Source organism: Scyliorhinus canicula, chromosome 5 (assembly GCF_902713615.1).
Source record: "Scyliorhinus canicula chromosome 5, sScyCan1.1, whole genome shotgun sequence".
Classification (NCBI taxonomy): Eukaryota; Metazoa; Chordata; class Chondrichthyes; order Carcharhiniformes; family Scyliorhinidae; genus Scyliorhinus; species Scyliorhinus canicula.
Genome location: NC_052150.1, coordinates 176812736 through 176956914, shown reverse-complemented (window position 1 = coordinate 176956914; position 144179 = coordinate 176812736). Strand labels below are relative to the sequence as shown.

The 144179-nt window shown below is 47.4% G+C and overlaps 1 protein-coding gene across 1 annotated transcript; it reads left to right on the top strand.

Moving 5' to 3' along the window:
* The first annotated feature begins 38749 nt into the window (after positions 1 to 38749).
* enkur (enkurin, TRPC channel interacting protein) lies at positions 38750 to 92983 on the top strand. The gene is made up of 5 exons (XM_038798140.1): positions 38750 to 39036; positions 49846 to 49991; positions 57071 to 57291; positions 91574 to 91720; positions 92719 to 92983. The coding sequence occupies exons 1-5, from the start codon at positions 38960 to 38962 to the stop codon at positions 92890 to 92892; spliced, it is 765 nt and encodes a 254-aa protein (XP_038654068.1). The 5' UTR covers positions 38750 to 38959; the 3' UTR covers positions 92893 to 92983.
* Positions 92984 to 144179: the final 51196 nt, after the last annotated feature.

The following is a 144179-nucleotide window of genomic DNA, read 5'->3' as shown; positions in this document are numbered from 1 at the left end:
TTCTATCAAGCCCACTCTCAGCCTTCGCTGCTCCAAGGAAAACATTCCCAGACTATTCAATCTTTACTCAGAGCTCAGATCCTCCAGCCCAGGCAGCATTCTGGTGAATCTCCTATTGTCAATGGTCAAGGCTATTTGTGTCACAATTATTTGAGTTAGTAAGGTAGTTAATTGGCACATAACAATCCCATACTGTTTGATGAGAGATTTTTGACAGTAATCGGCACAGCATATTGATAAAGGATATAGTCAACAATCCTGCTCTTACAACATTGAGCTGCACTCAAAGGGAGTGCCCCTTAGTTCACGCTCCCTTTGAATGTGGCTCAAAGCTGAGAGAGCTAAATATACTTGTTAATTATCTTCCAGACCCAGCATTAGTAATTGCTAATTATTTGTCTTACTGACCATGTTGCCAAGAATGACTCTAAAAGCAATGGAGTTGACCCCACATGTTCTTGTTTATTCACAATTTTGGAAGTTTAGAGTGTGTTTAATTTGTTTTGCTTCTTTTGAGAACTGGATTTATTTTCTGTGTCAGTTATATAACATATTTAGCACACATGGATTGGGTAACGGATCCCTTAGTTCATGCACTAACCATATTATTCAATCAGATGTTTGAATGGGTTATTTGTACCTATACTGTCCATATTTATATCAATAATGCACTGTAAAAAATTTTAATGACTCATTTTTCACAATCTCAACAACAAGCAAGACAAGAGAAAAACAAAAAAGAAAAATGTGATCACTTTACAATGGGAATGTGCTGTGTAAGAATTGAGCCTGATGTGACAAGTGAGCATTAGCTTTGACATCATTAGAGTAGTGTTATGTAACTTTAAAAGTACTTTCAAGTAGATTCTAAGCAACTGATTATTTTCAAGATTATATATTTCACAAATCAAGGGGGGGGGTGATTCGCCACTGCCCGCCGCTGATAGCAGAGTTCCCGATGCAGTGGAGAATCTCCTATCAGGCAGAAAACAGGGGACGGGATTCTCTCATCCCAGGGCCGGGCCGGAGAATTGCCGGGACCGGCGAGAATCGTGCCCTCCCCTCCCCCCTGGCGATTCTCCACCCCGGGATGGACCGAGCGGCCACGCAAAAAAGCCAAGTCCCGCCAGCGTTGTTCATACCTGTTCTTAGCCGGCGGGACCTCGGAGTGGATGCATCCGGGGGGGGTGGGGGGGGGGAAGAGGAGGAGGAGGAGTTTCCGACTCCAGAGGGGCATCCACTGTGGACGGGTCCGCAATCGGGGCCCGCCAATCGGCGGGCCAGCCTCTCGGGCTGGGGGTCTCCTTTGTTCCACGCTGGCCACTATAATCCCAGGCCATGTTGCAATGGGGCCGGCGCGGACAAGGGAGCTGCTGCACATTCTCGGTGATTGCGCCAGTCCCACTGTGCATGCGCGCGTTGGTGCCAGTCCCACTGTGCATGCGCGCATTGGTGCCGGTCCCACTGTGCATGCACAGACCCGCGGTGCCCATCTGTCACCGGGGATCGACGGCTGGAAAGGCGTGAGTCGCTCCAGTGCCCTGCTGGCCCCCTGAAGGGGTCAGAATCACTGACCCTGAGGGCATATTGACGCCGTCGAAAAACGCGACGGTGTTTACAATGGCGTCAACACCTCAGGATCAGAGGTTACCGCCCAGGATCAGTGCGATGCTCTGGGCCGGGATTCTCCGACCCCACACTGGGTCGGGGAATCCCCGGGGGAGATGCTAGACTTGCGCCCCAGCACGCCAACGCTCCGCCACCAATTGCCGCCGATTCTCTGCCGCCAATTCTCGGGCACCCGCAGGATCGCCACTACGCCGGTCGGGGGCTGTTGAAAGTGCCCCCCCCCCCCCCCCCCCCGGTGATTCTCCGGGATCCGACACGCCGAGTGGCCGCCGAGTTCGGCCGAGGCCTGCCGACGTGGGTTACTCAGGTCCCAAACGGCGGGACCTGGACGGTGTGTCTGCGGAGGCCATATTGGAGGGGGTGGGCAGGGGGTTCCGACCCCGGGGGGGGGGGGGTCCACCATGGTGGCCTGGCCAGTGATCGGGGCCTACCGATTGGCGGGCGGGCTGGTTCCGAGGGGGCCTATGTTCCTCCGTGCCGGGCTCCTCTAGGGCTCCACCATATTGCCCGGGGCCCGGCGCGGAGACGGGAACCCAGGCGCATGCGCGGAATCATGCTGGCTGTTCCACGCCGGCTGGAGCTGCGGGGACCACGTCGGCGCCGGCGCCGACCTAGCCCCCTAGGAAGGGGAGCATTCCTCGTTATCAGGGACCATTGATGCCGGAGTGGTTGGTGCCGCTTTTCACACCAGCATCAGAGGTTGGCCACGGCATTGGAGAATTGTGGCATTGGAGAATCACAGCCCCGGTCTCCAGGAGGAGCATGCTCAGGATGTGTGATTGTAATGTACTTTGGGCTTGGAATGCACTTACCTGCCTTTGATGTGGTCAATGTTTATAAACGTTGGGGTTTCAACACTTAGAGTCACTAAACCATGAAGGAAGATGGATAAATCAAAGCTGCAGATGACTGTAAAAGACTGTAACAGACCACTACGAGAAAGCTATGCAGTTAATGGATCTGTGGGAACCAGACACAGGTCACAGCTTCTCTTCTTCCAAGAATGGACACCTAGAGCTCTAAGGCAGCACGGTAGTACTGTCTGTGCGGAGTCTGCACATCCTCCTCGTGTGTGCGTGGGTTTCCTCCGGGTGCTCCGGTTTCCTCCCACAGTCCAAAGATGTGCAGGGTAGGTGGATTGGCCGTGATAAATTGCCCATAGTGTCCAAAATTGCCCTTAGTGTTGGGTGGGGTTACTGGGTTAGGGATAGGGTGGAGGTGTTGACCTTGGGTAAGATGCTGTTTCCAAGAACGGGTGCAAACTTGATGGGCCAAATGGCCTCCTTCTGCACTGTAAATTCTATGATAAGGTAGGTGTTGCAGCTGCAATTCTTCTCACTGCCCCTATCTGGACTATTCTCTAGATTCCAGACCGGGGTTTCTTTTCTGTGTGGGAGGTCTATGGGCCTCTGGGAGAGGTTTCCTATTACAGTGGTCCCTTGCAGGAGTATCCCTATTACAGGGGTCCCTGGGTGGGTCCCCCTATTACAAGGGTTTGTGGGGAGAGAGGGTCGCTCGATTCCAGGAGTCCCTGGTTGGAGGGGTTCCCCTATTTCAGGTGTTACAGTGATCCTTTTGGGGGGGGGGTGCATGATGAAGGGGTGTCTGGTATAGGAGGCCGAGCAGGCAATGAATAGTGGTGGGAGGTGGCCGACGGTTGGGCTTGGATGGTCTCTGCCTGTGTGGCCCTGTCATGGTGGACCTTGCTGTGAGCTTTGGGGGAGTTACTCCCTTGGCCCACCAAGAGGTCCACCACACCAGAGTCACACTGGTAGAGACCACAAATGATCCGCATCCACGTTATTCCCAGCTGCGGGGACCGGAGAATCATGGAGGGCCGGGACATAGGGTGCCGAGCCTGCTAATAGATACAAATGAGCGGCTTCCGGTTGCGGCTATGCGGAGCTAAGCCGCACGTTCGGCAGCTTCTGCTAGAAACAGACTTTGGGGCTCTTTTCAGGGCCCCCAATGGAGCTTTTCCGACGATTCCCGACGTGGGAAGGGGTCTGCAGTAGATCCCCAGGGTTCTATGCTCCGGACCTGGTGTGGGGTGAGCAGAAAAGCGGTGGCAGCGCCCCTGGAAAAGTGGGGGAAGGGAAACAAAATGGCGGCCGGCGGAGCCTCGAGGAGTGGAGGCAGTGGGCGCAGGAGCATCAGGAGACAACTTCGGCACTGCTTCCAGGAGCTTAAGGTGGAGTTGCTGGAGTCGCTGAGGGCTACCACCAGTGAGCTGCTGGAGACTCAGACAGCCCAGGGGGCCGCAATCCGGGAGATGCAGCAGCAGGCCTCCGAAAGGGAGGATGAGGCCGCGGCCGTCGCGGGGAAGGTGGAGATGCACAAGGCGCTCCATAAAAAGTGGCAGGAGCGGTTCGAGGAGCTGGACAACCGGTCGAGGCGGAAGAACTTACGGATCCTGGGCCTCACGGAGGGGCTGGAGGGGTCGGACCTGGCGGCCTATGTGGTCGTTTTGCTGAATTCGCTGATGGGAGCTGGGTCCTTCCAGGGGCCCACAGAGTACTGGCCAGGAGGCCCAAGCCGAATGAGCCGCCGCGGGCGGTGCTGGTGCAGTTCCACCGGTTCGTTGACCGGGAGTGCATGCTTCGGTGGGCCAAGAGGGAGCGGAGCAGCAAGTGGGAGAACACGGAGGTGCGGATCTTCCAGGACTGGAGTGCGGAGGTGGCTAAGCGGAGGGCCGGGTACACCCGGACGAAGGCGGTGCTGCACAGAGTGTAAAGTTTGGCATGTTGCAGCCCGAGCGTCTGTGGGTCACCTACAAGGACCGTCACCATTATTTTGAGTCACCAGAGGAGGCGTGGGCCTTTGTGCTGGCCGAGAAATTGGACTCAAACTGAGGGTCAGGGATGGGGGTTTTGTATGTAAATGCAACTGTGTCTAATTTTTTCTCTGGAGGGGGGGTTCTCTGTTTCATGCAGGATGTGTGTTGGCTTTAGGGTGGGTCGGGCGATGTCTTTATGTCTTTTTGTATGGGTCTGGTGGATGGGTTCGGGCAGGGAGGTAAACTGGGAGTGTGGGGAGCTGGTGGTGGGGACCGGCAATGGGAGTTGCCCTAGAGGAGGCGGGGTTGGGCAGGGCGAAAGCACGGGCTTTCCTCTGGTTTCCCGCGCTGCGGGGTGATGGGGGCGGGGTCAGGGCTGAGAAGCACGGGCCTTTGCTGGTTGTTATTTTCCCGCGCAAGAACCGGGGGGAGGAGGGCCTGCTGATGGGCACGGAGCAGGAGGAGCAGTCCCACGTGGGGAGAGGTCAGAGGTGTGCCGGGTGATGAGGGCGGGGTCGGGGCTGAGAAGCGTGGGCCTTTGCTGGGGGGGGGGGGGGGGGGCGCGGGCGGGGGGGGGGCCTGCTGATGGTCACGGAGGAGGAGGAGTAGTCCCACGTGGGGAGGGGTCGGAGGTGTGCCGGGAGTCGCCGGGGTCAGCAGAAGTTAGCTGGCTCACGGGAGTGCTATGGAGGGGGGGGCGCAGCTAGGAGGGGCCCTAGCCTGGGGGGGCGGGGGGGGGGGGCTACCGGGTTGCTGCTGAAATGGCCAGGAAGGAGCTGGAGTATGCAGGGGGTGCTGGGGGGGGGAGTTGCCGCCGTGGGGAACAGGCCGAGCGGGGGACGCTGGCCAGTGGCGGGCAGGGAATGGGTTATGGCTAGTCGGCAGGGGAGGGGGACAGGGAGCCCATGATCCGGCTGATAACCTGGAATGTGAGGGGGCTGAATGGGTCGGTCAAGCGGGCCCGGGTGTTTACGCACTTGAAAGGGCTGAAGGCGGATGTGGCCATGCTCCAAGAGACGCACCTGAAGGTGGCGGACCAGGTTCGACTGAGGAAGGGGTGGGTGGGCCAAGTATTTCATTCAGGGCTGGATCAGAAGAATCGGGGGGTGGCGATCCTGTTGGGAAAGAGGGTATCGTTTGAGGCGTTAAATGTGGTGGCTGACAGTGGCGGGAGGTATGTGATGGTGAGTGGTAAGCTGCAGGGGGAGCGGGTGGTGTTGGTGAATGTTTACGCCCCAAACTGGGACGATGCGGGGTTTATGCGGCGCATGTTGGGCCGCATTCCGGATCTGGAGGCGGGGGGCCTGATCATGGGGGGGACTTCAACATGGTGCTGGATCCCCCATTGGATCGATCCAGGTCCCGGACAGGTAGGAGGCCAGCGGCGGCTAAGGTGTTGAGGGGGTTTATGGATCAGATGGGAGGGGTGGATCCCTGGAGGTTTGCGAGGCCAAGGGCCAGGGAGTACTTATTTTTCTCCCACGTGCATAAGGCCTATTTTAGGATTGATTTTTCTGTCCTGAGCAGGGGGCTGGTTTCGAGGGTGGAGGATGCTGAATACTCTGCCATTGTCATTTCGGATCATGCCCCGCACTGGGTGGACCTCAGGCTGGGGGAGGAGAGGGACCAGCGTCCGCTCTGGCGCTTGGAGGTGGGGCTGCTGGCAGACGAGGAGGTGGCTGGGAGGATTCGGGGGTGTATCAAGAGGTACCTTGAGGCCAACGATAACGGGGAGGTTCGAGTGGGTAAGGCGGTGATTAGAGGGGAGTTGATTTCCATCCGAACCCATAGGGAGAGGGGAGAGCAGAGAGAGAGGGAGAGATTGGTGGGGGAGATGATAAAGGTGGATAGGAGATATGCGGAGGCTCTGGAGGAGGGATTGCTGGGGCGTAGCCTTCAGGCCAGGTTCGATCTACTGACCACCAGAAAGGCGGAAGCTCAGTGAAGGAAAGCACAGGGAGCGGTGTATGAATATGGTTAGAAGGCTAGTAGGATGCTGGCACACCAGCTCCGAAAGCGAGACGCAGCCAGGGAGATTGGGGGAGTGAAGGATAGAGATGGGAAGGTGGTGCGGAGGGGGGTAGACGTTAATGGGTTCTTTAGGGACTTTTATGGGGAATTGTACCGGTCTGAACCCCCGGTGGGGGGGGGGGGGGGGGGGGGGAATGGGGCGCTTCTTGGACAAGCTGCGATTTCCGAAGGTGGGGGAGGGGCAGGTGGAGGGACTGGGGGCGCCGATTGAGCTGGAGGAGCTGGTTAAAGGGATAGGGAGCATGCAGTCGGGGAAGCCGCCGGGGCCGGATGGCTTCCGGCCAAATTTTATAAAATGTATGCGGACCTGTTGGGCCCCTGTTGGTCCGGACTTTTAATGAGGCAAGGGAGGGGGGCTTTGCCCCCAACTATGTCACGGACGCTGATTTCCTTGATCCTTAAGCGGGACAAGGACCCTCTGCAGTGTAGGGGTTGTATAGGCCGATCTCGCTGCTAAATGTAGACGGCAAGCTGCTGGCAAAGATCTTAGCTACAAGAATAGAGGATTGTGTGCCGGGGGTCATCCACGAGGATCAGACGGGGTTTGTAAAGGGAAGGCAGTTGAACACCAACATACGAAGGCTTCTCAATGTCATTATGATGCCGGCTGTGGAAGGGGAGGCAGAGATAGTGGTGGCATTAGATGCGGAGAAGGCCTTTGATAGGGTTGAGTGGGGGTATCTGTGGGAGGTGTTGGAAAGGTTTGGGTTTGGGGAGTTTAGCCACAAATAGGAGGACGTCGGAGTACTTTTGGCTGTACCGGGGGACGAGACAGGGGTGTCCCCTGTCCCCCTTGCTCTTTGCGTTGGCAATTGAGCCCCTGGCCTTGGCGTTGAGGGAGTCAGGGAACTGGAGGAGCCTGGTGCGGGGTGGGGAGGGAGGATTTCGGACATATACCGCGTAATGCAGGAGGTCGACGAGGCCTCGGTGGAGGAGCTGAAGGGTAATTGGGAAGAGGAGCTGGGTGAGGAGATTGACGTGGGTGGATACCCTGGAAAGGGTGAATTCCTCCTCTTCCTGTGCGAGGCTTAGCCTCATACAGTTCAAGGTGCTGCATAGGGCCCACATGACTGGGATGAGGATGAGTGGTTTTTCGGGGGCGAAGACAGGTGTGCTAGGTGCTCGGGGAGCCCAGCGAATCACGCCCATATGTTTTGGGCATGCCCAGCACTGCGGGAGTTTTGGAAGGTGGTAGCAAGGACGGTGTCGAGGGTGGTGGGATCCAGGGTCAAGCCAGGCTGGGGACTCACAATTTTTGGGGTTGCAGTGGAGCCGGGAGTGCAGGAGGCGAAAGAGGACGGTGTCCTGGCCTTTGCGTCCCTAGTAGCCCGGCGGAGGATCTTGCTTCAATGGAAGGATGTGACGCCCCCAAGCGTGGAGGCCTGGATCAATGATATGGCGGGGGTCATCAAATTGGAGAAGGTGAAACTTGCCCTGAGGGGATCAGTACAGGGGTTCTTTAGGCGGTGGCAGCCTTTCCTGGACTTCCTGGCGGAACGGTAGGGAGATAGGCCGGCAGCAGCTGCAACCCGGGGGGGGGGGGAGATTAGGTTTGGTGGGAGGGAGAAGTGTGTACATGGGTTTGTTGGATGTGCTGGGTGTTATCTCTTTCCTTTTTGTTGTTTGCTTTTTTTGTGTGTCTGTTTTAGTAGTTGCTTTTGTAGTGGGGTGGGTGTTGTTCTTGGGTTTTTAATTATGGTTGTTCTGTTAATATTGTTTTGTTGTTTATATTTTGTGAAAACCTTAATAAAAATTATTTTTTTTTAAATAGATGCAAATGAGCCATTAAGACCCCTTTGCTGTCAGTTACATGCTCCCACTGGCACGTAATCATGGGCCTCGGTCACACCGCCAGCGGGGGTCAGAGCATCATGATCAGATCAGCGCATTGCATCAATCCCAATTTTGCCCTGATATCTGATTCTCCGTCCGTCCAGACATGGAGAATCCGGCCCATGGTTAATTTATTTTGCAACATTGCCATTTATAAAATTAATTTTTGCACACTTTTTTCAAAGTAATGTAGCTTTAATATTGCTGAAAAGAGAGACATATTTCCAAAGCTTTTCATCCTGCACACATCAGACCAAACACAATAGTGCCAAATTTCAAATGAGCACAACAATTTATACTACTATCGGCCTTATCAGCGATCTCATAAATAAAACCTGAACCATTTGCTAACTATGCTAGCTGCGGCAAGAAAAACGGCAGCAGCTCCCCAAAAAAAGCGGGGGAAGAAAATCAAAATGGCGGCCGGCGGCGCATCGGAGGAATGGAAGAAATGGGCGGAGGAGCAGCAGGCCGCTCTCCTCCGTTTTTTCACGGAGCTGAAAGTGGAGCTCTTAGAGTCCATGAACGCGACGGCCACCATGTTGGTGGGAGCCCAGGCGACCCAAGAGGCGTCGATTAAAGAGCTGCAGCAGGAGATGACCGCGAGGGAGGAGGAGGCCACAGTCATCGGGGCAAAGGTGGAGGTGCACGAGGCACTCCACATGAAGTGGCAGAGCCGCTTCGAGGAGCTGGACACTCGGATGAGGAGGAAAAATTTGAGGATCCTGGGCCTGGAAGAAGGCCTGGAGGGGTCGGATCTCCCGGGATATGTGGCGGAGATGTTGAGCTCCCTGATGGGGGAAGGGGCCGGTCCGGCGCCCCTGGAACTGGAAGAGGCATACCGGGTCATGGCCAGGAGGCCTAGGGCAAACGAGCCCCCGAGGGCGGTGCTGGTGCGGTTCCAGCGGCTAAGTGATCGAGAGAAAGTCCTGAGGTGGGCAAAAAGGGAGAAAAGCAGCAAGTGGCAGAACTCGACGGTAAGGGTGTACCAGGACTGGAGTGCGGAGGTGGCAAAGCGGCGGGCCCGGTACAACCGGACAAAGGCGGTGCTACACGCGAAAAAGATCAAATTTGGAATGCTGCAGCCGGCGCGCTTGTGGGTCACCTACAAGGACCAACATCATTATTTCGAGTCCCCAGAGGAGGCCTGGACCTTTGTACAAGAGGAAAAGTTGGACACGAACTAAAACCTGGGAGCACCGGCGGTCGTAGCCGCCTGGGGACTCTTGATTGAGCAAGTGGCCCTTTTCTTTTTCAGGCCAGGTCGGAACTGGGTAACAGTTTCGTGGATTGTTTGGGGTGTGTTTTTTTTTTCTCGAACGGTTGACTTTTCTGAATATCTTGAAGGTTTCGAGTTGTTGGGTGTTTCTGTACATTTGAACTGTTGAAATCTCTATTGTGGGTCGTTGGCTTCTTATGGGGTGTTTCTTCCCGTTTCCAATTTCCCTTAGTTATTTACCCCCTTTTACCCTTTTCCTTTGGGTGCTTGTTTTTTTTGTTCTTTCTTTCTTTTCGGGTTATGGTTATCTGCGGTTATTTATACTGTTTGATGGAGGGTGATGGTTGAGCACACTGTTAGTTGATAGCTAGTTAATTATTTTGTTATTTAAGTATGTAGTTAAGTATTTATGTATTTATTTGCCATTGGGTATTTATATCGTTAAGTTGGGGAGACGGGACGGGGGGGAGTGGGCTCATTATGCGGGTCTTTCTCTGGGGTTTTAAGGGGATCTTTCACGGGCGCAGATGGGGTGAACCGGGAGGAGTCGGAATGTGGCAGGAGCAGCCGGGTCAGCGGAGACCAGCTGACTCTCGGGAGTACGATGTTGGGTACATCGCGGCTAGGAGGGGTCCTAGCCAGGGGGGGGGGGGGGGGGGGGAAGGGGAGGGGGGGAAAGGGGGGGGGGGGCTGGGGGGGGACACCGGGTTGCTGCTGGAAAGACCAGGGACGAGAAGGGGAGAGCCGGGGGGGGGGGGGGGGGGGGCATCGCTATGGGAAGCGGGTCAGAAAAGGAGGGATGACCCGGGGCGAGCAAGGGACAAGACATGGCTAATCGACAGGGAGTAGGGACGGGTCGCTCAGCGATCCGATTGATCACGTGGAACGTAAGGGGGCTGAATGGGCCGGTTAAAAGATCAAGGGTCTTCTCACACCTGAAGGGACTGAAGGCTGATGTAGCAATGCTGCAGGAGACTCATTTGAGGGTAGCAGATCAGGTCCGCCTGAGAAGGGGGTGGGTGGGACAGGTGTTCCACTCAGGCTTGGATATCAAGAACCGGGGGGTGGCGATTTTGGTGGGAAAGAGGGTGTCGTTTGCGGCGGCAGAGGTGGTGGCAGATAAGGAGGGCAGGTATGTGATGGTGAGGGGTAGATTGCAGGGAGAGAATGTGGTACTGGTAAATGTGTATGCCCCGAACTGGGACGACGCGGGTTTCATGAGGCGCCTGCTGGGCCTCATCCCGGGACTGGAGGCAGGGGGCCTGATCATGGGAGGGGACTTTAATACGGTGTTAGACCCTGGGCTGGATAGATCGAGTTCCAGGACGAATAGGAGGCCGGCAGCGGCAGAGGTGTTAAGGGGGTTCATGGAGCAGATGGGAGGGGTAGACCCATGGAGATTTGGTAGGCCTAGGGCGAGGGAGTATTCTTTTTTCTCCCACGTCCACAGAGTGTACTCTAGGATCGATTTTTTCGTATTGAACAGGGGGCTGATACCGAGAGTGCAGGACACGGAGTACTCGGCCATTGCGATATCGGACCATGCACCACATTGGGTGGACGTGGACATGGGGGAGGCGCGGGATCAACGCCCGTTGTGGCGCCTGGATGTAGGGCTGTTGGCGGACGAAGAGGTGTGCAGAAGGGTGAGAACGGGCATTGAGAACTATCTGGGTACGAATGACACAGGTGAGGTGCAGGTGGGGACGGTCTGGGAGGCCTTGAAAGCAGTGATTAGAGGAGAGCTGATCTCCATAAGGGCACACAGAGAGAGGAAGGAGAGGCAGGAAAGGGAGAGGCTGGTGGGGGAGCTCCTAGAAGTAGATAGGAAATATGCGGCGGCACCAGAGGAGGGGCTATTAAGGGAGCGGCGTAGCTTGCAGGCCAGGTTCGACCTACTGACCACTAGGAAGGCGGAAATGCAGTGGAGAAGGGCGCAGGGTGCGGCGTATGAGTACGGGGAAAAGGCGAGCAGGATGCTGGCACACCAGCTTCGTAAGCGAGATGCAGCCAGAGAGATTGGGGGAGTGAGAGAGAGGGGTGGGGACGTAGTGCAGAAGGGGCAAGAGGTGAATAGGGTCTTTAGGGACTTCTATAGGGAATTGTATAGGTCTGAACCGCCGAAGAGGAGAGGGGGAATGAAGAACTTTCTCGACAAATTGGGGTTCCCAAAGGTACAGGAGGAGCTGGTAGAAGGGTTGGGGGCGCCGATAGAGCTGCAGGAGCTAATTAAACGGATAGGCCAGATGCAGGCGGGGAAGGCGCCGGGGCCGGATGGGTTCCCGGTGGAGTTTTACAGGAAATTTGTGGACTTGGTGGGTCCAGTGCTGGTGAGAGCCTTTAATGAGGCGCGCGAGGGGGGGGTTCTGCCCCCAACAATGTCGCAGGCCCTGATCTCCTTGATTTTGAAGCGGGACAAGGACCCGGTCCAGTGCGGGTCCTACAGGCCCATCTCCCTCCTAAATGTTGACGCCAAGCTGTTAGCAAAGGTCCTGGCAACCAGGATAGAGGACTGTGTGCCAGGGGTAGTCCATGAAGACCAGACGGGGTTCGTGAAGGGACGCCAACTTAACACAAATGTCCGGAGATTGTTAAATGTGATTATGATGCCAGCAGTGGAGGGGGAGGCGGAGATAGTGGTAGCGCTGGACGCGGAGAAGGCATTTGACAGGGTGGAGTGGGAATACTTGTGGGAGACGTTGGAAAGGTTTGGGTTTGGGGAGGGATTTATCAAGTGGGTAAAGTTGCTCTATTCAGCTCCGATGGCGAGTGTGGTAACAAACGGGAGGAGGTCAGAATATTTTGGGCTCCATCGAGGTACTAGGCAGGGATGTCCCCTATCCCCCTTACTCTTTGCATTAGCGATTGAGCCGTTGGCGATGGCACTGAGGGGTTCAGGGGGGTGGAGAGGACTGACAAGGGGAGGGGAGGAACATCGGGTCTCGCTCTATGCGGATGATTTGTTGTTGTATGTGGCAGACCCGGAGGGGGGAATGCCGGAGGTAATGGGGATACTAGCGGAGTTCGGGGACTTTTCGGGGTATAAATTAAATCTGGGGAAAAGTGAGGTCTTTGTAATACACCCGGGAGACCAAGGGGAGGGAATTGGGAGGCTCCCCTTCAAAAGAGCAGTTAAAAGTTTTAGGTACTTGGGGGTGCAGGTGGCAAAGAACTGGGGGGCCCTCCACAAGTTGAACTTTTCCAGACTGGTGGAACAGATGGAGGAGGAGTTTAAGAGGTGGGACATGGTGCCGCTGTCGCTGGCAGGGAGGGTGCAGTCAGTTAAAATGACGGTCCTCCCGAGGTTCTTGTTTTTGTTCCAGTGTCTGCCCATCTTCCTCCCCAGGGCCTTTTTCAAGAAGGTAACGAGTAGTATCATGGGGTATGTGTGGGCACATGGCACCCCGAGAGTTAGAAGGGTCTTTTTGGAGCGGAGTAGGGATAGTGGAGGGCTGGCGTTACCCAACCTTTCAGGATATTACTGGGCGGCAAAAACATCGATGGTACGAAAGTGGATGATGGAAGGGGAGGGGGCAGCCTGGAAGCGCATGGAGAGGGCGTCCTGCGGCAACATAAGCTTAGGGGCACTGGTAACGGCACCATGGCCGCTCCCTCCCACGAGGTATACCACGAGCCCGGTGGTGGCGGCCACCCTCAAGATCTGGGGGCAGTGGAGGCGACACAGGGGGGAAGTGGGAGGTCTGATAGGGGCACCACTAAGAGGGAACCACAGATTTGCGCCGGGAAATACAGGAGGGGGATTCCAGAGCTGGCAGAGGGCGGGTATTAGACAACTGAGGGACTTGTTTATAGAGGGGAGGTTTGCGAGCTTGGGAGAGCTGGAGGAGAAATTTGGGCTCCCCCCGGGGAACACGTTCAGGTACCTCCAAGTGAAGGCATTTGCCAGACGACAGGTAGAGGGGTTCCCCGCGCTTCCCGACAGGGGGGTGAGTGATAGGGTGCTATCAGGGGTCTGGGTCGGGGAGGGGAAGATCTCGGACATCTATAAGATTATGCAGGAGGTGGAGGAGGTACCAGTAGTGGAGCTGAAAGATAAGTGGGAGTTAGAGCTGGGGGAACAGATAGAGGACGGGACATGGGCAGACGCCCTGGAGAGGGTCAACTCGTCGTCGTCATGTGCGAGACTAAGTCTCATTCAATTTAAGGTACTGCATAGAGCCCACATGACGGGGACAAGGATGAGTCGGTTTTTCGGGGGTGAAGACAGGTGTATTAGATGTTCGGGAAGCCCTGCGAATCATGCACATATGTTTTGGGCATGTCCGGCACTGGAGGAGTTCTGGAAGGGGGTGGCAGGGACGGTGTCGAGAGTGGTGGGGTCCAGGGTCAAGCCAGGATGGGGACTTGCGATCTTCGGGGTTGGGGTGGAACCGGGGGTACAGGAGGCGAGGGAGGCTGGAATATTAGCCTTTGCGTCCTTGGTGGCTCGGCGGAGGATCTTGATTCAGTGGAGGGACGAAAGGCCTCCAAGTGTTAACACCTGGTTAAACGACATGGCAAACTTCATCCAATTGGAAAGGATCAAATTCGCCTTGAGAGGGTCGGTGCAGGGGTTTTTCAGGCGATGGCAACCCTTCCTGGACCTCTTAGATCAGAGATAGAAACTGAGGCCGTGACAGCAGCAACCCGGGAGGGGAGGGGAGGGCGGGAGGGAGGGGGGGGGGGGGGGAGGGGAGACAACAACGAAGGAAGTACGGTAGCGGTGGTGGCACGGGCAAGGCCTGCCCGAGGACACTGCCAGAAATGATAAGTTGGTCTGACTGTCGGTTCGCCGGCGGGGGGGGGTGGGGGGGACGCGCGATTAGGGGGTGGGGGGGACTTTTTTTTTTTTTTTTTGTTAAGTAGGGGGGTTTGACTTTGTTTTGCTATAATTTAAATGTAAATGTAGGGGGGGTTAAAATGTTTGTATTTTGAAAAATTTCTTCAATAAAAATTATTTTAAAAAAAACTATGCTAGCTTAACACCAAAATAGGGCCCATCAAAGTTATCCTGAGGATATCCAATCAAATCATTACTCACTGTGTATGGCGCAACCTCATGAGTGGACCTAAAGTTGCCACATTTAGATCTGAAAGGTGCCCAATCTAACTCAAATTACATTGAAATGTTAATGTATCTCAAAATTTGAGCAACAGGTGAAACTAACCATTTCACACTGCAACTATGAATGGTATTTTCCACCAATAGGGTGTTGCCATCAAGCCAAAAGGATATTCACCCTGCCACACAATTGAGTAATGTATTACATGAATTTCAGTACTGGTGCGATAACCGGTATGTAGGCTGTGCGTCCCAATGACGGGTGGATTGTATCAATCAGCACGTCCCTGTGGCTGTGGGAGGAAACCGGAGCATCCGGAGGAATCCCATGCAGACATGGGGAGAATATACAAACTCCACGCAGACAGTGAGCCAAGGCGTGAATTGAACCCGGGTATCTGGCACTGTGAAGCAGCAGTGCCAACTACCGTACCACCGTTTCTTGATGGTTATTACTATCCTCGCAGTTCACAATACTTCGAGGTTCTGTGGCATCTGAAAATGTAGTAATTGAAACCTGTACACCCAAGTCTAAATCATTAATATAAGTCAAGAAAAACAATGGTCCCAGTTCCATGGAGAGTCCTACTGTACATTTTCTGCCCTCTGGATCCTATTTTGTTTTTCACAGTGTATTTATGGCTAATGCTGTATACATTATCGCCCATTAGTTGGATTGACCCATGGCAAAGGTCAATGGATTTATTGATTCTCAAAGATCCCCTTTTGGATAGCAGCTCCTAATGCCTACTGTGAGGACCACCCAAAGATGCTTACAGCACACTTCAGCAGGATGCAAATCTTGTTGATTTTCATGGCACTGCCAATGCATGCTCATTCGGAAATGGGGTGGACAACAGATGAAAATCTTCTTCATGCTTGATATTCCTATAAACATTGTAAAAACATCCAAAAGAAACAGATTTATGATTTTTCCAGAAATAGCAATCAGAGAAAATCTTCCCACTATGTTTATGATGACACGTAGCAGGCAGAGAAAATGTTCCTCCCAGATTGAACAAAATCCCGTAAAACAGAAAGACGGCTGTTTATCCTAAATGGCTTTCCTGTTAGTTATAAGTGTCAAATGAGACAGAGCTCAAGCGTATCTTTCATGATTAATACTTTGTTTTGACTAGAATGCAATATGTAGATGTCATAGCACCTCAGGGAATCAAATGTAAGTACACATATTTGGTTCTGTGTGCTTGCAAATGGAAAATAGTATATAGAAAAATGTCAAAGCACAACGCAGCTGCATAAGTCAAACCAAATCATTATGAGGAATTAATCCTTTATCTTTATGAGTCAGCAAAGCAAATTATTTCAGTGACTTGACCTTGTGCTGGTGCATGAATTTAGATTGTTTGAGCCCTTGCAATTGACAAGGTATCTGGCCCACCCCAACTGCAGCCCTGAAAAGTGCAGCCAATCCATATTTTTCTGAAACACAAAGAGAAAATGCTGGACAATCTCAGCAGGTCTGACAGCATCTGTGGAGAGAGAACGGAGCTAATGTTTCGAGTCTGGATGACTTTTCATACCCGCTCACTGACCCACGTACCTGGTTATGGGCAAATGCTCAGGAATTCTAAGTTATTGCCCCCCTTCCTCGGTCTACCCAGGAGAAGGAGCTCCTCCTCCCATACCCCATATAATCATTCCAGGTATAGCAGAACTTCACACCTACAAACTTATATCATATTTCTTTGTTTCTGTAAGCTCCTCTCAAGTTTAACCATTCTTTTTTAATTGAGATAAGATACAATCTACATTTTCTTTAAGATGAAGAAATTAAATAGAAAGCAATTTAAAAGCAACTAGCCTGCCTGAAAGCACGAGTTTTTTGAGTTATGTGTCCAAGCATACATGCACCGGGAGAGCTCAGATATCTTGTCAGCTAAGCGCATTCCCTGACTGCGTATAGGATACAAAATTCCATATTTCATGCAGTTCTCAGCAGTTACTGCGAGATTCTATCTTGAGCATAAAAACTGTGGAATAACTGGAATAAACATCTGGGAAACTGAAAGGGAACGTCTCTTAATATTGGGCTATTTCACTAAATTGCATCTTTGTGTAGCTCCAGCAGACTTGAAAACATTCCGAGCGAGGTTTTTAATAGCTCTGGACCCCACCCCTGCTAGTGGTCCCTCTAACTGCGAGACAGGGATCAACATATCCTTTTCCCTACTCCGAGCCAATGGAACAATTCCACTGTCCTGATCCCTGGAGCCAGCTGCTCATATGTAACCAGTTTACTTGCAGCTCCTCCCTTCCTGTGAACAACATACCACATATTTCAAAGCAATCCAAAGTACCAAAGAGCACATATTAAGAAAATGCACTGCTAAACTGTGAGTAAGAAAGTTCTAATTGAAGCGAGATAAACTAAATGCACCATTTAGAAAGATGGGGAAGGAGAATTGAACAGAATTTTTATAATAAATCCAGTCCTCAGGATTAAGATTTGATATTCCAAGCAATATTGTACAAGTGTCCAAAAATAATAATTTTGACATGAGAATGTCATGAAGAATTAGAATCGCCCCTTGTCCCAGTATTACCGAGTTGCGTTCAGGGAAAAGGCTACAATCCCTCTGAGACAAGACAAATCAGTTCCTCATTTCAATTCTGCCCCAACTCTATAAGAACTTTCAACAAAAGTGTGATGTCTGGACGAGGATATGCACTCAGAGTTGGACGCACTGACTGAATACATTGGAATAGTTTTTTTAAAATACATATGTAATTAATGTTAATGAAGTGAATAATGGAAGATCAGGCAGGTCAGAGCATGCCTAATTTTCCTTAAATTACTGTGGATTTTATTGATGAATAAAGTTGGGGAATGCTACAGACTTCAACATTGACATGTAGCCTCCATCTAATATTCAACCACAACTCCTTCCACAAATCTCTCATGCATCAGAATTAATCTGACCACAACCCTCAGTGAGGGGAAGCTGGTTGAGAGATGTGTGAAAAGATATCATCTGCAACCAATCCCAAGGATTTCTCCAATTACTTAGTGCATTTTTGCTGACCACCAGCTGTTCTCAGCAGCATCTTTTTTAAATTGTACTAACCTCCTAAATGTAGGTTTAATACTCCCCTAGGTTCCCAATTATCACTACTGTTTGCAGACGGATGCACTGCTCTATGCTCCCCTATTGGCTTATCAGTTCTGCTGGTGTGCACTGACATTAGACGCACTTGTTTCAATTGAAGAGTCTACTAATCCTTGGCTCCTTGCTCCTCCTTAGCTCCTTGAATCCCCAAAGATAGTGACTGCATATGGAGCAATCTAACCAAAATAAAACTGGGCGGGATTAGCACGCTCTTGTTTTCATGTCCTGGTGGGGAACACCCCACTGAGGCCACAGTTAGCCGCATTTCTTGCATTGTGGAGCTACTCAGTGCAGGAAGGGATCGGGGTGACTATATAAAAAATGCCCCCTTCCCCGATCTCAGAACTTTCCCACGCAACCTCTGGGCTCCCCCAATGCCCCAACTCACCTGTTGGGAGGTTTTCGGGCCCCCCACGCCCCATCACATATGGGCAGGGCACCCCGAGCCCTATCCCTGGCATGGGCACATTGCCAGCTTGACACCTTGGCACTGCCAACCTGGCACCCCAGCAGTATCCCAGCCAGCCTGGCAGTCTCACCCGGGCATCCTGTCAATGCTAGGCTGACACTCGTGGCTTGGCCAAGGCGCCCAAGTGACACTCAGGATACCAGGCTGGCAGTACCAAGGTGCACGAAGGCCAACCACTCATGGGCCAAGCCGGTATTGTGCCAAGCTTGCATTGTGCCCGTACTAGGAATGGGGCCCGGGGTGCCCTGCCCATGTATGGTGGGGTGCAGGATAATGAGTGCTGCAATGGATCTTCTGGAGAAAGTCAGGCGAGGCTGTGTGTTTTTTCTTTCTTTTCAGTATTTTTATTAAGAAATATTTTCATTATAACACAGAACAAATACATAAGCTCATCCTCCCACTCAATCATCCCAAAAAAGAAACAAATCATAAGAAGAAAACAGCACCTCCTCCCACCATCTAACAGTGACCAACTCCCTGAAATAGGAAATGAAAGGCTACCACCTCGAGTAGAACCCTTCTGCTGACCCCCTCATGAAGTGCTTGATCTTCTCCAAGTACAAAAACTCCATCAGGTCACTCAACTAGGATGAAGCACTGGGCGGAACCAGAGTCCTCCACCCAAACAGAACTCGCCTCCGGGCTATGAACGAGGCAAAGGCAGGAGCATCCACCTTCACCCGTATCTGCAGCTCCGACGAGTCCAAGACCTCAAAAATGACAACCAAACTACAAGGCTCAATCCCAAGAAGCCCTGACATGGTATTGAAAAAGGAGAGCCAAAATCTCACAGGTTTAGGACATGACCAGAACATTGTGTATGATTCGCTGGGCCCTGAGAAGAACGCTTACACTTATCCTCCAGTCCAGAAAAAAAACACTCATCCCCGCCCTGTCAGATGTGCCCTATGCACGACCTTGAACTGAATCAAGCTGAGCCTAGCACATGAGGAGATGGAGTTGAAATGAAATGAAATGAAAATCGCTTATTGTCACGAGTAGACTTCAATGAAGTTACTGTGAAAAGCCCCTAGTCACCACATTCCGGCGCCTGTTCGGGGAGGCTGTTACGGGAATCGAACCATGCTGCTGGCCTGCTTGGTCTGCTTTCAAAGCCAGCGATTTAGCCCAGTGTGCTAAACAGCCCCTGTGAAGAGCTTCACTCTACACCCCCCATTAAATACTGGACCCAGCTCTCACACTTCCTTTTTGCCTCATCCAATGTAGCTTGCTCCACTGACAAAATCCGACCATAAATATCCAATATCTTACCCTTCCCCAACTCAGCCAGTGGAAGAATCCTGTCTAAGAGAGAGGGTGAGGGTGCCAAGGGGAATGAAGGAATCTCCTTGCGGAAAAAAATCACGCACCTAAAAAAACCTCTATAGGTTTGTCTTCGGAAATAGGAATTTACCCAATAAATCTTTAAAACCGATGGACCTCCCCTCTCTAAACATGTCCCCAAACTGTTCCAACCTTTCCTTTCCCCATGACCCTAATAACGAGTCCAAAACCACCAGGACAAAGCGATTATTTCTACAGATTGGAGCTAACACCCAGCTTAAAATGTTGCCTTAACTGTCTCCATATCTGCAGAGTGGCCACCACCACCAGGCTTGAAATAAATTTTGGAGCGGAAAACGGAAGGGAAAAGGGAAGCCATAGCCAAGGCCTCAAACTAGAACCTTTACAAGCACTCGGCTCCACCCCCCCCCCCCCCCCCCCCCCCCGTATAGAATCAGGATCCTTAAGCCACCCCCATACTTTCTCAATGTTCACAGCCCAATAATAAAATAACAAATTAGGTAGCACTAAGCTCCTCGACTGCCTCTCCCTCTGTCAAAATGTCTTACGAATCTGTGGGTCTTATCCGCCCAAATAAAGGAAGATATAATTTTCTTCACCTTCACAAAGAAAGATTTGGGAAGGAAAATGGGCAGACACTGAAACAGTAAGAAAAATATTAGGAGGACATTCTTTTTTACTGACTTGACTCTGCCCACCAAGGACAGAGGGAAGTTGTCCCACTTCTTCATGTCGGACTTAACCCCATTCAGTAGGCCAGTGACATTGAGTCAATGAAGCGAGGCCCAGTCATGGGCCAGCTGGATAGCGAAAACCGGACCTGGCCAAGCAAAAAAGTAACGTCCCCAAATCGGCACACCCTCCCCGTGGAGTTCACCAGAAAATATTTGCTTTTGTCCAGATTCAACTTATACCCTGAGAAGGAGCCAAAACCCCAAAGTAGCTTCATTATCTCCTCTACATTGGACAGAGGATCCGTTATATACAACAGCATCTGCGTACAAGGACACCTTATGCTCTCTCCTTCACCTCTCTCTCGACAACCAAGGTGATTTAGATTTGGCAGTACCAAGTTAAATTGCAGAGTGCTAATGTCTTGAGAAGTAACACCCCAGAAACTGGAAGTTGTCGACCAGCCATGGTGATTAAACATCTTGGCAGACCATCCAACACTTGATATAACTACTTATGTGGAGCCACACATTTTCTTCTTACATCTGAGCCCTTTAAGTTCTTATTTCTACTCTACTTGGCAGATATGGCAGAGGATCTTGCCCTCTGATGAGATGGTCCTGTCCCTGCCTTGAACTGCTGCTCACTGTGGTACAAGGGTCTGGCACATAATGAATTCACATGGGACTGAGTACAGTACAACCCATACAGTGATGTACAAGAACACATAAGAACATAAGAACTAGGAGCAGGAGTAGGCCATCTGGCCCCTCGAGCCTGCTCCGCCATTCAATTAGATCATGGCTGATCTTTTGTGGACTCAGCTCCACTTTCCGGCCCAAACACCATAACCCTTAATCCCTTTATTCTTCAAAAAACTATATATCTTTACCTTAAAAACATGTAATGAAGGAGCCTCAACTGCTTCACTGGGCAAGGAATTCCATAGATTCACAACCCCTTGGGTGAAGAAGTTCCTCCTAAACTCAGTCCTAAATCTACTTCTCCTTATTTTGAGGCTATGTCCCCTAGTTCTGCTGTCACCCGCCAGTGGAAACAACCTGCCCGCATCTATCCTATCTATTCCCTTCATAATTTTTAATGTTTCTATAAGATCCCCCCTCATCCTTCTAAATTCCAACGAGTACAGTCCCAGTCTACTCAACCTCTCCTCATAATCCAACCCCTTCAGCTCTGGGATTAACCTAGTGAATCTCCTCTGCACACCCTCCAGCGCCAGTACTTACTTTCTCAAGTAAGGAGACCAAAACTGAACACAATACTCCAGGTGTGGCCGCACTAACACCTTATACAATTGCAACATAACCTCCCTAGTCTTAAACTCCATCCCTCTAGCAATAAAGGACAAAATTCCATTTGCCTTCTTAATCACCTGTTGTACTTGTAAACCAACCTTCTGTGACTCATGCACTAGCACACCCAAGTCTCTCTGAACAGCGGCATGCTTTAATATTTTATCGTTTAAATAATAATCCCGTTTGCTGTTATTCCTACCAAAATGGATAACCTCACATTTGTTAACATTGTATTCCATCTGCCAGACCCTAGCCCATTCACTTAACCTATCCAAATCCCTCTGCAGACTTCCAGTATCCTCTGCACTTTTTGCTTTACCACTCATCTTAGTGTCATCTGCAAACTTGGACACATTGCCCTTGGTCCCCAACTCCAAATCATCTATGTAAATTGTGAACAATTGTGGGCCCAACACGGATCCCTGAGGGACACCACTAGCTACTGATTGCCAACCAGAGAAACACCCATTTATCCCAACTCTTTGCTTTCTATTAATTAACCAATCCTCTATCCATGCTACTACTTTACCCTTAATGCCATGCATCTTTATCTTATGCAGCAACCTTTTGTGTGGCACCTTGTCAAAGGCTTTCTGGAAATCCAGATATACCACATCCATCGGCTCCCCGTTATCTACTGCACTGGTAATGTCCTCAAAAAATTCCACTAAATTAGTTAGGCATGACCTGCCCTTTACAAACCCATGCTGCGTCTGCCCAATGGGACAATTTCTATCCAGATGCCTCGCAATTTCTTCCTTGATGATAGATGACCCACATCTGGAGGTCTTAGCTTGAAATCTTTGCTGTATACACGTACATGGTTCTTGCAGTTAATAAATATGTACACTTAACCCACTTAATACTATAAAGAGTTCATTAAGATCTACTGAATGGTATCCAAACATCTTACAACACTCACCAGTGCAGGCTGATTCACTACAGGAAGATTCTTCACCTCACTCAGTTGCCCAGATGCAAGGCCAATCTGTGTGCAGGTATTTGGGAATGATGCAGTACGTGATCATGCCTCTTCAGAAGAACTCTCTTTTTCTCACATGTCTTCTTCCCTGATGTTGAGGAGGACCGAGAAGAAAAAGAGAAAAGCCAAGATTTATCATGGCATTTAGAGACCATACATTAATATATTGGGTGCATCACAATGCAGTGAAGCTGTGTGAAGTCCTTGAAGGTAACCTTGTTCAGAAAAGTTTACAGCCTGTAATCAGCACTGGGAATTAAAACTGACCCAATTCCTGGGACAATGCTTTTGTTTCAAACCTCCATGAAACTAAAAGCAGGTCACAAATCAACAGAGTAGATTAGTTAACTGTTAAAAGGAATTGGGAAATAAAGGGATATGGGAGTATGACAGACAAATGGGATTAGAACTAGTGCTTACATGGAGGACAAATATCACCATGAACCAATCAGGTTTGTTTCTGCTCTGTAGTTTGTTTGTAATTCTATGTATACAGTTTAAAAGTAATACTCAGGTATGTGGAAATAAAGTGGCAAACTAATTATGCCACAGGAAATGTAAGTGTGGCAGATAGGAAGAAGGTGTCAGGCACAAGGCTATATGTGAAAAGAAATTGCTGTTTCCATGAATGTTTAATGCCAATGTATATTACTGACGTAGGCTGCTGACATATTTGAGTTTACACTCCTGCAGTTTATACTTGTCACCTGCACCCACATCTGCGTCACTGTGGATTAGCTCAGAATAAAATTAAATGGATTTTTTTAATGCATTTAACCAATAAATATTGAAAGGTAGATGGTAAACATTTAAACTGCTACAAGTCATACAGTGTAAGTCTGTATATGTGAGAGTTACTTATATTTTTTTAAAAATCATTGCAGCATAAAAGTTTTAAAAAGCTGGCTGATTTACAAGCTCATTGGGCGGAATTCTCTGCTCCCCACGCGACGTGGGAGAATCGGCGGAGGGCCTTCGACATTTTTTACGCCCCCCTGGCGCCCCCAGCGATTCTCCCCCCCCCCCCCCCCCCCCCCCCCCGCTTGGAAAAATCGATGCCCGCCGTTATTAACGGCGAACGGCGATTCTCCGAGCCCGATGGGCCGAGCGGCCGGCCCTTCACACCTGTTTCACCACGGCAGCAACCACACCTGGTCGCTGCATTCGTGAAATGGGCTCCAGATGCCCGTTTGGGGCATCATGGGGCCCGATTGGCACGTGAGCACCACGACCGTGCTCGGGAGGGGACAGGCCCACGATCGGTGCCCACCGATCGTCAGGCCAACGTCCAAAACAGACGCACTCTTTCCCCTCCGCCGCCCGGTAAGATCAAGCCGCCACGTCTTGCCGGGCGGCTGAGGAGAAAGACGGCCACCGCGCATGCGCGGTTCGCGCCGTCTGCGCGATGAAGTCATCCGCGCATGCGCGGATTGGAACCGGCAACCCGCGCACGCGGGGATGACCTCACAAATGCGCCGTTGTGCGCGTCATTTCCGGCGCGACAGGTTCGCGGCTGGGAAAGACGGAGGCCCGCTCCTAGCCCCACGGGTGGGGGTTAATTAGGTGCGGGGAGCGGGCCCCGAGGCTGTCGTGAACCTCGGCCGAGTTCACGACGGCCTCCACGATTTTGGCCATCAGCGGAGAATTCCGCCCAATTTTTCTGGCTATTCGTGGCAATGCTGACGTAGCTGGTCCCACTTCGCTTCAGACTACTTTGGTGGATCTGCGACATGATAAGCAAAATATTCAGTTTACAATTGCACTTATAACAAACGAGGAAAATGTGAGAACAAGAAATTTCATTCAGGAGTCTGTGAAAATCATTTAAACCTAATTCTACATTACTGAAAGCAGGAATTCTGATTTCACAGCAGAGCATTTGGATCAGGTGAACAGAAGCAAGGGGCGAGATTCTCCATCCCAGGACGCCCGGATCGCGTTCCACGATGGGACAGGGAATTGGGCGTTGGGGCAAAATTGGGATCGGTGCCGGGCACCGCCCTGTACTCAATGCTCCGACCCTCCACTGGCAATGGGAATGAGGTCTGTAATGATATGTGGAGAGAAAAGGATGAACAAGGTGATGTTTGTGCCTATCGACACTAGATGGAATCATTGAGTAGTTTTATAAAAGGCTGCGTCTCTAGGCATTCTGGGAGAAGCTGCTGAAGTTGATGTTGAAGGATAGTGTGAAGTTGAGTTAGAGTGTAGGTTATATATTAGAGAGATAATTAATAACTGTATCATAGATTCAGTACTATTATTTTGTTAACTGTCACTCAGTAGAGTGTGCAAAACAATTTAAGTAGTATAAAATAAATTAGTTTTGATTTAAACATATAGCTTAATGTTCTTTGTCAACACTACGACTTTGGCTATCTTGGAGAACAATACAAGGAACATGGTACCAGGAAATTACTGAAGTAATTTAGTTAGAAAATAGTTAGAATCTAAGAAGAAAGAAAACCAGCATCTGCTCAGACATCGACAGCAGGACTGCTTCCAAACCGGTTACTTCAACTCACAGACAAGTCCAGACCTAAAGGGGAAACTGCAAACTCTGCGACAGTTCCGGACTTCTGGTCAAATTGATTTATTACAGATTTAAGACTAAAGACACAAACCTGTAACTTGTCAATATTGTCAGACTCAATAATCAGAGATCAAATCATTTTTGGCATTGCAGATGAGAAACTCATAACATTTATTAAGGCAGAAAGAATTAAAATTAGAAGATGCTATTGAAATGTGTTGAGTGAATGAAACATCCAAAACTCAATATTCTGAAATTCCGGTGAAGGGAAAGGGTGCAAAAATGCACCTGGGGGCTGACTGCGTTGGATCTATGATGCAGTTAAGAAAAATGCGCATTTTGGACAGCAGCCGTAATGTGCATGCACATAGTCGATCTGTACATGTGAACTTCAACAAACTACGCGATTTGGATGAAGACCGTTCTGCGCATGCGCACAATCAATTTGCGCATGACGAAAGCAACGTCATGACGTTTGGACGTTGTGGACACACCCACCCACATAAAAAATGCCCAGCACTTGGAAGAATTTGCTCCAAATGTTGCAAACTGAATCACTTCGCTGTTCAATGCAGAACTGCACTAAAACGGACATACTTTAAAACTTTAAACTTAAAGAATCTACGTGCAGGTTTTCGTGCTGCCATCCCATCTCACAGATCTGGAACAAGTGCTGCGCAATGATGGTGGGGGGGGGGGGGGGGGGGGGCGAATTTATGTGGAGCTCCCCGGTGATTAAGTTTACCCAAGGATAGCAAATCAGTGGAAGGGCACCAAGAGTATGGCGTGATTCACGTGGGGGAAAAAGCTTTTTTCAGAGGCTCAAAATTCCATGAGAAATCCTGGCAATGGTGTCAGCGAGATTTGCACTGGTTTTCCCACTGGACCTGACACTTTGCCATTTTGGGGTAAGATTCCACCCAGTGATTCACCAAAAATCCATCTGAAAGGACTGCCAGTGATCAGTGCTCTGTCAGATCAACAGCATCAAAATCGCTTTGAACTTTATTGTTTCTTATAGTGCCCCCTTATACCAATCTCTAAATTATTCTGAATTTATTAAAAAGCCTGGTTAAAAACTATTTTATTCAAGGTCGAGAATTGGCCATTTTGGTGAGTGAATTAACATTTAAACCATTATTGCAATCTGTAGTGTAGTGGAGCAGTGATAGGCAACCTAGGCTAGTGAGTGGGCCACATAAGTGGTCCTCCTTCATCTCAGTGGGCCACAAGATTGAATTCAGGCTTGTTCACTAACCTTGACCCCATGAAAAAAATTGAATACACACTGTATATTTCATCATGACCTTTGGAAATGCGTAATCATTTATACATTAATAAAAATGTCATCTACTCCAAATGATAAAAATAAAATAAATATTGAACGCTTTTGACACAGAGGGAGCACACGGCTTTCGCATCAATGTTGTGTGCAATCAGCAAGCACCTCACTTCACTTGTCCTTGCTTGATGTGTGTATCACTTCAGTTATACCAGTAGAAAAAAAACTACACCGATGGAAATCAGCAGAATGCGGCAACTCTGTACATGGGCAATGGTCAAGAAAATGTCTCCTGGGCCGTACTCAGAACCCAGATGGGCCGCATGTGGTCCCCAGGCCGCAGGTTGCCCAGCACTGAGTTGGAAAATCTGCACACTCCTCCCATCCCGGTTATAACAGTGTCCCTTATTCTATTTAATCAGAGTTTGCCATCCTGGTTAAGGCAGAGTGTGAGTATGGTGTCAACAAGGCACGGGCTACACTATTGGTATTTTGACCACTCACTCGGCAGATTTCCATCAGGTATAGAAACATAGAAAACAGGAGCAGGAGTAGGCCATTCAACCCTTGGAACCTACTCCGCCATTCATCATGATCATGATTTATCATTCAACTCAATAACTTGTTCCTGCTTTTCCCCCATATCCTTTGTTCCCTTCAGCACCAAAAGCTATATTTAACTCTTTCTTGAAAACATACAATGTTTTGATCTCAACTACTTTCTGTGGATGTAAATTTCAGGCTCACCACTCCCTGGGTGTTGCAATTTCTCCTCATCTCAGGACTAAATGGTTCACATAGAAACATAGAAAATAGAAGCAAGAGAAGGCTATTCGGCCCTTCAAGCCTGCTCTGCTATTCATTATAATCATGGCTGATCATCCAACGCAATAGCCTGATCTTGCCTTCTCCCATATCCTTAATTCCCTTCACTCTAAGTGCTATATCTAATTACTTCTGGAAACACAATGTTTTGGCCTCAGCTGCTTTCCGTGGTAGCGAATTCCACAGGCTTACCATTCTCTGGGTGAAGAAATTTCTCCACATTTCAGTCCTAGATGGTCTATCCCGTATCCTTAGTCTGTGACCCCTGGTTCTGGACAACCCCATCATTGGGAACATCCTTCTTGCATCTTTCCTGTCTAGTCCTGTTAGAATTTTTATAGGTTTCAATGAGATTCTTCTGAACTCCAGTAAATACATTCCTAACAGACTCAATCTCTCCTCATGCGTCAGTCATGTCATCCCAGTAATCAGTCTGGTATACCTTCTCTGCACTCCATCAATAGTAAGAACATCCTTCCTCAGATAAGGAAACCAAAACTGCACACAATATTCCAGGTGTGGCCTCACCAAGGTCCTGTACAATTGCAGCAAGACATCCCTGCTCCTGTACTGGTATCCCCTTGCTATGAAGGCCTAACATACCATTTGCCTTCTTTACCGCCTGCTGTACATGAATGATTACCTTCAGAGACTGATGTATGAAGACACCAGGGTCTCCTAATTTAAGGCCATTCAGATAATCATCCGCCTTCCCATTTTTGCTGTCAAAGTAAATAGCCACATTTCTCCAAATTATACTGCATCTGCCATTCATTTGCCCACTCACTCAGCTTGTCCAAATCACACTGGAGGATCTCTGCATTCTCCTCACAACTCATCCTTCTACCCATCTTTGTGTCACCTGCAAATTTGGAGATATTACATTTAGTTCCCTCATCTAAATCATTCATATACATTGGGCGCGATTCTCCGCTCCCGCGGAAAATCACGAAGGCCGTCGTGAAATCGGCCGACTTTCACGACGGCCTCAGAGCCCGCTCCCGGCACTGGATTCACCCCCACCGGCGGGGCTAAGAGCGGGGCTCCGGAGTTAGAACATAGAACATAGAACAGTACAGCACAGAACAGGCCCTTCTGCCCTCGATGTTGTGCCGAGCAATGATCACCCTACTCAAACCCACGTATCCACCCTATACCCGTAACACAACAACCCCCCCCTTAACCTTACTTTTTAGGACACTACGGGCAATTTAGCATGGCCAATCCACCTAACCCGCACATCTTTGGACTGTGGGAGGAAACCGGACCACCCGGAGGAAACCCACGCGCACACGGGGAGGACGTGCAGACTCCACACAGACAGTGACCCAGCCGGGAATCGAACCTGGGACCCTGGAGCTGTGAAGCATTTATGCTAACCACCATGCTACCGTGCTGCCCTATTGGCCGGCGCGGCCAATGACGCGCGGCCGACGCCTATATGACATCAGCCGCGCATGCGCAGGTTGGCCTGCTCCAACCCGCACATGCGCGGATGACGTCATATGGGGGGGGAGAATCGCGGGGGGGGGGGCGGGCCAGGGGGGCATAAAAAATGTCGGGGGGGGACCTCACGATTCTCCCAGGCCGCGTGGGGAGCGGAGAATTCCGCCAATTGTGAATAGCTGGGGCCCCAGCACTGATCCCTGCCGGACCCCACTTGTCACTACCTGCCTCTTGGAAAAAGACCCGTTTATTCCTACTCTTTGTTTCCTGTCTGTCAACCAGTTTTCTGTCCATATCAATACACCACCGCCAATCCCATGCATTTTAATTTTACATGTTAATTCTTTATGTAGGATCTTGTCAAAAGCCTTCTGAAAATCCAAATAAACCACATCCACTGGCTCACATTTGTCAACTGTACAAGTTACATTCTCAAAGAATTCCAATAAATTTGACAAGCAAGGTTGCCTTTTCGTAAATCCATGCTGACTGGGTCTGATCCTGCCACTGTTTTCCAAGTACCCTACTATTAATTTTTTTATAATGGCCTATAGCATTTTACCCACTATTGATGTCAGACTGACTGGTCTATAATTCTCTGTTTTCTCTCTACTTCCCTTTTTAAACAATTGGGTTACATTACCTACTCTCCCATCCCTAATTAGAATCTTGGAAGACGACCACCAATGCATCCACTACTTTTAGGGCCACTTCCTGAAGTACTCTGGAATGTAGACTATCAGGATCTGGGGATTTAGAGGATTTCAATACTATTAATTTCCCCAACATCATTTCCCTACTAATACTGGATTTCCCTCAGTTCCTCCCTCTCAGTAAACCCTGTGTTCCCAGCATTTCTGGTATGTTATTACTGTCCACTTTTGTGAAGACAGAACCAAAGTAGGTATTTAGTTGGTCAGCTATTTCTTTTTTCCTCATTATAAAATCCATTCTTTCTGACTGTAAGGGACCTCCATTTGTCTTCAACAATTTTTTTTCTCTTTACATACCAATAAAATCTTTTACAGTCCATTTTTATATTCCCCACAAGCTTACTCTCGAAATCTATTTTCCCCTTTTTTAAAAAATAATTTTTATTAAGGTTTTCACAAAATATAAACAACAAAACAATATTAACAGAACAACCATGGTAAAAACCCAAGAACAACACCCACCCAACTACAAAAGCAACTACTAACACAAACAAAAAAGCAAACAACAAAAAGGAAAGAGATACCACCCGCCACATCCAACAAACCCATGTACACTATTCTCCGTCCCACCAAACCAAACCCCCCCCCCGGGTTGCTGCTGCTGCCGGCCTATTTCCCTACCGTTCCGCCAGGAAGTCCAGGAAAGGCTGCCACCGCCTAAAGAACCCCTATACTGATCCCCTCAGGGCAAATTTCACCTTCTCCAATTTGATGAACCCCGCCATCTCATTGATCCAGGCCTTCACGCTTGGGGGCCTCGCATCCTTCCATTGAAGCAAGATCCTCCGCCGGGCTACTAGGGACGCAAAGGCCAGAACACCGGCCTCTTTCGCCTCCTGCACTCCCGGCTCCACTGCAAACCCAAAATTGCGAGTCCCCAGCCTGGCTTGACCCTGGATCCCACCACCCTCGACACCATCCTTGCTACCCACTTCCAAAACTCCCCCAGCGCTGGGCATGCCCAAAACATATGGGCGTGGTTCGCTGGGCTCCCCGAGCACCTAGCACACCTGTCTTTGCCCCCGAAAAACCTACTCATCCTCGTCCCGGTCATGTGGGCCCTATGCAGCACGTTGAACTGTATGAGGCTAAGCCTCGCACAGGAAGAGGAGGAATTCACCCTTTCCAGGGCATCCGCCCACGTCCCCTCCTCAATCTCCTCACCCAGTTCCTCTTCGCATTTACCCTTCAGCTCCTCCACCGAGGCCTCGTCTACCTCCTGCATTATGCGGTATACGTCCAAAATCCTCCCTCCTCCAACCCACACCCCCGAGAGCACCCTGTCCCGTACCCCACGTGGGGGCAGCAGAGGGAACCCCTCCACCTGCCACCTGGCAAAGGCCCTAACCTGCATGTACCTAAACATGTTCCCCGGGGGGAGCCCAAACTTCCCCTCTAACTCCTCCAGGCTCGCGAACCTCCCATCCACAAACAGGTTCCTCAACCTCCTAATACCTACCCTGTGCCAGCCCAGAAATCCGCCATCGATGCTCCCTGGAACAAACCGGTGGTTCCCCCGTGTCGGGGACTCCATTGAGTACCCCACCTCCCCCCTATGCCGTCTCCATTGCCCCCAAATTGTGAGGGTAGCCGCCACCACCGGGCTCGTGGTATACCTCATTAGAGGGAGCGGCAACGACGCCGTTACCAGCGCCTCAAGCCTCGTGTCCACACAGGACACCATCTCCATCCTCTTCCATGCTGCCCCTTCTCCGTCCATTAACAACTTACGCACCATCGCTGCATTGGCAGCCCAATAGTACCCACAGAGGTTGGGCAGCGCCAGCCCCCCCCCCTATCCCTGCCCCGCTCCAAGAATACCCTTCTCACCCTCGGAGTCCCATGCGCCCATACAAATCCCGTAATACTCCTGTTAACTCTCCTAAAAAAGGCCTTCGGGATAAGGATGGGAAGGCACTGGACCAGGAACAAAAACCTCGGGAGCACCGTCATCTTAACGGACTGCACCCTACCCACCAGTGACAGCGGTAACAAATCCCACCTTTTGAACTCCTCCTCCATTTGCTCCACCAACCTTGTGAGGTTGAGGTTGTGCAGGGCCCCCCAGCTCCTAGCCACCTGGACTCCCAGGTACCTAAAGCTCCTCCCTGCCTGCTTCAGTGGGAGCCTACCAATCCCCTCCTCCTGATCCCCTGGGTGCACCACGAACAGCTCGCTCTTACCCAGGTTGAGCTTATACCCAGAAAAGCCCCCAAATTCGCTGAGAATCCTCATCACCTCCGGCATTCCCCCCACCGGGTCCGCCACATACAGCAACAGGTCGTCCGCATAAAGCGACACTCGATGCTCCTCCCAACCCCGCACCAGACCCCTCCAGCTCCCTGACTCCCTCAACGCCATGGCCGGGGGCTCAATTGCCAATGCAAAGAGCAAGGGGGACAGGGGACACCCCTGTCCCGTCCCCCGGTGCAGCCGAAAGTACACCGACCTCCTCCTATTCGTGGCTACACTTGCCATCGGGGCCTCATAAAGCAACCTCACCCAACGGACAAACCCCTCCCCAAACCCAAACCTTTCCAACACCTCCCACAGATACCCCCACTCAACCCGATCAAAGGCCTTCTCCGCATTTAATGCCACCACTATCTCCGCCTCCCCTTCCACAGCAGGCATCATAATGACATTGAGAAGCCTTCGTATGTTGGTATTCAATTCCCCATAAAAGTCCCTAAAGACCCCATTAACGTCTACCCCCCTCCGCACCACCTTCCCATCTCTATCCTTCACTCCCCCAATCTCCCTGGCCGCGTCTCGCTTTCGGAGCTGGTGTGCCAGCATCCTACTCGCCTTCTCCCCATATTCATACACCGCTCCCTGTGCTTTCCTCCACTGAGCTTCTGCCTTTCTGGTGGTCAGTAGGTCGAATCTGGCCTGAAGGCTACGCCGCGCCCCCAGCTATCCCTCCTCCGGTCCGGAGCCTCCGCATATCTCCTATCCACCCTCACCATCTCCCCTACCAATCTCTCCCTCTCCCTCTGCTCTCCCCTGTCCCTATGGGTTCGGATGGATATCAACTCCCCTCTAATCACCGCCTTCAATGCCTCCCAGACCGTCCCCACTCAGACCTCCCCGTTATCGTTGGCCTCAAGGTACCTCTTGATACACCCCCGAACCCTCTCAGCCACCTCCTCATCTGCCAGCAGCCCTACCTCCAAGCGCCAGAGCGGACGTTGGTCCCTCTCTTCCCCCGGCCCGAGGTCCACCCAGTGCGGGGCATGATCTGAAATGGCTATGGCAGAGTATTCCGCATCCTCCACCCTCGAAACCAACCCCCTACTCAGTACAAAAAAATCAATTCTGGAATAGGCCTTATGTACGTGGGAGAAAAACGAGTACTCCCTGACACTTGGCCTCGCAAACCTCCAGGGATCCACCCCCCCCCATCTGGTCCATAAACCCCCTCAACACCTTAGCCGCCGCTGGCCTCCTACCCGTCCGGGACCTGGATCGATCCAATGGGGGATCCAGCACCATGTTGAAGTCTCCCCCCCCCCCCCCCCCCCCCCCCCATGATCAGGCCCCCCTCCTCCAGATCCAGAATGCGGCCCAACATGCGCCGCATAAACCCCGCAGCAACCCAGTTTGGGGTGTAAACATTCACCAGCACCACCAGCTCCCCCTGCAGCTTACCACTCACCATCACATACCTCCTGCCACTGTCAGCCACCACATTTAACGCCTCAAACAACACCCTCTTTCCCAACAGGATCGCCACCCCCCGATTCTTCTGATCCAGCCCTGAATGAAATACTTGGCCCACCCACCCCTTCCTCAGTCGAACCTGGTCCGCCACCTTCAGGTGCATCTCTTGGAGCATGGCCACATCCGCCTTCAGCCCCTTCAAGTGCGTAAACACTTGGGCCCGCTTGACCGGCCCATTCAGCCCCCTCACATTCCAGGTTATCAGCCAGATCAGAGAGCTCCCTGCCCCCCTCCCCTGCCGACTAGCCATAGCCCATCCCCTGCCTGCCACTGGCCAGCGTCCCCGCTCGGCCTGTTCCCCACGGCGGCAACTCCCCCCCCCCCCCCCCCCCCCCCAGCCCCCCCTGCATACTCCAGCTCCTTCCTGGCCATTTCAGCAGCAACCCGGTACCCCCCCCCCAGGCTAGAACCCGTCCTAGCCACGCCCCCCCCCTCCATAGCACTCCCGTGAGCCAGCTAACTTCTGCTAACCCCGGCGACTCCCGCCACACCTCCGACCCCTCCCCACGTGGGGCTACTCCTCCTCCTCCGTGCCCATCAGCAGGCCCTCCTCCGCCCCCACCCCCAACCCGCTCTTGTGCGGGAAAATAACAACCAGCAAAGGCCCGCGCTTCTCAGCCCCGACCCCACCCCCATCACCCCGCAGCGCGGGAGACCAGAGGAAAGCCCGCGCTTTCGCCCTGCCCAACCCCGCCTCCTCTAGGGCAACTCCCATTGCCGGTCCCCACCACCAGCTCCCCACACTCCCAGTTAACCTCCCTGCCCGAACCCATCCACCAGACCCATACAAAAAGACATAAAGACATCGCCCGACCCACCCTAAAGCCAACACACATCCTGCATGAAACAGCGAACCCCCCCCCCCCCCCCCCCGAGAGAAAAAATTAGACACAGTTGCATTTACATACAAAACCCCCATCCCTGACCCTCAGTTTGAGTCCAATTTCTCGGTCTGCACAAAGGCCCACGCCTCCTCCGGGGACTCAAAATAATGGTGACGGTCCTTGTAGGTGACCCACAGACACGCCGGCTGCAACATGCCAAACTTCACACTCTGTCTGTGGAGCACCACCTTCGTCCGGTTGTACCCGGCCCTCCGTTTAGCCCCCTCCGCACTCCAGTCCTGGAAGATCCGCACCTCCGTGTTCTCCCACTTGCTGCTCCGCTCCCTCTTGGCCCACCGAAGCACGCACTCCCGGTCAACGAAACCGGTGGAACCGCACCAACACCGCCCGTGGCGGCTCATTCGGCTTGGGCCTCCTGGCCAGTACTCTGTGGGCCCCTGGAAGGACCCAGCTCCCATCAGCGAGTTCAGCAAAATGACCACATAGGCCGCCAGGTCCGACCCCTCCAGCCCCTCCGTGAGGCCCAGGATCCGTACATTTTTCCGTCTCGACCGGTTGTCCAGCTCCTCGAACCGCTCCTGCCACTTTTTATGGAGCACCTCGTGCATCTCCACCTTCCCCGCGACGGCCGCGGCCTCATCCTCCCTTTCGGAGGCCTGCTGCTGCAGCTCCCGGATCGCGGCCCCCTGGGCTGTCTGAGTCTCTAGCAGCTTACTGGTGGTAGCCTTCAGCGACTCCAGCAACTCCACCTTAAGCTCCTGGAAGCAGCGCCGAAGAGTCTCCTGCTGCTCCTGCGCCCACTGCCTCCACTCCTCGAGGGCTCCGCCTGCCGTCATTTTGTTTTCCTTCCCCCGCTTTTCCAGGGGCGCTGCCACCGCTTTTCTGCTCACCCCACTCCTGGTCCGGACCATAGAACCCTGGGGATTGACTGCAGACCCCTTGCCACGTCGTGAATCGTCGAAAAAGCTCCGTTGGGGGCCCTGAAAAGAGCCCCAAAGTCCATTTCTAGCGGGAGCTGCCGAACATGCGGCTTAGCTCTGCATAGCTGCAACCGGAAGTCTATTTTCCCCTTCTTAATCAATCTCTTTGTCCTCCGTCCTCTTTTGCTGAATTATAAACTGCTCCCAATCCTCAGGTCTCTTGTTTTTTCTGGCCATTTTGTATGCTTTTCCTTGGATCTAATACTATCCCTTGGGTGGAATTTTCCCAAACAAATGGCAAAGTGTCAGGTTCTGACTGAAAATGGGTGTGTTTCTCCCCAGAAACACAGCCAGGTTTTCACTCCAGATCTTTTGTGTTTTGCACCATCTCTCTGGTGGAGTGGGACCTGATAGAGCTGGTAAACCTGGCTCCACAGAGATCGGGGTGCCATTTTTAATTGAAAAGTACAGTTAAAATCCCCCTTCCCCGCCTCAGACATCAGGACCCCCAGCAGTCAAGGGAAAAACCCCCACTCCTCAAACACAGAAAGCAACATCCCCTTGACCACTCAATGACCGGGTCATCCCTCCCACACAATGCAGGCATCAGCGTGACCTGACACCCCCCCCCCCCCCCCGCACCACCACCATTTTACTGGCATCACCCGAATTCCCAGTGAACTCCTCCCCACCACCATGCAACCTCCCCATACCAACATTGCCTTTCCACATAATAGAAATCCCACCCCCCCTGTGGGGTTCCCTAGAGGCCCTGCCCACGGGCCCCATCCCCTGGCACTGTTCTACCAACTCTATCTCCGAAAGTCAGGCTTCCAGGAGCTGCAGCAGGAGACACCTCCTGCACACATGCTGACTCCGGGCACTGGAGATGTTACCACTTCCCACATAGAGCAGGAGGAACACAGCACAACAGTGAGCTCTCCTGCCATGGCTTACCCTATTCAAATTATAGACAACAAAATATATACCTTCCAAATACATACGTTCTCCCATGTCTGCGTGAGTTTCCTCCGGGTGCTCCGGTTTCCTCCCACAAGTCCCGAACGACGTGCTGTTGGGTAATTTGGACATTCTGAATTCTCCCTCTATATACCCAAACAGGCGCCGGAATGTGGCGACTAGGGGCTTTTCACAGTAACTCCATTGCAGTGTTAATGTATGACAATAAAGATTATTATAAGTGAAAAAAGTAGTAAATACTTACCCGAACATACTCACCTAATCTACTACTTCCACTTTCCCCCAGTCAATTTTAAATCCTGACATCACCTCAGCAGCTTCAAAATCCAAGCTTGCACTCCACTCTCAGTCTCACTCTTTCTCCCGCTCATTTATCTCCCAAGCCCTGTTCTCAGTCTCACTCTATCTCATGTTAATTTATTTCCTCAGCTCCGCTCTCAATCTCGCACTTTCTTGCACTCTTTTATCCTTCCTCGCTCTTTCTCGCGCTTTTTTATCCTACTGGCTCCACTCTGTTCACTCATTTTCACGCTCTTTTGTCCTCCCAGATCCACTCAATCTCACTCTTTCTTGTTCTCTTTTATCCTCCTAACTCCACTCAGTCTGTCTTTCATGCGCTCATCTATCCTCCTGGATCCATTCCCAGTCTCGCTTTTTCATGGGCTCTTTTATCCCCCTGGCCCTGTACTCAGTCTCGCTCTTTCTTGCACCCATTTGTCCTCTCAGCTCTATTCAGTCGCACTCTTTCTCATGCTCATTTATCCTCCCAGGTCCGCTCAGTTTCACTCTTTCTGGCAGTCTTTTAACCTCCTGGCTCCGCTCTCAGTCTTGTTATTTCGAGCACTCTTTTATCTCCCCGGCTCCGCTCTATGTAGGAATATCTTTATGTAAGATGCAATTGATCTGGGAGATGTAGGAGGTATTTAGGGTGAATTGTGTGAATAATCCAACATAACTGAACAGAAACCCCAGGCTGAGGCCTCGGTTCACACCCAGTGTGATTTGTCACCTGGGTCAGGAGCATAGTTCTACCCCTATGGCAGAGGTTGAGATTGGGAACTGTCATGTTTAATTGTTCTATGTTTGATTATGGGAGTCTGTTTACTATTGATGTTCGCTGTAGCTTGGTTAGTTAAGCCGAGATGGGTCATGAAAAATGAGCAAACTGTAGAAAGAGCCAGGCCCTCCCAAAGGTCTTGTTGCACTGTGCTACCATGCTGCCGGCACTACATGAATTGCAGAGACTCAAGAAGGGACCTCATCTTCTCAATGGCAGTCCTTTATCCTCCCTTATTTTCACTCTATTTTGTCTCACTCTCTATTTTCTATCGTTATTTTACTTCACCCTTTTTCTCTATTTTCTGTCTTAATTTTCTCTCAGTATCTCTCTATTTTCTCTCTTTCTATTTTCGCTCAATTTTCTCTACATCTCTCTATTTTCTCTCTCTTTCTCCTCTATCTCTCCACCTTCTCTCCCTATATATACATCTTTTCTTTCTTCATCTTCTCTATCTCTTTCTATGTCCTGTCTCTCTATTTTCTACCCATCACATATGCTCTTACTCTCTACTTTATTCTCTCCCTGCTTTCTCTATTTCTCACTCTACTTTCCCTGTCCCTCTTTTTCTCTCTATTTTCCCTCTCTGCTCTCTCTTTATTTTTCTCTCTCCTTATCCCTCTATTCTCTTGCAATATGTTCTCTCTCTATTTTCTCTCTTTCAACTTCTCTCTAACCTCTCTACCTTCTCTTTCTCTATTTTATCGTTATCTTCTTTCTCTATCTTCTTCTATCTCACTATTTCTCTCTCTATTTCCCACTATTAGCTTCTATTGATATAATCTCTCTTTCTATTTTATCTCTCTATCTCTCTATTTTCTCTCCATTGTCTTTTCTCTCTAATTCCTCTCTCTATTTTCTCTCTCTCTATCTTTCTACTTTCTCTATCATCTCTCTAACTTCTCTCTACTCTCTCTCTTTTATTTTATCATTATATCTATTTTCTCTCGCTTTCTCTATTTTCTCTCTCTATTTTCCCTTTCGACCATCTTCTCTCTATCTTCTTTATTTTTCTATTTTATCTCAGTTTCCTTTCTACGCTTTCGATCTTCTATCTTCTCTCTACGCTCTAGGGAAAAAAGTCCCAGCCTTCCCAGTCTCTCCTTATAACTCAGACCATCAAGTCCTGGTAGCGTGCTCGCAAATCTCTTCTGTACTCTTTCTAGTTTAACAATATCCTTCCTGTAATAGGGTGACCAGAACTGAACACAGTATTCCATGTGTGGTCTTGCCAATGTCTTGTGCAATTTCAACAAGACGTCCCAACTCCTGTATTCAGGACCAATAAAACCTAGCATGCTGAATGGCTTCTTCACCACCCTGTCCACCTGCGACTCCATCTCCAAGGAGCTATGAACCTGTAATCCTAGATCTCTGTGTTCTGTAACTGTCCCCGACTCCCTACGATCACAATCTCTCTATCATTTCTCTCACTCCATTCTCCCTATCCTCTCTCTCACTCCATTCTCTCTATCTCTCTATCGTCTTTCTCACTCCATTCTCTCTATCTCTCACTCCATTCTCTGTCTCTCTATTCTCTCTCACTCCATTCTCTGTCTCTCTATTCTCTCTCACTCCATTCTCTGCCTGTCTATTCTCTCTCACTCCATTCTCTCTGTCTCTCTATTCTCTCTCACTCCATTCTCTCTGTCTCTCTATTCTCTCTCACTCCATTCTCTCTCTCTCTCTATTCTCTCTCACTCCATTCTCTCTCTCTCTCTATTCTCTCTCACTCCATTCTCTCTCTCTCTCTATTCTCTCTCACTCCATTCTCTCTGTCTCTCTATTCTCTCTCACTCCATTCTCTCGGTCTCTATTCTCTCTCACTCTATTCTCTCGGTCTCTCTATTCTCTCACTTCATTCTCTCTATCTCTCTATTCTCTACCTCTCCATTCTCTCTCTCTCTCTCCATACTCACTCCATTCTCTCTGTCACTCCATTCTCTCTCTGTCTCCATTCTTTCTATCTCTCCATTTCTCCATTCTCTCTATCTCTCCATTCTCTTTCTCTCTATTTCTGTTATTCTCTCGCGCAGACCCTCAATTTCAAACGGGACCGGGATGGCTGACGATGATTTAATGCTTTTCCCAATCACAGGCGGAAGTCACGTTTCCTGGCACCCAGTTTGTTGTTGGTAACGGTCGCTATGGTAACGCGGCTCCTTGGCTCGGTTATTCCACTGCATTCAAACACTTCAGCCGAGCCGCCATGGAAGAAGATGTCCTGAGCGAGTGCATCTACAACCTGCTCCCCCGGCCGGAACCGCTGCCTCGGAACCCACTCAAGTGAGTGCTGGACCGGCCCCGAGAATGGGGGGAAGAAGGGGATGGAGAATAGGAGAGGGAGAGGGGGCAAGGGGTGGGAAGTGGGGGTCAAGGGATGGGGAGGGGGGCAAGAGTTGGGGAGGGGGGATGGGGAAGGGGCAAGGGTTGAGGGGGGGGCAAGGGATGGGAGGGGGCAAGGGATGGGGAGGGGGCAAGGGATAGGGGGCAAGGAATGCGGAGAGGGCAAGGGATGGGGAGGGGGGCAAGGGATGGGGAGGGGGGCAAGGGATGGGCAGGGGCAAGGTAGTGGTGGGCAAGGGATGGAGCGGGGCAGGTGGTCTCAAGGGGTGGAGGGAGGGGCAAAGGTCAATGGGGGACAGAGGGTGGAGGGAGGGAGGGAGGGGGCAAGGGTCAGCGGGAGAGCTGGGGGTGAAGTAAAATACATTGAGTGAGGGCAGGTGTTGGAGAGAGTGTTCAGTGGGTGGAGAGAGGTGCGGAGGGAGAGGAAAAGGGTCGGCAAGGGGGTAAGGAGGTGGAGTGAGGTGCAAAGTCAGGAGGGCTGTAGGGGGTGGAAAAGGGGAAGAAAGGGAGGAGTAAGTGGTCAGAGGGAGGGGAGGGTGAAGGGGGAACATTCTTTTTCAAATAGTCTAATTCCCTCTTGATTGAACTTGCCTCCACCACACTCTCAGGCGGTGCGTTCCAGATCCTAGCTATCACTGTTTGAAAAAGTTTCTCCTCATACCCGCATTGCTTCTCTAAATCTATGCTGCCTCATTCTTGATCCTTCCACCAGCCGGAACAGTTTCTCCAATTGTGTCCTGTCCCCCCATTTTTTTGAACGACTATATCAAATCTCATCTCAACCTCTTTTTCTCCAAGGAAATTAGGTGTAACTTCTCCAATATATCTACATAGCTGAAGGTGCTCATTCTAAAACCATTCTCGTGAATCTTTTCTGCACTCTCTCTCGTGCTTGCATATCCTTCCAAAGGTCTGGTGCCAAGAACAGTTGAGGCCAAAACAGTATTTTAACATTATCTCCTTGTTTTTGTATTCTATGACACTATTACTAAAGCTCAAGATACTGTATGCTTTACACATCATGCTCTCAACTTGACTACCACCTTCAATGACTTATGCAGATATATATATCTAGGTTCTTGTATTTCTGCACCCTCTGTAGAATTGTGCCCTATAATTGACAAGGCCCTACCTCCGGGCCTGAACCCTGGCAGTGCTAACCTGGCACACTGGCAGTGCCACCCTGGTAGTGCCTAGGTAGCACTGCCCAGGTGACACTGTCAAGGTGCCAGGCTGGCCATGCCCAGGTGCCAGGGTACCACTATACCCTGTTTTCGACCATTGGAGTCTCCAATAGCCTGCAAGGCCCCCCAATGTGCCGTTGCATCTGGTCCACATTTGTGTGAACCAGTATGAAACGACAGACTGGTGAGGTCTCCCAGGCGCAGACGTTAAGTCCCAGGTGCCAGCTGAATCTGGTGCCCGGGTACTTAAATATGCTGCTAGGCTCATTTAAATATGCAGATCTGGATCTCGCCCAGCGAGGGTGGGATCTAGATTGCGGCAGGTGACTTGTTCGGCAGAGTGCGGAGCCCGATTTGGTGGTCTCACACGATTCACCTGTTGTCCTTGGGTCCACACCTGGCACAATGGGGTCACTGAATCGTGCCCATTGTCTCTCTGTTCTTTTCACTAAAGTCTGCATAACAGCTCTTCCAACTTTCACCTTAGGCACCAAATATTAGTGAGGGTGAATGAGTGGAGAGGAAAGGGTGCAGCAAGGAAGCAGAGTACAGATGCAGGGGCTGAAATAGAAGAAACATATAAATGAGGAGCAGGAGTTAGCCACTCGGCCCCCGCGAACCTGCTCCACCATTCAATACAATCATGGCTGATCTATCTTTTACCTCAACTTCACATTCCTGCTTACCCCAATTGTGGTGATATGCCTATGGGCTATATTATAGTTGGATGTGTGCGGCCTCCAACCAGCAGGTGGTGGTACAGACAAACCATGCGGCCTCTAGACCAAGGTTATGTGATTTGTGACTCGGATGTAAAGGGAGACACATCCGGCCATCCAGAGAAAATGATTGAGAAGGTCATAAGACATAGATGTGAATGGTTAGTGCTAGGTGCAAGTTCCTGAGGAGTAGTCAGCAGACTCCATGATAACGTGCACTGCTTCAGATTGCTACCTTACCACATGAGACTCAATAAAAAATTCTGGTTTGGACAAGTCGAAGTTTTTGATGAGTTCCTTCATGAAGTACAAAGGACCAAACAGAACATGGTACCACGAGTGCTGAAGATTTAAAGATAACGTTCGGTATTCAGCTTGAAGACCGGTCTGGTGAACTGCAACCTGTGGCGACCCAACGTGTAAGAAAATGCTGAAGCTCGAGATGGACGGACTGAGGGCCTCCCACCAGCTTCAGATGACCGGTAACATAGGTGAGAACTGGCTGCTGTTCAAACAGCAGTTTGAAGTTAATATTTTGGCCGTGGGCCTGCAGGCCCAGCCTGATGAAAGGTGAATCGCGTTGCTGCTAACAGTGGCAGGTCCACAAACGCTCAAACTGTACAACGCGTTTGTATTTGATAATGAGGAGGATCACAAGAAATTTGATGAAGTGATGAAGCACTTCGATAAGCATTGTTCTCCTAAGAAGAATGAAACATTTGAGCACTATGTTCCGTATGCGTACCCAGAGACCTGACGAATCATGTCACAGTTTAGTCACAGACTTGAAGCTGAAGGTCCAGTCGTGCAACTTCACTGACCTGAAATCTTCGCTAATCCGCAATCAAATTGTCTTTGGTTTACTTGATGATAAGCTTCGGGCAATATTATTGCGGAAGGAATATTTGGTGCTGGAAAAGGTAGCGAAGATTTGCCAGGTGAGCGAGATTGCTGCACAAAGAATAGGCGCACTCTACTCAAAATATTTTGCCGTCAACATGGAAGAAGAAGCTAATGTTGTGCGTGTTCCACCATGGACCATGCACGAGCGGTGCATGGAGTAGATGAGATAAACACGGAAGATCTCATCATGGCGAGAAACCAGACAACTCTCAGAAACAAAGAAGTAAGCAAAATCGAAACAAAGAATTAAGATCATAAGAACGCCCCAAAATCTTTATCTATATCTAAGGCCCCGTATCTAAGGAAGAATGTGCTGGCCTTGGAAAGGGTCCAGAGGAGGTTCACAAGAATGATCCCGGGAATGAAGAGCTTGTCATATGAAGAACGGTTGAGGGCTCTGTGTCTGTACACATTGGAGTTTCGAAGGATCATAAAATTCACAGTGCAGAAGGAGGCCATTCGGCCCATCAAGTCTGCACCAGCTCTTGGAAAGAGCACCTTGCCGAAGCCCACACCTCCACCCTATCCCCATAACCCAGTTACCCCACCTAACACTAAGAGCAATTTTGGACACTAAGGACAATTTAGCATGGCCAATCCACCTAACCTGCACATCTTTGGACCGTGGGAGGAAACCGGAGCACCCGGAGGAAACCCACGTACACACGGGGAGAACGTGCAGACTCCGCACAGACAGTGACCCAAGCCGGGTATCGAACCTGGTACCCTGGAGCTGTGGAGAAACACTGCTACCCACTGTGCTACCGTGCTGCCCAAAGGGGGGGTATCTTATTGAAACTTACAGGATATTGCAAGGCCTGGATAGAGTGGATGTGGAAAGGATGTTTCCACTTGTCGGAAAAATTAGAACCAGAGGACACAATCTCAGACTAAAGGGACGATCCTTTAAAACAGAGATGAGGAGGAATTTCTTCAGCCAGAGAGGATGGTGAATCTGTGGAACACTTTGCCCCAAATCACTGAGTGTCTTTAAGACAGAGATAGATAGGTTCTTGATTATTAAGGGGATCAGAGGTCACGGGGAGAAAGCAAGAGAATGGGCATAAGAAAAATATCAGCCATGATTGAACGACAGCAGATTTGATGGGCCGAGTGGTCTAATTCTGCTCATATGTCTTCTGGTTTTTACGTCCATACTCAAATCGAAGGTAATACTCAATGCTTTCATTCATTGTTTTATGGGCCAGGGTTTAGAGAACAAGCACAAGGGTCCACTTTCCAGGTGTCATGCAGCAGAGATCTAAAGTATTTTTAACCAAAACAATGTTTATTCTATTAATCCAATTAACATTTTATAAACTCACAATAACTACCAACACAAATCCCACCCCCAAAGATACTCTATAGGTAACCCTTAATAACTTTCCTAACAACGTCCATAAGCCAAACAGCCTTTTTCTACCAAAAACAATAGGTTTGAATTCATTACAGAAAATAGGTATTACTTTGAAGTTATCAAATGGTCTGGAGACATTCTTTAACAAGCAGAGAGAGAGAGACCAAAATACACCACCTTGGTGTGAATGCAACTCCCCAACTGAAAAACGAAACCAAAAAACACAGCCACAAAGCAGCTTCCAGCTCAAAACGAAAGTAAAAGACAGAATCACAGCCCAGCTCCACCCACACAGTGACATCACTGCAGCCATTTGATAAAACACACTTCTCTTAAAGGGACACTCACATGACAGTTGTGACTTTGACCCTAAAGCGACAGCCAATCTCATGAGTCGACGTGCTTTGCAAAAGCTAAACATGCAGCAGGACTTTGCTGATCAATGAGGGCTGAAGATAGACTTTGAAACAAGAACTCTGGAGACCATTGATGTTTGCAAACTAGTGCACTCAATGGCAGGCATGAAGCACACAATGCTCCTTCACATTGTAGACATGGATGTGGACTCAGTATTTGGGATAAAATAGTGTGAATCCTTGAATCTAGTCGAGCGGCTAAATATCCTGGAAGATAGCTGGTCACCTGAGCACAATGAATCACCGCAAGGCATTACGGTGTGCACGGTTTATGAGGATTTAAGAGAAATCCTAATAGAGGGTGACGAACCAGACAAGGGATGGAACTGCCTGTGAGCATTCAGCAAACAGTCTTGACGAACATGCACAGCTCAATGTCATGATACGAGAACATGATGAACCTGTATTAAAGCATCCGCAAGTTGTGAGTGTTAAATGGACAGAGAATGAAAAGCCGTGGAGCTTCACTCTCGGCCCTAATGCGTATTTCACAAATGAAGTGGTCACTAAAGTATCAGTTGGACTAACGGCCGCTGAACCACAAATCAGCGGTTGCACAGGCTGCACATTCGACTGCAGGGAGGGCAAAAATGTGCAAGAACAATTCAAAAATAGTACAGGGGTCAGAACACTCCAAGAACAGCGACAAGAACCACATCAAATGAATCATTCTTCAATTTCTTCAGTCCAACTGAAGTTCCACAGGGTGGAATTTTAAGCCAAGCTTTGGTGGCCAAACAAAAGGCTGATCATGAACTTGCCGCTCTATTTCAAAAACAAATAATTCCATATGCAAAGTTATATTTTTCAGGTAAAAAGACTGACGATGCCGATTACTGTGAACACCTGCTTGAAGTTATCGACGATGATGCAGAAAGTGATGACATGGAAGGTGAGACGGATGACGAACACTATGAGCTACATGCACATCTCTTCTCCAGCAGCACCGATGAGGCTCCAGCGGTACGGCTCCGGTGGTCTGCAAGCAATGACGAGGTGGTCACGGGGGACCCCCAGACCCCGCTGGACTCTGTGGAGAGTGGGAGTTTGGGATGGCACATGTAGAAATTGAAGCTGCTGATACATCCAAAGATCAGCTATCGATTGAGCCAGAAATGCAAGAAGTCATCCCGATCTGAGAAAACTGGCCTCGGAAGCATGTGGTGGCCCGTTACAAACCTTGAACGACTCTGGTAATTTACTCTTGAGCAGTTGTCGACACCGATGACAAATGGGAGGACATGGATGAGGATGCTGATTACAGCGATGTGGAAATTACAATAGTAGGCAACTCTGACAGTGACTCTGAGGACGACCTAATGACTATCTCATTATGCAGCTCCACGGACCACTTGCACATTTGCGAGTTTGCTCAGGAAGACCCAGTGCTTGGATCAGCTCAGCCAGAAACTATAGTCCTCTGCAGTGATGAAGAGCAAGTCACCAATGTTCCAGCACGCCAAGAAGAGGTCAAACCGCCAACCCCAGTTTCACACTTCATGCCGGCACTAGAAACTGAGGTGATCCAACACGTCGGTGAGGTCACCTAACCCTAATCACCCAGAGATGATGTGATGCCTAAACCTCTGCACACAACTCACACACGACAGTCAGTGCCACACCAGAGGCTGCTACAAAGAAAACAACCAAGACCAATAGACACAGCAAAATACATCACCATGTCTAAAAAATTATAAGATGAAAGAGAAGCCTGGGACAACCAGCTCACCTCACTAGCCAACCAGCAATGAAAGCAATCGCAAGTAGCAAACAACATCATGCAAGAAAGCGGAAGAGAAAACAACTGGAAACACAAATATGGCAATCTTGGGCATAGGCCTTTCAAAGACACAGGGCGAAGAGTAAGAGAAACAAGATGCCGGCAAGCAAATCAGGCTCTGACGAAGTGGGCAATACCTTGAAAGAATGAGATATGCAGAAAGGAAATGTACACTTTAGTAAAACTTGCACCATGTACCGGCTACATATAACAAATGTATAAAGTGTATTATTTAATGTTACCTGTAAGAAAAAATTATCTCAGTGTTTTGTGAGGAAGGGGGATGTGGTGATAAGCCTATGGGCTATATCATCGTTGGATGGTGTGCGACCTCCAACCAGCAGGTGGCGGTACAGACACACCATGGGTCTCCAGACCAAGGTCATGTGATCTATGACTGATATAAAGAGAGACACATCTGGCCATCTAGAGAAGAAGATTGAGAGGATAATAAGATGTACATGTGAATGGTCAGTACTAGGTGCAAGTTCCAGATGCATAGTTAGCAGACTTCATGATAATGTGCTCCGTATCAGATTGCTATCTTGCCTCACAAAACTCAATAAAACATTCAGGTTTGGACAAGTCAAAGTGTTTGGTGAATTCCTTTGTGAAGTATAAAGGACCAAACATAACACCAATAACCTTTCACCCCCTTGCTTATCAAGAATGATCTATTTCTTCCTTGAAAGATATTCAAAGAGTCTGCCTCAATCACAAGATTGAAGAGAATTCCAAAGTGGGTCAAGACTCTGAGAGCAAATATTTTCCTCATCTCTGTCTTTTTTTAAACAGTGACTCCGAGTTCTAGATTCACCTACAAGAGGAAACATTCTTACCACATCAACCCTGTCAAGTCTCCCCAGGATCTAATACATTTCAATCTAGTCACCTCTTGACTCTGGACAGCCTAGCCTGTCCAGCCTTTCCGCATTAGACAACACATCCATTCCAGTTATTAGCTTGTAAACATTCTCTGAACTGCTTCCAATGCATTTTCATCTTTCCTTAAAGGAGACCAATACTCACACAATATTCCAGATGTGGCCTCACTAATGTCCTGTATAACTGAAGTACATTGGGCGCGATTCTCCCAGAGAGGGAGAAATCGTAAGGCTGGCGTCAAATCCGGGCGGGTTTGACGCCAGCCTCCCCCTCCCCGATTCTGGTCCCCGGTCGGGGCTAGCATGCCGCCGCCGTAAACTCCGGCATCGCGGGCTTAACAAATTTCGTTAAGCCCGCTTGCCAGAGTTTGCGCCGGCTGACGCGTCACATGACGTCGGCTGCGCATGCGCGGATTGGAAGACTCCATTGGATGACGTCATCGCGCATTTGCGCGAAACCCGCGCAAGCGCGGGCCGGGATGCCCCTCAGCCGCCCCGCGAAGTGATACAGCGGGGCGGCGGAGGGACAAAGAGTGCGCGGGCATCGGGCCCGCTGCCCGCGATCGGTGGGCACCGATCGCGGGCCCATGGCACCCTTGGCACGGCCGTGGTACTGCCGTGCCAATCGGTGCCATGGTTTTAAAAATCGGCACTTTACGGCCGTTTTTACGAACGGCCAGACCAGGTGTGTTTGCCGTTCGTAAAAACAGCCGTAAAGGGCTGGGAACTCGGCCCATCGGCCAGCTGAGAATCGCTGCTGGCCGTAAAAAAACGGCGGCAGCGATTCGTATCGGGAGTCGGGCGTGGGGGGGGGGGGGAGAATAGCGGGAGGGCGTCAGACTAGCGTGGCCGTAAAATTTTACGAACCCCGCTATTCTCCGCACCGTCGTGAGTGCGGAGAATTGCGCCCATTATCCGTCATCTTGTATTCAATTCCCCTTGTAATCAACAATGGAATTGGGGATAATATATTGGCATGGATTGAGAATTGGTTAGTAGACAGGAAACAGAGTAGGAATAAATGGGTCTCTTTGAAGTGGCAGGGATCAGTGGTTAGACCCAGCTATTCACAATTTTCATCAATGATTTAGAAGAGGGAACTTAAAGTAATACTTCCATGTTTGCTGATAACGCAAAACATGGTAGAATGTGAGTGGTGTGGAAGATGTTAAGAGACTTCAAGATGATTTAGACAAGTTAAGTGAGGGGGCAAATGCATGGCAGATTCAGTATAATATGGATAAATGTGCAGTTATCCACTTTGGATGGAGAAACAGAATGGCAGAGTATTATTTAAATGGTGATAGATTGGGAAAGGTTGACATACAAAGCGATCTGGGTGTCCAAGTATACCAGTCACTTAAAGCAAGCATGCAGATACAGCAAGCAGTTAGGAAGGCAAATGGTACTTCATTGCAAGGGGACTTGTGTACAGGAGCAAGGATGTCTCAGTAAAGCTGTATAGGGCCTTGGTGAGACCACACCTGGAGCATTGTGTGAGAAAGGATACCTTGCCATGAAGTGAGTGCAGCGAAGGTTCGCCAGACTCATTCTGGGATTGCAGGATTGTCGTATGAGAAGTTGGGTTCACTGGTCCTGTATTCACTGGAATTTTGAAAAATGAGAGAGAACCTATGAAGAGAGGGTCATGCCTGGGCGGTGCCAGGGTGAAGTGCCGGTGGGGGGGGTGCTCCAGGAGAAATTCTCTGTGCTGGGGTGGCCTTTAAAAGTGGCAACCCGATCTTGTAGGGATTAAATTGCTGGCCGGGCAGGTGGATCAGAAGCTGCCCCACCAGCGTTGTGTTGTGAGACCGCCCCTTTATGTTTTTCACTCTTCAGTGGTGGGACCATACAGCGGAGAAAGCTGCCATTGCTGTTCGCGGCATCAGTGCTGCTTTTCCTGCCCGCTATAGGCCTTTGCCAGGAAACTTGTGCTCTGTGTTTCTGTAACATTCTATTAGCTTTGCTGATTACATGCTGCATGCACATACTAACCTTTTGTGATTTTGCAAAAGGAAGCAGGAAAGAGAGAGAGAAAGGCAGTAGAGAATGAATGGAGGGGATTTTCCACAATGGTTAGCTTGGGTGAGCCAAAAACACAAAATTGAAATGCTGCTGGAACTTTGACAGTCAAGGTGTTTGGACATGTTAGAGCCCTGAGAGGCAACTCAGTGCCCTTTCCACCTTTGCTACACAATGCTAAATTGCATGACACCAGTCCTAATGGCATCAGTGAGGTAAATGATACATTCTACACAAATCTTTCATTGCACCCTTGTACATTGAGGACTCTGCAGGCACTGCTTCTGTGACAACTAGAGGTTTGTATAATTGTAACTGTGCATACAGATATGTGCCCTCTGGAAGGTGGAAGCGAAATGCTTCTGATGTGGCCTGATCTGCCTAACATCCATCCTTTGGGCATCCAATACAGAAAGAGTCATATGAGGAAATCATGGTACAGATTTGGCAGGGGGTGGGGTGGGAGGCCTGCATCAGGACAATTAGCAAGAAAATATGTATGTGATACAGTAGCAGCAAAAGAGCAGAATTTAAAGAGAGGTGTTTTGAAAGTTGCATGGCAATTTGTTAACCAATCTTTTTACTAGGATCACATAATGAACTTCTGTATAAAGCAGTCCAATAGAAAGTATTGTACAACTTAAACATAACTTTGTTTCTTACACTGCAGCATTCTATCTTCGAATTCAAGAACCTTGGATTGAAATTAATAGTTCTACGTATGAATTTAGTTTTACAATTTTAAAAATAAAACAAATGGGGTACAATTTAACTAAAAAAAAACAGAATCCGTTCTGGGAGGGAATCAAAGGGTTGTCAACCTGGTTGATCCCTGGCGCAGGCAAATTTCCAGCCTGACACCTTGGCAGTTCCCCAGCCAGCCTAGCAGTGTCACCTGGGCACAAAGACTGGCAGTGCCAATGTGCTTGGGTGGTGCCAACAGTGCCGGGGCGTCAGCCTGACCAAAGGCTGACCCATTAGGGGGCCTCCAATTACCTGGGTGATATGCCAAAGAGTTGTTCCTCCTGGTCCCCATTTGTGTTGAGCAGTTCTGAATGGCGCCCAGCTCGGGTGGTCTCAGCAGGGCTATTAGATCCCATTGTGGGAGGGATCTAGATCACACCTCTCGCTATATGCCACAAAGGTAATGACTGTTGGAATCACCAGCCGTGTCCCCATAGGATCATAGAATTTACAGTGCAGAAGGAGGCCATTCGGCCCATCAAGTCCGCACCGGCCCTTGGAAAGAGCACCCTACCTAAGCCCACATCTTCAACCCATCCCCATAACCCAGCAACCCCATCGAAACCTTTTAGACACTAAGGGCAATTTAACATGGCCAATCCACCTGTTCCCATGCCGGCAGGACACGGCTGGTAAATAGGGCCCATGTTTTTGTGCTTAACAAAAATAAAACAGCCAGTTGCTTTGTTTATGTGAAAATGCTCAAATATATTTGCAAAGTTTTTGATTTTCTTTGTCAGGTATCATTCATTGCAACGGAAGATTGTACAAAAAGACTGGGATAGGAAGAAGTCAGCACATAAAACAATGGGGTTACCCAAAGTTGAACCTCCTTGCCCAAAACATCATCTATTGAAGCATTCCAAGGAACCAAAGCTTCCAGAAAGTAAGCCTCTGTAACTTTAGAAACTAAAATAAATGTTTCAGTTGTCTGTGTGACATTCAACACATACCTCTATGTTAAGTAATGGGTTAAGAGACATTCCAATTAGTTGTCTCATTTATGTTAAGTATCCAATAATTGACACTGATTATGTAAAGCGGCTTCAGGTGGCCTATGTGTCAGGTGATGTGATGACAGAGTTTAGTGCAGAGTCTAAAGGTATTGGTGAAAAGGAGCAGAACCTTTGACTATACAACAGCAGCTAAACGTCAAACAAATGGTAGCAGAGGATGGTTACTGTGCAAATGTGAAGGGTTGAAAGATACAACTTTTCCAGACCAAACCAAGGAGTGACTGAGAAGAAAAAAAACCAAAGATATATGGCTGAACCTAGGATAAAGATGGCCGGCTATGACTATCCCCCCTTATTTTCTAAAAGGGGATTGTACGACCAATGGAGAAATGCAGTAGGTATGTGGACTAAGGTAACTGCCTTGGGAAAGAGAAAACAAGGTATGGCATTGGCTTTTTCTCTACCTTATGACAGTAAAACCCGGAGCAAAGTGTTTTCTGAGCTGGAATTGGAAGAGTTAGACTCAGAAGAAGGTCTGCAGACTCTATTATGTTACATGGATAAGATTTATTAGAAGGATGACTTGTTAAGTGCGTATGAAGCATGGTCGGATTTTGTTAGGTTCCGGGAAATAGAGGATTTCTCCATTGAAGACTATATAATGGAATTTGGCAGACTATATAAAAGGCTGCAGAAACACAACCTGGAATTTCCACAGTCTGTGTTGGCCTTTAAATTACTTGACTGTGCTAGAGTGAGCAACATGGATAGGCTCTTGGTTTTGACAGGAGTTCAGTTTGTGGATAAGGATACATTATTCGATCAGATGACAGAAGCTTTAAAAAAGTTTCTGGGAAAACATTCAATTCTGATGGCTCTCGTGACCCAAATAGGTCAGCCTGCAATAAAGCAGAATATGGAAGATACACTACTAACAGGATGGTGAACTCATACGGCTACAAACAGGTATCAAGTGAGATACCTTTGCTTCTGAGCAGACCGTCGATGAAGAAAGCACACATGAAACTGGATGTGGAACAGGATACGGCAACAGTTTTTGGCACGACGGTGGACTTACAATTTACACAGTCGGGACCAGTCGGGACACTATTGCTGACAAATAATATTTCAAGTAGAGTTGTTAAGGATGTGTTAATGGCAGTTGAAAATGAGACGTTAGCTGATAAAAAGCTTGTTGTATTAAATCTGCGTAGGCAATTTGTGCATCCGTCTCCTTGGAATCTGAAAAAATTATTAAATGATGCAGTGGTAAGGGATGAAGACTATACTAAACTGATAGAACAGGATAGTGATCGCTGTGAAGTTTGTAGGAAGTACAGAAGGACACCAGCACGACCGATAGTAACGTTACCTTTGGTCAGGGAGTTTAACGACATTGTAGCCATGGACCTTCAGATCTGGGATGAAGCCAATAATATATTTATTTTGCATTTTGTAGATTTAGCAACCAGATTTTGTCAATCAACGATTGTACAAAGTAAAGAAAAGATCAAATCATGGAAAAATGTATAGGTACAGGAATGGGCCCACCGGCAAAATTCCTTACAGACAATGGGGGAGAATTTGCTAATGATGAGTTTGGGGTTATGTGTGAAAACGTGAATATCACAGTTATGAATATGGCTGCGGAAAGCCCATTTAGTAATGGTGTCTGTGAAAGAAACCATGCTGTAATCGACGAAATGCTCTGGAAAATTTTGGCAGACCGACCGAATTGCAGGCTAAATTTAGCTTTAGCATGGGCGGTACATGCAAAGAATTTATTGCAGATGATTGGGGGCTATAGTCCCTATCAATTAGTGATTGGTAGAAATCCTAAAATTCCATCCATTTTGGATGACCAACCTCCAGCTTGGGAAGGGACTACAATTAGCTCTGCCTTTGCTGAGCATTTAAATGCATTACATAGCAGTAGAAAAGCCTTTTTGGAAGCAGAAATCTCTGAAAGAATTTGCAGAGCTTTAAGGCATAATGTACGGCCATCAAATACCATTTTTCAGCAAGGATACATGGTATTCTATAAGGGAGACAATTTTAATGAATCGAAAGGCCCAGGGAAGGTCATAGGCTTAGATGGCAAAACAATTATTTTGCAACATGGCAATCAAACTGTTAGGGTACATTCATCAAGGATAATGGGTACAGACTACAAATTTCCAAATTTAGACAGAGCAGACAGACATGACGAGGAACCAGGGTCATCTGGTACGCAAGTGTTACAGAACTATGAGGACCAGTTAACTGATAGAGACAGGGTTTCTGTAGAGGAACACAACACTTCTTATGAATTAGAACAGGCCATTTTTCCAAAAGGACAACTGCCAAAAGTTGGCACAAAAGTGACATACTTGCCTGAAGAGCCTAGTCAATGGAAGGATGCAACTGTTATTAGTAGAGCAGGAAAGGCCACTGGAAAGTCCAAACATTGGTTGAATGTACAGCATTCAGGGAAGGAGTCAAGGGAATGGATTGGGAACATGTAGTTCGAAAATGGAGGGCACAGATATGCAGTGCCAGTTGACATAGTACATCGGACAGTGAACAAGTCTGCAGGAAAATGTTGAGAACTATTGAAAGGACATCCCACAGCAGAAGGGAAAGATCAAGCAGTAGCAGCACAGAACGAGATACCAGGCGGGAGGGGGGATGTAGTTTATCACGGTCTTGGAACATGAGTAAGACTACGAATACTAATAGGAGTAGAAGCCCACATTCACATGAGATTTTGGTGGCTTCCAATAAATTAGATGAAAAAGTTATCAAAGATGCCAAACAGCAAGAACTGCATAGTTGGAATGAATTTGGGGTATACATGGAAGTACCGGATCGGGGACAAAGAGCTCTATCCCACAGATGGATTTGCGTGGAAAAGGTTCTTCCGGATGGAACTTATAAGGCAAAGGTCAGCCTTGTGGCAAGGGGATTTAAAGAAAACTTAGAAGATCAGGATTTAAGGGTAGATTCACCTACAGCAGGAAAGATTATTTTAAAGATCTTCTTGGCTCTATTTGCCACAAAGGCATGAGAATGCAAATCTATAGATATAAATGCTGCTTTCTTGCAGGGACATCATCTCAAGAGAGACATTTTTCACCGTCCTCTAAAGAGCCAGCTAACACAGAAGGGGTACTCTGGAAGTTAAACAAATGTATATGTGGATTAAATGATGCGTCTAGAGTCTGGTATTTTTCAGTAAGGTCAGTTTTGTTAAAGTTAGGCTGTTGCCAGTTGAAAGCAGAGCCGGCAATGTTTTAATGGCACTATAAATGAAATCTTTCTGGCACCTTTATGGTGCATGTCGATGATTTTTTGTGGGGTGGGACTAGTGATTTTGAAGCTACTGTAATCTCTGTTTTGAGGAAAGAATTCAGGTTTGGAAGTCAGGCTTCCGGTGCACTTAAATATATTGGACTGGAAATCAGACAGACTAAGTTAGGGGCAACTTTACGACAGCAATCTTATTTGGACAGCATCAGCCCAATAGCAATTAGCCATGGCCAGTTTTCACAAAAGACGCAATGGTTTCAAAGATGGAAAAAGAGCAACTGCGAAGTTTAATTGAGCAACTGAATTTGTTAGGTAGACAGACTAGACCGGACATGAGTTTTGATGTCTTAGAGTTCAGTACAAAAACGAATGATCCCAAAGTGGAAGACATAATACGAGCAAATGAAGCGTTGGTCAAACTAAAAATGCAGGAGTGTGTTTTGAGGTTTTAGGTGACCTTAGGCACTTGAAACTCATAGTTTATAGCGATGCGCCGTATGCAAGTTTATGTGATGGGGTTTCAAGCGCGGGAGGTTTTCTAATTTTCCTTTTGGGGAACAGTGGTAAATGTTGCCCTCTTGTGTGGGAAACAAAGGAAATAAGGAGACTGGCCAAAAGCACTTTGGCTGCTGAGACGTTAAGCCTTGTAGAGGCGATGGATGTAGCCTTTTATATATCTCAGATAATGGCAGAAATTTGCGGATTAGGGGATTTGAGTAATATACCTATTGAATGTCACATTGACAATAAATCCCTGTGGGATAATGTGCACTCTACAAAAAGTGTCAATGAACAAAGGTTAAGGATAGACATCGCAAGTTTGAAGCAGATATTGGACAGAGGGGAAATAGCAAAAATTAAATGGGTCAACAGGAGCTATCAATTGTCAGACTGTTGTACAAAAAAGAGGGGCTAGCTTACAGAAACTTTTGGATATTGTTAATGAAGGGCGCCTGTTTCTGTGACTGTTTTTTTTCTTCCAAACAATGAAAAAAAAAGACGGGGGGAAATTGTGTGTGTGTTTTTGAGTTTCTTGTAATTTTGTTTTCACCTAATTATTTATTTTCTGCAAAGAAGAGGAGACTGTTAAGTAATGGGTTAAGACACATTCCAATTCGTTGTCGCATTTATGTTAAGTATCCAATAATTGACACTGATATGTAAAGGGGCTTCAGGTGGCCTTTGTGTCGGGTGATGTGATGTTAGAGTTTTGTGCAGAGTCTCTTAAAGTGAAATAAAGGTGTTGGTGAAAAGGAGCAGAACATTTGATTCTTTCTATAACAGCAGCTAAACGTCTAACACTCTACATACTTCAGTTTTTCTTTCAAAAGGTACAATACATTTTGTAATGGAGGCATCTTCGAGGTGCTATACTGAATGTTGGAGGTTGTTTCAGAAGCTAATCCACAGCACATGACTGTCACCTATTCATATTACTGGTTGGAAAATGACAGACCATACCTATGATGCACTCCTTTTGAGAGTACATGAGTGTCAATTTAGTCCACAGGCTCCAAGGTTGATTGAGTTTTTATTTAGTGCATGATCATGCAGCTAAGGCAGCATTTATTATTTATCCCTAATGCCAGTTCTCAGTTTACAATCTGGTGCTTTGTTGAACTGGTTGTTTTTTATTAATTGGCCTCGACTGAGAGAAGGAAATTTTCAATTTTGATGAGGCTTTTTGCATAAACAACCCATTCTATGTCCGAGCTGATTTTCCTTTCCATGTTCTGTCATCATGTAACACATCACAATAAAGTCTGATTCTAATCATGTGACATTTAGATTCTGGAATCAAGGACAAAAGGTCAGGAGCCAGCAAGGGAGAAGGAGAATTGTAAGTATCAGTTTTGGGAGAAGGATGAAAAATAGAAAAGGTGGAGAGAATAAATGAAAAATGGATTTCAGGGATAGGGGAGAATGAAATGGGATGAGGGAAGAGAAGGATACTGGGATGTGGCAGCTGGTGAAGTGGAGGGGGAAAGTTGAAACAAATGTCAAGGATTGAAGTTGATAGATAGGAATGGAGGTATGCTGAAAGAGTGGAAATGGGGGTAAATGAGAGGAACATAGGAACGTGTGTAGGCTATTTAGCCTCTCAAGCCATTCCTGCTATTCAGCAAGATCATGGCTGAGTTGTGACCTTAGTCCAAATGCTTGCCTTTAAAAGAGTGGAGGAGGAATCGGGTAAGAAAGTAGGAATGGATCAGGTGGATTGAGGTGTTGAACAAAAAGAGGGAGAATGGTGGTCAGGAGATGAGGGTTGGGGCAAGAGTGACTGGACTGGGATTAGAGTCGGGGACTTGAGGAGGAAAAAGAGGACCTTGGGAATGGAGAGATAATTGGAGACCATAATAGGGCTCAGGTAGGGAAAGAGGGAAGCTGGATTAGAGACTAGAGTTTCAAAATAAATTTAAAGTACCCAATTCTTTTTTTCCAAATAAGGGGCAATTTAATGTGGCCAATCCACCTACCTTGCACATCTTTGGGTTTGTGAGGATGAGACCCACACAACATGAGGTGAATGTGCAAACTCCACATGGACAGTGACCCAGGGCTGGGATTGAACCTCACTGGAGACTAGAGTTGGGGAAACTGAGGGGCAGGAGGGCTGGGGCACAAGGTGGGCAGAAGGGAAGGGAGAAGCAACAAGGGAAATGAGTTGGATGTGGAGATCAACAATTTATTGCAGAGCCAGGAGCAGGAACAGCATCCTTGTGAGTGGAAATGGCACCAAGGGAGGAGGAGCTTGAGGTGAACAAAACCAGGAGACTTATTACGGGAAAAAATAGTCTGGAATAACATTTAAAAGGGATTGGAATAAATATTTGTAAAGGAGGAATATGTAAGGTTCTGAAAGGGAAAGGAATTTAAACAGCAAGCATTAGCACTTGGGACTGAAACACTTCCACCTGTCCTGTAATACCTATCATTCTACAGAATCCCTTCATTCTGTCTGAGTTCAGGGAATGGCTGGAGGTGAGCAGAGTTTAGTTCATTGTGTCCTGTGAGAAGAACTCCAAATACTTTAGACACTGCCCTTTGTGCAATATCTTGGTTTGGTTCAGGTTGGTCTGTACTGACTAGTTTTAATGCCTAACTGACGACCCCCTTCACACAGAAATTGAGTTCCTACTTTATGCAGTGCAGGAGGATTATGTCTAGAGTTCTAGAGTTGCTACTAGTTAAAGATAGAATATTGGGACATTTATACTTAGTACTGCCAATTATGTATAACCTATTGGTAAGTTATTCTTCTACTGTTCGTTACGAGGAGAATCTGAGTGTTATTAGTATTACTGTTAATTATTGCTGCAATTTTAGTGAGTTACTATTACTGATGGAATCAAGATTTTTCCCCACATTTCTGATCTTTACTGATTTGTAATCCCTCTATTCCAGGGATGTAGGTGTCAATTGCAGAGTTCCAAATACCACCATAGCTGAGATTAGCTAATTTAGCATAGACTCGGGCCTTTACATTGCTAAGTGCTACATCAAGATGTGCATCCAGTTGTTGGAGAGCCAATTAGGAATTTTATGTTAATGTATTCATTGCTCCACAGGTAGCTGAGATGTGTCAATTCTCAGCCAGTGAGTGGATGAGGGAACCATCATTTCACATCTTTTTCTGGGCCGTTGCTGAACAATGATGGTGGTCACAAAGGAAATCTGCAATCTACATCATCTCAGGAACTTAATCTGTTTAATTCCACAGGGAAACCTTACAAAGTCCCTGTAGAAGGAATAACATCCTCTATCCCATCCGACAAGCCAATGATGGGACTTCACAGCAAGAAAAATTTTGTTCAAGCTAATATAGTCGATGTTCAGATGTTAGTGCCCAAGAAACCTGTGCCCATCCTTGTCGATACTAGAAGAGGAAATAAAATGTTATTGGAACCATCAGGGCTTCTTCCAACGCTCCTGTACAGAAAGGTAGATATAAGCATTTGTGTGTTAATGGATTGGAATAAATGTTTGCTGTCTTTTTATAAACTTTTCATTATAAGTCCCGAAAGACGTGCTGTTGGGTGAATTGGACATTCTGAATTCTTCCTCTGTGTACCCGAAAAGGCGCCGGAGTGTGGCGACAAGGGGATTTTCACAGTAGCTTCATTGCTGTCTTAATGTAAGCCTACTTGTGACAATAATAAAGATTATTATTATCAACTTTTAAATTCTTGGCAGCAAGGTGACGCAGTGGGTTAGCCCTGTTGCCTCATAGCACCGAGGTTCCAGGTTCGATCCCTGCTCTGGGTCACTGTCTGTGTGGAGTTTGCACATTCTTCCCGTGTTTGCGTGGGTTTCACTCCTACAACCCAAAGATGTGCCGGGTAGGTGGATTGGCCAGGCTAAATTGCCCTTAATTGGAAAAAATAAATTGGGTACTCTAAATTTATTAAAAGAAAACTTTTAAATTTGTCACCAGATATAAAGGAAATGTTATACATGGTTTTCTTATACCAAATATTTTCAGTCCCTTGAAAGAAAATAGTCTCTTTTCCAAATATTCAAATGTCCCACTCACCTGCACCTGTTATTATTTTTCAGAAATAACATGCTAGAAACTGGCATTGTATTGATACCGGGTTTTTAACACTGCTCATTTATCACCTTGATAGCTGTAAAATATTGAAATCAGTTTTTCACTAAACTTTGATTGATTTCAGTCAAATATATAATTGACTTTCTAGCATAAAATATAATATTCATTTACGAAAGTTAACTAATAGGAGTTTTCCATTTGAGTGTTTGTGGTTGCTTATATAATCCCATAAAATATTTGAATAAATGAGTATCATTCCAAAAGTATGGACTTAAAGCAGAACTGCTTATGAGTAAGCATTAGGAATGATAACATAAGGACACAAGGTTAAATACCTACATCTCAAAAAGTGTCATAAAACAGTGATGTTTACTTATGAACAGTTAACAATTTAAAAATAATCCTAATTGTGCGACGTCAAAAGATCAGTGCATATTATTCATTCTGTCTACTGAATAATGAATCAAAAATAGTAATGTACCTATAAGAGTTGGATTGCATATTAACAACAACAACTTAAATTTGTATTGCATCTTTAAAGCAATAAAATGTTCCAAGGCACTTCAAAGAAGTGTTACAAAGTAAAATTAGACATTGAATTACGTGAGGCAACTCTGAAGCAGATGGCTAAATGGTTGGTCAGATAGGTCAGTTTTAAGGAGCATATCAGAGAGGCTAAGAGATTTAGGGAGGGAATTCCAGTGTTTAGGACCCAGGTAGGTGAAGACATAACTATCAATGGTGGAACAATTAAAATTGGGGAAGTTTAAGAGGCTGATATTAGAGGAGGGCATTAAGAGATTATTGAGATAGGAAGTAAGACAACTGCGGGACCTGAAAACAAGGATGAGAATTTGAAAATTAAGAAGCTGCTTCATTACGAGCTAATATAAATCAGTGGGAATAACGGTGCTGGGTGAATGGTACTTAGCATGACTAATGACATGAGCAACGCTGTTTTGTGTGACCTCAAGTTTCAAGAGGGCTAAATGCAGGAAATCAGTCAGGAATGTGTTGAAATAGTCAAGTCGAGAGGCAAAAAATTCATGAATGAGATATTTGGTTATAGGTGAGGCTTGGCAGGGCCGAGCCAAGTGGCATTACAGAGGTGGAAATAGGCTGTCTTACTTTTTTTTTAAATAATTTTTATTGAAAGAATTTTTTACATGAAGATATTTACCCCAACTAACTATAAAATATTACAAAATATTCCCTCTTAACAAATATCCCCCCCCCGCCCGAACTCGCGCGCGTTGTCCCTCCCCCCTCCCCCAAAAACAAACAAAGCAACAATCAACATCAGACATGAACTGCGAGCAAATTTGCCCGCGTTTCAACCGTAAATAACCCACCACAACCGTTGCTGCCACCCCCCCCTCCCCCCCCCCCCCCCCCGGGTTGCTGCTGCTACGACCTCTGTACCCTATCTCTGAGCCAAAAAGTCAAGGAACGGCTGCCACCGCCTGAAGAACCCTTGTACCGACCCTCTCAGGGCGAATTTGACCCTTTCCAACTGAATAAAGCTTGCCATGTCATTAATCCAAGTTTCCACGCTTGGAGGCCTCGCGTCCTTCCACTGTATTAGTATCCTTCTTCGAGCAACTAGGGACGCAAAGGCCAGTACTCCGGCCTCTTTCGCCTCCTGTACCCCCGGCTCCACCCCAACCCCAAAGATCGCAAGTCCCCATCCTGGTTTGACCCTGGATCCCACCACCCTCGACACCGTCCTTGCCACCCCCTTCCAGAACTCCTCCAGTGCCGGACATGCCCAAAACATATGGACATCGTTCGCTGGACTTCCCGAACACCTGACACATCTGTCCTCACCCCCAAAGAACCGACTCATCCTTGTCCCCGTCATATGGGCTCTATGTAGCACCTTAAATTGAATGAGGCTAAGCCTCGCACACGAGGAGGAAGAATTAACCCTCTCCAGGGCATCAGCCCATGTCCCATCCTCTATCTGTTCTCCCAGCTCCCCCTCCCACTTGGCTTTCAGCTCCTCTACTGATGCCTCCTCCGCCTCCTGCATTACTTTGTAGATGTCCGATATCCTCCCCCCTCCGACCCAGACCCCCGAGAGCACCCTATCACTCGCCCCCCTACTGGGGAGCAAGGGAAACCCTTCCACCTGGCGTCTAGCAAATGTCTTCACCTGCAAATGTCTAAACATGTTTCCCGGGGGGAGCCCGAATTTCTCCTCCAGCTCTCTCAGGCTCGCAAACCTCCCATCTACAAACAGATCCTTCAGCTGCCTGATGCCCACCCTGTGCCAGCTCTGAAATCCCCCGTCCATGTTCCCCGGGATGAATCTATGGTTCCCTCTTAACGGTGCCTCCATCAGACCTCCCACTTCCCCCCTGTGTCGCCTCCACTGCCCCCAGATCTTGAGGGTGGCCGCCACCACCGGGCTCGTGGTGTACCTCGTGGGAGGGAGCGGCCATGGCGCCGTTACTAAGGCCCCCAGGCTTATGTTGCCACAGGACGCCCTCTCCATTCGTTTCCAAGCTGCCCCCTCCCCTTCCATCATCCACTTGCGCACCATCGATACATTTGCCGCCCAGTAATACCCCGAAAGATTGGGTAATGCCAGCCCTCCACTATCCCTACTCCGCTCCAAGAAGACCCTCCTCACCCTTGGGGTGCCGTGCGTCCACACGTAGCTCATGATGCTACTCGTCACCTTTTTGAAGAAGGCCCTAGGGAGGAAGATGGGCAAGCACTGAAATAAAAACAAAAACCTCGGGAGGACCGTCATTTTAACGGACTGCACTCTGCCCGCCAGCGACAGCGGCACCATGTCCCACCTTTTAAATTCCTCCTCCATCTGTTCCACCAGCCTGGAGAAGTTCAGCTTGTGGAGAGTCCCCCAGTTCCTTGCCACCTGCACCCCTAAATATCTAAAACTCTTTCCTGCTCTCTTAAACGGGAGTCTCCCGATTCCCTCTTCCTGGTCCCCTGGGTGTATCACAAATACCTCACTCTTGCCCAAGTTTAGCTTGTACCCCGAAAAGTCCCCAAATTCTGCTAGCAGTTCCATCACCTCCGGCATTCCCCCTTCTGGGTCTGCCACGTATAGCAGCAGGTCGCCGCGTATAACGATACCCGGTGCTCCTCCCCGCCCCTTGTCAGCCCTCTCCACCCCCCCGAGCCCCTCAGTGCCATCGCCAACGGTTCAATTGCCAGTGCGAAGAGCAGGGGGGACAAGGGGCACCCCTGTCTGGTCCCCCGGTGGAGCCCAAAATATTCCGACCTCCTACCATTCGTCACTACACTTGCCATCGGGGCCGAATAGAGCAGCTTCACCCATTTAATAAATCCCTCCCCAAATCCAAACCGTTCCAGCGTCTCCCACAGGTACTTCCACTCCACCCTATCAAATGCTTTCTCCGCGTCCAATGCCACCACTATCTCCGCCTCACCCTCCACTGCCGGCATCATGATGACGTTTAGCAGTCTCCGCACGTTCGTATTAAGCTGCCGCCCTTTCACAAAACCCGTCTGGTCCTCGTGTATCACCCCTGGCACACAATCCTCTATCCTGGTAGCCAGGATCTTTGCCAGCAACTTGGCGTCCACATTCAGGAGCGAGATAGGCCTATATGACCCACACTGCACGGGGTCCTTGTCCCGCTTCAAGATCAGAGAGATCAGTGCCTGCGACAATGTCGGGGGCAGAGCCCCCCCCTCCCATGCCTCGTTGAAGGCTCGTACCAGCACAGGGCCCACCAAATCCGCATATTTTTTGTAAAATTCCACCGGGAACCCGTCTGGCCCCGGCGCCTTCCCCGTCTGCATATGCCCAATCCCCTTGACTAGCTCCTCTAACCCTATCGGCGCCCCCAGCCCCTCTACCAGCTCCTCTTGGACCTTGGGGAACCTCAATTTGTTCAAGAAGCCCTCCATCCCCCCTCCCCTCGTCGGCGGCTCTGACCGATACAGCTCCTTGTAGAAGTCTCTGAAGACCCCATTTACTTCTGGCCCCTTCTGCACTACGTTCCCACCCCTCTCCCTCACTCCCCCAATTTCCCTAGCCGCATCCCGCTTGCGGAGCTGATGCGCCAACATCCTACTCGCCTTCTCCCCATACTCATAAATCGCGCCCTGCGCCCTTCTCCACTGTGTCTCTGCCTTTCTGGTGGTCAACAGGTCGAACTTAGCCTGCAAACTGCGCCGTTCCCCCAACAGCCCCTCCTCTGGTGACTCCGCATATCTCCTATCCACGTCCAAAAGCTCCCCCACCAGCCTCTCCCTCTCCTGTCTCTCCCTCCTTTCCCTATGTGCCCGTATGGAGATCAGCTCCCCCCGGATCACCGCCTTCAGGGCCTCCCAGACCATCCCCACCTGTACCTCCCCCGTGTCATTAATGTCCAGATATCTCTCAATGCTCTTCTGGACCCTCTTACACACCTCCTCATCCGCCAGCAACCCCACATCCAGGCGCCACAGCGGACGCTGGTCTCGCGCCTCCCCCATTTCCACATCTACCCAGTGTGGCGCATGGTCTGAGACCGCTATGGCCGAGTACTCCACTTCCCGTACTCTCGGGATCAGTCCCCTGCTCAATACAAAAAAGTCAATTCTAGAATAGACTCTGTGGACATGGGAGAAAAAGGAATACTCCCTCGCCCTCGGCCTCCCAAACCTCCAGGGATCTACCCCTCCCATCTGCTCCATAAACCCCTTTAACACTTCTGCCGCTGCCGGCGTCCTACTCGTCCTTGAACTCGATCTGTCCAGCACGGGGTCCAGCACTGTGTTGAAGTCCCCCCCCATGATCAGGCCCCCTGCCTCCAGGTCCGGAATGAGGCCCAGTAGGCGCCTCATGAAGCCAGCGTCGTCCCAATTCGGGGCATACACATTAACCATCACCACTTTCTCCCCCTGTAGCCTACCCTTCACCATGACATATCTACCCTCTTTATCCGCCACCACCTCCGCCGCCACGAACGACACCCTCTTCCCTACCAGGATCGCCACCCCCCGGTTCTTTGCGTCCAGTCCTGAGTGGAACACCTGTCCCACCCACCCCCTCCTCAGGCGGACCTGGTCCGCCACCTTCAAATGGGTCTCTTGTAGCATTGCTACATCCGCCTTCAGTCCCTTCAAATGCGAGATTACTCTCGTTCTCTTGACCGGCCCATTCAGCCCCCTCACATTCCAAGTGATCAGCCGGGTCGAAGGGCAGCCCGCCCCTCTCCCCTGCCGACTAGCCATATCCTGTCACCTGCTCGCCCCGAGTCAGCCCTCCCCTTCTGACCCGCTCCCCATGGCGATGGCGCCCTCCCCCCCCCCCTCCGGTCCTCAACTTCTCCTCCCTGGCCTTTTCAGCAGCAACCCGGTAGCCCCCCCCCTTCCCCCCTCCCCTTCCCCCCCCCCCCCCCCACCCCCCTCCCCCCCCAGGCTAGGACCCTTCCTAGCCGCGATGCACCCTCCATAGTACTTCCGTGAGTCAGCTGGTTTACGCTGACCCGGCTGCCCCTGCCACAATCCGACTCCTCCCGGCATGGGGGACATCCCCCCCCTTACCACCCCTCCTCGACCCCGCTCCAGCGCGGGAAAGGGAGCCATTGCTGACCCCGCCCCTTCCTCCCACCCTCCTCCCTCCTCTGCCCCGCGCGCGGGAAACCAGAGGAAAGCCCGCGCTTTCGCCCTGCCACTCCACACCCCTCCATCTTCAGTTCCACCCCCGTCCCCGATCCCACCCCGATACAAAGAAAAACCCCACAAGAAACACATACCCCCGGCACTCCCCCCCCCCCCCACCCCGCCCCCCCAACATAACATTATAAATAACAGAAAAAAGAACAAAACTGGTAGAGAGAAAAAAAAAGGGTCCAAAAATACAGCCAAGTGAAAATCCAACCAAAAGAAAGCCACGTGTCCAGCTTAAAGTACCAGAGCGGCAACGACCGCCAAGTATCCCCTGGTTCTAGTTCGAGTCCAGCTTTTCTTCCTGGACAAAGGCCCACGCCTCCTCCGGGGACTCGAAATAGTGGTGCTGGTCCTTATAGGTCACCCACAAGCGCGCTGGCTGCAGCATCCCGAATCTAATTCTCTTGGCATGCAGCACCGCCTTCGTCCGGTTGAACCGGGCCCGCCGCTTTGCCACCTCCGCACTCCAGTCCTGGTAGATCCTCACCGTCGAGTTCTCCCATTTGCTGCTCCTCTCTCTCTTGGCCCACCTCAGCACCCTCTCTCGGTCACTGAATCGCTGGAACCGAACCAGCATCGCCCTCGGGGGTTCGTTTGCTCTTGGCTTCCTGGCCATTACTCTGTAGGCCTCCTCCAGTTCCAGGGGCGAAGGGACGGCCCCTGCCCCCATCAGTGAGCCCAGCATTTCTGCCACATACCTCGGGAGGTCCGACCCCTCCAGCCCTTCTGCCAGACCCAGGATCCTCAGGTTTTTCCGCCTCATGCGGGTATCCATCTCCTCCAGTTGGTTTTGCCATTTCAGGTGGAGTGCCTCGTGCACCTCCACCTTTCCCACGAGGACCGTGGCCTCCTCCTCCCTCACAGCCATCTCCTGCTGCAGCTCCCGAATTGACGCCTCTTGGATCGCCTGGGCTCCCATCAGCCTGGTGGTCGTCGCGTTCATCGACTCCAGCAGCTCCACTTTCAGCTCCGTGAAGAAGCGCAGGAGAACGGCCTGCTGCTCCTCCGCCCATTTCCTCCAGTCCTCGAGTGCGCCGCCGGCCGCCATTTTGGATTTCTTCCCCCGCTTTTTTCGGGGCGCTGCTGCCGCTTTTTTTCCTGCCCCACTTCGGGTGATGACCATACATTTCGCAGGGTTCTCCTCTGGGGACCTTCCCCCACCGGGAATCGTCGTTCCAGCGCCGTTAGGGGCCCTCCAATCGGCCCGAAAACACCTTCCTCGCAGGAGCAGCCAAACGTGCGACTTAGCTGGTCATAGCCGCAACCGGAAGTCAAATAGGCTGTCTTACTGACGATGGTTTTGTGATTCGAAGCTAATCCTTGGTCAAATATGATTCCAAGTTTGTGAACCATCTGGTTTAATCTCAAACTGTTGCCCTAAAGAGGGATGGAGTCAGTAGCTCATGAATAGAGTTTGGAGCTAGGACCAAGGGTTTGACATTCCAATAATTAATTGGAGACCATTTCTGCTCATCCAATACTTGGGGCTGGGTTTCTTGGCCCTATCCAGAGTGGGTGCAGAATTTTGCATTGGCATGCCGCTCCTCAATTCCATCTCACCCCTGGGCAGACCTTCCTTCCATCAGAAGTGGGTATGTTTGCTGATGATTTCACAATGTTTAGCACTATCCACTGACGTAGTCCATATCCAAATGCAACAAGACCTGGATAATATCCAGGCTTGGCATGGCAAGTAACATTCAGGCCACACAATTATCAGGCAATGATCATTTCCAATAAGAGAGAATCAACCATCACCCCTTGAAATTCAATAGCATTACCATAACTGAATTCCCCACCATTAATAACCTAGGGGTTACCATTGACCAGAAACTGAACTGGAATAGCCATTTAAATACTGTGGTGACAAAAGCAGGTCAGAGGCTAGGAATCCTGCAATGAGTAACTCATCTCTTGACTCCCCAAAGCCTGTCCACTATCTGCAAGACTTAAGTCAGCCATGTGATGGAATGCTCTCCCCTTGCCTAGGTAAGTGCAGCGCTAACAGAAGCTTGAAGTTTGACACTGTCCACGACAAAGCAGCCCACTTGATCAGTATCTCTTCCACAAACATTCACTCAATCCACCGCCGACGCGCAGTCATTGTGTGTAACATCTCCAAAAGAAGTGAAGGGTAACAGAGATGGGAACCAGCATAAGGACCTTCCAGTGGCTATCTACAACAGCAGCATTGAGTCTGAGGAAGTATCCTGCAAAACCTAAAACATAACATACATTATTGATGCATTCTTAAGTGTGCTGGCTTCCCCTTTCTGCTTCTTTGAGTAAGAGGACACTGCCTCTCAGAACCACAGATGGATACTCCTCAAAGCAGGTTCCTCACAAATGAAGAAGTAAATGAGTTGGGAGAATGAGAATAGGTGGGCACTCTCTATTCTGCTGCATTTAATAGCTGCCCTTAATCTTTGCCTGTTGTTGGCACATACACCCCATCCCTCAGGGAAAAGCTGCAGAAATCTTGGGAAAATATGAAATGAATGGGGCTATATATATCTGCCCCTTTTCCCAGTGCTTTATGACCAGTGAATGCAGCATTTTTTTGACACGCCGGACGAGGTGGATAAGTTTATAGATTGGGAGAAGTTTGAGGACATTGGTTCTTGTGTGGGTTCACTTGCAAGGCCGAACTTGGTATTGTACTCAGGGGGGGTCAGGGACTGTATGTTTTTAAGTTTGATTGTTATTGTTATTCAATTTTCACTGTTAATATGTGGTTATAGAGCCTTGTAGCATGGGGTTGGGGGAGATGGGTTGTTGATGTCGAAGGTCTTTCTATGTAGTCATTGGGCGGAGATGGATGATGCGACCACCTTGAGGGGACCCAGGAGATGGGCGAGACAGGGGCCGGGAGATGCTTATTGGGTTCTGGATCTGGCTAACCAGGGTGGGGTTGGATGGGGGGGGTAACCTTATTAGCAAAAGGGTGCCGTTTTTGGCAAGCAAATAGTGGGAGACTCGGGTAATGTGACGGTAAGTGGTAAATTGGAGGGAAGACCTGTGGTTTTGGTAAATGTTTATACCCCCAATTGGGATGATGCTGACTTTGTGAAGAAGCTGTTGGCTAAGATTCCAGACTTGGATACGCATCGGTTGATCATGGGTGGAGATTTTAACATTTTGACTCTGTGGTGGACCGGTCATGCCCCAAGTCCCTGAAGATGTCTGGGCAGCGAAGGAGCTGTTGGGGTTCATGGAGAAGATGAGGGTTGTGGAACCATGGCGGTTTCAGAACTCGACAGCGAGTTCTCCTTTTTTTCCCACACGTACGTGGGTTGTACTCCCATTTCAATTTTTAAATTATGGATAAGACGTTGGGTAGAATTGGAGTTTCGGTGATAGTTGTGTTGGATCATGCGCCACATCTTGTGGATGTGTGCGTGGAGAAGGAGGGATCCCAAGGACTGCAGTGGAGGTTAGATGTGGATTTGCTGGTGGATGAAAGGGCATGTGCAAAGATTGGGGCAGCCACAGGCTCCTATGTTGAGATTAACAAAAATGAGGATGTCTTGCCTTCCATACTTGGGAGGTGTTGAAGGCAGTAATCAGAGGAGAGCTGATCTCGATCAAGGCACATTGGGACAAATTGAAAAGGCTAAGGCTGGTGGAAGTCATTATAGCAGTAGATAGGAAGCACTTGGCTTCTTCTCAACAGGGTTTGTTGAAGGAGAGGAAAAAGCTCCAAAAAGTGTTTGAACTTATGTCGACGGGGAAAGCAGTGGGACAATTGCGTCGGATCAGGGGTGTACTTTACGAGCACGGGGAGAAGGCCAATAGGCTGCTCCCACACCAGCTGAGGTGACAGGCGGTGGTGAGGGAGATTGGGCGGGTAAAGGACTCGGGGTGGAGGGGGCGCGGGGGGCAGGGTGGTTACTGAGCCAAGGAAGAAACTGGAGCATTTGAAGCTTTCTATCAGGGGCTACACAAATCGGAGCATCCGGGGGTGGGGGTGGGGGATCAATCAGGTATGAAGCAGTTTCTAGATAGCTTAAACTTCCCAGTGGTGGAGGAAGGGAAAGTGAAAGGGTTGTGAGCCGCAACTGGGCTGGAGGTGGTTTTGGGAAGCATTCAGTTGATGCACTCTGGATAGGCTCTGGGACTGGATGGATTCCCAGTAGAATTTTATAAAACGTTTGCCACGGTTTGGGGCCGCTCCTGGTAGAAATGTTTACTGACTCGTTGGATAAGGGGGAACTCCCACACATGCTTCGATTTCTAAAGAAAGATAATGACGCGGAGGAATGTGGATCCTATCGACCAATTTCACTTCTAAACGAGGATGCAAAGTTGTTGGCCAATGTTAGCAACAAACCTGGAGGTTCAGATACCACGGGTGATAGTGCAGGACCAGACAGGATTTGTGAAGGGGCGGCAGTTATTGTGAAATATCAGGAGATTGTTAAATGTGGTGATGACGCCCCCGTCGGGCCATTCTTGGTCTTATTAAAGCCAGCCCTTCTCTCGGCCAGCTCTGCTCCCAAGTCTTGGAGAATACAACCGTGTGGCCTCCCCAAGTACAATTATGGGTTTCCTTGGGCCACTTAAGGATACTTTCCTTGTCGAGGTATTGGTGTAGCCTCACGATAATTGCATGTGACCGCTCTCCAGCTCTAGGCCTTCCCCAGTGACTGATGAGCTCGATCTACTTCTGGAGGATGGTCAAAGACTTCTTCCCCCATCTGCTTCTCAAACATTTTGGCCACATATTCCATGGCTTTCATCCTTCAGTGCCTTCAGGTAACCCCATGATCCTTAAGTTCTGCCTCCGTGTGCCGTTCTCAAGGTCATCCGCCTTCTCCCTCCGCTCTTTCTGCCCCTCCGCCATTACCAGCATTTCGGCCTCTAAAGAGGCATCCGATCCTCGTGGTCAGCCATTGATTCCTCCAACTTCTGGATCAATGTCCTCTGAATCTTGGTTGGGCAGCATGGTAGCATTGTGGATAGCATAATTGCTTCACAGCTCCAGGATCCCAGGTTCGATTCCCCGCTGGGTCACTGTCTGTGCGGAGTTTGCACGTTCTCCCAGTGTCTGCGTGGGTTTCCTCCGGGTGCTCCGGTTTCCTCCCACAGTCCAAAAATGTGCAGGTTAGGTAGATTGGCCATGATAAATTGCCCTTAGTGTCAAAAATTGCCCTTAGTGTTGGGTGGGGTTACTGGGTTATGGGGATAGGGTGGAAGTGTTGACCTTGGGTAGGGTGCTCTTTCCAAGAGCCAGTGCAGACTCGATGGGCCGAATGCCTCCTTCTGCACTGTAAATTCTATGATAATCTCCAGGCTCTACTCTCTCCAAAGAAGCAAACACAGCCCTACCCCCTGAAGGACCATGCTACTCAGGTGATTTCTTGGAAAAGGCAATGGGCTGAATTCTCCATTCTAGAGACTAAGTGTTGACGCCATCGTGAAAACGGTGGAGTTTCATGACAGCGTAATTAAGTCCACCGGAGAAGCTATTCACAGACTGCAAAGCGGCTAGCACGGGCGCATCGGGAACCACAACATGCTGTTAACGGACCGGCGGCCAATTCCCTGGTTCCGTAATTGACACCTGCCACGGCTGCACATAATGCATTCTCCCCCTCACACACACAAGCATCGCAGCCAACAAAGTCACAAGGAGAACAGCACCGCGATTCCGGGACGACGAAAGGAGACCCTCCTTTACTCAGTGGAGGAGAAGAAGCTGATACTATATCCCAGGCCGGGATGGAGGTCAGCAGGCGCCATAGTTTGCCGTGCCTGGACAGAGGTGGTAACCTCCATCAGCGCCGTCGGGGTGGTGGGGCAGAGTGGAGACCAGTGCAGAAAAAAACTGCACAAACCTCCTCAGGGCAGCCAGGGTGAGTACCCAGCGCTGTGCCCTAGCACTAACCCCCGCTACCCCCACACACACATGTTACCCGCCCTGCAGCCATCTCCTCTGCTGCAGCCTCTGCCTCCTCTCTGAGCCATCCCCACTCACACTGCCAAAGGACTGCATTCAGGACAGTCCGGGTGCCGCCACAGTGGCCAACATCGCTGGTTGCTGACCAAACATGTTCATCTGCAGGGGATGAGGGGAAAACATCATGGCGCATACACTCGTGCACAACCAGGTGCCATGGGCTACACGGTGGCCCCGGCCATCACCGCGCGCCCCAACCACGCATGTCCCGCACTTGGGCCCCGCCGGTGCGCTTGGTCCCGGCGCCCGTCCCTGCTGCCAGGGCCACCCACAAAGCCTTTGTCTAGGTGTCCACCCAGGGGCTGGGGTGGGTGGCCAACAAGATGGCTGTAGAGATATTCAGATATCAATATACATGATCAACGTATGAAAATCTAGTACAATCATTTCGACACTAGGGACGGAATTCTCTGCAAGGCCAGATGCCGTCGTGAAACCCGGAGTGTTTCACGATGGCGTCGGAGGCCGCTCCTCGCCCCCTAATCTCCTCTCCCCCCTCGGGGGGGCTAGGAGCGGCTGACCGTAAATCTCGGCCGCTGGGCCTTGTCGCTGGCGTCAAGACCCGGCGCACCGAGAATGACGCGGCGACGCCACCTAATGACGTCAGCCGCGCATGCGCAGGTTGGCCGGCGCCAACCTGCGCATGCGCGGTTGCCATCTTCCCCTCTGCTGCCCCGCAAGGCGTGGCGGCTTGATCCTGTGGGGCGGCGGAGGGGAAAGAGTGCGTCCCTTTGAGAAGCCGGCCCGACGATCAGTGGGCACCGATCGCGGGCCAGTCCCCTTCCGAGCACGGCTGTGGTGCTCACTCCCCTCTCCGGCCCCCACAAGCCACAAACGAGCCTTTGGCGCCATGTTCACGCCGGCAGCGACCAGGTGTGGTTGCCACCGGCGTGAACCGGTCGGGAACGGCAGGCCGCTCGGCTCATCCGGGCCGGAGAATCGCGGGTCAGCGTGAAAACCGACGACCCGCGATTCTCCGAGCGGCATGTCGCAAAACGCGACACGCCATTTTGGGGGGGGGGGGTTGGGAGAATCGCGGGGGGGGCCAGAGCGGCCCTCCCGCGATTCTCCCACCCGGCCTGGGCAGCGGAGAATCTTGCCCTAGATGTTTCACAGTCAGATACTATAAGAACTGGTTGCCTGCCTTTTCTAGGTCAGATGACATGATGTGATTCAGAACAGTGAACAGAGAATAGCTAGAGTGAGAGAAGTTAGAACTAATTGGTTATAATAGTGTATAGTTATATAGTTATATGTATTGTACTTTATATCTTCATTATTAGTTTAATATTGAGTAAAAGGACTCACAGTTTATTATTTTATTACTCATTAAATAGTTCATCTTTCAACAAGAAAACTATTGGTCATTTTATCATCCTGGGGGATTCAAGAGTATTATATATATTTTAGATAAGTCATTATTTTTTAAATGACAATGGCGACCGTAATGGCATTCGGTGTGTGGGCACCGCCCCTGTCATGTCGGAGGCTCATGTCTGATCGGCATGTTTCCCCCTCTTCACCCCCTCCCCCGGTCCTGGCAAGGAACGCACCCGCCGAAAGCACAACCACTGTCCGATATGAGAGCCCACAGCCCCCCACGCCACCTCCTACCTCCTCTCGTAGCCACCTCTGCCAGCACACCGGCTTCACGATTTTTAAAAGGTGGTCAGAAACACGGTATCAGGAAATCGGCCTATCCGGGGCGCTGAATCGGTGAGGCCTCAGGGCAAATAATGAGATGCATACTGTACTTTCGGGCCCCCGGCGGGCGCTGTGGATTCGTCGAGTCGGGGGCGGGGGGGGGGGGGGGGTCCATTGGCGTGAAACTGGGGTCAAACCCGACTTCGGCGTCTGAGCCGATTCTCCAGCCGATCGCGTTTCGCGATTTTGACGTGATGTTACGGAGAATCCAGCCCCTTGTTCCTCCCAGTCCAAAGGTGGACTTAATGGCCGCGATTCTCCGAAATGGAGACAGAGTGTGAACGCCGTCGCATTTCACGACGGCGCAGGGACTACCGCTGGCCAGAACAGCGCTTGAGCAGTTCAGGCCACTCCAGCCATCCTTCCCAGTGCTAAATGGGTGCGCGCCAACCCGCGCATGCGCGAGGGACTTCTTCAGCGGGCTGCCCCGACGCAACATGGCGTGGGGGTTCAGGGGCCGGGAGCGCAACAAAGTAGGCCCGTGGTGGGGGAGGGAGAGGCCGGCCGGCTGATCAGTGGGCCCTGATCGCGGGCCTGACCCCATCGGAGGCCCCCCTCGCGGACGGAGCCCCCCTCCCCCCCCACGGACCGCCACCCCGACCCTTTGCGCAGAGTTCCCGCCGGCAGTGACCAGGTGTGGATGGCGCTGGCGGGACTCTGCTTTTTCAGTACGGCCGCTCGGCCCATCCTGGCCAGAGAATCGGCAGCCCCGCTGCGTACAGTGGCCCGCGACCGGTGCCGCGTCAAATGCGCCGGCGCAAATGGCACCGATTCTCCGCACCTCAGAGAATCGCGCGTCAGCATCGGGGCAGCGTGGCATGGTTGCGGCGATTCTCAGGTCTGGCGCAGGGCTCGGAGAATCGCGCCCAATATTGTTTTCTAGTATCCAAAAAATGCCCCATCCTTCCAAATTTTAAAAGTAAAATCCAATTTGTAAAGATATTTCCCAACAAAGGTTTCTTCAGGAAAGTTTACACTATGATTTCGAATCTGGAAAAATTATTTCCTGATGCGAATTATTTGCTGTGATTGATCAGAATACCTGAAGTGATATTGAGCCCTAGCATCGGAAGGTTCAAGTTGCACCCAATTAGAAGGTGTTGGAAAATTGAGGGAAGCTCATGAAAAGCTGCTAGCTGAAGTAAGAAATTTCAGAATATATTTTCCAAAAGGCTAATTTATTTAAATAGCGTAGAACTATAGAGAATATATCCTAATGTTAATTTGGTACATCTAATTTTCAAATCATCAAGCAAACTTAGATAATGGTAAGTGCAAGGTGTGAGCTGGAAAGGAAGCCAACAGCTTACAAACTAATAAAGAGAATAGTTTGAAACCAGTATTCCTTGGAGATGGGACTGAAGTAGCACAGGGAAGACTCAACTGTTCAAGCCACAGCTTACATGCTACCCTTGGAGAAAGCTTGAAGAAAGCCTGAGGAAGGAGCAGTGCTCCGAAAGCTCGTGTTTGAAACAAACCTGTTGGACTTTAACCTGGTGTTGTAAGACTTCTTACTGTGCAGTAACATCACGTCAAAATCGCGCACAGTCACCCCAGTCCAACGCCGGCATCTCCACATCGTGTGTATTTATGTATGTATAACAGCTTGTAAATGTGAACAAGACCTAACGAGTTTCTGCTATGCTTGTGATGCCGTGACTGAAAATCTACACTAAATAGGAATAATTTTCAAAGAATTGTATCACAATAATTATCAAAGCTCAACCTTACAATACCCCTTTTATTAATGTTCATAGCAGAAGATAGTTTTCAGAAGCAGATCCGTGTTTATGTTTATGATCTCATTTTTTACCTCCTCCCAAGTGTGTGGGCTGGTGCTTGAATAAGTAAGGTGCCATGACAGAGTGACTGAATCAAGAACAGCAATGGATACTGTGGAGCTGTCAATTTTCTCAATGACATATACAAAGAACATTTATTTTAAGAGCGTGCATTCTAAATTGTGAATTATATGTGACTGAGTAATGATGGGAGATTTTTCAAGTAATCACGATTGTCTGAAAACTATAAACACCAAGCACCATAAGCAATTTAACCTCATTTACCACTTGAACCTGACAAAACTCCTCCAACTTCTCCATACATGAAGCAGCACGATAGGACAAATGCATAGCACTGTGGCTTCAAGCGCCAGAGTCCCAGGTTCGATTCCCTGCTGGGTCAATGTCTGTGCGGAGTCTGCACAATCTCCCATGTCTGCGTGGGTTTCCCCCAGCTGCTCTAGTTTCCTCGCACAGTCCAAAAACGTACAAATTAGGTGGATTAGCCATGATAAATTGCCCTTAGTGTCCAAAAGGGTTAGGAGGGGTTATTGAGTTACGGGGATAAGGTGGAAGTGAGGGCTTAAGTGGGTTGGTGCAGACCCAATGGGCTGAGTGGCCTCCTTCTGCACTGTATGTTCTATGTTCCTCCTCATGTCTTCTCAGATTTGATGGTTCCCATTTTTCCAGAAATGGCACCTCTTTTCCTCTGTGCACATCTTTCTCCTCTGTAGAGAACACAGATTTAGACAGGTTACTAACTAACTCATTATTTGACAAACCCACTGACTCCCACAGCTACCTCGACTACAGCTCTTCACACCCACATGTTGCAAGGCTCCATCCCATTCTACCAGTTCCTTTGTCTCCATTGTATTTGTTTCGATGATGCCACTTTCCAAAACGGTGTGGCTGACATGTCTTCATTGTTCTTTAATTGTGGTTTCCCACCCACTGTGGTTGACAGGGCTCTCAACCGTGTCTGACCCATCTCCCGCACCTCTGTCTTCACCCCTTCCTCTCCCTCCCAGAACCAGGATAGGGTCCCCCTTGTCCTCACTTTTCACCCCACCAGCCTCTGCATTCAAAAAAATCATCCTCCGCCAATTCCACCAACTCAAGCATGATTCCACCGCCAAACATACCTCACTCCCCCTGTCAGCATTTTGCAGGGACATTTCCTTCTGCAATACCCTGATCCACTTCTCCATTACCCCCAATACCTCACCCTTTTCCCACGGCATCACACAAGGTGTTACATTCTCCCTGCTCACCATTTCAGGCCCTAAACACACTTTTCAAGTAAGGCAGCACCTCTTTCAAGCTGGTCTATTGCATTTGCTGCTCTGAATGTGATGTACTCTACGTTGGAGAGACTAAACATAGATTGTGTGACCGCTTTGCAGAACACCTCCAGTCCGTCCACAAGCAGGACTCATACTTTCCTGTCGCTTGCTATTTCAACTCACCGTCTTGCTCTCATGTCCACCTGTTCTCCTTGGCCTGCTGCAGTGTTCCAGCACAAACTGGAGGAGCAGCATCTCACCTTCCGATTAGGCACATTACAGCCTCCCAGACTTAACATTGAGTTCAACAACTTCAGAGTGTGAACTCTTTCCTCACCTTCACCCCATTTTTATTTCGATCAATTTATTTTCATCTCTTCCCTTGATCTGTTTTTCCCTCACCATTGTACCCCCTCCCGCACTCCACTTGGGCCATCTGTTCCGCGTTAACCTTTGACACACTGCTTATCTTTGTTCTGGCATTCACACATTCTAATCTCTTTATGTGCCACTATCAGCACCCTTCTTTTTTTTTTAAATTTAGATTACCCAATTATTTTTTCTATTAAGGGGCAATTTAGCGTGGCCAATCCACCTACTCTGCACATTTTTGGGTTGTGGAGGCGAAACCCACGCAGACACGGGGAGAATGTGCAAACTCCACACGGACAGTGACCCAGAGCCGGGATCGAACCTGGGACCTCAGCGCCGTGAGGCGGTTGTGCTAACCACTAGGCCACCGTGCTGCCCCTCAGCACCCTTCTTAGCCTTAATCACTCTATTTACATTCCTTTTGTCTTCTGTCCTCGACATCTTTGTCAATCTCCACCTACCACTGGCCCCCTATCCAGCCCCACTGCTCCATGCTCCCCCCCCCCCCCCCCGCCTCCCGCTACAGTATAAATCTGACCTCATTTCTCATTCTCCCCAACTTTGACAGAGTCAACCAGGCTTGAAATGTTAGCTCCCTTTTCTCTCCACAGAAGCTGTCAGGCCTGCTGAGATTGTCCATTCTTGTCTGTTTTTGTTTCAGATTCCAGCATCCGCATTAATTTGCTTTCAACTCATTATTTAATTTCATCTAGATGTCTGCACACATTCATTTGTGCTCATTTATTTCCGGTGCAGGCAATGCAACAACAAGTTTGTTTTTCGCAGGCACAAGAGAGAATGAGATGTGTGAATGTGTAAATGCTTTGGGTTCCCAAATCACAGACACCAAGGACTTATACGAAAGAGTAGTTTATTCACTAGTTTAGCAGCTACTTCAAAACTTGTACTCTGCCCACACTCCCAGGGATAACACCCGCACTACTGACTTGTGACTTCTTTTGCAGTGATGTGACCACTTAGTCAACATCTTTCCTGTTTGGTTGGAACACATGGTGGTATGAGATGCAACAGGTATGCACAACAGGAAACTATGTTGCGACCATTGTGCAACATACAAGTTAAACAAGCTAATAAAGCCCAACTATTTACATATACAGTGATGTGCGGATTAAGTTGTTGCATAACCCATTGCAACTCCTCCCACCCCCACCACAACCCCCACCTAATTTTGTTATGGAAAGGTGAGATTCAAAAGCCAGTTTTGCTGAAGTGATAATAAAGACCTGGAACCTTAGGCTGGATTTTCTGTTTTTGGGACTATGTCCCCAGGCCATCGTAAAAATTGTGGACTTTCACGCCAGAAAAACTGGCGTGAAAGGGCCACATATTCCAAGCCCTGCAGGGGGCTAGCATGGACCCGATGTGGATCCAGCAGCTTTTGCAGCAGATACAGGCCCCCGCACCTCTGGGTCAGAGGCTGCGCATGCACATGGCGGCGGCATCCAGCGGCTGCGCCGCACTCCATGGCGGACTCAGACCGCGAAGCACGACCCAAAAAATGTACACCCGACCGGCCGCGCGCCTGACCTGGATCGCCTGCCCAAAACTTTCCCGGCCGCGTATATGGCCCCTCCTGCCCTCCGATCGGCCCACCCCTGACCAGGGCGGCCGCAGACTGAGTCCGCTGCCACCACGCTATTATCCCGACCGGCAGGACCATATTAGATCCACTTTGTCGGGATTTCGGCCGGTCGGGGGCTTGGAATGGCGGGGCGGGCCTCCAACAATGGCCTCAGGTAAGGGGATGTGCGGCGCAGAGTATACCGTTTTTCAGGCTCCGGAGAATGGGGGAACCGGCGCCGGTCCCAATTCCATGCGAGTAACTGCATTCTCCGCACCGCCACTGGCCGTACTTTTGGCGTTGGGGTTTGGAGAATCCAGCCCCTTGTGTTTGCTTTGCTCAGGCGCCCTGGCATATGGTTATGCCAGTTGGTAGTGCTGTTGTCTTTCTGTGGCTGGTGTCCTTAGTGTAAATGATCTGGAGCATTTTGACAGCATGTTCTGTGGGTGCAGGGCTCACTGCGTTGGCCTCTGAAACAGTCTGCATGTCCACTGGTGTGGGGTCCTGTGCCATATGTCAGATGACTGGAATGCTGTGTCAACTGTTGGTACTGATTCCGATACCTGTAGGAAGTTACAGCGGTTGCATACACCGTGGACACCATCAGAGGCTACCACATAACTGTTTGGTTGCAAAATATGGTTGTCTACCACTGCCAACTGATCATGCCCACATGCAGTCTGGATACTGACACTTATACCAGGTGTTAGGCTAAGTCTGTGGATGTCTCGATCATAGTGCATTTTGTTTCTCAGTCTGTGTTGCATGAGGGGATCCTTCACATTGGTTTAAAGTTTGTGCTACAGCAGAGCCTAAGCAGCCGGAATCATTGTCCGAGTGCACCTGGAAAAGAGTAGTTGTGCTGACGACGGCAGGCCCTGTTGTCGTGGACTTCGCAGGCTGAGGAGTGCAGCACAGTCCGTGCAATCCCCTGTGCATTTCTCTACAAGGTTCTCGGATGAACATGGTACCGACCTTTCCGCCAAATCATTTGACTGTGGATATAGGGGCTGCATGTGATATGCTTAAAATCCATCTGTGTGCAAAGTTCCAAAATTCAGTGGAGATGCATTGGCAAGCATTGTGTGAAATGAGAATTGCTGGTCAAACAGTATCAGTCTATCCTGTATAATAATAATAATCTTTATTGTCACAAATAGGCTTATATTAACACTGCAATGAAGCTACTGTGTAAATCCCCTAGCTGTCACATTCCAGCGCCTGTTCGGATACACAGAGGGAGAATTCAGAATGTGCAATTCACCTAACCTGCACGTCTTTCAGGACTTGTGGAAGGAAACCCACGCAGACATGGGGAGAACGTGCAGACACCGCACTGACAGTGGCCCAAGCCGGGAATCGAATCTGGTACCCTGGAGCTGTGGAGAAACACTGCTACCCACTGTGCTACCGTGCTGTACAGTTAGTTCATTTCTGATGCCCAAGAATGTACAGAGCTTGTGGAGAAGCTCCCTTGAGAACTGCCCAGCTCCTCATGATAATGTTATGCAACTGTCTACATGTGATGTCATCTGTGAGTTCCCCAATTCGACGATAGGACAGTACCTCCATTTTCATGATGTCTATGTCTTCCTCTTGATCTGCACTGGGTAAGAAGGCTTTATAGAGGGCATCGACCAAGTACAGCTCCTTACCACATTCATGGACGATGCTAAGATTGTACTGTTGCAGCTTTAGTATCTTTGCAGATGCAGTGTGGCGAGGCTTTTTAAAGATAGTTATGAGTGGCTGATGATCCATTTCCATAGTTCAAAACAACTGTTATAACCTGCCGGATCCTGTTGGCTGGGGACAATTGGTTACCCATGACTATTGATGAATATGACTTCCCACAATGAGGGGGGGGGGGGAGAGGAGGAGATGGGAATCACTAGTAGATGCAGCTGTATAAATAGAGCTGGCCAGTGTGGTACTGGCTAGAGAAGGAAGCAGTGGTGAACTACTGCTGCTGTGTACATATTGTTGTAAATAAAGTTACTTACAGTTTGACTCTACAAACTCGTCCTGGATTCTTAGGCCCTCACAAAAGCCACCACATATGGCGACATGAAATTTCTTCATAGAATTCCTGTAGTGTCAAGGGATATGGCTTGGTGGGGGGGCTGGATCGCAACAGAATGAAGCCATTCAGCCCATCGATTCTACACCAACCCTACGAAAGAGTACCCTACCTAGACCCACGTCTCACCCTATCCCCATGACTCCTGAGGGACTGTGGGAGCAATTGGAGGAAAACCACACAGATATTGGGAGAATGTACAAACTCCACACAGTCACCAAGGCCAGAATTGAACCTGGGTCCCTGGCACTGTAAAGCAGCAGTGCTAACCACTGTGCACCATGCCGCCTGACAAAAACGAATTCAAAAAGTTCCTTTTCAATTTGTGCATAACGGATCTGTGTCAGTGAGAAGCAAAGGTTGCTGGTCTCCCATTCTGGATGCAGACTGCACCAAGTCAGTGCTGGGGACATCTGCTGATATAAGTATGTGTGCTCACACATCAAAGTATTGTAGCATCGGTGGGGCTGAGAGTGCCTGTTTGAGTCTGTTGAAGACCGTTGTTTGGTGCTCTTGCCAGCACCATTCAGCACCCTGGTAGAGAAGTTAATGAAGAGGTCCAGTGACCTCACGATAACCGGGAATAAACAAAAGATAATTTGTGATAACAAGAAAGTGCTGAAGGATGTGCTTGTCCACAGGATTGGACATCTGTCGTACTGCCATTTAATTTTCTGGATCGGCTATCCACTATCGTTTGTGAGTAAATGGCCCATGTAAGGAACCTGGTTGAGTCTGAATCTGCAACTGGAAGGATTAGACTTCAGCTGTATAGTCCTGATTCTGTCAAGGATGGGACAAAGTCGTGCATCATGTTCTTGCATAGTGCAATCTCAAAGCAGAATGTTTTCGACAATGATTTTGCAGGTTTGGTCTGCAAAGAATCGCTCCATGCACCGCTGGATTACCTCATTGCCAGTAGAGAGATCCCATGGAGAAAATGATATCTGACTACCAGAGGCATGAATGTGGTTAATTTTGAGGAGTCTTCATCAAACGGGTTCAGAGAGAACCCACATTTCACATCGAGGATGCTAAACACCTTAGTATTGTCTGCTAGCACCTGTTCCACTGTCTTCATATCAAGGTCTGAGCATCTTGTTTAAACAGTGCCTTGTTTAAGTACACTGGACCAATGCATATCCTGACTGTGCCATCTTCCTTTACTCTGGCCATCATTGCTGAAACCCATTCTGTGGCCTCATCTACAGAAGTTATAACACTGAGTGCTGACATCTGTGCAGCTCATGAACTACTTTCTACTTCATGGCCACTTGTACTCTTCTCGGAGCACAGACGGTTGGTGGTGCCGAATCATTTAGTCTCATGTGGTATAGAACTGATAACTTGCCAATGATGACACAGTTGAAGAGGTTTTTGTATGCTGTCATCTCTGGAGCCTGGTTTGTACAGCAGGCACTTCTGGACCAAGTTGAATGAGCCCCAATGTAATGCTGTCCTGAAGACCAACTGGTGGCCTTAAATTTTGGTCAACTATATGAAATCTAAAACTATACTGTACGTAGTGGAGGGTAGTCACACATTCACTGTGGGATGGTATGTCAACGGTAAGGCCCAAGATCCCCTGGGTTCTGGGGTATTGGCCTACATATGCGTCAAGGTCTCGTAACATTTGGCTGGAGATACAAACAAACATAGAAACTAGAATCAGGAGGAGGCCATTCGGCCCTCGAGCCTGATCCGCCATTCATCATGATCATAGCTGATCATCAAATTCAATACTCTGATCCAGCCTTCTCACCACCCCCCCCCCCCCCACCCCCATCCCCAACCATATCTCTTGATCCCTTTAGCCCCAAGAGCTGTATATAACTCCTTCTTGAAATTACACAGCTTTTGACCTCAGCTACTTTCTGTGGCAGTGAATTCGACAGATTCACCACTCTCTGGGTGAAGAAATTTCTCCTCACCTCAGTCCTAAAAGGTCACCTCAGTCCCTGATCCTCAAACTATGACCCCTAGATACGGACTCGCCCACCATCGGGAGTTTTTTCTGAGTCTATCCTGTATAATCCTGTTTGAATTTTATAAGTTTCTAAGAGAACACCTCTCACTCTTCGAAACTCCAATAAATATAATCCAAATTAAATTAATCTCTCATATGACAGTCCCGCCATTCTAGGGAATCAGCCTGGTAAACCGTCACTGCACCCCCTCCATAACAAGAACATCCTTCCTAAGATAAGGACACCAAAACTACACGCACTTCTCCAGGTGTGGCCTCACCAGTGCCCTATACATGGTAGCACAGTGGTTAACACCGTTGCTTCACAGCACCATTGGAAGAGTTAAAGCCTACCTGTGACACTAACAAAGATTATTATCACAATTGCAGTAAAACATCCCTATTCCTACACTCAAATCCTCTCACTATGCAGGCCACCATACCATTTGCCTTCTTTACCCCTGCTGCACCAACGCGCTTACTTTCACCAACTGATGCACAGGGACACAGACGACTTACTGAGTAGCCACCTCTCTCAATTTACACCTATTCAAATAATAATCTGCCTTCCCATTTTTGTTATCAGAGCGGATAATCTCATATTTATCCACATTATACTGCATTTGCCATGCCTATCCACATTATACAGTATCTGCCATGCATGTGCCCACTCACTCAGCCTGTCCAAATCCCTCTGAAGCATCTCTGCATTCTCCTCACAGCTCACCCTCCCACCCAACTTTGTATCATCCACAAATTTGGAGATAATACATTTAGTTCCCTTGTCCAAATCATTAATATATAATGTGAACAGTTAGGGTCCTATCACAGATCCCTGCAGTACCCCACTAGTCACTGCCTGCCAATCGAAAAAAAAAACATTTATTCCAACATTTTGCTTTCCGTCTGCTAATCAGCTTTCTATCCATCTCACGACACTACCTGCAATCCCATCCGCTTTAACTTTACATAGTATTCTGCTGTGTGAGACTTTGTCAAAAGCCTTCTGAAAGTCTAAATAAACCACATTCACTGGTTCTCCCTGGTCAACTCTACTAGTTACATCTTCAAAGAATTCTAGTAGATTTGTCAAGCATTATTTCCCTTTCGTAAATCCATGCTAGCTTTGTCTGATTATACCACTGCTTTCCAAATGCTGTGCTTTGAAGTCCTTGATAATGGACTCTAGCAGCTTCCCTTCTATCGACATTAGACTTACTAGTCTTTGGTTACCTGTTTTCTCTCTGCCTCCTTTTTTGAATTGTGAGGTTAGATTAGTTACCCTCCAATCTGTAGGAACCATTCCAGAGTCCGAAGAATTTTGGAAAATGACCACCAATGGATCTATTATTTCTATGGCTACATCCTTAAATACTCTGGGATGAAGATTATCAGGCCCTGGAGATTTATCCGCCTTCAATCCCATTAATTTCCCCAAAACCATTTCTCTACTAATACTAATTTCCTTCAGCTCCTCCCTAAAACTTATTTTACTGAGAACTTCCAATACATTATTCATGTCTCCCTTTGTGAAGGCAGAAGCAAAATACAAATTTAGTTCCTCAACTATTTCTTTGTTCCCCTTAATAAATTCCCCCATTTCTGCATGTAAGGGGCCTACGTTCAACTTTATCAATCTTTTTCTCTTTGCATACCTATAGAAACTTTCACAGTTAATTTTTATATTGCCCTCCAGCTTACTTTCATATTGTATTTCCCCCTCATTAATCAATCACTTGGTCTGCCTTCCCTGAATTTTAACTGTTCCTAATCCTCAGGTCTATTGCGTTTTCTTGCAAATTTGTTTTCCTCTTCTTTGAATCTAATACTACCTCCAATTTCCCTTGTAAGCTATGGTTTGGCCACAGTTCCCTTTCTACTCTTGTGCCAAATAGGAATAAACAACTTTTGGAGTTCACCTATTCGTTCCTTGAATGCCTATCATTGCTTGTCCTCTGTCCTTCCTTTCAGTAATGTTTCCCAGTCCATCAGAGCCAACTCATGTCTCGTACTGTTATAGTTACCTTTATTGAGGTTCAGGACCCTGGTCTCAGGATCAATTACTTCACTATCCACATTGATAAAAAAAAATCTTTCATATTATGGTCACTTATCTCCAAGGGTTCTCACACCTATTCCTTTCTCATTGCACAGCACCCAGTCCAAGATGGCCTGTTCCCTTGTTGGTTCCTCAACATATTGGTCCTGAAAACCATCCTGGACATACTCCAGAAATTCCTCTATTGGACTGTGACTAATTTGACTCAACAATCCATATGCAGATTAAAGTCATCCATCATCACAGATCCTTGTTCCTTTATCACATGCATCTCTGATTTCCTGCCTAATGGACAATTTGTTACACTGCTCCAGTATCAATCTTTACCTTCAGTCTTGCATTACTGCAAATTATGTTGAGGGTGGTGAAGGTCACACCGTTTTCTGTGACAATGTCAAAACTCTCGCAGTAGAGTGTTTTTGAAGGACTGTAGCTTTGGCTGAGCTCCAGTCCACCTTACTGATATTCCTACCCCTGGAGGACTGACCACTATGTTACTGATGGTAGAGGAGAGCTACTGTGGTTTCAACCTTACAGAAGTGATTCCATTTCCCACATCTGTTGCATATTTTATCATATGCAAGGTTACTTGTTCTGTTCTGAGGGTGCTGGCTGTTCAAATGCTTCTGTTTTCTGATTGTTCGTTTAACATACAGATACTAGTGGCTGCTTGTGGATTTACAATTTCTCTTGCAGCAGCTGCTTACAGACTAAATCGTTATGAACTCCACCAACTATTCAATCCCTGATTAGTTCATCAGTGAGAGTTCCAAACGCACATTTCTTTGCCAATATTTTCAGATTGGCCATGTAAGATTGTATTAATTCATCTGCTCTTTGGGAGGTTGAATGTAACACATGTCCATCAAGGATTATGGGGCCGATTTAATGTTCACATTGCGCTTAAGCCTGAACGCAGTAAGGCCGTTAGATCGCGAGAGAGGCCAAAATTGAGAACTGCGCCGAGCGCCGAGCGCTTTGCAATTTAACCAGCCAGCTCCCGTTAGCGATATCCGGATTCCCCGCTGTGGCATGGCAAGAAACCAATAATCACCACTTAAGGCCAATCTCAATACAATTAACGGAATGACCCCCTATTTAACTGTCTCCCATGATCTAACTGCCTCCCCAGCAAGTGGTCACATGGGCACCGGTAAATCTTTTTAACAATGTAAAACTAGCGGAATAGCAGCTGCAGGGATCCGAGAAGGTGAGGAGCCATCTTTGCTCCTCGGCAATGAGAACAGGTGGCACTGGGGTTGCTGCCCTAGTGCTCAGGGGATGGTAGGGGTGGGGGGAGGAGCCCCCATTGGGGGCAGCCTCGGTTGAGGTGGGCTGGCATCGATTGGGGGCAGGGTGGGTGTCTTGGCACCTGTGGGCCCACCATGCCATCCCCTGGGTCATATGTACCCATTGTGGGAGCAACTCCAGACCCCACCCGTCTGTCCCACCGACCACCCATGGCCGGGATTCACCGAGCCTCCGCGCCAAAATCGTGCTCGGTGCGGAGGTGGAGAATGGGGCCTCAGACCCGCGATTGGATCCGACGCCGGGACGCGAACCTCCAGCGACCAGAGAATCAGCGCAAGTCATGCGCTGGTCAGGGGCCATTGAAAGAGGCCCCCACGCCGATTATCTAGATGGGCCGAGTTCCCGCCAGCATGGTTCACATATAGTTCCACCCGGAGGGAGCTCGGTGTCGCGGCTGCGGTGGCCGTACTGGTGGGGGGGCGGGGGATTCAGTCTCCAGGGGGGGTCTTCACGAAGGCCAGGCACGCGATCGGGGCCACTGATCGACGGTCGCGCGGGATCTGGGGGGGGGGGCTACCTTCTTCCGCGCCAGCCTGCTGTGTGGCTCTGCCATGTTGCGCGGGCTCAGCGCATGCGTGGACCCAGCGCATGCGCGGACCCGCGTTTGGAAGCTGGAGCAGCGCGGACTACTCTGGCACGTGCTGGCCCCCTGTGAGCCACGGAATTGCTGGGCCAAGAGGCCCGTTGACGTCGGCGTGAAACACGCCAGTGTTTACACCAGAGTCAACACTTAGCCGCGTTTTTGGAGAATCCGGGCCCATAACTCCCACTGACCACGGAGGACTCTGGCCATGGGGCTGAATATTATTGCTAATAAGCAATTGGCATTCGTAGTTAAGTGAGCACTTCACAGCTCCCAAGTGGATTCCCAAAGGGAGGCATGCCATCTAGCATGTGGCGATTATTGACTAGCATACCAATCAGACTGTGATGCTTGAGCACTTTGCCTGAGTACTGCAGGAAGCAGCACCAAAGGATCAGCAGCCAACATCAGAACATCTCAGGGTGGAGCCCAGAACTGGGGACATTTTCAGTTTTGGTCTTTCAGGAGTTCAAGCTTTTGTGCTTGTGCTATTTTGCAAACCCCTGATATTGTGTGAATGTTTTGGACTCCCAAATCACAGACAGCAAGGACTTATAACAAAAAGTAGTTTATTCACTAGCAGCTACTTCAACTTGTGCCATGCTGGCATTCCCAGGGTTAACTCCCGTGCTCCCAACACGTGACCTCTTTTGTAACCATATCATCATGTCATCACATCAGAATGGAAGAAGAGGGATATGTTGCTGTTCATGGTCAATTTGACAACCTTGCGTGCACTTTGGCCTCTGAATCAGAAGATCATAGATTCAAAACTCACTCGAGAGTTGAACTCTCAATCTATGTGGGCACCCCAGTGCTGAAGAACTGCCATATTGGAGGTGCCATCCTTTTAAGGAGACATCAAACAAGGCTTCTCTCCTCAGTAGGTGGAAAAGATTCCTCAGCATCTTTCAAAGAAGTTATTCTGATACCCTGGCTCGCAATTATCTCTCAATCCATATCATTTAAATGTATAATCTGGTATTTATCCAATGCTCTTTCTGTTCTCTTGCTCGATGCAAGTCAGCGACCATGCTACATTACAGTAGTTAGTGCACTTCAAAAATACTTGGATGTCCTGAGCTTGAGAGACAGGAAATAACTGCAACATTTTCTTCATTTCATTGACAAAGATTACATTCACCACTCTTACGCTTTGCGGTCCTAGGTGGTGTGGCTATTAGTCATGCTTCCAGCATCTGAATCTCTTCTTTTTATGGATTGTTTTTTTGCCTTGGCTGCTGAAGTCTCTCTCTTCTTACCCTAATCCCTGCCACTATGGGCAGTATTTTGAAGACCTGTACACAAAAAGGAGGCCGGTAGTGGACCAAGGACCAATTGATAATTAAAGCAACCTTTGACGTGGCTCTTTAACAGCTACAACATGAGCATCCTGCTTCTAGGCTTTCAGAGTGCGAGCATTATGAGGACTGTCTATTTAAAGGGACTCCAGCGGGGCTCAGAATGACTACAAGGAACCTTGGTGTGAGGGTGCTTGGAAAAAGTCATAGAAAGAAGATGTTTAATGACCTTATTATGACAGGAATGGTAAGTGGCATACCATTTTCAGATTACATCTATCACTCTCTACCTTCCTTAGCAGTCTCTTGCACAGAACTCCTCTGACCGTCACACATTCCTGTCTCTCCAGTCACCTCATCAAATCTCCATCTGAGCAACAACAGCCATCTCACACCTATTCTTCAAAGTTACCTTCCTCAAATGTTTTCATTCCATCTTCAACACTCATTCCACTTCTCATGCTCTTAACTCTCTGTTTTTTCCCATGGTAGAAGAGAGTACACAACTCTGGGGAGAGACAGAGAATTGGGGATAGACGTACAAACATAGCCCCTGACCACATTGGAGGAGGTCATCCTTGGACATCAGCAGGGTAACACACAATGGAAATGGGTATGGCAGATAGCTGCATTCCAATGGTACTGTTAGACCTCATGCACCCAGGTTAGGTAAAGCATGGCTGGATGAGGCCATCACAAGCTTCTTTGGTGGTCAAGTCAATGGCTGCAGGCACCATGGTTGTATCTGGGTGGACAGCACAGTAGCACAGTGGTTAGCACAGTTGCTTCACAGCTCCAGGGTCCCATGTTCGTCCCCCGGCTTGGGTCACTGTCTGTGCGGAGTCTGAACATTCTTCCCGTGCCTGCATGGGTTTCTCCGGGCGCTCCGGTTTCCTCCCACAGTTCAAAGATGTGCAGGTTTGGTGGATTGGCCATGCTAAATTACCCTTCGTGCCCAAAGAAAAAGAGGTTAAGTGGGGTTACTGATTTACGGGGATAGGGTGGAGGTGTGGTCTTGGATAGGGTGCTCTTTCCAAGAGCTGGTGCAGACCCGATGGTCCGAATGGCCTCCTTCTGCACTGTAAATTCTATGATCTGGCACCTTCCTCTTCCTGTAGCTCCACTCCTCTACAGCATGCAGCACAATGTTGCAAAAAGTACAGAAGGCCATAACCATTCGCAACGTCTTTGGGGCACCTTCAGATAGATAGAATAGAACAGTACAGCACTGAACAGGCCCTTCGGCCCTCGATGTTGTGCTGAGCAATGATCACCCCACTTAAACCCACGTAACCCGTATACCCGTAACCCAACAATCCCCCCCATTAACCTTACACTACGGGCAATTTAGCATGGCCAATCCACCTAACCCGCAAATCTTTGGACTGTGGGAGGAAACCGGAGCACCCGGAGGAAACCCACGCACACACGGGGAGGACGTGCAGACTCCACACAGACAGTGACCCAGCCGGGAATCGAACCTGGGACCCTAGAGCTGTGAAGCATTGATGCTAACCACCATGCTACCGTGAGGCCCCCATCTGTTGCTCTGTTGTCGCCCTTGTGGCCATGTTGTATCTACACTCTGGTTTACTTGTAGGGTTTCTTCCAGGAGCCATTGGTCAAGTCTCCTCCCGCAGGAGCCAGCCAATGATACTGTGTCGACGGCTGAAAACCTTTTGGATATATGATGGAGAGTGAATGAATCATGATAGCTTCCTGGATAACTAGAGCAGACATGTGATCATCAAAAAACTGAACACTGACGGAGTGGAATCCTGTGCAATTATTGAAGATTCCTGGCTGAGCAGAAATGTCTTGAATGCCTCATGCGTGCAGTCAATAACTCCCTCCATCCAACCGCCACAATGAAGCCAACAGCCCTCAGTGTTTGATTGGCCTCATACGTGTAAAAATGCACATACGCGGCAGCCTTGGGTAATAAGGCATCAGTGTGGTGAAAGATGGTAGCAGAAGGTGAGATTCCAGAGATGTGTCACAAGCATATCCCTGGCAGGAGCTAAAGGCAAAACAAATAGGGCAATGCTGACCTTGTCGGCCACTGGTAATGCTGACCTAATAGATCAGGGCCGGGATTCTCCCCTACCTGGCGGGCCGGGAGGTCTCGGCGTGTTGGAGTGGCGTGAACCACTCCGGCGTCGGGCCGCCCCAAAGGTACGGAGGTCTCCGCACCTTTAGGGGCTAAGCCCTCACATTGAGGGGCTAGGCCCGCGCCGGAGTGGTTCCCACTCCACTGGCTGGCGTGAACGGCCTTTGGCGCCACGCCAGCCAGGGCTGAAAGGACTTCGCCGGACGGCGTAAGTCCGTGCTTGCGCCGGAGCGTCAGCAGCTGCTGACGTCATCCCGCCACATGCACAGGGGAGGGGGTCTCTTCCGCCTCCGCCATGGTGAAGACCATGGTGAAGGCGGAAGAAAAAGAGTGCCCCCACGGCACAGGCCCGTCCACCGATCGGTGGGCCCCGATCACGGGCCAGGCCACCGTGGCGGCACCCCCGGGGTCAGAACGCCCCGTGCCCCCCCCCCCCCCCACGACTGCGGCGCCTGCCCGTGCCGCCAATCCCGCCGGTCAGGTAGATGTTTTGATTCCCGCCGGCAAGAGAGGCTTGTCAGCGGCGGGACTTCGGCCCATCGCGGGCCGGAGAATCGCCGCGGGGGGACCACCGACGGGATTGACGCCGGCCCCGGGCGATTCTCCAACCCGGCAGGGTATTGGAGGATCCCGTCCCCGGTCTCCTTCCATGAGACTGCAGATGCCAGAAATGACCTGCTATGAAGACCTAAGCTTCATGAGGCACTGTTGCTCTATCATATTGAGGAAACATACTCTCTGTCTGCATGCTCTGTGCTGGGGATCTCACCTCCTTCGAATTGGAGCACTACCTCCAACTATCCTCCATCCCATTTCTCCTGTGGAGTGGCAAGTGGCTGTGGAGAAGACAGCTAATGTTGGTGGTATTGCTGCTCCTGGTGTCAATGGTGTTCTTGAGTTTCTTGCTCCTTGCTGCTATGGCTGCTCCTCATCATGGATCCAAGTGACTGCTACATAAGTTGCTTCAATAGTGAAGGCTCAAATGAGGAAATTTGCGATGAAGATGTGTCCAAGGTGAACCCCAAGGTAATTGAAAGTACATTCAAAAAGTTGCAAATGATCCTCGAAAGGAGTGAAATCAGGCTCTCAGAACAGATCTTGCAAGCACAATAAGCCTTTCACTGAAATAAACAATGTGCTGAAAATACTGAGCAGATCTAGCAACATCGGTGGACAGGAAAGCAAAGTTAACATTTAGATTTGAATATGATTGTTCTTCATAACTGCCTCCTAATAAAGCCTTTCAGTGAGATTGGCCACAACATTGTGATTTCACTGTGTAAAGGCTTCCCAGCAAATCAGTTTCATTGTCAATAAATCCCTTCTATGTATTCATCTAATGGATTGCAGACATGTTGGATAAAGCTCAGGAAGTGCCTGGGCTAGCTGACAAAACTAATTGCCTCTTCAAATATTTTAATACCCGCCAGCTCACAGGGGTAAACTGTGAAGTTTGCACATTCTCCCCGTGTCTTCATGGGACTCACCTCCACAACCCAAAGATGTGCAGGGTAGGTGGATTGGCCATTAATTGGAATTTTTAAAAAAATAATGGAGATGAGGAGATTTTTTCCCCTCAGAGGATTGTGAGTTTGCAGAATGCTCTTCCCCAGAAAGCAATAGAGGCTGGGTTATTGAATTTGCTCAATTGTTACAATTGTTACAATCCCAGTTGATGATATAACTGGACAGGAAGATCCCAGAATAGAACCCTGGCTCAAAAGATCTTTTAGTTTTATTTTAAAAAACACAGAGGAACAGAGTTACAGGACCGCCACAGTTTTAACAAGAACATTTTTAAAATTAAAAATTTAAAAATTGGATTCTAATACAATACTCTTTTATTCCCCTGAGCTTAAAAATTGCACACTGATTTTTAGATCAATACAGATTACAAAGTACATCTTAAACTACAATGGTCCGATTAGCGTACCAAATCCCTCTGAAGCACACAAGATGACTGTGATGAGACACACTCCTCACTGACCCCAAGTGAATGTCTGTGGATCTTTCCTTCAAAATCCCCCCAGCTGATTCTCATACCATGAACCATCTTGTCACACTGAACTTTGGCTTCCACAGGAGTGGTTTCAAATTCAGTTTTAAAATCATCACTTACAGATCTTCTTTTAAATTATGCTTTCCCTCTGCTGCTTCCAATAATGTTTCACTTTCAAGCTTTACATATCCCCCTTCAGAGGTTCTTTGTCTTAAAGGCTTTTGTACAAACTCTGAGGTTCAGTCACCTGTTTCCACAATTATTTCAAATAATGTTTCCCGAACTGTACAAATTTCTTGCAAAACCTAGCACCATTGTGGATATCTTTCCAGCATTTCACAATCCAATGCAATTTGAACTCTGATTTTGCTGAACAGTATTCTGCTCTAGTTCCTAGTTTCCCCTGTTCTGTTAACTCCAGTCTTCTTGGAAACTTTTCTTCTTTTCTCTAATTTTCTTAACGAGCTGGACTTTAGATTTCTGACATCTGTTTTCTTCACCATTACGTCATAGTGTGGCTTTTCTTCTAGCAAGGCTGAGAGATATATTCCCTCTTCAGCCTTCCAAAAGCAACTGCTTCTAGCAGAGCTGCCTTCTCTCTCACTATCTATCTCCAACTGCAATCAAATTAGCGAAACTAAACCTTAAAAGCTTCTCTACCTTACAAGACCTTGTTTGCAAAGCAACCACTGCTGGTTCATTTACCCTTCATGCCATAGCCCTCTAGAAGCACAATAGAATCACAGCTAGAACTGAAATGAACCTCCACACACACAGACACCTTTGTCCAGCATGAATCTAACTACAGGTTTTACCCTTCCAAGCACAGAAATATATAATGAAACCCACTTAAAACTATACCTTATTTCTAATGTTCACCAATACAAATATAAATCTCTTAAAACTACTTTTAATTTCCTAACAAGACTGAGTTACATAGATTTTTGATAGACAAAGGGGCTAAGGGTGATGGGGAGCGCAGATAGGAAAGTGAAGTTGAGAACACAACCAGATCATCCATGAACTTGTCAAATGGTGAAGCAGGCTTGACGAGCCAAGTGGCCTGCTCCTGCTCCAATGTGCCTAAGTTTATATCCTCAAATTTGTCCTGTAGTTTATCTTCAAACAATTGTGAAATATATGTGGACTGAACCAGTAGAAACTGGAGAAAAATATTCTAGCAGATTGACTGACTGTTGATGCATTCTGGGAAATTAAATACACTGTGCCTGCTCAATATTCAAACGCTACTTTCAGCTGGCCAAGTCTTAGCACTAAGCAAAAGAAAAATCAAGTCAAAGTCCAACTATTTAAGAGAGGCTGAGGCCTTCAAGTAAAAACTTTAATGAGGGTGTTAAAAGTGACAGAAAATATCAATAAACAAATTGAACCATTTTGTGACATATGTAATTATTTGAAATATTTCCTGGTTTAAAGATCCAGTTGCATATTTTGGTTATTAAACTTTTTAGTTACTGATGGAAAGGAATGGTGGAAGATTTTTTTTCAGATAGCCTTTGAGTGATTTACAATGCCATCCAGTGCAATAACAAGTAATTATTACAGAACAGTGTTGTTTAGTGATGGTAGTCCTATTAGAGAGTCTCCTAGTCGTCCGATCTTTTAAAATTGAAATTCTAATTAGAAATGTTTAACTAACATTTAATGTTAAATCATAACATAAAGAAAATATTTGCATACAACTGCATGGCCTATACAAATCTTTAAAAATGAGATGTGTTTACAGTCAACCTACATATATTCCATAATCTGTCTTTTGTAACTCTAATGAGCCTAAAAACTCGAGTATAAAATTGATCACCTTTTGTTTTGCATATCTAATTATTATATCTGACATTAATTCAATAATAAAACTATAAAGGATGCCTAGCACTCAGGTTAATCTGGATCACTTCACTTGCAGGAGTTTGGTAAAGTTCCAGATTATTTGATTAGACGGACTGAAGAGGAGAAGAAAGCACAAGAAGATTACGATGCCTATGTAAAGGAACGAATACTGCAAGGTTCCATGAAAATGTTGACTGAAAATGAGCGAAACAGTGTGTTATCGGTTAGCAATAATTATCCACTTTCATGATATGTTCAAAAAAGCAAATAGCCGGCTAACATTCCAAACCTGGAAGGGAAAAATAGGAAAAAAATAGGTCATTGAGACCATCAGACCGGTTTCACTATTTCTTTACCTCATAGCTCCCCCATTGCTGTTCATGCTGGCTGGCATCTTCATCTGCCATGTGAATTCAAGATAGTACACTTTACCCCTACTCCCAATTTACACTGACAGTAGTCTTCTCCTCCACCCTAATTTATGTTCACATTTTGTTTTGTTGTCTGGCATCACTCCATCTCCTACTTCATCCCAGTCCATGCTTTCACTCCTTAGACCTCTCCATTCACACTGGCATTCACAGTTCATAATGTCATTGTGGCACAGAAAGAGGCTATTCGGCCCATCAAGCACATGCCAGTTCCGTGTAGGGCAATCCAGTCAGTTCCATTCACCCGCACTCTCCCCATTACCTTGCAAGTTTATTTTCCTTGAGTGCCTATCCAATTTTGGCATTGTGGGTCGTCTCCACATCCACCACCCTTGTAGACAGTGAGTTCCAGGCATTACTCCTCGCTACGTAAAAAGGCTCTTCCTTACATTTCACCTTTCATTAGACCTGTGAAATTTGGGAAAATAGTATACTTTGAGCTGGTGAAAGAGAGGAAGGTGGGAAAATGAATAAAATGAAACTTGTATGATAGGGTAGAAAATCATTGCAATCTCTTTCCTTTTTATTTAATTTTCAACAGATGCATTGCCTAGATCATTCAGATATATCAATCAAGTTTAACATTTTTATCTGTTTCACATTGCCATAAACTGCTTTCCATAACAGGTGGTTTAAAGAATCATGCCCCATTAGGCCTTCCCTTAAGGAAGAATAAACTCAGGATATTTATTTTGATTATTGATATTAAGGCAGCTTAACTAAAATCATTTTAACTTCAAATTGAGTTGGTGTTGATTTGTTTGTTTTTCTATTTCTGGTAACCTTTCAGGGGCTAAAGCAAAACTGGGCGGAGCTGAATCATGCATATCAAAGTCTTTCCATTTTGATCGATACTATTTCCAAGCAACATCACAAGGAACGACTTGAGACCAAAATGAAAAAATTAGAACAAGATATTGACAAGATTGAGAAACATAAATTTATCTACATTCCACAAAATTAAACGTATTTTCCTTTTTTAACTTCTCTTTTTCAATAATAAATTTATTATGTATCTGTTTTGAAAAAAGTAAAGTGCTATATTATTCTGCAAATCTTGTTACATTTTTGATCCAAGAAATAGTTGCCCACATAAAATGTCTATGAATTCCATACTTGAAGAATGCATGTCCATAAGCACCAAAATGACGAAATTGTGACGTGACTAGTGGAACAAAGTTACAATTTAAATTCATGATCAACACAAGATTACCCCTTTATTTAATTTGCTGAGGAATTGTTGTAAATGACAATTGATGTATATTGTATTGTACAGAATGTTAAATATTCTTTGTGGTCTATTCTATTTTACATTGAGAAGCAAATTTTGGCATAACATACTCAACTATAAGGTTTACACTATGAAAGACACCACCTCATTGATGGAGGGAAAGGAGTTGAACATTAAGGGCAGAATTTTCAAAAAAAGTGGTAAAGTGTCAGTTTCTAACTGAAAACCGGCATATTTCTCTTAGGAAACACAGCCAGGTTTTCTGTCCAGGGCCGGGATTCTCCGAGCCTCTGCGCCGAAATGGTGCTCGGCGCTGGGGCAGAGAATGGGGCCTCAGACCCGCGATCGGGTCCGACGGCGGGACGTGGTTCTCCAGTGACCGGAGAATCAGCACCAGTCGCACGCGCACGGTTGACACGGCGCCAGTCCGGGACTGTTCAAAGCGGCCCCCGTGGTGGTTCTGCGCAGTCAACCGGCCAAGTTCACGCTGGAGTGGTTCACATATGGTTCCACCCGGCAATAGCTCGGCGGCGCGGCTGTGGTGGCCACCCTGGTGGGGGAGTCAGTGTCCGGGGGGAGGCCTCCACGATGGCTAGGCCCGTGATCGGGGGCCACCGATCAGCAGGCGCACGTGATCTGGGCGGGGGCCTACCTACGTCCACGCTGGCCCGCTGTTTGGCTGCGCCATGTTACGCGGCGCTGGCGGGGAAGCGGCCGCCGCTCACATGTACGGACCTGCGGCAAGCAGTGTTTTTAGAGAAACCCGGCCCAGATCTTCTGACACCCAGTCCATGCATCCAAAATTTCTTCAAACCATGTGTGTGGCACCTTACCAAATGCTTTTTAAAAATCCAAATGCTCTACATTCGTTGGTTCCTGACTATCACCTTATTACAGACTTGTCAAACCTGATTTCCCTTTCAGAAATCTATGGTTTCTCTTTTTAATGTAGGTTACATCATTCCTGGGCAGCACAGAGACGCAGTGGTTAGCAGTGCTGCCTCACGGCATTGAGATCCCAGGTTCGGTCCTGGCTCTGGGTCACTGTCCGTGTGGAGTTTGCACATTCTCCTCATGTTTGCATGGGTTTCGCCCCACAACTCAAAGATGTGCAGGGTAGGTGGATTAGCCACACTAAATTGCCCTTAATTGGAAAAAAATGAATTGGATACTTTAAATGTATTAAAACAAAAGTTACATTATCCCTAATAATGCATTTTAGCATTTTGAATATTACTGATGTGAGGATAACTGGCCTATAGTTCCCCATTTTCTTTCTTCCGTTTTTCTTAAATAGGAGGATTTTGTTGGGCAACTTTCCAATCTTTGGAAACTGTTCAAGAATCTAAGGAGTGATAGAAGATCAAAATCAATGTGTCCACTTTCACTGCAGCTACCTCTTTTAAAGAGGTAATGGTCCATGGGATTGACACCACTTAGTGCCATTAATTTCTCCAGTATTATATCTTATATTGATTAAATGCCTCATTCTTATTAGATCCTTGGCCCCTCATTAGTTCCAGAATTTAAGTTGTTTCTATATTTCTACAACCATGAGAACATATAGAACATAGAACAGTACAGCACAGAACAGGCCCTTCGGCCCTCAATGTTGTGCCGAGCCATGATCACCCTACTCAAACCCACGTATCCACCCTATACCCGTAACCCAACAACCCCCCCCCCCTTAACCTTACTTTTATTAGGACACTACGGGCAATTTAGCATGGCCAATCCACCTAACCCGCACATCTTTGGACTGTGGGAGGAAACCGGAGCACCCGGAGGAAACCCACGCACACAGGGGGAGGACGTGCAGACTCCACACAGAACCTGGGACCCTGGAGCTGTGAAGCATTTATGCTAACCACCATGCTACCCTGCTGCTTGTTTGTTTAATAATATCTGAGTATCTGTTCAATGGCAACATCATCTGAAAGCACTAATTTTCAAATGACAACACCCAGCTCAACCTCACCAGCTCTTCCACTGATGTTAAATTATCAAATTGCTTCTCCAACATACAGAACTGGAGAAGCAAAAATTTACTTGACTTAAATATTGAGGAAACTAAAGCCATTGTTTTATATTCACACTCCAAACTCCGTTTCCTAGCAACCAACTTCATCCCTCTCCCTAGCGACGACACTAATATTTGATCCCAAGGTGAGCTTCCAAGCAGATATTCAAACCATCACTAAGAATGCCTATTTATACCCACCTCCAGTTCCAATCTCCCTGATTTTAATCACTGCACCATAGATGGCCGTGTATTCAGCTGTCCACTTCAGGCCCAAAAATTAGATTCCCTCACTCAACCTCTTCGCTCGTCTTTCCTCCTCCTGAAACAATTTCACTCTTTCCAATTTTAAAACCTCCTGCCAGAAGGTTTTGAAGGGCCAAACAATTTTCAATGTGAGATTCAAAGGGTGATTAGCAAAAGAACCAGAGGCAGTGTGAGGACAAGCATTTTCACACAACTAGTGGTTAGAAGACACTGCCTAATAATGTGGTGGATACAAATTGAATATTGGTTTCAGAAAGGAATGGAATAAATACTTGAATGGAAAAAAATTGTGGAGTCTACATAGATAGTTTAAGTGAGTGAGCAAAAATTAAACTGATGGAGTATAATGTGGAAAAATATGAACTTGTCCACTTTGGCAGGAAGAATAGAAAAGTAAGACATTTTTTGAATGAGAAGAGACTGCAGAAGTCTGTTACATAGGGTCTATATGGCCTGGTATATCACAAAATGTTGGTTATGCAGGTACAGCAAGTGATAGGAAGGCAAATGTAATGTTGGAATTTATTGCAAAGGGGATTAAGAATAAAAGTAAGGAAATGTTGATGCAGCTGTATGGACTTTGACTGCATCTGGAATATTGTTCAAAGTTTTGGTCTCAATTAAGAAAGGATATGATTTCATTAGAAACCATTCCGAGGAAGTTCACTGGACTAATTCCTGAGTGAAGTGTTTGTCTGATGAGGAAAGGTTGAGCAGGTTGGGCCGATATTCACTGGCTTTGAGAAGAATGAAAGGTGATCTTATTGAACCATATAGGATTCTGAGGGGACTTGACAGGGTGGATGCTGAATATTTTTCCTTGTGGAGTAGTCTCGAACTACGGGTCACAGGATTGTTTTGTCTCAGAAGGTCAAAAGTCTGTGGAATTCTCTTCCCCAGAAAGTGGAGGGTGGGTCAAGGCTGAGTTAAATAGATTTTTGATCAACAAGGGAGTCAACAGCTATGGAGGACAGAGAAGAAAGTGGAGTTGAGGCCATAATGGTATTAAACAGGAATATAGAGACTCATGCGATAAAGGAACATCTATAATTATGGGTGATTTCAATCTGTATATAGATTGAGCAAATCAAATTAGCTGCAATACCATAGAGGAGGAATTCTAGCAGTGTGTAGGGGATATTTTTCTGGACCAACACATTGAGGAACCAATTCGAGAACAGGCCATCCTAGACTGGGTACTGTGCAATGAGAACAGAATCATTGACAATCTAGTTGTGCGAGACCCTTGGGGATAAGTGATCATAATATGACAGAATGTTTCATCACCATGGAGAATGAAGTAGTTGGTTCTGAGACTAGAGTCCTGAAACATAATAAAGGAAACTACAATAATATGTGGTGTAAGTTGCCTTTGATCGATTGGGGAACATTACTTAAAGGGATGACAGTGGATAGGCAATGGTAAACATTCAACGAGTGCATGGGTGAACTGCAACAATTGTTTATTCCTGTCTGGCACAAAAGTAAAACATGAAAGGTGGCTGATCAATGGTTTACAAGGGAAATTAGAGATAGTATTCGATCCAAGGAAGAAGCATACAAATTGGCCAAGATAAACAACAAGCTTGAAGATTGGCAGCAGTTTTGAATTCAGCAAATAAGGACCACAAGATTTATTAAGAAGGGGAAAATAGAGTACGAGAGTAAACTTGCAGGGAACCTTAAAACTGACTAAAAGTTTCTATAGGTACGTGAAGAGAAAAAGTTTGGTGAATACAAATGTAGGTCCCTTACAGTCAGAAACAGAGGAATATATAATAGGGGACAAAAAAATGGCTGAGCAACTAAATACATACTTTGGTTCTGTCTTCACAAATGAAGACACAAATCAGATACCAGAAATGTTGGTGTACACAGAGTTTAGTGAGAGGGAGGGACTGAAGGAGGTCAATATTAGTAGAGAAATGGTGTTGGGAAATTAATGGGATTGAAGACTGATAGATCCCCAGGGTCTGATAATCTACATAGCAGAGTACTTAAGGAAGTGGCTCTAGAAATAGCTCTAGGATGCATTGGTGATTATCTTCCAGAATTCTACAGACTCTGAAACAGTCCTTGCATATTTAAAAAGGAGATAGAGAGAAAACAGGGAATTATAGACCAGTAAGCCTGACATTAGTAGTGGGGAAAATTCTAGAATTCATTATCAAAGATTTTATAGCTGTGCACTTAGAAAACAGTGGCAGGATTAGACAGAGTCAGCATGGAAATCATGCTTGACAAATCTACTGGAATTCTTGAAGTATATAACTAGTAGAATTGATGAGGGGGAGTCTGTGGATGTGGTATATTTGGGCTTTCAGAATGCTTTTGTCAAAGTCCCGCATAAAAGACTAGCATGTAAAATTAAAGCAGATGGGATTAGGGGTAGTGTATTGAGAAGGGTAGAAAACTGGTTGTCTGGAAGCAAAGAATAGGAATTAACAAGTCTTTTTCAAATTGGTAGGCAGTGACAAGTTGGATCAATGCTAGAACTCCAGCTATTCACAATATATATTAATGATTTAGATGAGGAAGCAAAATGTAATATCTCCAAATTTGCAAATGACACCAAGTTAGGTGGGTGGATGAGTTGCGAGGAAGATGCAAAGATCCTTCAGTGTGATTTGGACAAGTTGAGTGAATGGGCAAAAGAATGGCAGATACAGTATAATTTGAATAAATGCAAAGTTATCCTCTTTGGTAGCAAAAATGAGACGGCAGACTATTATCTGAATAGCCATAAGTTAGGCAAGGGAATGCGGCATGGTGGTGCTGTGGTTAGCATTGCTGCTTCATGGCACTGAGGGCCCATTTGATCCCAGCCCCGGGTCACTGTACGCATGGAGTTTTCACATCTCCCCTTGCCCGTGTGAGTCTTACCCCCACAACCCAAAAAAGATATGCAAGGCTATGCTAAAATTTCCCCTTAATTGGAAAAAATTTAAAAATAAATTAATTTGGAGAGGGGAAGGTGCAACGAGATCTGGGTATCCTCGTACACCAGTCACTGAAGGTAAGCATGCAGGTGTAGCAGGTGGTGAAGAAGGCAAATGGTATGCTAGCTTTCATTGCAAGAGGATTCGAGTACAGGAGCAGGATGTCTTGCTCCAATTATACAGGGGCCTTGGTGAGACCACACCTAAAATATCGTGTGCAATTTTGGTCTTCTTGTCCGAGGAAGGATGTTCTTTCTCTGGAGTGAGTGCAGCCAAGGTTTACCAGATTGATTCCTGGAATGGCGGGACTGACATATGAGGAGAGATTGAATTGATTAGGATTTTATTTGCCGGAGAGGGGCGATCTATAGAAATATGTAAAATTCTAACCTGACTAGACAGGTTAGATGCAAGAAGGATTTTCCCAAAGGCGGGTGTGTCCGGAACCAAGGGTCACAGTCTGAGGATAAGGGGTAGACCATTTAGGACAGAGAATAGGAGACATTTCTTCACCCAGAGAGTGGTTAGCCTGTGGAATTCGTTACCACAGGAAGTAATTGAGGCCCAAACTTTGTATGTTTTCAAGAAAATGTCGGTTGACTTGCAATCGTGTTTAGACAATTTTGCTTTTGAGATAGTGGGATAACGTTTCTCTCTTTTCCGCATCTCTTGTGTTTCCACAACAGATGTGTGTTTAGAGCAGGGGTGGGCAAACTTTTCCGTGCAAGGGCCACATTCAGAAATTCACAATTCACAAAGGGCCGCATAGTATATTAAGTAAAATAATTACTTCACCCGGTTATGATTCTGGGCGCCTCATATAGAACATAGAACAGCACAGAACAGGCCCTTCGGCCCTCGACGTTGTGCCGAGCAATGATCACCCTACTCAAGTCAACGTATCCACCCTATACCAGTAAGTAACCCAACAGCCCCCCCGCATTAACCTTAAAAAAAAAATTTTTAAAAAAAAAAAAATTTTTTTAAGAAATTTTTTTTTTTTTTTTTTTTAATGACTTGGTGGGCCGCAGAAATACCTTTGGCGGGCCGCATGCGGCCCGCGGGCCGTAGTTTGCCCACCCCTGGTTTAGAGGGAGTGTTTTACCATTTTAGTGGTGTGACATTTAACAGATGGGCATATCTGGGTACAATTAAATCAGTAGAAAAGATGCCGGGCACGATCGAACAGCCACACTGCTCCTAAAATCCTGAAAAGCAGCGTGGCAAGGCACAGCATGGTTAATAGAAGCCTGGAGATCCGGCTTCTGGGATCTAACTGGCTCGCAAAGCCTAGCGAGATCTAACATGATTTCACGAGATGTTACGACGTAACACTTTCATTGGCCACACTGCGCCACGGTGAGCTGCTTTTCAGGTACAGCATGATCATTGGATCGCGACCATTATATTTAGGAGATTAATGGTAGTTGGAATTCTCTGAATTTCCAGAATAGATTATGGCTGGGTTTCTGTAGAGTTAAATCTTTTCAGGTAAAAACTAATTAGTCCTGCTCACACTCCCTGGGTTAACTGATTGTCAGGCAGGTTTTTGACCTCCTGGTTAGTGTAATGGTCCCTCATCTTGTTGGTTTACAGACTGACTGGTTTCCTACTCATTTAATATCTTAGGACAGTTTTGATCAAATGCTCTATACTTCTATTGTCCAACTGGAATGGTTTGGAGGTCTGATGCCCTTGCTACTTAACAGGGAAATGGATAGGTTATTCACATCGATTTATGAGATTTCAGACAAAACACAAGCCTCAGTGGTAGTGGCAATAAAGTGCATTACCCTTTATAGTGAAGCCTGGCTTTCCCCTCTGCAAATATGAGGATAAGGCACTGTAGGCCCTACTTTGCATATAGTCTATGCCTTGACGAGGGAAAGATGCTTTACATTAACAAAATCATGGACCTATTTAGAAAGAACTGCACACAAAGGTAATCTTCCCCACTATGTCTTTGTAATAATCTGCTGGTGATGTGGTCATTAATAATGCAATTCAGTTTATAACAATCTGTCAATCATTTGGGTTTTTTCTCTTTGTCTTTCTGAATTACAGTGAAAGTGAATAGAAATCAGAAGAGAACGCTTACTCTGCCAGGAGCAGTTTGCAGTGCTTGTGGGTGGCCCGGACTTTGGTTGCTCATTTCACTGCGCCTGCAATCTGACCCGTTTCCTAGGCAGCATAACCTAAGGGACAGAAGCAATATGCTTACTATCACATCTGTCACAGTAACATAGCACAGAGGCAGCATGTGATGAGGGCAAGTAATTGTTTACATTTTTATTTTGTAAAGCAGTTAAAGAGGAGTGAAAATCCAATATTATCTTCACCTCTAACGTATACAGCATCTCTGAATGCAATACCATGTATGAATTAACATTTTAAAAGTCATTTTTTCTTAGTTTTAATTTTTTCTAATAAATTTAGAGTACCCAATTTTTTTTCCAATTCAGGGGAAATTGAGCATGGCCAATCCGCCTACCCCACTTAATTTTTTTTCAATGAAGTATATTCTAAATTACAAAGATCAATTGTGATACAATTGCAAAACGCTACAGGCCTCACATAAATTAAACATTTCTAACTAGAAACAGTTGAGTGCACTGGACACAACAAAGGCATTGGCCTCGTCAACATCCAGTTGTAACATTGAAGACTCCAGAAAACTGGGGCAGCACAGTGGTTAGCACTATGGCTTCACAGCGCCAGGGTCCCAGGTTTGATTCCACACTGGGTCACTGTCTGTGCGGTGTCTACACATTCTCCCCATGTCCGCGTGGGTTTCCTCCGGGTGCACCGGTTTCCTCCCACAGTCCAAAGATGTGCAGGTTAGGTGGATTGGCCATGCTAACGTGTCCAAAAAAAAGGTTAAGAGGGATTATTGGGTTACAAGGATAGGGTGAAAGTGAAGGCTTAAGTGGGTCGGTGCAGGCTCGATGGGCCAAATCGCCTTCTTCTGCACTGTATGTTCTATGTTCTAACTGCACCCCTTGCCAAGATCTACTGAGTCACAATTGAAACCTCCGCACCCCTGCCTCCATTTTGTTTTGTCTTTCTTTGCTGGTTTCATTTTTTTTTCGATCTTGTATCTCTCATATTTCCCTGGGTTTCTTTTACTTTTGGGCAGCAGTTTTGCAGAATCCTGCCATCGCACCTCATCTAGATATATCTTCTGTTTCTTTACTTGTCCAATCACCACTGCCTTTGGCTTTGCACCATGAAACCATTTTATTTAATCTTTCCTGCACTCCACCCAATCGCAGGCCGCCTTTTTTGTTTGTCTTCTCACTCTTCCCATTTGCATTTGCTCTTGCTCAAAACCTATTACCTATCTAAGTGCTCCCCAATCTGATGAAAGGTCACTGACCTCAAACATTAACACTTTATTTCTCCATAGATCTTGCTCGATCTACAGAGCATTTTCCAGCATTTCCTGTTTTGTTTTAGGCCTCCAGCATCCACAGTTGTTTGCAATTTATCAGAACTCAATTCCGGAAATGAGGTGAGAGTGACATCAAGGCAGAGTTTGCCCATGTGTGGCATCAATGAGCTTTAGTAACATTTTAATCAATGGGAATCAGGGGGATTCACACCTATCACAAAAAATGGCTGTTGTTGGAGGCCAATCGTCTCAGCTCCAGGACATTGCTGCAGGAGTTCCTCAGTGTTGTCCTCAGTTCAATCATCTTCAATTTCTTCATCAATGACTTGCTCTTCCATCAGAGGAGAGATGTTCATTGATGATTGCACTGTGTCCAGTTCCATTTGCAACTCCACAGATACTGAAGCAATCCTAATCTGCATGTAGCAAGACCTGGGCAACATTCAGGCATGGGCAAGTAATATTCACATCACACAACTGTTAAGTAATGACCAACTCCAACAAGAAAGAATTCAACCGGCTCGCCTTGATATTAACAGCAACACTATTGCTGAATTTCCCCACCATCAACATCGGGAAAGACACCTTTAACCGACACTTTACTGGATTAGCCATATAAATACTGTGGCTACAAGAGCAACAACTGCACTTGGTCAAAAATTCCATTGTGAGTCCCCAAAGCCTGTTCACCAAGATAAAGGCACAAATCATTTGCCTGGATAAGTGCAGCTCCAACAATACTCCAGAAGCTAAACACCATCCTTGACAAGCAGCCTGTTTGATTGACACCCCATCCACCTTCTTAAACATCCAGAATGTGCAGTAGCTCGCCAAGAATCCTTAGACAGCACCTTTAAAGCCTTTAGTCTCTCAGACCTGCAAGGTCAAGGGGAACGAACGAATGAGAACATCACCACATGCAAGTTCTCCTCAAAATCATGCACCATGACTTAGAACTACATTACCATTCCTTCTTGTTCCAGGGTCAAAAATGTGGAACTCCCTCCCTACACCTAATGGATTGCAATGGATTGAATTGCATAGGATTACATAGAAAATTGACTAAACACTATTTGACAACTTATAATTTAAATGACAGAACACAACGTTTCCCTACAGCTAAAGTAACTGAAAACTCCACTTTACAAGCGCACCTTACATTGATCTTTAAACAGACATTCAATTTCCCCAGAACCAAAATGATTATTATGGTTACTTTCCATTTTTCCGTTTCTCAGCCTGGTGACTTATAACCCAAAATGATCCTTCCCAGTGAGGGTTTTCCTGGTGATTCTCTCTTTAGTGAAAGCTAGACGAATCTTTGAGCCTCATATTAAATCCTCATCAATGTTGGCTCCCAACAACATTAACGTGGAAATTTAGAGAAATGTATCCTCCAGCTGCTTTCTCTCTCCCAGATCCAAGCAGACTAATTTTGGCTGTAATATTCAGTGATATTTTAGGAAACTGGTAACCCAATCTGAAAATGGCTATCTCTGCATCCTCTCTCCATCAAGGCCCAGCTCCATGGCAAGGTTAATCACATGCTGATTAGCTATTTTTTAGATCCCAACTCTATCCTATCCTGGAATCATATGAGCAGTTTAAAATAGAACTCTTTACAACCTGACTTTCTCAACACCTGCCTGGGACTTTGGAGACTACCCGTCTAATCAATGTAAGCACAAACGCTGTTGTCATTTTCTACAAGAATGAACATCTTACACCTTCCTCCCATCAAAACAACCCAGGTCGCCCTTTGAGCTTTCATAGCCACGTTACCCAGACCTGTCACACATACTTCAGAACAGTTCAAATGGCCCCCATCATTTTAACCTAAATTAAAGACACAGGGTGATATTCTCTGGCCTCTCCGCGATGTGTTTCTCAGCGGCAGGAAGCGGTCTGCCATTGGACGACAGCAGAATCTTCTGGTCCCACCACTATCAATGGGATTTCCCACTGAATTCACCTCCCGCCACCAAAAAACACACAGCGGAGTGTTGCCGTCACGGGATCAGAAGATCTTAGCAGCGTGAACGGCCGGCAAATATTGGCCATAGTTCCAAAACGTAGCAATCATACAAACTTCATATTTGTACAGATCCCAAGATAGAGGGAAATGGGACAGGGTGGGGATCTCAGGGAATGAGGTTCAATGCAAAGTGTTTTTAATAAATTAATTTACAGGATGTGGGTGTTGCTGATTAGGACATCATTTATTGCCCCTCTGAAGGCGGTGGTTCCAGGATTTAGCCTCAGCAACAGTGAAGGAACGCCAATATATTTCCAAGTCAGGCTGGTGAGTGACTTGAGGGAAGCTCCAGGTGGTGGAGTTATCAGGTATCTGCTGCTCTTGAACTTTAGTGGTTGTTGGTTTGGAAGATGCTGCCGAAGGAACCTTAGCGAGTTACTGCAGTGCATCTTGTACACATGGCTGCCACTGTTCATCAGTGGGGGAGTGTTTGAATGTTTGTAGAATGGGGTGCAATAAGCGGGATGCTTTGTCTTGGATGGGGTTGAGCTTCTTGAGTGTTGTTGGAGCTGCACTCAGCCAGGCAAGTGGAGAGTATTCCATCACACTCCTGAATGTGCCTTGTAATTGGTGGACAGACTTTGGGAGGGTCAGGAGATGTTAGTCGCCATAGGATTCCCAGTCTTTAACCTGCCCTGCTTGCCACAGTATAAATGTGGCTAGTCCAGTTCCGTTTCTGATCAATGGTAACCTCCAAGATGTTGATTGTGGGGGATTCAGCGATGGTAATGCCATTGAATGTCAAGGGGCAATGGTTAGACCCTCTCTTGTAGGTGGCTCCCTGTGGGCCCCACTTTGTGATTTTGGGTCCCTTGATCAAACATTCAGCGCCAGTGAACAAAGGAACCCTCTGGTTGACCACTGGCAATTCCATCAGTGTTTACTCGGCAGCTTTCTGGAAGGATGGGAGAACTGTGTGAGTCTCATGTTCTTAATGAGCCACCATTAAATCTTGGTGGGTACAGGAATATTTGGTTTTAAATGGCTCATTAACGAATCTCATTGCCCAGCCGCTGCCAGTGGAACAGGTTCCTCCATCATCCCCCTTCTGCCGCTCAATAAATACGGGAGTTCTCCCACCTCCAGATTTCAGACGCACAGTCTTGTTACTCAATCGTCTCAGCCCACCCACCATCTTGCCTGCTCTAGGAAGCTCCACTAAACTCATCCCACAATGTCAGATTCCAATTGAACAGAAATAAAACCCAGCTCTATACTTCGCCATTACCTCTCCCCATTCACTATCATTCATTAAATAAAAAGTTTCCTCCAAATATTGGTAAGACCACACCATTTTCTTCAGCATCACCACAAGTTCAACTCAGTTCACAGATTCCAACTCCCTCCTGGCTGCTGTCTGAAGCTGACCCAGGCACAACCTCACCATTGTACTTGACCTTGAGCTGAATTTCTGACCACACGTCCACACCATTACCAAGATCATCAACTTCCACCTCCATAATATTATCCATCTCTGTCCCTGCCTTCCTTCGCCTACTGCTGAAACCTTCATCCCTAGTTTTGTTCCTCCAGATTTGATTATGCCAATGTTCTTGGGACCAACCTCTGGTTTTCCTCCTGCCATACCTCTTGGGTTCAGGGGTCGTGTTGGAGGCTTGAGACATCGGGACGTCTCTCACTGCACTGAGGGTTCCGACAAGCAGAGCTCCTCGGTGCAGAAAATGGGGCTAAGTGTGGCCTCATCGGGGAGTACCCGCTGAGGCCCCAGATCTATCCAGATGCGGGGTGTTTCTTGACGCTCCAAGCACCAGGAAACACCCAGCTAATCTCGCGCTACGGGACTCTGTCCTCATTCTGGTAGATTGTGTCCCTATAGTAAATTAAGAAACCCATTCATTCCACAGTTGCAGTGTTTTTGTTCTTTCACAGGAAATGAGCATCACTAGAAAGTCCAGCATTTGTTGCCCATCCCTAACTGCCCCTGAAAAGGTAATGGTGAGCTCCCTTTTTGAACTGCTGCAGTCCACATGGGGCAAGTACACCCACAGTGCTGTTAGGAAGGGTATTCCAGTTTTTTGACCCAGCAACATTGAAGGAATGATGCGGGCAGCACGGTAGCATAGTGGTTAGCACTATGGCTTCACAGCGCCAGGGATCCAGGTTCGATTCCCGGCTTAGGTCACTGTCTGTGCGGAGTCTGAACGTTCTCCCCATGTCTGCGTGGGTTTCCTCCGGGTGCTCCGGTTTTCTCCCATATGTTCCAAAAGAAATGCTGTTAGGTGAATTGGACATTCTGAATTCTCCCTCTGCGTACCCGAACAGGCACCGGAATGTGGCGACTAGGGGCTTTTCACAGTAACTTCATTGCAGTGTTAATGTAAGCCTACTTGTGACAATAATAGATTATTAATATTATATTGTTCCTTGTCAGGCTGGCGTGTGGCTTGTAGGGGATCATGCAGAGGGTGCTACAATGGATGCGCTGTCTCTGTACCTCCAGATGACAAAGGTTTGGAAGGTACTGTTGAAGAAGCTTTGGAAAAATGTACCTGAAGAAGCTGGAATTGAGGCAAAGGCCCACATACATTATTACCTACTCCTTCTCGTACAACACCATTCAAGGCCATGCTGTTCAAAAGGCACTTGATAAAATGCTACAAACAGACTTGTGAACAAAGTTTACAATGGAATAAAATGGACATTAGCAACATGGATATGAAATTGGCTGAGTGACAGGAAACAGAGTAGTGATTCGTGGTTATTTTTCAGACGGGAGGAAGGTTTATAATGGAGTTCCCCAGGGGTTGGTCTTCCTGATATATATCACCTAGATCTTGGTGTGGAAGGAACAATTTAAAAATTTGCAGACAGTAGAAAACTTGGGTATTGTGAATTGTGAGGAGGATAACGTAGCACTTTGAAAGGACATAGACAGGATATTGGAATGGACAGCCAAATGGCAGATGAAATTTATTGCAGAGAAGTCTGAAATAACTCCATTTGGTAGAAGGAATGTAGAGAGACAATGGTCTGTAATTTCCTGTCTGATCCCAGACTTATGTCGATTGTCCACTGCACATGCGTGGTGCGACGAGCACGCTGGACATGCATGCTGGAAGCGTGTACATTTAAGCTCCCTGTCTGGTTTATTTTAACATGCTTGTCTTTATGCTGAACCTGCTGTGTTTAAAATCCTGGGACAGTGCTAACTTGGTCGACTCGCTCTGATGTCAGGTAAGTTTTTACACTTTTTTATTTGTGCTTTTTTTTCTCAGTCCAGGATCATCAAGCAGAGGCAGGACACATCACAAGCCATTTTTTTGGCGGTTTTATATTATTAGTGTTTAGTGTTTATAAATATTTTTAAAGTGCAAACATAATGAAAGAATATTTTTAAAACTTTGATTTGTCATGAAGCAGTTATATCCATTAAAAAGGTACTTCACTGTGCAAAGTGAGTTTGGAGTCACAGAAAATGAAAGAAATATGTTTTTTAACTTTGGTTTGTCATGGGGACATTATTCCATTAAAGGAACTATAATGGATAGAATGGGTTTGGAGTGGATGTGATCTTCGGTGATCACTTCCTAATGGGTATGATTGTCCACCTAAGATACTCCATGCTACTGGTCACGGGTTCTGTGGGTCCTTCCATAGCTGATGTGATCTATTTGGATTTCCAGAAGGCCTTTGACAAGGTGCCATAAAAGAGGCAGCTAACTAAGATAAGAGCCCATGGTGTTAAGAGTAATATCTTGGCATGGATAGAGAATTGGCTGATTGGCAGAAGGCAGAGAGTGGGAATAAAAGGATCCTTTTCAGGATGGCAGCCGGTGACTAGTGGTGTTCTGCAGGGTTGGCGTTGGGACCACAGCTATTCACAAAAGACTTTAATGATCTGGAAGAAGGAACTGAGGGCATTGTTGCTAGGTTTGCTGATGATACAAAGGTATGTAGAGGTTCAGCTTCTGTTTAGGAAGCAGAGAGGCTGCAGAGAGACCTGGACAGGCTAGGAGAATGGGCAAAGAAATGGGAGATGGAAAACAATGTAGAAAAGTGAGAAGTTATGCACTTTGGTAGGAGAAATGGAGGCATAGATTATTTTCTAAATGGGAAAAGGTTTTGAAAATGAGAAGCACAAAGAGATTCAGGAGTCCTAGTTCCAGATTCTGTTAAGGTTAACGTGCAGATTCAGTTGGCAGTTAGGAAGGCAAATGCAATGTTAGCAGTCATGTCTAGAAGGCTAGAACACAAGGAGAGGCTGTATAAGGCTCTGGTCAGACCCCATTTGGAGTATTGTGAGCAGTTTTGGGTCCCGTATCTAAGGAAGGATGTATTGGCCTTGGAGAGGGTCCAGAGGAGGTTCACAAGAATGATCCCTAGGATAAAGGGCTTGTTATATGAGGAGCATTTAAGGAACCTGGGTCCGTACTCGATGGAGCTTAGAAGGGTGAGGAGGATCTTATTGATACTTACAGAATTCTGAGAGGCCTTGATAGAGTGGGTGTGGAGAGGATGTTTCCACTAGGAGGAACTAGAACCCGAGCCAACAGTCTCAGACTGAAGGGACGATCCTTTAAAACAGAGATGAGGAGGAATTTCTTCCGCCAGAGGGTGGTGAATCTGTGGAACTCTTTGCTGCAGAAGGCTGTAGAGGCCAAATCACTGAGTGTGCTCTTGATTAATAAGGGGAATATTGGTTATGGGGAAACGGCAGGAGAATGGGGATGAGAAATATATCAGCCATGACTGAATTTTGGAGCTGACTTGAGGGCATAATTCTGCTCCTGTGTCTTATTAGAAAGAGTGCATAAAAGATTCACCAGAATGTTTTCAAGAGTGAGGGATTTCAGTTAATAAGAATAATCTTTATTGTCACAAGTAGGCTTACATTAACACTGCAATGAAGTTGCTGTGAAAACCCCTAGTTGCCACATTCCGGTGCCTGTTCGGGTACACAGGGGAGAATTCCGAATGTCTGATTCCCCTAACAGCACCTTTTTGGGGACTTGTGGGAGGAAAGCGGAGCACCCGGAGGAAACCCACACAGACACAGGGAGAACATGCAGACTCCGCACACAGTGACCCAAGCCGGGAATCAAACCTGGGACCCTGGCATTGTGAAGCAACTGTGCTAACCACTGTGCTACCGTGCCACCCACATGGATATATTGGAGAAGTTGGGACTGTGTTCCTTGGAGAAGCAATGGTTGAGAGAAGATTTGAGAGAGATATTCAAAATCATGTGGGGTATGGACAGAGCAGATAGGGACAAATAAAAAAACAATGGTGAGATGAGAAAAAACGTTTCCACACAGCAAGTGGTGAGGATCTGGAATGCACTGCATAAGAGTTTGGTGGAGGTAGATTCAATCGAGGCTTCCAAAAAGGAATTGGATCATGATGTGAAAAGGATAAATGTGCAGAACTACAGGGTGTAGCACAGATATGATGGGCCAAATGGCTGCCTATTGTGCTGTAACCATTCTGTGATTCTATCAATAAAGCAAATTACCGAGGATGCTGGAATCTGAAGCCAAAAAGAAAATTCTGGAAAATCTCAGCAGGTCTGTCAGCATCTGTAGGAAGAGAAAAGAGCTAACGTTCCGAGTCCTGGTCACCCTTTTTCAAACTCGAAAAGTTAGCTCTTTTCTCTCCCTACAGATGCTGACATACCTGCTGAGATTTTCCAGCATTTTCTTTTTGGCCTGTGATTCTATCAGTTTAGTTAACTGATGTTGCTAAAACCTGGGCCAGGATTTTCCCCTACCCGGCGGGGCGGGGAGTCCCGGCGTGTTGGAGTTGCGTGAACCACTCCGGCGTCGGGCCGCCTCTTAGGTGCGGAAGTCTCCACACCTTTATGTGCCAAGCCCTCACATTAAAGGGCTAGGCTCACGCCGGAGTGGTTCCCGCTCCGCCAGCTGGCGTGAACGGCCTTTGGCGCCACACCAGCCGGGGCCGAAAGGACTTCGCCGGCCGCCGTTAGTCCGCGCATGCGCCGAGCGTCAGCGGCTGCTGACATCATCCCGGCGCATGCGCAGGGGAGGGGGTCTGTTTCGCCTCCATCATGGTGAAGACCATGCCGAAAGCGGAAGAAAAAGAGTGCCCCCACGGCACAGGCCCGCCCGCAAATCAGGCACCCGATCACGGGCCGGGCCACCCTGGGGGCACCCCCGGGGTCAGATCGCCCCGCGCCCCCCCCCCAGGACCCCGGCGCCGCCCGTGTCGCCGATCCCGCTGGTCAGGTAGGTATTTTGATTCCCGCCGGCGGGAGAGGCTTGTCAGCAGCGGGACTTCGGCCCATCACGGGCCGGAGAATCGCCGCGGGGGGGCCCGCCGACCGGCGCGGCGCGATTCCCACCCCCGACGAATCTCGGGTGGTGGAGAATTCGGGACACGGCGGAGACGGGATTGACGCCGGCCCCGGGCGATTCTACGACCCGGCGGGGGTCGGACAATCCCGTCCCTGGTCTAATTGTGGCTACATAAATTGATGAGTGTGACCTTTTCAATTCCGAATATGCTTTATGAGATAAATGCCTATACCTACCACAAGTACTGTTAAACTGTGTGCCCCTGGTTCATGCATGTATGGCATTAACTGCCCTGTAATGACTACATCAGATAATGAAGGTTGACCTTAGTACTTGCCAAAGTAACCTGAGCATCTTGCCGATCATTTTCTCATTACAGTAAACCAGTGTGAAAATTACTGACAGTCCAGATATCTGCTCGAGTATTCTTACATGAGCCAATTTTTGCATCCAGTTAATATCTGCATTTCATTTCTGCTGATATTCCACCATAGCCTGAAAACATATTTCAGTAAGCCAGTTCTAAACTGACTTGTGAATTTATTATACCATTGTTTTCTACAACAGAGACCAGAATATGTGACTAAAAATATCATGCAATAGAATAGAAGTCATCATCTTCCAACAAAATCTGCAGCAAAAATTTAGCTATTCTAACAAAATTGCTCAGTTATAGCCAGGACATGTCCAACAACAAGAATTCTCATAATAGCTTGTTGAACTAATATCTGATATTATTGAAGTGTAAATAAACAGATTTGCTTCATTAATTTATATAATACATTTACAGAACAGAGAGGCTAAATGAAAGAGAAAATGAGCTAGTCAGCAAATCTATTATCGTTAGGTCACTAAGAGAAGGTTAACTTGATGGATCTTGCTGTATTATCACCCAGAAATTCTGATATCCCAATAAACCTTAATAGTAGAAACTGGCGGCAGCACGGTGGCACAGTGGTTAGCATTGCTGCCTACGGCGCTGAGGACTCGGGTTCGAATCCCGGCCCTGGGTCACTGTCCGTGTGGAGTTTGCACGCTCTCCCCGTGTCTGCGTGGGTTTCACCCCCACAACCCAAAGATGTGCAGGATAGGCGAATTGGCCACGCTAAATTGGCCCTTAATTGGAAAAAATAATTGGGTACTCTAAAAAAAATTTTTAAATAGTAGAAACTGGGTACTGAATTTTAAATGATTCTGATGTTTTAGATTTAGATTTATTGTCATGTGTACAGAGGTATTGTGAAAAGTATTGTTCTGCGTACAGTCCAGACAGATCATTCCATACTTGAAAAATCATAGGACATACATAAATATACAACGTAAGTAAATAGACATAGACCATCGGGTGAAGCATACGGATTATAGTGCTACAAAAGTAGAGGAGATGCATAGAGTTCATAAGAGGGCCATTCAGGAGTAATGGGGGGAATAAGCTGTCTTTAAATCTGTTAGTGCGTGTTCTCAGACCTTTGTATCTCCTGCTCGATGTAAGAAGTTGGAAGAGTGAGTAGCCCGAGTGGGAGGGAGCTTTGATTAAGCTGCCCACTTTCCCAAGGAAGCGGGAGGTGCAGACAGAATCAGTGGATGGGAGGTAGGTTCATATGATGGACTGGGCTGTGTTCATCACTCTGTAGTTTCTTACAGTCTTTGCCGAGCACTTGCCATACCAGGCAGTGATGCAACTAGATAGGATGCTTTCTATGGTGCATCTATAAAAATTAGTCAGAGTCATGTGGGCATGCCGAATTTTCTTAGTTTCCTGAGGAAGTATAGGTGCTAATGTGCTTTCTTGGTCGTAGTGTTGAAGTGGAAGGACCAGTTTTTTTAATCTGGTGGATCAGTGAGTGGATTAGTTTTGTAAACTGACGCAATTTATCTATGGTAGATGTTATAGTGTGGGCGGCACAGTAACTTCACAGTGCCAGGGACCTGGGTTCAATTCCCGGCATGGGTCACTGTGCGGAGTCTGCACGTTCTCCCCATGTCTGTGTGGGTTTCCTCCGGGTGCTCCGGTTTCCTCCCACTAGTCCCGAAAGACATGCTGTTAGGTGATTTGGGCATTCTGAATTTTCCCTCAGTGTACCAGAACAAGTACCTTAGTGTGGCGACTAGGTGATTTTTGCAGTAACTTCATTGCAGTGTTAATATTAGCCTACTTGTGACACGAATAAAGATTTTTATTATTCAAATTTCTAAATAAGTATCATATAAACAGACAGTTGCCCAACGTAATGTCAGAGAACGCAGTTCAAGATTTTTTTCCCCACTTCCTTTTAAGGAACTGAGTCAGAGGTTGAATGTTCAATCTCCAGAGACACGAACATATCTATGATGGTCTATAGGGCATGAATCTCCGGTCTTGTTGCACCCGAGCAAGAGTGCAACGAGGCCAGTGAATAGTGGGAGAGGCCAACAAGAACCGTGTCGAGTGCCAAACCGTTTGAAATGCAACCGGCCAGCTCCCGTAGGGGAAATCGGGATCCTACCTTAGCAATTATTACCAATGTTCATCAAATCTTCGTATTACTTCATTAAAACTTTTACTGTCTTTATTGCTTGCAAATTTAATCGTATTATACATAGCAATTGCTTGTTAGGTGCATTGCTGCCTTGCGTGAATCTGATTGATCTCCCAAACTTACTGCAGTAAGAAACAGATTAAATTGTTGTTTAAACACACGCCAGTTGCTGTCCTCATTACCATGAAATCTGAGACTCCATGTTGTTAATTCTTGCAGTCTGCAAAATCTTCAAATCTCTGTGGACCTCGTGGCAGTCTTGTTTTTTTCTCAGTGTTGAATACCATCCAGGCCCGGTACCACGTATTTTCTTGTCAGGTGGCCTGAACACTTGTAGCTAAAGCTGTAAATAATTTATTAACATTAACTGTGGGTCAACCATATACAAAACAACAGATCAATAACAGTATGATCACACACAAGCAACTTCTCTCCCCAGCTTCCAAGTCAGTCTGAGGTCACCTGACTCTAACATTCACTTATGTACTAGTGAGACTCCTAGTGGTTAGTGGGTGAATTACAACACAACCATGATATCACGACAGACAAGCTTGAACACTGCGGGACGCAGCACCACAGGTGCATCGGCCAACCTTAGATTACCCAGGTATGAGCCCCAGCTCCAGCCTCATGTCCGTGGCCGGGTGTGCGTGGGTATGGCATTGTTGGTGGGGGCCGGGGGAGGGGCATGTCTGGGGGGGTGGGACATAGGGTTGGTGGTCAGCCCACATCGCAGAACAATGAATCAGAGACGTCATGGTTGTGGTGAGGGTATTTTAATGTTCCTCGTACAAGTTTACACCATTGCCCCACTTTCCCGATGGTGTCGCCTCACTACCCCCACCCTCCCTCACTCCCCCACAACACCTGTGAGAGGGACTATCACAACGGGTCCTGCTACCAGATAGCCGCTCTCAGGAAAAACCTGAGGAATAGAGGGAAAAAAGAAAACCCCAGAACTGCCCCCAAGTCTGCCAGGACTAACTGGAGACAGAGGGAAGTACCGGCTGAGGCTCCCCCAACAGAGAAGGATCGTTTCTGGCACCAGACAGAGTGGGGTAACAACGACAGAAACCCTAGAAGGAGGTGGCAAAAGAGGAATAGCAGGTGGGGATGCAGGGAAGTACACAACCTAGACACCCCATCCTCCTCCGAAGGGGAACAATTGTATAATATTACAACGAAGAAAGCAGAACCCATTAAGATTAGCCCACAGGTGAACGGGCGGCCGACAATAATGGAAATAGACACGGGTGCGGCCGTATCAGTAATGGGAGTGGCAGCATTTAGAAAAATCAAAGATGGACTCCAGCCACTAACCCTAACAAAAACATCGACGAAACTTAAAACCTACACGGGGGAACCCCTGGAAGTTCGAGGCACGACTCATGTACCTGTGGAATATGAGAAACAATTCCTCAGATTACCGTTGACGATAGTAGGGGGCTCCAGACCAAGCTTAATTGGACGAAACTGGCTGAAAGACCTAAAATTAGATTGGATGAAAATTTTCCAGAGTGGAAGCGGGCAGATGAGTGGAGTACTCCAAAAATACCCGGAGGTCTTCCAGGAAGGTTTGGGGGAAATCATAGGTGCCAAAACAACTTTGCACGTGGACCCAGAAGCCCTTCCGAAATTTTGTAAGGCCAGGCCGGTACCTTTTGCATTAAGGAAGAAAGTAGATGACGAAATAGAAAGGTTACGGCGCAACGGCATTATCAGACCAGTACAATTCTCGGAATGGGCAGCGCCGGTGGTACCAATTTTGAAGCCAGACGGCTCGATACGTCTATGTGGAAATTTCAAACAGACAGTAAACAAATACGCACTGCTGGACAAATACCCAATCCCGAAAATAGACGACCATATGCCAAATTGGCAGGTGGGCTTTTGTTCACGAAACTAGACATGAGCCACGCCTACCTGCAGTTAAAACTGGACAAGGGCTCCCAGAAGTTCGCTACGATCAACACCCTGAAGGGCCTTTTTCGTTATACTAGGCTATCTTTTGGAGTGTCATCAGCCTGCGCTATATTCCAGTGTACGATGGGAAATATTCTGCAGGGACTACCGCAAGTGGCGATTTATTTGGACGATGTCGTAATCACGGGAAGGACAAACAGGGAACACTTAAGGAACCTGGAGGAAGTGCTCAGGCGTTTCGCAAAGGCAGACGTACGGCTAAAAAGGGAAAAATGTGTTTTTCTGGCCCCACAAGTGACGCACCTGGGTGTAGAAATCCACGGGAGGCAGGAGTTCCGTCACCACACCAATATTTATTTACAATAACGATATTACAGGAGCAGCTACAAAAAGCGCTGCTAGCAGTCCAGTCAACTTAAGACTGGCTCACAAAGCCTACACAGGTGATTATATGGGCCCCCTCAATGAGCTATCATTGAGGGAGCTCATACTCCATTTGGCCAACCAATAAAGCCAATTGGAGTTCATTACACCCCCCCCCCCCCCCCCCCAAGGTCCGAGGAATTCCTGCCAGCTGGCATTCCCTGAGCTTCTTCCTGCTCCTCATGTCTGGGTCTGTCACCTCTGTGTCGTCCGCCAGGTCGTTCTCCGAAGTGGGTGCCCGTCTTTTCCTTGAGGACCTCCTTGGAAGTTGTTTGTCCTCCTCCTCGGGGAGAGGTGTCGCGGCGGCCTCGTCGAGTGTGTCCATCTCCGACTCTGATGACTGGATGACGGGGTCTGGAGAAATTGCTCGGGGCTGGGGTGTGGGTACCCTTTCCGTCTGGCCTATCACAGCTTGAGGCGGTCCTGCTTCGCCTGCCTCCAGGTGTGGTTCCGCTGCCCTTATTTGGTCTAGGTGTTTCTTCAGCACCTTACCTCCTATTGCAACCTCATACGATATGGGCCCTGTTTGGGACTCTACCGTGTCTTTGACGCACATTGGTCCATTCCCATAATTCTTGACCCAAACCGGTGCCCCAGCCTGGAAATGTCTCTGCTGCTGACTATTATCATGCCCCCTGCGTTGGGCCTCCTGATGTTTCTCCACTTTCCCCGTTAAATTTGGGAAAAGGAGACACAGCCTCATTCGCAGCTGCCTTCCCATTAGGAGTTCAGCTGGCAGTATGCCCATTGTGGAATGCGGTGTGGTCCTGTAATCAAACAGCCAGCGGGAGAGCTTTGTGTCTATTGACACTGCCGGCTGCTTCTTGAGTCCCGCTTTAAGTGTCTGGACCGCTCTCTCTGCCAGGCCGTTGGTCGCTGGATGGTAAGGGGCCGTTTTGATGTGACGGACTCCGTTTTCCTTCAGTAATTTTCCAAATTCCCCACTTGTGAATGCCGTTCCGTTGTCCGACACCAATACCTCCGGAAGTCCATGTGTTGCAAACGAGGCCCTGAGCTTTTCAATTGTCGATGCTGTGCTTGCCGTGTTTACCCGGTGGACGTCCAACCATTTGGAGTGGGCGTCCACTATCACCAAAAACATTGAGCCCATGAAAGGGCCGGCATGGTCAATATGCAGGCGAGTCCACAGTCTGCCTGGCCATTCCCACGGGTGCAATGGCGCCGCTGGTGGCACTCCTGGCACCGACGTACCAAGGCTGCTATGTCTGTGTCCATACCTGGCCACCAAACGTAGCTTCGAGCTAGCACCTTCATTTTAGATACCCCTGGGTGTCCGTGATGTAACTCAGTTAAGATTGCCTGACGGCCCTGAGCTGGGACGATTACCCGGGCTCCCCATAATTGGATACCGTCTTCTACGGTTATTTGGTCCCTTCTGCTCCAGTATGGGTGCATCTGGGGCTCCTCTGGTCTTTCCAGTTCCCCTGTTAGCAGTAAATGCTTCATCTTGGCTAAAACTGGGTCTTTTTGCGTCCACAACCGAATATGTTGTGCGTCTACTGGTAGGGTGTCCAAAAAATTTCGAGTCATTACTGTCTCCTCTACTTTTGGTATTTGCGGCGGAGTGTCCGGGAGGGGAAGTCTGCTCAAAGCATCTGCATGTGCTACTCGCGTTCCCGGTCTGTGCTCCAGAACGTATCTATATACCGCCAGTAGCAACGCCCAGTTGGATTCTAGCTGATGCAATCGGGGGTATTGACTTGTCTTTTTTTAATAACCCTAATAACGGCTTATGGTCCGTCACTATGGTGAATTTCCGCCCGTACAGATACTGGTGAAATTTTTTTACTGCGAATATCACCGCCAGTCCTTCCTTCTCGATTTGGGCGTACTTCCTCTCAGCCATCGCCAAGGTCCTCGAAGCATAGGCTATTGGTTTGGGTCAAGAATTATGGGAATGGACCAACGTGGGTCAAAGGCACAGTAGAGTCCCAAACAGGGCCCATATCCTATGAGGTTTCAATAGGAGGTAAGGTGCTGAAGAAACACCTAGACCAAATAAGGGCAGCGGAACCACACCTGGAGGCAGGCGAAGCAGGACTGCCTCAAGCTGGGATAGCCCAGACGGAAAGGATACCCACACCCCAGCCCCGAGCAATTTCTCCAGACCCCGTCATCCAGTCATCAGAGTCGGAGATGGACACACTCGACGAGGTCGCCGCGACACCTCTCCCCGAGGAGGAGGACGAACAACTTCCAAGGAGGTCGTCAAGGAAAAGACGGGCACCTATAAGGTACACCCCTCCCACTTCGGAGAACGACCCGGCGGACGACACAGAGGTGACAGACCCAGACATGAGGAGCAGGAAGAAGCTCAGAGGAATGCCAGCTGGCAGGAATTCCTCGGACCTTGGGGGGAGGGGTGTAATGAACTCCAATTGGCTTTATTGGTTGGCCAATTGGAGTATGATCTCCCTCAATGATAGCTCATTGAGGGGGCCCATATAATCACCTGTGTAGGCTTTGTGAGCAGTCTTAAGTTGACTGGACTGCTAGCAGCACTGTCTGTAGCTGCTCCTGTAATATCGTTATTGTAAATAAATATTGGTGTGGTGACGGAACTCCTGCCTCCCGTGGATTACTACAAACTGCCTGAAGTAATCTCCCAGTTGAGTTGTTAGAGAACAAAAACATTCAAAGCAATCAAACTCCAGTGGGATCATAGACTGGGGAGTTGGAAGAACAAAGAACAAAACAAAGCCTTGCATTTATAATTTATATTTTATCTGTCGCAGGTGCACTTATAAGATCCCATGGCACTCTGTTGAAGAGTGGATATGTTCTCCTCAGAGCCCTGGCTAGTATTTGCCCCTCAGTCAGCATCTATAAACCAGGTCATGGTGAAATTAAATTAAATTAAATGAAAATCGCTTATTGTCACAAGTAGGCTTCAAATTAAGTTCCTGTGAAAAGTCATTATCACAGTGATGTTTGTGGGAGCTTTCCATGTTCAAAATGGCGGTGGCTTTCCCTACATTATAACAGTGATTACAGTGGCTATTTAAATTATTAATAATTAGAAAGTAATAGTTAAGCAGGCAATGCCAAGGTACCAAGGTGGCATTTTGCCCAAACCGGGGATCGGGCTCAGAGGTGCCCTGTCCTTATAAGGTAGGGTGCCAGGGGCTCCAGTATCCCACAACAGGTAAGTTGGGACAGGTAGGTTCCGGAGGCCATGTTAGGGCATCGAGAGAATGGCACCCTGATCTCTTCCTGCACTGACAGGAGAATTCCCAGCTCCATGAACCTGGTCTTTATAAATGGCTGTCTGCCGGGGTGGCTGATGGGGGCTGTCTGGATTAGAAATCAGGCAGGCTACCCCAGAACTGAGGAGGATGTCAGGTGTGGAGGCGCGTTGAGTTGAATGCCTGTCTCAGGGCTCCAGCACTGGGTCCAAAATATAATGAAAGAACCTGAAACATCCTGCCAGGCCTCACCCATCATCTCCCTCATCCACCCATACATTCCGCAGTTCCCATCCATGACAACCCATGCCTACTCATGCCCCAACCCCAATGAGCCCTCATGCCCTTTGTGTCATGCCATAACCCTGTCCCATCCAACCCATAGCCATATATAGCCCCTATGCCAATCTATGCCCCTCTACCCACCTCCTGTCCTTTTACACCTTTTGCCAACTTAGTGTCAACTCATGCCAACCCATCTCTCCCCACCCACCACTTTTTTCTCTTCAGTCTTCCATGTCAACTCACCTAATATCCATCATGGGCAGGACCCAAGCAGAGATGTGATAAAATATATTTTTTTAAAACAAAGGTCTAGGTGCGTATGTAAACTTCTACTATATTGTAAAAACACTCTTATGCATAAGAACCAACTTGTAACATGTACGGTCCTTCAACTAAATAAAGCCGTATAACAACAAACATTTCATTCAAGACACAATCCCTTTTAACAACAAGCACTGGATATCATAGTTCCACATCAAAGAGTCTATAACCACTTGTAGCTGCCAATCAAACTGTGAAATTGTAGGCATTACATTGTGATAAAGGATGGTTGTGAAATCAGTTAGTCCAGTAATGGAAACCCTCTCAAGCTATATCAACGACAGAGTGAAATAGCAAACAATAATTTTTTTCAAAGATTTAAGGACAGGTCTTTAAATGCCATGACAATGTGACTGTTCCCTTTGACAGATATTTATGCAGGTCCTTGTGATACTTTTGACAGGCCTTCTTGACAGGTCCTTCCGATAGTTTTGACAGTTGATTTTGGCAGGTCTGTTGACAGTTCCAATGAGCTTGGTAGTAATGTGTTTATGCACTATTTTGCACATTTGAGCTGCTTTTAACAATTCCAAAAGTCATCTTACCTTCCCAAAGAGCACATGATCCACTCCAAAGGGCTCCCTCAAAGGTATTCCAGGACCATATCCAAAGGAGTGCCTTCTCTCTCCAAAGAGGTATCCTACCAATCCAAACGAATCCACAAAAGCATTGTCCTTCTCTTCCCTGGTCTAATCTGCACATTTCAGGTTTCACATTCTTGGGCTACCAAGATCCAACCAGTGGAGGTGGCGGAAGATTTCAATGGCCAACTGCCTCTGCAAACTATGCATGAACGAAACACGGCCTGTCCCCATTGCCACCTTGCATAATAAATAGGAAGTGTCGCATTTGGGGATGGGATCTGGTCTCTGTCGTGGCAAAATCCTGGCGGGAGTCATGCAGACAGGAACCTGTCCTCAGCATGAGGCCGAGGACATTTTAATTCCTGCTCCACAAGAAAACCAATAGAAAAATAAATATATGTGCTAGCTCCTTTGTGTAACCTCTGGCCCTGTTCCTGATTATTGCCAGATTGGCCTGGTGGGGAAGTGCAACAGATTCCTCTCATGGGATCTCTGTTAAAATGTGGTTGGGCCCCAATGATGTGATCAAGACCCAACCTGTATAAATAAATCAGGAACCCACTGCTTTTGGTGGGTATCCCATTCACCTGCTGAAGCAGCAGGTTAAAATGCCATGGGAAGGGAGGGAGAGGGTCAAGTCACCTGCCCAGTTACTTTCTGCCAGCTGGACAGGTTTAAAATGGGCTCTTTGGTGTTAATGACTCTAAATCAACAAGTATGAATTCCCATCTAATTTTGTAGCAGGTGCTGTAAGTGTGGGATGAGGTGTCACTCCTTCAAAATGCAACTTCATGACTTAAAATGACTTAATCTCTGCCTGCTGGAATCCTTTACTGCTTAAAATCCCCAATAGTTCATTGATTGAACAATTCAGATTGTTCTTGCCAACTGAAGGATGAGTTTTAAAGCAGGATTTGACTAAAGAATACCGAGATTAAAATCAAATTAATTGCACTTACTTTTAACTCATTAGAATCACTTCCAAGAACCATAACAAAGAACAGGAAGTCTTGGCGTCCTGGTTATTCATTATAGCCCGAGGTAAAACAAACCTCATCAGGAGGCGTCTGTAAACCTGATTAAAGGGTGCTAGCCATTTGAAGAATCTATCTATGTGTAATAGGAGAAAGGAAAGTCTATTAAATTCTCCATTGAAATTATTTCCTATCCTACTGTACGAGTTTCATTTGGCATCTCTGATGTGGCCTGTGAGAGATATGAAGATAAAAAAAGTTCATGACACATTTTATGCCCAATAATTAACCTATTTCAAATGTAATGAGTATTACCAGGCATATTGAAAGTTATGATTCAATATCTTTGCTGATACACTTAGTTGTAAACTCACTTTGTCTTTAAGAAGTCACTGCACTGAGGTCATATCTTGGGCCCGACGAAAGCTATGGAGTCGGGGACCTGGTTTTCCCAGAAGCCCTCGGCGAATAGGCACTCCCCCGCTGAAAGGGGCGGAGCTTCTGAGGACTTCTGGTATAAGCCGGCTGGCTCAGAATTGACCAACACTCACTCGGAGGAATAGCTTGTACGAATGTCTCTGTAGCAAACTTTTAAAAACCTCCTGTTACTCCTGCAACCTGATGTGGAATTTAGACCCCATTCCTCTGGGGCAGTTACAATACTGCAACAAGGAAAAACTATCGGCCCCCTGCTGACACTGTGACCTTCCACTTGGATCACCTCCTGGGCCTCCCGTGGGGGATAGGACCCGCTGTGCACTGCGATGCCTTTATTCGGCCGCTTGGGTACGTTCGATGACAGAGTTAAAGGATGGACCCGTTATGCAGAGTGCATGCGCTATTATTTTTGGGCAATGACATTACAGATGATGAGCAACAGACGATGATATTACTGACAACATGCGGGGCTCAAACGTACGGAGTGACCGCAACTTCACATATCCGACTGCGTCGGGCACACACACTTTCGAACAGCTGGTGGAAATCGCTGGCCGACATTTCAGGTTCCCTCCCTCCATCACCATCCAATAGTACCGTCTGAATATCGCAGAGCGCACCCCGGATGAGTCGATGGCAGACTTCGTTACCCGATTACGCCGCCTTGCTGAGTTTTGTGCAGTTGGGGCCTCCCTAGATGACACTTTGCAGCACAGCCTCATCTGGGGCATCGGCTACACTGAGACCCAGGGACAGCTCCTGGGTGAGCCTACTTCACACTCCAGCAAGGACAGCAGATTGCCTTGTCGCGGGAGAGCACGGAGCGTGGCATTCAGGATTTGGGGCACTGCCAAGCCACCCTCCCACCCTACCTCCTCCCGCCAAGTTGAGAAGGCTGCGGGGCTACAAGCAGCGGTCGCCGCTCCGCCCTCCACAGCCGGAACCTTTTGTTGGGGTCCGCCCGCGGGTGACATGCCTCCATGTGCAACGTGCGGTTGCCAGTGTCGGGGTAGCCGTGGACAGCGGGGACCTCTGAGGTTCCGGCACCCCAGTGGGGGTCGGCACCGGCCCAGAGATTGGGCTTGCCACTGGGATACTCCAGACGAAGAAAAGGCCATGGTGCAACTCCATTGCTTAGTGGCACGCCGTGTAGCTCCCATCCACATCGCTGTGCAGGTGAATGGACACTGGTTGCGTATGGAGTTGGACACTGGGGCAGCAGTGTCAATCATAGGCCAGAGTACATTCGACCATATCCAGCAAACTGTCTGGACATTGACGTTGATGGTGACCCCCACCTCGACCTGTCTGGTGACATATACAGGGGAACAGTTGCTGATTCTGGGGATGGTGCAGACTCCCGCCGTCTACCGTCTTCAGGCAGTCAAGCTCCACCTGATTGTGGTTCGGGATGATGGTCCCAGTCTCCTGGGGCATGATTGGCTGTACCACCTTCACTTAGACTGGCACCACATTTTGCAGGTTGGATCCAATGGACTGGGCACTCCCCTGCTGAAAGGGGGCAGAGCCTCTGAGGACTTCCAGTATAAAGTCAGCAGGCTCAGAACCGGCCAGCACTCACTCAGAGGAGTAGATTCTACTAAAGTCTCTGAAACAAACTTAAATAAACCTCATGTTTATCTAGCGTCCCGATGTGGACTCCCTTCTTTGTGGGTGGTTACATTAACCCCTGTGCACAATTCAATTAGCAGGATTTCAGAAAGACACAGGGCAGGTTATAAAAGGAGTGGGTAGGTGGCAAATGAGATTCATTGTAGACAACATGTGATATGTGATTTTGAAGTGAGAATGGAGAAAGAAAGTGCATCTGAAGGTAAGATTTTACTTGGAGCAAGGAGAGCAGAGCATTTTCATGGGCAGATACAGGGACCATTAAAAAGGTAAAGGGCACATGTTCTGGTCTTGCCTCAGACTTGCTGGGTTCTTTGAGGCAATGTTCAAAGTAGGGGGGATGAGGGTGGAGCCATGCCCAAAAGTTGGAGTCTTTGGGGTAACAGAGCAGCCAGAGCTATTCCTGGAGAGGAGGGCGGACGACCTCGCCTTTGCCTCCCTGATCAACCGCCGTAGAATCCTGTTCAGCTGGCGGTCAGCAGCACCACCCAGAGCTGCAAATTGGCTGTCCGACCTCTTAGAATCTCTCCAAATGGAGTAAATCAAATTCGCCATCCAAGGGTCAGACGACGGCTTCCACAGAACGTGGGAGCCATTCGCCCCATTGTTCCGGGATCTGTTTGTGGCCAACAAGCAAGCAGAAGAATAGTCAGGTAGCCAAGAATCAGGAGAAAGTAGCTAAGGCGTGAGAGGGAGGGATAGACCGGGGGGCGGGGGGGGGGGGGGGGGGGGGGGGGGGGGCGGAGACAGCTAAACCGAAGAGAAAAGAAAGGCGAACCAAAGGAGAAGGGGAGGGCGGAAGGGGGGGGGGGCAGAAGGGGGAGGGGGGGGAAGAGGGAAGAGGGAGAAGACAAGGAACAATTGAGGGGAACCAGAGTGGGGGGGGGGGGGGGGCGCGGGGGGCGGTGGTAAGGGAATGATAGCCGGAAGGAGAGCATGGGAAACGACAACAAACTTGACAAACACAGGAACAGAGAGCAAGGAAAATACGGGCGAAAGACGGGACAAACGGCCGAAGTGGAGGTGAACAAGTGGCAACAACGTCAGCGAAAACCATCCGGGAGAAGCAAGTAACAACACCAACACCAGATCCATTCTCGGATTGCTCTCTCTGTATTGGGCATAACGACTGTAATTGTTTCTCTGGCACCCAAATGTATATGCACCTCCCCAGTTCCCCCCCTCCCCACAAGCAGGTTGCTACTTATTTGTTGAAAATAATATTGCTAACTGTACAGATTTGTTGTTGTTGAGCTAGTGCACAATATCATACCAGTCATTTTTTTAATTGTTTTTTTCTCTTCTCTTCTATATATATTTTTTATTCTGTGTACATAACTGTAAATATACTCAAAAACCCAATAAAAAACATTTATTAAAAAAAGGTAAAGGGAAGTGAAAGTTCAGTTGCACAGATTATGAAAATGTCATGAATCAGCACAGACAATAATCAAAGACATTAATGGAATATTTGGAGGAGGAGAATACAAGAGAATAGAAGTCACGCTTCAGCTATACGGAGCGGAGCTGTGCGGAGTCTGCATGTTCTCCCCATGTCTGCGTGGGTTTCCTCCGGGTGCTCTGGTTTCCTCCCACAAGTCCCGAAAGATGTGCTTGTTAGGTGAATTGGACATTCTGAATTCTCCCTCAGTGTACCTGAAGAGGCGCCGGAGTGTGGCGACTAGGGGCTTTTCACAGTAACTTTATTGCAGTGTTAATGTAAACCTACTTGTGACTCTAATAAAGATTATTATGATTATTATGATTAAAAAGCACTGGTTGGAAGTACACCAGGAGTCCAATGAGCAATATTGGGTACGGTTGGAAGGATAGATTGGCCCTGGGAGGAGGGAAACATTGGTTTACCAACGTGATGCCTAGATTCCAAGCATTAAATTGCAAGAAGATATCACAAAAACTAGGGTTATATCACCTTGAATTTGGGTGGCACAGTGGTTAGCACTTCTGCCTCACAGCTTCAGGGACCCAGGATCAATTCCGGCCTCGGGTTACTGTCTGAGTGGAGTTTGCACATTCTCCTTGTGTTGGCGTGGGTTTCCTCTGGGTGCTCCGGTTTCCTCCCACAGTCCAAAGATTTTTTTTTTTTAATTTTAGAGTACCCAATTATTTTTTCCAATTAAGGGGCAATTTAGAGTGGCCAATCCACCTAGCCTGCACATCTTTGGGTTGTGGGGGTGAAACCCACGCAGAAACGGGGAGAATGTGCAAACTCCACACGGACAGTGACCCAGGGCCGGGATTCGAACCCGGGTCCTCAGCGCCGTAGGCAGCAATGCTAACCACTGTGCCACCGTGCTGCCCCTCCCACAGTCCAAAGATGTACAGGTTAGGTGGATTGGCCTTGCTAAATTGCCCCTTAGTGTCCAAAAGGTTAGGTGGGGTTACTGGGTTACGGGGATAGGGTGGAGCGTGGGCTTAAGTAGGGTGGTCTTTCCAAGGGCCAGTGCAGACTCAATGGGCTGTATGGCCTCCTTCTGCACTGTAAATTCTATGATCTATGAATTCAAAAGGGTAAGGGGTAAGTTGATCAAGGTTTTCAAGATATGAAGGGGAACAGATAAGGTAGATTTGGAATATCTGGTTGAGGAGTCGATACTAGGAAACATTGTTTAAAAATTAGGACCATTAAAATGAGGAGATATCTCTATACACAAAGGGTGGTAGAAATTTGGAACACTCTTCCACTAATGTCAGTTGACGTGAGATCAATAGTTAATTTAAAACTGAGATTGATAGATTTTTGGTAGCCAAAGGTAGTAAAGTGTCAGGGACAAAGGTGGGTGTATGCAACTAGGTCACAAATCAGCTATGATCTCAATGAATGGAAGGCTAGGTTTGAGGGGCTAAATGGTTTCATTCTGTTCCTGTCTTCTTACATCCTATGCCCATTGGAGTCTCTTGGATATTTGAATCCAAAATTTCTATAGCAATTGCATAAACATGCATGGGAGGCAAACCCATTTTAGAACCTTTACCACTGTGACCGCCACTGCAAATAACGCGCTGTCATTTGTTACATGGTGTGTGGTGGATTGCAGTGCCCGCAGCTTTCATGCATAATTCCATGGATACAAATAAACTCCTCTGCAGTTGTCACCATATCTTGCAGAGACCTTTGGCAGGCTCAAAATAGCTCCATGAGATAGCAACATAAATTTCTAAGCAAGCCACATGAGAAATGAATCCCTGGGTTCTTTAGCTGAGGAATGATTTGAGTTGTCCCTTTGGCTGGCAGCATCATGCCCTTCCACTGCCACCTTATTTGATATGTCTCAATCATGGTTCGTGATTCATTAAGAGCACCTTTCTCGTGTCACTGCTAAATGTCAAATATACCTGGACAGGGTGGTTGCAAGTGAGTAGTGTTGTTCCACAAGGTTTTTTGGTTTCCCACTGTGTACATCAATTATTATGATTTTATAGTTCGCGTGAGTGGTACTAAACTGTGAAACACAATAAATAACACTGAAAACCAAAGGAATCTATATTGGAATATTATTTCATAAGAAGGGGAAGTTGACAAAATGAATGGCAGGTAAGTTTAATGTCAGTAAATACGCTGTGGTACATCTTGATTAAAAATAAAATTAATAATTATACTTTAATAGTGGATTGATATGGAAGAATAAAACATTAAAATGAGCACCTCCAGTGTATAAGAAAGACCATAAAAAGGGAGTGCAGTACCGTATTTTACGGCTAAAGCTATAGGATAGAAAAGTTGTTACGTATTGGGAGTGAAACTGTGCAAACATTTTGTAAGATCATGGTTGAAGTTTGTAGATAGCTTTGAGCTCCACACTGAAAGGCGATATTGTGGCAAGAGAGGGAATACAAAGCCGATTCACCCAGTTACTGCAACAAAAACAAAATACTTCAGGTTCTGAAAATCTGAAATACAAACAAAAAATATTAGAGTCACTCAGCAGGTCAGCAATCAACTGTAGAGAAAATCAGGGTTAATGGATGGAATTCAGTTGCAGCGATGAGGGCCCTGTCCACCAATGTAAACCCCCATCAACTTTCCAAGGTAGGCCTGGTACCTTTCCGGTGAAATCAGGACATTTCCTGGTCAGTGTTGGGCTTCCCACTCAGTTAAGACCCCAGCAGGGTGTAAATTCCTCCCCAGAGCTGCTGATCAATCAGAGGCTGACAGCTCTGCAGTACCAGCAGTGCCACCAGGTGCAGTGGCTACTGCCGGTATTGCACAGGGACTGTACAGTAGATCAGTGATAGATCCTCCAGAGTCAGCTAAGGGGCAGTAAATTTTTTAATTTCTTTTGATGGGATGGCATGACACTGGCAAAGTCAGCATTTGTTACCCATATCTAATTGCCCTTAAACTGAGTGGCTTGCCAGAGCACTGCAGGGAGAAGTTAAGAGCCAACCACATTGCTGTGGATCTGACGTCACATGTCGGCCAGATAAGTACAGCAAGTTTCCTTCCCTAAAGGACATTAGTGAGCCAGATGGGTTTTTACAACAGTGAGATAGAGAGATAGAGAGATAGAGAAATACAGCAGATGTCATGGTCTTCATTAGTGAGACTAACTTTCATTTTCAGATTTTTTACCAATTGAATTTAAACTTCACCAGTTGCCATGGCAAGATTTGGAACAATGTCCTGAGTTAGTAATCCAGTGAAGAGTATTCACTGGATTACTAACCAAGGGACATTAATTATCAATTAGTCACTGTCTCCCCAAGGAAGTGAAGTGCCAGCCGAGGAAGGAAGAAGGGCCGATAGCAAGGACCAACCTTCCTGATGTTGAACCCCTTGATCAGGCACAGAGTGCATGAGAATGATGGAATGTCCTCCAGCCCTCCCCTCCTCAGAAGGCTACAGATAAACTCGATTGGGTTTTCTGGGCGACCTTCTGGATGGTGAGTCTGCATTGTTTGAATACAAACAGTGGTGGGATGAGACCTTTAAGTGGTCCTTAAGTAACCACTTTAAGGCTTTAATGGCAGGAAGACCTAATTGGCATGAGATGGGAAATCTGAAGGGTCTCCACCTTACACCCTGCTGTTACTCGGAACCACATTTGCCGGTGAAGTTGAAACAAAGACACAGCTGCTTTGTTTCTGGAGAGACTGTATTGACTTAGTTCAAAATCAACATTAATCCAATCCCCCCCCCCCTCCACCGCCTGATGCTCCAGCTGTCCCCATTGATAGGCTACAAATACGCATCACCTATGTGATTGCCATTAAAGGTGGTTAAACCTCCTCCCCAACCATACTGTCTTGGAGAAAGATTGTGGTGAAGTGGTAATGTCACTGAATTAGTAATCCAGAGGTGCAGAGTAATGCTATGAAGAACAGGGGTTCAAGTCCCACCACAGCAGCTGGTGGAGTTTGAAATTTCTTACTAATAAATCTGGAATATAAAGCAAATCTCAGTAATGGTAACCATGCCAATTACCATTGATTATTGTAACAACACATGATGCCTTTTTGGGAAGGAAACTGGGCCTGGCCTACATGTGACTCCAAACCCATAGCAATGTGGTCGACTCTCAACTGTCCTCAGTGTAAGGGCACCCAAGGATGGGCAACAAATGCTGTCCTTTCCACTGACACCCACATCTCAATGAAAGAATAAAGAAAAGGAATAACAAGTGTTTAACGAGACATCAACACCTCCTCACCTCCAAACCCACCTCGGCAGCCTTAAGTTCCACACAATTTAGATTGTCATGACCTTGCATCAATACAGAGGCAGGAAATACGTTAGTGAATGGAAGGGTGTGGAAGAACCAAAGTTAGTGACCAGGAAAAATTAGATGACAAAAGGCTTCATGGTACAGACGTGTATGGGTACAGTAAAGAAGGAAAGAAATGTGTCCAGGTACGGTGTGAATGTCCAAATCCAACGTAAGGGAATCAAAACAGAAACAAAATAAAGCTGAATGAGCAAAAACAAAAAGCCTTGAACAAAACAGGGGCAGAGGTTATAACCTAGAGTTGGTGAATTCAATGTTGGGTGCGGAAATCTGTAGGGTGCCAAGAATTATTGCTCCTCTAGCTTGCATTCAGCTTCACTGGGTCACTGTGGCAGGCCAGAAAGTCCGAAAGGTCAGAGTGGGAGTGAGGTGGAGAATTGAAATGACAAACACAGGAAGATTGCAGAGATATTCTGCAAATCCATCACTCAGTTTGCATTTGACTCAGTTGCTAGCTGAAGGAGAAAACAGAATTGGAAATAAGATTTGAAAAATTGGAACACTTTTTATCGGAAAAGAGGAGATTAAGGTATGATTTGTTAGCTAAGGTAGAACTAGCTAAGGTAGACTGGGAGCTAAGACTTTATGGTGGAACAGTTGAGGAACAGTGGAGAACCTTCCAAGCGATTTTTCACAGTGCTCAGCAAAGGTTTATACCAACAAAAAGGAAGGACGGAAGAAAGAGGGTAAATCAAGCGTGGATATCTAAGGAAATAAGGGAGAGTATCAAATTGAAGGAAAAAGCATATAAAGTGGCAAAGATTGCTGGGAGATTAGAGGACTGGGAAATCTTTAGGGGGCAACAGAAAGCTACAAAAAAGCTATAAAGAAGAGTAAGATAGAGTATGAGAGTAAACTTGCTCAGAATATAAAAACAGACAGTAAAAGTTTTTACAAATATATAAGACAAAAAAGAGTGGCTAAGGTAAATATTGGTCCTTTAGAGGATGAGAAGGGAGTTTTAATAATGGGAAATGAGGAAATGGCTGAGGAACTGAACAGGTTTTTTGGGTCGGTCTTCACAGTGGAAGACACAAATAACATGCCAGCGACTGATAGAAATGAGGCTATGACAGGTGAGGACCTTGAGAGGATTGTTATCACTAAGGAGGGAGTGATGGGTAAGCTAATGGGGCTAAAGGTAGACAAGTCTCCTGGCCCTGATGGAATGCATCCCAGAGTGCTAAAAGAGATGGCTAGGGAAATTGCAGATGCACTAGTGATAATTTACCGAAATTCACTAGACTCTGGGGTGGTCCCGGTGGATTGGAAATTAGCAAACGTGACGCCACTGTTTAAAAAAGGAGGTAGGCAGAAAGCAGGAAATTATAGGCCAGTGAGTTTAACTTCGGTAATAGGGAAGATGCTGGAATCTATCATCAAGGAAGAAATTGCGAGGCATCTGGATAGAAATTGTCCCATTGGGCAGACGCAGCATGGGTTCGTTAAAGGCAGGTCATGCCTAACTAATTTATTGGAATTTTTTGAGGACATTACCAGTGCAGTAGATAACGGGGAGCCGATGGATGTGGTATATCTGGATTTCCAGAAAGCCTTTGACAAGGTGCCACACAAAAGGTTGCTGCATAAGATAAAGATGCATGGCATTAAGGGTAAAGTAGTAGCATGGATAGAGGATTGGTTAATTAATAGAAAGCAAAGAGTTGGGATAAATGGGTGTTTCTCTGGTTGGCAATCAGTAGCTAGTGGTGTCCCTCAGGGATCTGTGTTGGGCCCACAATTGTTCACAATTTACATTGATGATTTGGAGTTGGGGACCAAGGGCAATGTGTCCAAGTTTGCAGATGACACTAAGATGAGTGGTAAAGCGAAAAGTGCAGAGGAGACTTGAAGTCTGCAGAGGGATTTGGATAGGTTAAGTGAATGGGCTCGGGTCTGGCAGATGGAATACAATGTTGACAAATGTGAGGTTATCCATTTTGGTAGGAATAACAGCAAACGGGATTATTATTTAAACGATAAAATATTAAAGCATGCCGCTGTTCAGAGAGACTTGGGTGTGCTAGTGCATGAGTCACAGAAGGTTGGTTTACAAGTGCAACAGGTGATTAAGAAGGCAAATGGAATTTTGTCCTTCATTGCTAGAGGGATGGAGTTTAAGACTAGGGAGGTTATGTTGCAATTGTATAAGGTGTTAGTGCGGCCACACCTGGAGTATTGTGTTCAGTTTTGGTCTCCTTACTTGAGAAAGGACGTACTGGCGCTGGAGGGTGTGCAGAGGAGATTCACTAGGTTAATCCCAGAGCTGAAGGGGTTGGATTATGAGGAGAGGTTGAGTAGACTGGGACTGTACTCGTTGGAATTTAGAAGGATATGGGGGGATCTTATAGAAACATTTAAAATTATGAAGGGAATAGATAGGATAGATGCGGGCAGGTTGTTTCCATTGGCGGGTGACAGCAGAACTAGGGGGCATAGCCTCAAAATAAGGGGAAATAGATTTAGGACTGAGTTTAGGAGGAACTTCTTCACCTAAAGGGTTGTGAATCTATGGAATTCCTTGCCCAGTGAAGCAGTTGAGGCTCCTTCATTACATGTTTTTAAGGTAAAGGTAGATAGTTTTTTGAAGAATAAAGGGATTAAGGGTTATGGTGTTCGGGCCGGAAAGTGGAGCTGAGTCCACAAAAGATCAGCCATGATCTAATTGAATGGCGGAGCAGGCTCGAGGGGCCAGATGGCCTACTCCTGCTCCTCGTTCTTATGTTCTTATGTTCTTATGTTAGACATAGAACATATAGAACATAGAACAGTACAGCACAGAACAGGCCCTTCGGCCCTCGATGTTGTGCCGAGCAATGATCACCCTACTCAAACCCACGTATCCACCCTATACCCGTAACCCAACAACCCCCCCCCCCCCCCTTAACCTTACTTTTTAGGACACTACGGGCAATTTAGCATGGCCAACCCACCTAACCCGCACATCTTTGGACTGTGGGAGGAAACCGGAGCACCCGGAGGAAACCCACGCACACACGGGGAGGACGTGCAGAATCCGCACAGACAGTGACCCAAGCCAGGAATCGAACCTGGGACCCTGGAGCTGTGAAGCATTTATGCTAACCACCATGCTACCGTGCTGTTTAAATTAAATAAGGAATGAGAGACGAAGGGCCCGATCCAACAGGCACCATGCGCTGGAAAAGCAGCTCGCTCCCGGGATCTATCAGGCTCATTGTGCTTCGTGAGATCCAACGTAATCTCATGAGACGTTGCGATGTAAATCCTGCCCACAATGGGTGGGATCACTTTTTGGCAAATCTGCATATTACAGCGAGGCAGTAAGCCTCACTCTAATGTGCAGATTCCAAACGTACCTGAGGCTTTGGGATTCACAAACAGACCAGAAGAGACAGCACTTGTGGGTGGCATGGTGGCGCAGTGGTTAGCACTGCTGCATCACAGCGCCAGGGTCCCAGGTTCAATTCCCGGCTTGGGTCACTGTCTGTGCGGAGTCTGCACGTTTTCCCCGTGTCTGTTTGGGTTTCCTCCGGGTGCTCCGGTTTCCTCTCACAAATCCCGAAAGACATGCTGTTAGATAATTTTGATGTGGAGATGCCGGCGTTGGACTGGGGTGAGCACAGTAAGAAGTCTTACAACACCAGGTTAAAGTCCAACAGGTTTGTTTCAAACACGAGCTTTCGGAGCGCAGCTCCTTCTTCAGGTGACTGGAAAGGTATGATCCAGAAACGTTTGTCAGCAATGCCAGACAATGCTTGGAATGCGCGAATTTGCAGGTAATCAAATCATTACAGATCCAGAGAGAGGGATAATCACAGTTTAAAGAGGTGTGAATTGTCTCAAGCCAGAACAGTTGGTGGAATTTTGCAAGTCCAGGCCAGATGGTGGGGGGGGGTGGATGTTTTGGACATTCTGAATTCTCCCTCTGTGTACCCGGAATGTGGCAACTAGGGGCTTTTCACAGTAACTTCATTGCAGCATTAACGTAAGCCTACTTGTGACAATAAAGGTTATTATTATATAGGTCTCCCAGGGGATCGGAACCAAGCTGGCATTTTTTGTCCACAGCTGATGTGGCTGGGGTTGCCTGGCGAGGAGAGTGTTCGGGGCAGAGGTGGGCGGAAGCCCTTTCAGAAAGCCATCCAACTAATTCCACCCGCATCGTGCCCCCCCCCCCCCCCCGCCCGCCGCGCCCCCCCCCCCCCCCCCCCCCCCCCCCCACAAATGGGGAACTTAAATTTCTGCCCAAGTCTTCCTCGGTGGATCAAGATCAAGTTGCTATAGGACACTTCAAAATTCAGGGTGAAGTTCCTCACTGCACTTTATTGGCACAACAGGAGTATAAAATTAGAAATATTGACTTTTTGTTACATCATTCTTTTTTGAGCTGTAACGCGCATGAATTGATATTAGCTTCAGTGTAAAAAGCTGTAATTAGAAGTATAGACATTTTTAAACAATATATCCATATGAACAAAGATGTAAAATAATTCAATTTATAGAAATGTGTCCATGACCTACATCCTAATTGAAGTATCCACCAGCTCTTCTTCCTTTAACCAGCAAACCATTTTGCAATATTTATATCATGAAAGCACATTTAATAGTTTTCAATCATATTTCCACTGATGAAAATCCATTGTGCTCTTCAACATTTCTATGGATGATTTAATTTCTTATTACAGTGTCTAGGTTCCATAATTACATTGAGGTGAGTCACTTTATTCTGGATCTGTTGCCACAATGGTCCTGGCTTTTTCCATTAGGGGCAAGGTTTCATGCAGCATCATTTCAATTTTCAACATTAAGCAAAAGAATCTCCAAACCCCGTCTGAAATGATCCTATGCCAAAAAAGGTGAGTCGGGGCTGGTTTAGCACAGGGCTAAAGAGATGTCTTTGAAAGCAGACCAAGGCAGGCCAGCAGCACGGTTCAATCCCCCCACCAGCCTCCCCAAACAGGCGCCGGAATGTGGCGACTAGCGGCTCTTCACAGTAACTTCATTTGAAGCCTACTTGTGACAGTAAGTGATTTTCATTTCATTTCATTTCTAGTCTTCAACTTGAGAGACAAAGGCCGCAAAACCCAACTCTGTAGCTCTGGTCATCTTGGCATCACAGGTGCCAGTTTAGTTGAAAAATGCATCTTCATGGCTTTCACTCAATTCCATCTTGGCAAGGACAGTACATGGGCATTATGTGTGTACACCAGAAATGTACAGAGTAGGCAGATCGTGACATCAGTCAATACCTTATGCTGGTTTGATGGCTGGCCTGCCATTTTGACTTCACCGCCCTAGTTAAAGCTGTTTCTAAAACACACACAGCACAGCATGCGATGCAACCCCACTAACGTTAATTGAACAGATCATTGACAACTTGCAGGTTAGTTTTTTTTTTAATAAATTTAGATTACCCAATTATTTTTTCCAATTAAGGGGCAATTTAGCGTGTCCAATCCACCTACTCTGCACATTTTTGAGTTGTGGGGGCGAAACCCACGCAGACACGGGGAGAATGTGCAAACTCCACACGGACAGTGCCCCAGAGCCGGGATAGAACCTGGGACCTCAGCGCCGTGAGGCGGTTGTGCTAACCACTAGGCCACCGTGCTGCCCCCTTGCAGGTTAGTTGATCATTATTTGCTATAGGATCTTTTTGAGGTTGCAGAAGTAATTGGTGTTTGGTGGAGTTGATACAAGGTGGTGAAGTCTGCAGGGGGTGGTGCTGCACATGGGGAAGTTGTTGGCTGTTACTGTAAGGTCAAATCATTTGCTTCTAACCATGGGGGCTATAGTAGCAGTCCTCCATGGGCTGGAGCTTCAGAGAGAGATGGAGCAGACGCAGCAAAGAAGACAAGCTGCTCACAGGGGAAGGAGGACAATTTGGGAAGAGGGACTTTCAGCAGGAGGCCTTTTCTAACTAGGATCCTCAGGGAGCACTCCTCCCTCCATAGTGTGTTCAAGCAAGAAGGTGATCACAGGACTGTGCCAGCTAGAGGGCATAGGTTTAAGGTGAGAGGGGAGAAAGATATACAACAAGGGTACTGAGGGTCAATGTTTTCACACAGAGGGTGGTGAGTGTCTGGAACGAGCTTCCAGAGGCAGTAGTAGAGGCGGGTACAATTTTGTCTTTTAAAAGGAATTTAGGCAGTTATATGGGAAAGATGGGTGTAGAGAGGCATGGGCCAAATACGGACAATTGAGACTAGCTTAGTGGTAAATACTGGGTGGCATAGACAAGTTGGCCTGAAGGGCCTGTTTCCCTGCTGTAAACCTCTATGACTCTGGCCCAATGGAACTGGACCTGTCGCAGCAGGATGGGGATGGCACTGCCAGTGATTGTGAAGGTGACGGGCACTCTCAATTCCTTTGTGAGCAGATCCTTCCAGGCTGGGACTGGCAACATAGCAGCACACCATCCACCATCCTATTTGGGATGAGACAGAGACTTTGTACAAGAGAGGGGACATCATTGCCTCTAAGCAAAGAGAAGGAGGTAGTACATATTGTGACTTTGCCGGGGTAGTAAGCCTCCCAAGGTGCAAGGAGCCATCGAGTGTACACACGTGGTTCTGTGAGTGGCCCAAGGCTGCCACTCATTCAATGTGCAGTTAGTGTGTGCTCACAATCAGCGCGTCATGCTGGTGAATGCCTGCTATCCTGGCTGTAGAAATGATGAGTTCATCTTTCACTAGCCCATTGTTCTGGCAATCTTTCAGCCACCACATTGAAGAACAGGTGACTACTCGATAATAAAGGCTATCCAATCTGGCGCGGGTGAGTGACTATGCTCCACACTTGGCTAGCACTCATAAAATGCAAGTCATGCTGCCTTGAGGGACGTCATGGAACAGATGATTGGGGTATTGAAGCAGCAGTTCCACTGCCTCAACTGTGCTGAAGGAGCCCTTGACTACTTGCCGGGTCGGCTGTCCAGATTGTGGGAGCCATACGTTTGGCCATAATGAGGGCAAAGTCCGACCCACATTGGATTCAGCTACCAAATGAGCAGGACAAGGAGAAGGGAGGAGGCACATTCATGTTCTGATGGGCTGCCCATGAGATGCATGATTAGATAACAGGCCCCTTGAATAAAACCCCAGATCATTTTTACATAGTCCAAAATACTGCAGATGTTGGAAAGCTGAAATAAAATGAGAAAGTGCTGGAAATGCTCGACAGGTGAGGCAGCATTGATGGACAGAGAAACCAAGTTAATGCTTCAGGTCAATGACCTTGAAGATTTCTATTGTTTTTATCCCAGACACAAACATCACCCCCTGCAGACTTTACCAACTTTTACCCTCACTCTGTTACTGACCATCACCCAAATCCTCTTGGCCATGATCTTGAAACAAAACCCACCACAAAACAACCATTTCATACCAATTTTATCCAACAAAATATCAGTACTCTCTGTAATAACTGATCAACCTCAGGCACTCCTTCAGTGCCTATCCTGCCATCCTGTTGTTCCAATGCAGAGCTACCCCAGTGGCTGCAGTATGGCTAGCGGAAGGCTGCTGATGATCTTTCAGGATCCTTGAGCCACGTTGGGCCTTGAGGGCCAAGCTTAGGACTGCACTATTTTGACATGGGTGGGGATGGCTGGCTGACAGGCAAGAGCACAGCATAGAACTGAAAGGTCAAATGTTGTCATCCTCAGAGAAGAAAGCAGGTCCGTGGACCACAGTGCCACTTCTATTCCTTGGTAGATTGTAGGGGAGGGAATAGGATGTGAGCGTTGCCTCAGCAATCTGAACAGTCTACCGGAGGACAGATTACTGGACGGCCTGCAAGCTCCACTGGCATCGATACCATGGTAACAGCAGGCCAAGGCTCCATGGCAACACGTTGAGATTTTAGGGCCTTGGCCTGAGCTTTCATTCTACATTACAGGGCTTTTGCCACAGCCATCAGACCCTGCATCATAGTAAGGTCCATAAGTGTTCTCATGGTGTTGATAACCACTTCCATGTTGGAAAGGATGGGCTCCATCCTGTGTTCAAAGTCCTGTGCCAAGTAGGAGCTAGACTCCTCCATTCTTATTGGCAATGATAACGGACTCTTTTTCATGCCTTACAATGCACCATTCATTTCTCTATGTAACTGTGCTTTTTTCTGAAGAATGCCCCATCAAAGGCCTCATCTGACTCCTCTACAGCAGAACCTGTCTGCAACTTTGCCTTCCAGAGGGATGGCACCTGTAAAATCCTTCCGATGGCTCAACTGAAGCCCACCCAATACCCAGTGATGCACCAGGTACAAATCCAGCCTCTCTGCTCACCTCAGAATTTCACAGGATCTGAGTGTGGTGATGGTCCCTTGATGGGCACCACAGCAGATTCAGGGTCAAATGGCCTGGGGGCAAGTTGGAACTCAGAATAGGGAATCACCCAGGGTGTGGAGTCCTCTTGGGCAGGAGACATTTTGGGCTGTCACTTAGGCAGGAGACATATAGGAAGAAAACTGCAACCTACGATAGCATAGTGATTAGCACTATGGCTTCACAGCGGCAGGGTCCCAGGTTCGATTCCCACTTGGGTCACTATCTGTACGGAGTCTGCACGTTCTCCCCATGTCTGCGTGGGTCCGGGTGCTCCGGTTTCCTCCCACAGTCCAATGATGTGCAGGTTTGGTGGATTGGCCACGATAAATTGCCCTTCGGGGTTGCCAATGGGGTTGCACGGTTACGGGGATAGGGTGGAGATGTGGGGTTAAGTAGGGTGCACTTTCCAAGAGCTGGTACAGACTCGATGGGTTGAATGACCTCCTTCTGCACTTAAATTCTATGATAAACTCTGTGAAAATATATCTTTACACTGAACTAGTGGCTGCAAATGTCAGATCAAGTGAGTGTTTCTTCCTCCTCAGTCTGTTCTCCATCTAGGCCTTCAGCCTCCTGGAGACAGTGGCTGACAAGGTGGCAGTTCTTGGGTTTTAATTGTAAATGCACAAGAACATAGTTGGGGAGAGAGTGGAAAGAAAGAGGCACAGATTGTTGGCTGACAGGGAAGTGAAACTTGAGAAGGTTCATACAACATTATGCACCACAATGCTCGATGGTTGCATCCATTCCGCTGGCTGCAACTCCATGACAGCAGTTCCAATTATTCCCAGCATCCTCTTCTCCATGGGGGTTTACACACCATGAATCACAGAATTGTTACAATGCAGGTAGAGGCCATTCAGCCCATTGTGTCTTCATCAGCCCAATGGACAATGGACAATTCATTTAGTGCAATTTTCTCGCCTTCTCCCTACAACCCTGCACATTCTTCCTTTTGAGATTAACAGCCTAACTCCCTTGTGAATGCTTCAATTGAACCCACCTTGGGGTTCTTAGGCAATGCATTCCAGACCCGAACCACTCACTGTGTGAAAATTATTTTGCTTATATTTGGCTTTTTTGCCAATTATTTTAAATCTACGCCCTTTCATTCCCAACCCTTAGATGAGTGGGTTGGTTTTTCCCTATCCACTCTGGCCAGACCCTTCATGATTTTGAATACCTCTATCAAGCCTCCTCTCAGCCTTCGTGTCTCCAAAGACACCAGTCCTGTTGTATTGTCTTTCTATGTTCTTCTTACCAAAATGAATCACTTCACACTTCTTCACATTGAACTTCATCTGAGACCTCTCCATCCATTCCACCAATTTGTATATGTCCTTTAGAAGTCCCACACTATTCGTTTCACAGTGCACAATTCTTCAGAGTTTTGAATCATCTAAGATTATGCGCTGTACATCAAGGCCCAGGTCCTTAATAGAAATCAGGAAAAGCAAAACTCCCAACACTAACCTGGGGAACTCGACTACAAACTTTTTCCTAGCATACAAACATCCATTAACCACTCATCTCTGTTTCCTGTTACTGAGTTAATTCCATTTCCAGGTTGCTACTGTCCTTTTTGTTTCATGTGCTATTATTTTTCTCACAGGTCTGTGTGCTGCACTGTATCAAGTGTTTTTTTAGAAGTCCATGTACACCACATCAATAACATTGCTCTCATCAACGTTTTCTGTTGCTTCTTGAGAGAACTCCAAATTAGTTCACTGTGATTTTTCCTTAAGAATTCCATGCAGGCTTTCCTTAATGGACCCATATTTATCCATGTGACTATTTGTGGTAGTCGGCATTCGGGGTATTACGGTACCCAGGTTGAGGCTGTAAGACCATTGGTGTGGGAGGTACCTGAGACAGCAAGATCATTGGTGAAGCCTGCCTGCTGGTTCCGCCCAGTAAGGCAGAGTATAAGAGTCTGTGTTTGCCCAGCTGCTGCATTCTGTACCTGTGCTGTTGGGGGAAACATCTAGTCCAATAAAGCCTTCAATTGTCATCCAATCTCGTTTCTGGAGTCATTGATCGAGCATCACTATTAATTTTGCCCTAAGTATTGTTTCTGGAAGTTTCCGAACCAGTCCCTCTGCAATTTACACTCTCCCTTGCCTTAGTACCCTTGGATGCATTTCATCTGGTACAGTGCCTTAACAACTTTAAGTACAGATAACATATCTAATGCCTCTTCCTTATCAATTTTAGTGTTGGAATTACTTCATCTTCCATTATGGCCTGAGTGGTATCTTCTTCCTCGGTAAAGACAGATGAAAAGCTTTAATTTAATACCTCAGCTATGTCCTTTGTCTCGAACATATGAAACAGGAGCATAAGTAGGCCATTCTGCCCCTTCAGTAAGATCATGGCTGATCTGTTTGCGATCAGTTCCACATTCCCCATCTACACCCGATAACCTTTGATTTCCTTGTCCAACAAGAATCTAACTCCTGTCTGAAAAATATTCAGCGATACTGTTTCCACCGCCTTCTGAAGCAGAGAGTTCCAAAGTCTCTGTGAGAAAAAAGTTCTCATCATCTCTGTCCTCTTAGAGTGACCCCGAATTTTAAAACAGTGCGACCTAGTTTTGGGCTCACCAAACGAGGAAACATCAATTCAACGTCCACCTTGTCAATGTCGTACGGCTGAGAATATTCATGAAGGCCCTGCCTTCTCAACCTTGCCCCTCGACTGAGGTGCAGTGATCCTCAGATGAAATCACCATCAGTCATCTCTCCCCCTCAAAGGGGAAAGCAACCAATAGTCATCTGGGACTATGGAGACTTTACCTTACTTACTTACTGTCAATGCTGTCCAGGATTTTATATATTTCAATTAAGTCGCTCCTCTTCTGAACTCCAGTGGAAACAAGCCCAGCTTTGCGGCCTATCCTCATAAGCCTCCTTCCAGGTATCAATCTAGTAAACCTTCTCTGAACCACCTTCAATGCATTTACACCTTTAAATAAGGAGACCAAAACTGCACACAATATTCAAGATGTGATCTCACTAATGCTCTGTATAACTTAAGCATAGCATCCTTATTTTTATGTTCACTTCCTGTTGCAATAAAGGATAGCATTCCATTAACTTTCTTGATTATATGCTGCACCTTCACACTAGCTTTTTGTAACTCATGCACGAGAACACCTGGATCCCTCTGCACCTCAGAATTCTGAAATCATTCTCCATTTAAGTAATATACTGTTTTTTTGATTATTCCTGCCAGAGTGAACAACTTCACATTTTCCCACACTATTCTCCATCTGTCAGATTCTTGCCCATTCACTGAACCTATCTATATCCATCTGCAAATTCCATTTATGTCTCCTTCACTGCATACTTTCCTACCTATCTTTGCGTCATCTCCAAATTTAGCTACCATGCCTTTGCTCCCCTCATCTAAGTCATTTGATTTGATTTGATGATTTGATTTTATTGTCACATGTACCGAAGTACAGTGAAAAGTATTTTTCTGCGGCCAAGGGAACGTACACAGTGCGTACATAGTAGACAAAAAAAATAATCGACAGTGTACATTGACAAATGGTACATTGACAAACAGTGATTGGTTACAGCGCAGAACATTGATCATTGATGTAAATTGTGAAAAGTTGAGCTCCCAGTACAGATGCAGTTTTAATTTAACACCTCAACTATGTCCTCTACATCCATGCATAAATTTCAGTTTTGGTCCCTAATTAGTCCTCCTCTTTCTACCACCCTTTTATTATTTATGCACCAACAGAAGACGTTGAGATTTCCTTTTATGTTTGTAACTAGACTCTATTCCCTCTTTGCTTCCCTTATTTGCTTCTTCACCCATCTCTGAACCTTCTATATTCACCATTTCTCTCAATTGTAGTTTCTACCTGACACCTGTCATAAATGCACTTTTTCTCCTTTATCTTAATTTCTATCTCTTTTGTCATCCAGGGAGTTTGGGATTTGTTTGCTCTACATTTCCCCTTTCGAGAGAATATACATGGGCTGTGTCCAAATGATCTCTTCTTTGGCAGTAGCCCATTGATCAGCTACCTCTTTCCCTGCCAACTTTTGACTCCAATTTATTTTGCCCAGATCCATTCTCTCCTCGTGGAAGGTGACTTTTTCCCAGCTAATTGTTTTTACTCTAAATTGTTTATTACCCTTTTCCATAGTCAGCCTGAACCTTATGATACAATGATCACTCTCCCCTAAATATTCTACAACTGATACCTGATCCACTTGATCGACCTCATTCCTATAGAACCAAGTCTAGCAAGAAGCCTCCTTTCTTGTTCAACTGGAAAAATATTGCTGAAGACAATTTTCCTGAACTCACCCTCAGAACTTTTGTCCCTCTCTACCTTTGCACTATTCCTATCACAGTCTATTTTCAGAAACGGAAGTCTCCCATTATAACTACTCTATATTTTTTGCACCTCACTGTAATTTCCTTAAGATTCTGTTCAGCTACGGCCTTCCCACTGGTTGGTGGCCTCTAGACTACACCAAGCAATGCAGTTGTACCTTTCTTGCGCCTTAGTTCTAGCCAAATCGCTTTTGCTTTTGACCCCTCAATTACACTACCCCTCCCCCTTTTCATCCCTTCCTATCTTTCATGAGAACCCGCATCCAGCGAGGGGTATTTAACACCCAGTGGTGCCTTTCTCAGTTGGTAGCACTCTCACCCCTTGAGGCAGAAGGTTATGAGTTCAAGTTTCAATCTAGGACTTCAGCATAAAAAATCAAGCTGATGCCCCGATGTAGAGCTGAGGGAGTGTTGGATGATTGGAGATGCTGTCTTTCAGAGGAGATGATACTCTGAGGCCCTGGGATGGATTTTTGTAACCTTATGAGGGTAGGATGTGGAATAACCAGCCAGCATACCTGTTTGTTTGCGCAATTCCATCAAGCAATTTTGAAAGAGATTGGCTCATGCTAGGCAATTGAGGAACTTAATAAGTCCCCTCTCCCTCACCAATTGGAATTTTCGAGACAGAAGCAGTGATATACAACATAGTGAGAATAGACAGCCTCCTGGTGTAAGAACAGATGAGAGGCTTCTATTGCCTTTTCCATAGAATCCCTACAGTGCATAAGGAAGCCATTTGGCCCATCAAGTCTGCAATGGCCCTCTGAAAGAGCACCCAACATAGGCCCACTCGCCTGCTCTATCCCTGTAACCCCGCTTAACCTGCACATCTTTGGACCGTGAAAGGAAACCGGTGCACTCGAAAGAAGCCCACGCAGATATGGGGAGAATGTGCAAACTCCACACAGTTACCCAAGGCCAGAGTCAAACAAGGGTTCTTAGCGCTGTGAGACAGCAGTGCTAACCACTGTGCTCACAGATGCTGTACTGCGACTGCCCTTTGAAGAGGGTTTCCCGCTCTGTGAGGATGGCCTGGCAGATCTGGCCTCATTCTAGTTTTATATTTCTGAGGTGTGTTCACAGGGCGCTTTCTCTCCCACATACATAGGTAACTCCCACCTCGATCGGTGTGACTGTCGCTGTCATTGTTGGAGGGCCTCTTATGGGCCTCTCTAGCCTCGGCAACCCATCTCTTATCCTTACTTGAACAGCAAGGGTGGCTTGTAATTGACCTGGCACTGAAAAATTGCTTAGAAGGTCTACTACTCACCTAGTGCGGGATGGGGACCTGAAGGTTCTCCTAACATTGGGATTCCTAACTGCAGAAGGAAAATCAAGCACCCCATCTACCCTCTCTGATGGATTATTCAATCACCCAATGACTCTCTTTCAAAGAGGAGCAGGGGAGGTATCCCCAGGTTATGAGTAATATTCCTGTCCCCTGAATGGAAAAGGACCTCTCCCTCCCTACCCACCTCCTGTACCAAAACCTTGAGTGCTATATCCAAGGGATTATAATCTCCAGTTTCTTTTGCTATTTTTTTACCTTCCTCTTGGTCGTCCACTCTTCTTTAAGCAGTTCTAACCATTATGTGCCTCTGATGCTCTGTGCTGAATTGCATGCCTCAATCATTCTAGGTAACAGGCAGCAGGCATACTTCACAAACTGAGAATAATCACGCATTGTGATCCTTATGCCTGGGTCTGGTGGCTATCCCGGTATAGATACACACAGAGAACAATGTGGCTAGATGACCTTGACTTCAGATCACCTTGCAGTAGATGGCGGAGCTCCTCATTATCTCTTTGGTGAAACTCAATCTTCTCATAATCATCTCCTCACTGAGGTCATCACAGGACCTGTGTTCCCTGTACATTCAAGTGCGGAGAAATAATATCTGTTGGGATTCATCTTCCTTCATGGTACTTGCTTCATCCTGTACCTATACTGCTGTTCCTCCACCATGACAGGATAATGGCACTCAAGGGTATGCCCGTCGAGAATTCCATACCTACGTCACAGGGAATATGGATGAAAATCTTCCAGTGGCCTCACACAGTCAGAAGCAGCCTGGAGCTCATCCAGGTTATGTGCAAGTATAATGCCAAAAAAAAAGCTGCAAAATAAAAATTATTCCCAGCTGTAGGAATCATTTTGTATCCATATCCTTCAGGCACACAAACTTCTAACTTCCGCCGAACTCAGCTGATGCTGACTGCAGCTGTACCTTATAATCTGTGATCTAATTTACTCAACGTACGTAATGAAATAAACAAGGAACTCAGAACTGTGGCACCAATGCCCTCATTATAATGCATGTAAAATACACTCACTTGGGATTTGGCAAGCAGACCATAAAGTAGCAGAGAATTTGATGGCAATCAATTATGAGGCAGACGCAGAAATTTATCACCAAAATAAGATTCCACTGAATGTACTAAGGAACCTCTGGACAAGGGGTGAACAGGCCGATTTGTCAGTTATTTTGTTGAATAGTGATCAAATAATAGTCTTTGTGAGCTTCCCTGGCAAGGAATTTAATGGCATTGTCCTTTAACTTTAATGTGACCAATGAGAATAAAAACCATTCTGTTATTAACATGGTGGGATTTCCACAATGTGCTTTCTTAAATTTATGACATCGCCTTTCAAGTTAGTGATTAAATTAATAATTCAAAATATTAACATTTCCCCCCAACAATATATTTATTTACCATTGTTCATTGCAGCATATTAAAAGTAATAGATCATGCTTAACCATTCCCTAGAAGACAGCAATCCAGAGGAAACATTAATAATTTATGCATTTGCATGTGCCTTTAATCCCTGAAGATGTAATTAAACTTCCTGCACAACTAATGATTAACCAGAATAAATCATATATTGGAAAAATGTTCTTCATACCTCTATCTAAGCTTCGGAAGTAAGCACCTGGATGTATTTTGTTGCTCAAATTTGTCACTTATACCTACTCAACAGAACTGGGGATCACTTTTAAACTTTTGCCAGTTGAATATGCTTCTGTGCAATTGTCTTCCAGTTATTACTTGAAGTGTTAATTACCTCCGATTTGCAGTTGAAAATGCAGGTGAAGTGATGTATCTAGTGGTCTGACAAAAAAAGTAGGAAGTAGATTCACTTCCAGTTTCTACATGCACCCACCACAGAAACTCAGTTGGTGAGTCACTGTTGCTGGCATTAGAGTGACTGTTGATAGAGACCAAGAACAGAATACCAGTCTGTCTTCTCAGTTAAAGAGTATTCATGCTATAGGCAAGGACTGTCTGATGGCAGTTCCAGCCAAGTCACAATATGCCGTGAGAGCAGTATGACCTATACAATTGATACTGTGTCATAACAAACCCAA

Excerpts from the sequence above, each read along its gene's own strand:
- enkur (XM_038798140.1), top strand. The coding sequence starts at position 38,960 with ATGGAAGAAGATGTCCTGAGCGAGTGCATCTACAACCTGCTCCCCCGG. Across the intron at positions 57,292-91,573 it reads CAACGCTCCTGTACAGAAAG|GAGTTTGGTAAAGTTCCAGA; the intron begins GTAGATATAAGC and ends CTTCACTTGCAG. Across the intron at positions 91,721-92,718 it reads AGCGAAACAGTGTGTTATCG|GGGCTAAAGCAAAACTGGGC; the intron begins GTTAGCAATAAT and ends GTAACCTTTCAG.